This window comes from Mauremys reevesii, linkage group 4, assembly GCF_016161935.1.
Source record: "Mauremys reevesii isolate NIE-2019 linkage group 4, ASM1616193v1, whole genome shotgun sequence".
NCBI classification, from domain to species: domain Eukaryota; kingdom Metazoa; phylum Chordata; order Testudines; family Geoemydidae; genus Mauremys; species Mauremys reevesii.
This window is the reverse complement of record NC_052626.1, coordinates 141,596,734-141,699,246: the sequence shown is the minus strand read 5'-3', so window position 1 is coordinate 141,699,246 and position 102,513 is coordinate 141,596,734. Positions and strand designations below refer to the sequence as shown.

The 102,513-nt window shown below is 52.1% G+C and overlaps 3 protein-coding genes and 1 long non-coding RNA gene across 10 annotated transcripts; 1 reads left to right on the top strand and 3 right to left on the bottom strand.

Moving 5' to 3' along the window:
* Positions 1-5,186: 5,186 nt before the first annotated feature.
* Positions 5,187-46,713, bottom strand: ZDHHC5 (zinc finger DHHC-type palmitoyltransferase 5). Its single transcript, XM_039535418.1, has 13 exons — positions 46,426-46,713; positions 32,870-33,849; positions 32,427-32,556; positions 14,692-14,813; positions 13,934-14,091; positions 13,189-13,361; positions 12,837-12,939; positions 12,632-12,723; positions 12,003-12,135; positions 11,473-11,596; positions 9,736-9,848; positions 8,169-9,040; positions 5,187-7,070 (listed from the first exon to the last, which is right to left on the bottom strand). Exons 3-13 carry the CDS (start codon positions 32,528-32,530, stop codon positions 6,899-6,901), a joined length of 2,166 nt encoding a protein of 721 aa, XP_039391352.1. The 5' UTR covers positions 32,531-32,556; positions 32,870-33,849; positions 46,426-46,713; the 3' UTR covers positions 5,187-6,898.
* A 1,961-nt stretch (positions 46,714-48,674) lies between these two features.
* Positions 48,675-56,474, bottom strand: CLP1 (cleavage factor polyribonucleotide kinase subunit 1). Of its 6 annotated transcripts, none has more exons than XM_039535138.1 (3): positions 56,402-56,474; positions 52,854-53,483; positions 48,675-50,575 (listed from the first exon to the last, which is right to left on the bottom strand). In XM_039535138.1, the coding sequence occupies exons 2-3, from the start codon at positions 53,457-53,459 to the stop codon at positions 49,904-49,906; spliced, it is 1,278 nt and encodes a 425-aa protein (XP_039391072.1). In that variant the 5' UTR covers positions 53,460-53,483; positions 56,402-56,474; the 3' UTR covers positions 48,675-49,903. The 6 variants fall into 6 exon arrangements, with proteins under 6 accessions (XP_039391072.1, XP_039391070.1, XP_039391068.1 ...); XM_039535136.1 differs by lacking the exon at positions 56,402-56,474 and adding an exon at positions 54,428-54,575; XM_039535134.1 differs by lacking the exon at positions 56,402-56,474 and adding an exon at positions 54,083-54,252.
* YPEL4 (yippee like 4) lies at positions 56,168-64,875 on the top strand. 2 transcript variants are annotated; one of them, XM_039535142.1, is made up of 5 exons: positions 56,168-56,266; positions 57,724-58,048; positions 58,362-58,405; positions 62,943-63,051; positions 63,213-64,875. In XM_039535142.1, the coding sequence occupies exons 2-5, from the start codon at positions 57,908-57,910 to the stop codon at positions 63,300-63,302; spliced, it is 384 nt and encodes a 127-aa protein (XP_039391076.1). In that variant the 5' UTR covers positions 56,168-56,266; positions 57,724-57,907; the 3' UTR covers positions 63,303-64,875. The 2 variants fall into 2 exon arrangements, with proteins under 2 accessions (XP_039391076.1, XP_039391075.1); XM_039535141.1 differs by lacking the exon at positions 56,168-56,266 and adding an exon at positions 56,607-56,795.
* A 3,573-nt stretch (positions 64,876-68,448) lies between these two features.
* LOC120403677 lies at positions 68,449-84,016 on the bottom strand. Its single transcript, XR_005597657.1, has 3 exons — positions 83,915-84,016; positions 71,954-73,738; positions 68,449-69,205 (listed from the first exon to the last, which is right to left on the bottom strand). It is a non-coding gene; the product is annotated as an uncharacterized LOC120403677 (long non-coding RNA).
* Between the last annotated feature and the right edge of the window lie 18,497 nt (positions 84,017-102,513).

Here is a 102,513-nt window from a genome sequence, read left to right as displayed (position 1 = left end):
TTTGATGACTCTGCATATCCATACTTATGGGTATCAAGCTGCCTGGTGGCACTTTATGGTAGAACCTTCTCCAAGCAGTGCCTGCTAGAGTGCATGTGCACCCCCTCCTACTCCTCAATGTCTCTGAATGTTCCGAGGGCAAGGCTTTAAAAGGGGGTGCTGCACCCGCTGCCGCCTCAATTCCTTTCACTGCCAACCCAGGAGACTAGGATAGGACTCTGAGAAAGAGGGGAAGGTGCACGGATACTACAGGCAGCTCAGGAACTTGAGCTAACGCATAACATCACACAATTCATTGCTTACCCCATCTGGAAACAGACTGAGCAGACAAGCGAAGACCCATATGAATCTTAGCATAAGAAACAGTCTGGATGACATCCTAAAACTCTTAGTTCTATCTAAGTAGTAAACAAGAGCTGTCTTACAACCTAACAGATTGTCTTACAACGCAGGCTCCACTTTACTAGCATGAAGGTTGGGAAAGAAAACTGGCAAATTAGTTACCTGACTGATGTGAAACTCAAACACTACTTTTGGTAAAAAACGTAGGATCAGGTCTAAGAACCACTATCTCTGTGAAGACTAGTAAATGGCAGGTCAGCCCTCAGAGCATGTAGTTCATTCACTCTTCTGGCTGATGTAATAGTGATTAAAATAATGAACACTCTAATTTGGGTTCAAAGGGGTGAGCTTATATAGATAATACCAAATTAAGGACTCAAGATAGGACAAGATCCCTTGAAGCAGGATATATATTAGACATCCCCTTCATAAACCTTTTGACAGAATCACGTACAAACAATCTACCCTTAACCAAATCACCGTAAGCTGAAATAGCAGTCAGGTGAACGCTTAAAAGAAGGATTAGCCAATCCTTCAGACTTTATACACATTAAATACTCCAGAACACAAGGTATAGAAGCTGGAGAATCAGATTTTCTCTCTTTCTTTCTCAAATCTAGTCATTTACATTGGTAACATGGTCCTGTCGATAGAAATTAGCAAAACATTCTGTACCAAGGAAGAATATGACTACTCATAACTAGGCAAAGTCTGATGGCCCATGCAGTTAGATGAAGAGACTGTGGGTCTGGATGGAGAATCCTGCCTCGTTGCTGTGACAAAATATCCAGAGACAGTGGAAGACACATGTACCATATGTCTGACATATGACACAGCTCTTGTATACCACTGCTGTCTTGGCCAAGCTGGAGCAATCCAAATCATGCTTGCCCTGTCCTGCCAAATCTCCATCTCCTTTTTCTGAATGGCGGGGAGGAAGCATACAGCAGGCCCTTTCGCCAACGTAGAAGGAAGGCATCTGAAAGGAACTGACGGTTCCTCCCAGCTCTTGAACAGAAGATGGGGCATTTTTCATCATAAAACAGGTGTGCCTCGAGTTGACCCCAATAGGAAAAGATATCTTGACTTACTCAATCCTTCAGGGACCACTCATGAATTTGAGAACTGTCCCTGCTGAGACGACCTGCTGGCAGGGTTGCTTTCCCCTGCTAAATACAGGGCCATTGGATAGATCTCGTGCAGAATACACCAATCGGCATATAACTGGAACGAGCGAGCTCCCCATGGTTTGTTCAGATAATACATAGCAGTCATATTGTCTGTTGATACCTGCACCATGTTCCATTGTATACGAGGAATGATCTGAGCACCAGATGGATGGCTCTTAATTCTAAACACACTGATGTGTGTGGTCTTTTCTTGGAAAGCCCCTGACTGTAAATTGAGACACATGGGCTCCCCATTCCATGTTGGATGCGTCTCATATTATCATCACCAATGGAGAAGGGGGATGAATAGCACACCTGGGAGAACATTTGATCTGTTCGTCCACCACCTCAGTGAATCCAGAATGTCCTGAGGCATGCTGACAAACATGTGAAGACTCTCTCAACTGGATGTATAAACTCACAGCATCCAATAATATATTGACCACATTCTGATATGAGCAAAAAGGGTATACAAACTCAGGGACTTGAGGGTCACTCTGGATTCTTTGAGCCCATGGAGCTTAGCATCAGTCTGCTCTGAAAAGAGCGAAGCTCCCTCGCAGGGGAGACCTTGAAGGGTTTGCTGGACCTCATGCCTGAGACTACTACTGTGGTGGCTATGGACCTGGCCACTGAATCTCCCACATCCGCAATGAAGCCCTGGCTATTGACTTCCCTTCTTCCATCACTGACAACTCCTGCCTGGATTCTTGGGGAAGCGACTCCTTGAACTTCAACATGGAGTGCAGCCCCCCAGTAAACTTTTCTACTGAAAAGCTCCAGCTTCTTGGAGTCCTTTGCCTGAGGAGTCATCCCCTGCAGACCTTGCCTCTCCCTTTCGTGGCTGCAGACCCCACTAAGGATCTGGAAAGAGGGGGGATGAGTATAGAGGAACTCATAAACCTGGACAGGCATATAAGAACACAAGAACGGCCATATTGGGTCAGACCAAAGGTCCATCTAGCCCAGTATCCTGTCTGCCGACAGTGGCCAGTGCCAGGTACTCCAGAGGGAATGAACAGAACAGGTAATCATCAAGTGAGCCATCCCCAGCTTCTGGCACACAGAGTCTAGGGACACCATCCCTGTCCATCCCGGCTAATAGCCATTGATGGATCTATCCTCCATGAATTTATCTAGTTCTTTTTTGAACCCTGTTACAGTCTTGGCCTTCACAACATCCTCTGGCAAGGAGTTCCACAGGTTGACTGTGCATTGTGTGAAGAAATACTTCCTTTTGTTTGTTTTAAACCTGCTGCCTATTAATTTCATTTGGTGACCCCAGGTTCTTGTGTTATGAGGAGTAAATAATACTTCCTTATTTACTTTCTCCACATCAGTCATGATTTTATAGAACTCAATCATATCCCCCCTTAGTCATCCCTTTTCCAAACTGAAAAGTCCCAGTCTTATTAATCTCTCCTCATAAGGAAGCTGTTCCAGACCCCAACCAAGTACTTCCTCTCAGCTCTTCTTGAAGTGGAGGTTAAGGGAAGTTGAGATTTGCTACAGGGCTTTCACTGGGTCCATAATGGTCTCATTGAGGGGAAGGGCTACTTTTGGCAGCCATGCTGTGGCCAGAATGTCAACCAGGCTGTGGGAGGATTCTTTCACTACCTCTGCCTGCAAGCCCAAGTTTGAGGTCACCCTCTTCAGTAGCTCCTGGTGGGCCTTATAGTCGTCTTGGGGAGGTGACATGCCTTGCCCCTGACACAGCCTCATTCGGAGAGGAAGCTTGCAACAGCTGAGGGTATTCCTCCCCGTCTGCACAGACGAGATCCCACAGAACTGGCTTCTGAAGCTCGGCACTGGCCTCAGTACCAGAGGCTGGACTGGGTACTGCCTGATGGGATGGATGCACCGTTCTCTCAGAGAGACACTCGCCCCAGCAAGGGGAACAGTCCCAGCACCAGTCACAGACGGTAAGAAGGAACTGAGGGGACGCGGGCTCGGTTGTGCCCTTCATATTGGTGCTATGAGCGCATGGCACCACAGGGCATCAGAGCCATCCTGACAGATACCACCGAGGGCAAAACTTCCAGTGACTGTGCACATACACACATCCCTACATTGGAATGGACGTGTGCAATCACTAGAAGAATCCATTATATATTGATATTTCCCATAATCTCTCTTAAAAGAAAATGTTTTGATACCAAAATCAAGGTAAGGCATGTGCATTAACCAAACAGCAAGCCAGAACTCATTCGAGTTAAGGCTGTTACTGCTTTGGGATGAAATATCGATTTTTTTATATACACACTTGACCAACATTTTCATACGTGTCTAGAGATTTTTGGAGCCCAAATGGAGACATCTAAATGGGGCCTGATTTTTGGAGGGTGGGTGCTTATCACTTCCTGAAATTTAGGCCCTTTTAAAGGTGCCCCCAGTTGGTCTCTTTGAAAACCATGGCTGATAAGAACGTGTTTGTATATTTGCGTCACTTGCTGTAGCAACTTGGCACTGGCTTTTGAAACCAAGTGTGTGGACCTGAATGTATGGAGTGCTGACACCGGCCCACAATGACCACATCTTATACTGACAGTGCTGGTCCCCCACCAGGAATTGGAGATCCATCGCTCGGACCCATTTTACCACAAGGTCCACAACTAACAACCGTCCACTAACAGATCAGTACCAGGCACTGGTTTGAACTTGCCTAGCATTTGAGATCTCAGAGATCCAGGATGATCCAAGGCCCTGAAGCTTTACAGTTTCAGGACCTATTTGGATAAGTCCCTTATGATGGTAGCTCAGGTTCAATGGCTTTATTTGTTGAGAGTGTATTTCCAGCAGTTCTTCCTGATTCAGCTAAACCCAACAGCTCAATTGAGGGATGCCATCTGGGGACTCTGTGGTAATGATCAGGGACCCACAGGTTTGAAATTAGGGAGGGAGAAGGCCTTTAATCTTCATCAGATAGATACTATCTGGAAACCTCTGCCTAAGTACTCATAGCACCTGGCTATTCATGCAGGAACCTTTTGCTATCTTGAAGGGTTTTGCTGATTGGATAGAGCCTAGCATGCTCCTATGCCTGGTTACACAGTGGGCTTGCTGGGTGTGCTAGGCATGCTTGAAGCTCTAGTTGCTGCTTAGGCAGGTTTTCTGGATATGAAACTTTCCTTTACCATTCGATGGAATAGATCAAGTGGGGAGGGCTGGGTGGCGCCCTTATTTCCCATCTCTATCATTACCATCAGCCTCCACCTTCCCCGAAGTGCAGCACTGCCTCTTTCACAGCCAGGCCCTCGCCGTCGTGAGGTTATGCAGATGCCCTACTTGCAAGCTCTCAGACTCATCGATAGCTGCCCTTCACCCGAGCCTTACTCAGCCCTTCACTGATAGTTTCCAAAGTCAATTTGTCTTCCCACTCCTCACACACCAGCAGGTAACAAGGAACTGACCACTGCTAGCAGTTATGCCTCATTAGCAAGCAGGCCTTCCCCTTTGCTACCACAGCTCAGAACACAGCGTGAGGACCCACTCATGTACCTTCTGGAGACTTCTCTTGGCAACTCAGCTTAATTCTTTGACCTTCTGGCTCTTCAAGACTTAGGCAATTTTTCTGCAGATCCTTCTTTTAGATGGAATAATGGGAAAGGAAGATACCAAAGGAGACAACGCCTCCCCCTAGGAAAATGAAACAAAAACCACACAAGCCTGGAGGGGTGGCTTATTAGATTTTTTTTTATTCCTCGTTTTAAAATGGCTAATCATAATAAAAAATAAAAGTGCGGCTCTGTGGAGGCCACAAGAGAGATATTGCCATAGAGAAAGAGTCAAGTAGTGCCTGGAGATTAGGTTGGATTTCTGCTTGGTTTGCTTTGACTTTCATGGGGTTTTGGTGTGGATGTCTACAATTTTTTTGGCATATGACATGAAAATATTGCTTTTTGGGGTTTGGTTTGGTTTCCTCTTTTTTACTCTTCCCCAGTTTGGAAATAAAAACAACCGTGTGACAGTGAGAAACCATAACGGAACCATCAAAAATAAGAAATGTAAAAACATCAGAGAGAAGAACGGCTAAAACTGTCTGTGGGGGAGGGATTAGATACAGGTCAAATCTCTATACGGGGGAACACAGCCCTCAAGCCCCCCACTGCTCTTCTGAGCCCCAATGATATGTCTCTAGCGCTGTGCAAGTTCATCTGTTTGTTGTGGAAGGGGTAACATCGGGAAACAAGAAACCCACCCGTCCCTTCTCCCCACTTTGCTGGGAGTCATTTTCATGACACATCCCATCTGAATACTGGAGGCTGTAAAAATGGGAAACTGAGTCCTTAAGAAAACCCACCCATACAAGGGAGACATGGACTTGCCCACCCCACTCAGCTAAAGGGGAGGTCATGCCTAAACACTGCATGATGGGGGTGGGAGGGCTGCCTTCCAGCTCTCCCCCTTGCTTTGCTTCCTCAGGATAGGAAATCTGCCCAGGAACCAGAGAAGCCAGAAAGGGGGAGATGAGACACAAAAGGCAGGCCAGGCTCAGGACCGTAGCATGGCTGCTAGAGGAAGGACAGGCCGCAGAAGCACTGAGCAATGGTCAAGCCTGGGATCACATGAGCAAGGACCTGGAGTCTGTCTCTAAATATAAAATACTTTCCCATCCCTCCCACCCTGGCAATTCCACAGGTGCCTCCTTTCAAATTAACCAGGCACCTGTGGTAGAAAGCCCCCCATCCCCCACCCCTCTGGATGTATATACTCTATACACACACACATCCCCATGTTGTCTTTCCTGGGGCCGAGTGTCCTAACGGGGCACGTGGAGCCTGGGCCCTTGCGGGGCGATTCTTCCCTCTCTCTGGTAGATATATAATTTCTTTTATATTTATATTTATATATAGATATTTATATATACACACACCTGGTAACTCAGAAGAGGGGGAAAAAATAGAATCCGTAACAATCATAAAAAAAATTATCCTTGTTTTAAAAACGATCTGTTCCTACCGCACGAGGCGAGTGATTGCACGAGGTCCACGAGTATCTGGCCCATCGGTAGTTGGCGCAACTGCAGGCTGCGCCTCCCCCCACCAGCTGGGGGCGCCGCCATGATAGTCCTCCCCCCTTTCTTTCGGCAGTGTGTGCTACATTTGCAGTCTCTCAGCTGGTTGGGAGGAGGAGGGGGACCGGGGCTGCGTTGCAGCTGTGATGATTTAGGGGGTGCCCAGGGTCTCACCCCAAATCCCAGGGGGCATATTTTAAAAGGTCACTGTCCTCTCAGCTATTTCCCCCCGCAGTTGGAGGATTCTAAAAAATGTCCATGCATGTGAGAGAGCAGGTGTGCCTTGCTCCTGAGCATGCCCCCTGCCCACCGGGGCCCAGGCGTTTTGGTATCAGCCAGGGAGTAGGCGACAGTGGGGAGAGAGCTCCGCCCCTCATACAGAGATCTCATAAGTGGTCCCGCCCACTCCAGAGACCTTCTTGACTCCTCCTCGAGTTGGGCTGCTGAGAGGCGGCTGGCCGGGGGAGGGGGAGGCGGAGGCCGGGCCCAGACTCTTGGGCTGCCCATTGGACTTGCTGTAGGCGGTTCTCATCTGCACCTCGTCTCTGGGGAAGGAAGGACACAAGGGCGTCAGGAAGTGACCACACACCACAGGGCTGGGATCGGTGGGACTTTCAACCACACAGCACAGCACGCTCAATGGCAGGGGATGGAGAGGGGATCCACACACACACAGATGGGGAAGAGGAGGAGGATTCGAGGTGCATCCGACACCCCAGGACAGAGGGTGGGAAGGGGAGAGTGATTATGTACTAGGAAAGGGCAAGAGGCCAGGAGCACACCAAACCATGAAGGTGGACAGAGAGATTCTGGGAGATTCTGGGAGAGAGATTCCTCACTGCACTAAGGTGAAAGAAGGGTCTCGCACACTGGGAGGAAGCTCTGCATTCCCCCAGGAAAGAGGGCTAGAATCCACATTGCCCACCACCCTTCCACCGATCAAAGGATGGGAGACACCCACACAGCCTGTGCACTCCCCAGGGAGGGGTCAGACATGGAGGCATGCGCGTGCGCACATGCACACACACACACAGCCTGTGCACTCCCCAGGGAGGGGTCAGACACGCAGGCACGCGCGTGCACACACACACAGCCTGTGCACTCCCCAGGGAGGGGTCAGACACGCAGGCATGCACACACATACACATACGCACACACACAGAGTCCATGTTACTCCCCAGGGAGGGGTGGGACACACCCACCCACACCCTCGCTTTCTCTCTAGGCACAGGAGGGAGACACACCCCACACTCTTCAGAAGGGTGGAGGGAGGTCTCACCCCCCTACACTGCACTGGGGATGGGGGAGAGGTAACTCACAGACACAGGGCACTTCCCAGAGAGGGGGAAAGGCAGAACAGGGCGTGGCTCTCCCTGGGTGGAAGGGGAGAGGAGGGGCATGGCTGGGGGAGGGAGGGGAGGAGAGGGTTTGTCTCACACCACGCTTTCTGGCTCATGTGTTGGAGGGAGGAGGGGGAAGGGCCAGACGAGGGCAGGCAGGACTCCTTGTGGATCACCCCCAGCCTCTCCCTCCTGCGTGCTGTCGGCTCCCTCCGAGCTCCTCCGTCGGCATGGCCCAGGCAGCTTGTCCCCCGCCGAGTCACAGAACACACAAAGCGCGCGGTGGGCGGAGTTGGTACTTACTTTGGCGCCAGTAATGGCTGCAAGGCCACCTCCTCTGTCTCTGGGATGCTGGCCTGAGGCGACTGTTTTTGGCTGCTGTAAGACATGACTTTGCCCAGCTGGGGGGCAGTGGGCGGGTCAGGCGAGCGTACCCGGAGTGGCTCCGGTTTGCCGAAGCGGGGTGGCACCGGGCGGGTCAGCGGGTTCTTGCCCAGCGGTGAGCGCTTCGAATCGTCCGAGGAGGAGCTGGTGCGTGGGGCGTTGCTGGAGCCCGGTGTTGACTGGATGCCCGAGTCCACCAGCCCCGTGTCCTCCTCCCTGGCCAGGGGTGGCGGGATAGGTGACTGCTGCAGCAGCTTCTCCCGCTCCTGCATGGAGGCCACAATGTGGCGGGAGAGATTGTCATAGCGCATGGGTGAGGGCTCGCAGGGGGGTGGGTGCTTGGGCGAGCCGGCACCAGGGAAGCGGCTGTGCAGGTCGGCCTCACGCTGCTGGGTGATGCGGGCCGAGAGGAAGGGCGAGGTGTAGCCCATGGTGGGCTCCGGCTCCGGCCCAGCCTGCACTGACTCGAAGTCGGGGCTTTCAGAGGGGGTGAGCAGGCTGTCGTACGATAAGCTGCCATTGCGCGTCTGGTTCACCAGACTCTTGTAGGAGGTGGAGGTGGTGCCCTCTGAGCGGATCGACTGAAGCTGGCCCAGCTCGAAGCCTGTGCCTTGGGCCGACTTGAGGCTAGAGGAGCGCGAGCCGCTTGACAGTGGGTCAAAGTGGAAGCTCTTGCCGAAGGTGGGAGAGCGGAAGCTCTCGGGCTCCAGGCTCGGCTCCGAGCGGTAGCTGGGGTTCCGGCTGCTCTCGGCGATGGAGGTGGGCTCCTTCAGGCTGTCCCCTCGGCTCAGCTGCAGGGCACAGGAGATGCACGATATAGTCAGAGACCCCCTCACCTAATACCCACAGAACTAGAGACCCACTCCAACCTGTCGTGCCCCCCATACTGTCCTGGGGGCTGGAACAAGGCACCTCCAGAGATAGCCCAGCCCCTACCCCATTTCCCAGGGTTCCACCCTGCAGACTCCTCACCAGGCATCCCCAGAGACAGGGCAGAGGAGCTCAAAGCAAGGTCTCCCCTAAAAGGGTCCGGAGCCCCTCACAGCCCAGCCCCCACGTTCCCCCCAGCTTTGCCCTGTAGGGTTGGCATAGGGCATCCCTGGAGGCAGGGCAGGGGACACATCCCAAGAGATAAGGCAGGGGGAACTCAGCACCCCACCCCGCACTGCCCTGCAAGTTCAGCTTCAGGAGCTGGGGTTACATCCCCTTCAGAAGGGCCCCGGCCCTTCTCCCAGCACTGCCCTCTGAGGACAAGCCTGAGTCCTGTGGGAACCATGAACCTGTCCCCTTATAACATCACAGCCCAATGGCAAGGATTGGGTGGGTGGCCTGGGGCTGGACCCAACCAACACGTTCTGAGACACTTAGTCCTTGCATATCCCCCTTCCACTGCCTCCACTTGCCCACGGGCATCTCCTCAGAGTCACTCCCCACCCTCGCCCTGCAGTCTGGGCCAGCCCCCAGGGCCTTCCAAGGGCAGCCTTACCTTGGCGCTGGTGGAGTGCGGCATGGCAGCTGAGGCACTGCTGCTGCTGTAGCCAGGGCGGTACTTGTACATGGTCGGAGTTGGAGGGCTGTCCCTGCCTAGCAAGCTGCTGTCTGTGGAGGGGGGGAGAGAGAGAGAGAGAGAGACACTCACACACGGTATTCGCGGCTTCACCGCAGGGTCCTCTCCCTGCAGTTGGGGAACACCACAGTCATCGTGCTGATCCGTGAGAACCGTCTCTGAGCCTGGGATGGGGGTTGGGACGCCAAGGAGGGGGAGGAACTGGGTTAGATGGGCCAAAAGGCAGCACTGGGAATGGGATGAAATGGAGCAGGAGGGTCATTTCCCAACAGTGAGATCAGGCAGGCAGCTTCCAGCCCTGCGTGCAGCCTGGCCAGCGCTGGGTCATGGGTTCTCGGCTCCACTCTGCTGAGCAAGGGGTCCTGTGACTGGCGGAGAAACACCACACTGAGCTGCGCAATACTCAAGGGGCTCCACTAACCATGCTGGAGATATGCTGCAGCGGAACTGTCCTGCCCTGGTGCCCAGGGGACGGGCTTTGTGGATTGTCTTTAACACTGCTCCAACACAAGAGCCTTGCCTGTTCTGAGCGCAGGCAGAAGCCCGCAACTCTCCTCTTCCTGACAAGGGAGGGTGGGGAGGCGTGCTGGGCATTTTGGGAGCTCTGTCCAACTGGCGTTACAGACGTCACAGCTTGCCCTCACCTCAAGGCCAGGCATCTTACTGTCACCTTCGAGGCTCTACCCCTGCCCAGATCTTATCCGCCTCTTCCAAAGCCTCTTCTCCCGCTGCTCCAGCTCCTCCCACACTAACCCTGGAATTGCCTCCACCCTAGCCCCATTCTGTCCAAATGCCGCTTCTTCCACCACACCCTGTAGTTCTGCCTATGGAGCCTCGCTACATTCCAGCACAGACCCATCCTATGGGGAGTGTGAACTGCTGGGTCCAGTCAGCTGGGAAACAGCTTGGGACAAGGACAGTGTCTTCCTCTGCAATGACCCCAGTAGCTCATGCCTCCTCTCCCCACAGATAGAGCTCAACACCATCTCTCAGAGGCAGGCAAACACTTGGAGAAACCACAGCACAGAGAGGGGAAGCCATTCACCCAAGGTGTCACTAAGTGAGTCAGTCAGAGCCCAGAGCTCTGGACTCCCAGGAAAATAGTCTAGTCACCAGACCATGTCTCCTCTCCACACACATTCCCTTGGATTCCCTCTCCTAGCGGGGGACAGAACTGGCAGGCCAGGAGCCAGCGATAATGCCTACATGAGGGAAATTAGCACTAGCATCTGTGCTCCCACCTACACATCAGGACAGGCACCACCATCGTGAAATCAGGCTACAGACAAGATTCAGGCCCCCTCTGGATCCCAGCTTCCCACACACAAGGGTAGCAGCACAAACCATTCTAACTCGCTAGTCCAGAGAGTCACCGCAGCAACCTTCCCAGCCAGGGATCAGTGCAATCTAGGCAACGCAGTCACCAGCTCCGCTTTGCCCTTCACTAGGCTGTGTGCAACACAAACTAAGCCCTGTAAATGCTCCAAGAGACATTTCTAAAACTGCCCAGTCGCTTCTACGCACAGCTCTGCAGCCCCCGCTGCTATCCAGCCCTGGGCTCTGCCGATGCACCTCGATCCTGGGCTGTGCCCATGGGCTCCCCTCCCTGAGACGGGTGGGGCACAGCTGCTCGTCAGCCTGGCATGCCTTCCTTACCCTCATTGGTGGCCAGGGTTAAGTGCGTCCTCAGACCTGTGTAGCGGCTGAGGTCTGGCTTGGGTGGGGGTGGTGGCTCAGCATCGGCAGACTGGCTCTCCATCACGTCCAGACTTCCTTTGGACTGCAGAGACAAAGGGCAGAGGAGCAATCAGAAGGGTGGGGCAGGACGCCAGGTCCTCCACGCTGGGCTCAGCAGCGGTGAGGTGGTGTTAAAGGGGCCCTGCTGCCTCCTGGCTGACAAGGCATCCCAGGAGCAATGTCCACTTGCGGCTCAGATGCCAGGTGGGAAGGGAAGAGGTGCCTTGGAGCTACCCGGGAGGAGAGAGAGAGAGGGAGGGTGTGAGCCTCATGCAGCAGTGGCCGCCACGTGGAAGGAACACGGCTTCAGTTGCGGGGCAGGCTAGATGAACACAGTGAAACCACAGAGAGGGGAAGAAAGGGAGCACATGAAAGGCTCACTCGGTTCCTACTCACGGCTGCACACTGCACCCCCTGGGATCTCCCTGCCCAGGTGCCGTCCTCCTCACCTTTGTTCTCTTCAGTTCAGCCTGGATACCATTGTCCATTATCTTGACAGTGACCTGTCCATCCGACACCTCAGGCCGCAGGAAAGGCGGCTTCACCAACACTGTCTGCTCTGCCTTTGGTCGTCCGAGGTATCTAGTGAAGCACAGGGGAGAGGTAAGCACTGAACTCGACACGAGAGCGGCTGAGCTGGGACAGTGCCCTATGCACGCAGACTGCTCCTGCCTGGCTGGCATTCTACGGGAAGGAGCTGCACGCCCTGGAGGGACCCCCACGAGACGGAGGGGGAGAGAAGAGCCATGCGCTCTATGATGCTAAGCCCAGAATGAGGGTGCTTTTAGCCATGCAGTTCCCCAATCACCAAGCAATTCTACAGGGGACATCTAAGCCTCCCACAAAGCCAGGAGGCTCCCCTGAACGCGGCTCCCCCAGGCAAGTGCCTCAATGAGCATGATGCTGGTAGCTGCGCTGAGAACACCCAGGGGCAGGTCTGGATTTAAAACAGAGGAGCAGGGACTTGCCCTAGCGAAGCAGACACTCACATGAGGACATCCACCTCCCAGAACAGCTAAGCAGGCCTGGGACCAAGGGGCTGGCTCGGATCTCCCTGTAGCAGGTGGGGCAGACTTACCTGGGGGCTGGGGAGCTGCAGAGAACACGGCTGACGTTCTTACAGCAGCCGTTGGTGAAGGGGTTCACACCACCCCGGAATTTACCCGTAACCTGTGGGAGACAGAAAACCATTCAGGGGAGGCAGTACGGAGATGCAGGGAGGGGAGGCCGGCCACCGCTCTCCCTCTCACCCTCCAAACACCTGTGGCCTGTAGAGTACGTACCTGTTCATTGGTAGTGCGTCCCCTGGCTACCAGCACCACGTGGAACCCCGTAAGGCCAGCTACAGGGATGAAGAACAAGCCAGCCACGCACATCACAGCCATGCTGCCAGCAAAGTCAAGGAACCAACCACAGTGCTGTTCTCATATACACTCCCCGCTTCAAGCCCCACTGCTCCTCCTGCCCCGACTGGGAATGCTCTTCTCCTGGCACCCCCATGCACCCGGGAGACATCCCTTCCCCAACCTGCAATGCTCATCTCCTGGCATCCCCACACCCATGGGAGACACCCCCTCTCCTGGTCTGCTGTTTTAGGCAGGATTTCACTGCACCGTAGAGATGGGAGGAGGATACGTGACGGCCATGCGGACCCCAGAGAGCTCTTCGATCTGGTAGAGGACATAGAGTAGGCCAAAGCCGAAGACGCCCATGATGTGCACGGTGAGCGAGAGCAGGAAGAGGAAGAAGTAGCGGTAGTTGCGCCGCCCGATGCAGTTGTTCACCCAGGGGCAGTGATGGTCAAACTCCTGCCAGTTACAAGAGAAGGGCAGAAAACAGTCAGAGGCTTCTGTTCAACAGCAGAGGGCTACAGGCGCTAGCAAACCTGCACCATGCGGCAAGCAGAACACAGCCCCCCCCTGCTACCCCACCCTGAACGGAGAGCAGAGCACAGGATTGCCATGCCACCTCACCCAACCCCACAGCTCCTCCCCTCACAGGGAGAGTGGAGCACAAAATTGCCATGCCACCCCACCCCTTCCCATGGTTCCTCACCCTCCAGGGAGAGCACAGACCCCTACCTGGGATCAGAGTGCAGAACCCTCGCTGTCTGAACTTCATGGTGATCAGAGCAGAAGGCTCTCCCACCCCCCTGCCACAGGGAACCGGAGCACAATATGCCCTTGTCCTCTAGGGTCCTCACCCCATAAGCCATAGGGCAAATAGAGTGCAATACAGACAGAGCCACCCTCCATGTCCTGCAGCCAAGCACAGTACAGGACCACCACTGGCACGCGGAGCTGTGCAATACACAGGGTGCTGCAGGCACAGTAGCTCAGATCACTGCAGTCCAGCCTGCACCCTGCCGGCGGTTCCTCACCTCCACACAGTTGTCACAGACGCTGCAGTGGGAGCAGCGCGGGGGCCGGTAGAAGCGGCACGTCGCACACCATTTCATGCGCACCTGGATGCCCTTGATCTCCACTGTCTTGTAGAGTGGGGCTCTGAAGTCATCCTCCTTATCCTCATCTTCCTCTGCTGAGGGAGGGGAAATGCCCAGCAGAGCAATATGTCAGAGCACTGGGAAGTCACAGGCCAAACCCAGCTGCTATCTGCCCCCACAAGTTGGGAGAGCTTCTGAGAACCCTCCGACTTCGCTATCCCGACGCTGTTACATTGGACACCTCAGCTGCCCCCTAACAGGAAAATCCCCAAGTCTGCATTCTGAGCAGGCATGGGGGCCATCTAGAGGGCCCCAAATACTGAACCATCTATCGGGAGGTTCTCCTAGGCCTTGGCCTCTCAGATGTCTGCTGACCATGGGAGGCTCAGGGACTTGATCCAGGAATACAGGATTTATATCTGTTTTGGCCATCGGTCCATCTGATCCAGAATGCTGGCTCCAACAGCGGCCAATACCAGACATGACAGAAAAAGGAAAACCCTCACAATGCATGTCCCAGCACAATACCATATAACCAGGGCAAGAGGTTCTTTCCTCAGCCCTGTGGCCAGCCTTATGCCCTGAAGCTGGAGATCTGGGGTATCAGCCCTTGTCCCGTCATCAGCAGAGCATGGAAAGAGCTGGCTCCTGACAAGACACTTCCTGGGCTGCACTGAAGCGGGAACTGCTCTCACCTCGTGGGAATATACCCGGGTCCATGAAGGTGGCCATGCTGAAGTTGGCCAGCACGAAGAGGAAGACAACAGCATTGTAGATGGGGATGATCGGGGAGATGTATAGGCTGAGCCCTGGGCACCTGCACACAGACACAAGAGGTGAGACAATGCAAAATCACCTTGACTCATGACCTAATTGGACTCTAGATAGGATGCCCCCAGCCCTTCCCACCAACCCTTCCCCAATTTAGTCTAATAACTGCATTCTGCAACCCCAAGAGAAGCCCTTCAGAGTCATCTAGCCAAGGAGGGACTCCAGGCAATGCCGTTTGGAGCTGCGAACTGGAAAGGAGGGAGGATAGAGTCCTGCCCTCAACCCTGTGTCTGAAGGCAGCAAGAGTGGCCTTTAATACCCTTTCCCCACTGCTGCTCCTTGCTGCAGAGCTCAGTAGGGCAGCAGCTGGGCAGAGGACAGAGCAAGGGGATGGACGTGCTGGGCACTGGACAAGCTGTCCCTGCTGTGCTTTGCAGTGTCCCAAAGTGGAAGTCCAGATTCCACCCCCGACAGGTGGGTCATATTTCCCACTGGGCGAACACTGGAGGAGGGGATTCATACTCCACAGGGGAGCTTAGGAATCACATCACACAGGAGCCAAAGAATTCCCAACACACAGCCGTTAACCCTTCCCCTCCCGCAACAGGCCACTCCCCTTGGTTCTCTCCAGAAGAGCCAACCAGGACAACAGTGCACTTGGAAACTCGCCTGCAGCCTTCTCAGCGGGACGGGGTATGCCAAATAGCCAAGCAGCACTAGGAGACTAGGGTACACAGAACTGATTGCGTCCCTCCTCTGGGACAGAGGCGGCACTTGGGCCCTCCAGCAGAAACAATGCTCAACGGTACTGGCCTGTCTCCTGGGCCACAGGTCCCCTGGCTAGATCCTAACCTTATTCCACTGAGCACCAGCTCTTGCTTGAGCTGGCTGGTATAGAAACTCATTCCCATAACCTCTCCCTACCCTCTTGTAGCTGACTTTGAAATGCAGCACGTACCCGCCACACTCTGAACAGTAGCTGCTGGGCATGGGGAACCCAGAGAGTCCAGGAAGTGAAATGATTAGCAGTGGGCACATAAGGGAAGCATTCTGCTGGGCCCCTCCGACCAGCTTGGAAAATCCACTGGAAGGGGAGAGTGAGGAACAGTCCTCCCCTTTCACCCCATCACAAATGTCCCCTCCAAATTCAGCCATGTTGGAGGACAAGATGGTCAGTTAAATGATGGTTCTATCCTGCTGTGTGGGACCTAACCACGCCCCCAGTCTGTGCCCAAGGAAGGATGGCCCAGCGGTTAGGGCTCCAGTCCAAGACTTAGGAGAGCTGGGTTCAAGTCCCTGCTCTGCCACCACAGACTCCCTGTGTAACCTTGTGCAAGTTGCATGGCCCCTCTGTGCCTCAGTTCCCCATCTGTACAATGGGGATAATAGCACTGCGCTGCCTCACATGGGGTATGAGGTGCTGAGACACTACAGGAATAGGGCCTCCAAATTACCTAAAACAGAGGGAGCCCTGGACTAACCGAAAGCAGGACTGACCCAACTCGTTAAGGCAAACTAGACAGTGAGGGGGAGAAACAGGATAAGCCAGTCTGACCAGCAGCTCCACACACAGAGAGCTTGCAAGAGAAAAAAATGTCCCACACAATATGTGCAGGGAGAGTGGGGAAAGCGGCTATTGAGCAGAAAGAACCCAAGCAGAACATCCAAATGAAAAAGAGCTCCTAGGTCTGAATGCAGGGACAGTCAGTTAAGGCTCCTCAAACAGTCCTAACTCTGCCATGGGGGCAGGGGGTGGCAAAGAAGTTCATTGTCTGCTCCCCAGTGCCCTCTGGGGGACAAAGGGAAGTCACAAGCACCAAGGCTGCACAGGAGGATGGGATACTTTGGGAAAAAAGGTCTCTAGTTATAGCAAGGAGGATGGAATCAGAGTGGCAATCTGGGAAGGGCCCACCTTTTTCTTCTGTGATTATACAGCACCCACACAATGGTGCTCTGGTCCCTGGCTGGGGCTACTAGGTGCTACCACAATACTCCTAATAAATAACGTACAGTGCTTAGTTCAGTCATGCTCTGGTCCCTGGCCAGGGCCTTTATGTGCTACTGTAATACAAATAATAAAATCTAGTTCAGTCATGGGTGGTGGGTCTGAGATCCACAATGGCTAATACTCTCCTATTGCTAAGCCTGTTTGGGTGGAGGTCAAAATAGGGTAGATAGTGATAAGGGAGTTCCAACCTTATTTAGAGAATCCCCACCACGATACCCAGACCCGTTGGAATTAACCAGACCCCATACATCAAAGGGCTCCTATGAACCCTGAGGTGCATTTCAGTGCTGAAGGCCAGGATGCAGATGGATTGGCAGAGTTGATGAGGGTGGGGCGGGCAGGAGCCAGACTGAGGTGCATTGGCAAAGTAGAAGTCATGACTGGAAGAGCAGGAGTCACTACAGAGTAGGATTGTGTACTGCGGTGCAAGTGATGTTACTGGTGTGACATCCCTTAGAAATATGCCACCACCCACTCTCTGGAAAACTCATATGGTGTGGGAGGGCAAGATGTGCCACAGGGGAGACAGGGCTCAGGTGCCCCTCATTCTAGATCAGGGGTCGGCAACCTTTCAGAAGTGCTGTGCTGAGTCTTCATTTATTCACTCTAATTTAAGGTTTTGTGTACCAGTGATACATTTTAATGTTTTTAGAAGGTCTCTTTCTAGAAGTCTATAATATATAACTAAACTATTGTCGTAGGTAAAGTTAATAAGGTTTCAAAATGTTTAAGAAGCTTCAATTAAAATTAAATTAAAATGCAGAGCCCCCCGGAATGGTAGCCAGGACCCAGGCAGTGTGAGTGCCACTGAAAATCAGCTCGCGTGCCCGTGCCATAGGTTGTCTACCCCTGATCTAGATGGAGCCCCCCCATTCACCCACACATACTGCTGGGTGTTTGGCTGGCTGGCTAACAGCTCCTCCAGAATCCCAGGAGGGTTTGGAGGGATGCCGAGAGTGGTGTCAGAAACGGTGTACACTGGTAGGGGAATCACCGTCCCTCCTCCCCTGGAGGAGCTTGGGCTCAGGAGATAGTGGGCTTCCCCTTGAAGGCGCCGGTGTAATACCCTAATCTGCTTTGCTGCTGGGAGTTTAATCCCACAGATCTAGGGCAGCATCTGTCCCTCTCCCCCCTCCCACCCCCAACTCAGAGCAGTCTGCAATACACGCAGAGGGATTTAGGCAGCAGGAGCACAGAGACAGAGAGGAGAGCGCATGGGTGCTGAAAAGGATGACATATGGCATGACTGGGGTAATCCATGGTAGCCTCAGAGTCTGGGGCAGCAGTTGTGGGGCACACACTAAATTGGGCAGGGATGGCATACCCCACTGCTCCTTGTTTCTCTTCCAGCCCCTCCTCCGCTGCCAGACGGATCACTGAACAGTCCCTTTAAAGGGACAGCTAGGACAGAAAAGCCCACTTTAACCATCCTCTCACATGCAGGTCAGTGGGAACACAGGCAATCTCCAATGGAAGGCAGGGGTGGGCTATATGAACCCTGGCTCTGGGACTGCTAACCAAAACCAAAGTGTGAGATGTTCAAATGCCAACACCTACAGCCTAGGCCTAGCAAGAGGCAAGCAGTCCAGTGGTGCCGGGGGGAAAGGGCTAGGCGGCAGGCTGCGGGGAAGAGGGGAGGGCTGGGGGAACTGGACACAGTCTGTCTGCTCTAGGGCATCAGTTCCAATCCAGTGGTTCATAGTGAGTTACTCCTATCCCACTTTTGTTTCCCATCATGCTGCTGAAGTAGTGATGCAGTCAGAACCATCACGGCCATTTGTACTGCTTGTGCCAGGGGAACTGGGAAGGGCCTTGGTACATTTCTCAGTGCACAGATGTTCCCATCCCAAAGTCACCAGCACTTACTTAATCCTCCCCATTAGTAGTCTCAGCAGAGGGACTATGGCTGGACAGGCCACAGACTGAAGAGTCTCTCATCACCCCAGGGCTAGAGTTAGACACTGCTGGGGGAAGCAAGCACTGCCACTGCCTGTGCTGCCCCTGCACACATGCTCTGTTAGTGGTGCCTGTTCTAGGAGTGCCTGGCAAGGCGGGGAGCTGCCAGCAGGTGGAGTGAGGCCTGGATGGGACTGGTAGGAAGAGGAGTCATGTTCTGAGAGGCAAGGGAGAGGTAAATAATATGTGCCTGTCCTGGAAACCAAGGGAGGAGCCGCTGCACACACCTGTCCTGGCATGCAGCTTCAAGCAGTGGGAGAGAGAGATGAAAGAAGGGCAGGGAGGCGGAGGGAGATAAGGGCGTGGGGAGAAAGGAGAGATGGCCAGAGAGCAGGTAAATGAAAGGGAGGTGCTGGTGGCCACACCCAGCTGGAGGCGGTGTTGGGGCAGGCTTGCTCATTTCCCACCTGATAATTAACCCAATTAATTCCCATCACTCTCTCCTGGCAGGCCATGGGAAGAGAGCCTGCATCCAGGTCAGTGTCCCTCCCAAAATATCCACCACCAGGCAAGCTCTCACTTTCTCACACCATGTTTGGCCTGGGTGGAGGAAGTGGTGACTCTCTCACTGACTGAACAGCCCCAAAGGATGCTCTGCAACCCAGGAGGGAAAGGAGTCGCCTGGACCAGGACTAGCAGAAGTACTGGAATGCCATTCCGGCTCCTAAAAAAGGTGCCGAAACCGTGTACTGGAGCATTCTGGCATGGCTTGAGCCCTGCTCCTGGGTGTTGTCCCACACTCTGCCACAGACCTGCTAAGTGATTTTGGGCAAATCACTTCCCTTCTGGGTTTCCCCATCAGTCTCACACACAGGGAGGCGGGGGCAGGGAGAAGGCTAAATCCACTAATACTCACAAAGTCCTTGGATAGCAGAGGTGCTACAGATTGCAATTTCTGCTCCAACAAGCCCCTCTTGCAATGAGCCATAACCTAGGTTCCTTCCTACCTGAACAGCCACTAGCCACAGAAAGCTAAGTACTGCCCATCATGCACAATTCAGAGACTGAGAACAATGTACTATGCAGGCTGTGTGAAGTGAAACTGAGGCAGCCTGGGGTGTCACGACCCCACCCCTAGCACGTTCATTCTGTGCCTGACTAACAGCATCAAGCTTGGTTTGCATGTGACTGCTGCGAGCACCCAAGCAGCCTTACACCATCCCTGATTCTAGCCAGGTTTTAGTAATTTTAGATCAGTACCAGAAAGGAAACAAAAGTGTGTGGGGTAGAGGGGGTGGCTTTCAATCCTTTCCGTTCCTGGCAGGGGGATTCCCCCCACAGTGATTCAGAATGGCACATGAAGCTGCACTCCAGAAGCCAGCCAGGGGCACCCTGCATGGGAAAAGCCTTGCAAGGAGCAGGCAGACAAGGAGCAAAACCACCGTGCTTTTGAAGGACACCCTTCCTGGGGTGGCTAAAAATCCTCCTTTCTGCCACAACTCAGACCACATCAACCCCCAACTCCTCCCTGATTCCCCCCTCACTGCCTTCCCCTTCAAAGCTCTGCACTGCTCAGCCCCTGCCCAAGCCGCCTTCCTTCCTCACTGCATCCAAGCTGCCCCTTATACGTGGGGCTGTTTCCTGGGCACCTAATCACCACCACCACCCCTTTTGTTTGGACAAATTCCTCCTTAAATCTTGCATCTTTCAGTGTCAATCCACTCTCAAAAGTGATCGTCATCTCACTGGCACCCTGGGCATCTGGCCATTCCTCCCCCCTCTCCTGACGCAATACCTAGAACCGTCTCATCTGTTCAGGGTAGCCCAACAGCTTCTTGGGGCACAGACTGTGTTTTCCTTTATGGATTGTACAGCACCAAGTGCCCTGACTGGGCTGGCCAAGCAAATGGGGAGGGACTGACTCTACAATTCACCTCAGCAGAGGCCTGACTGCCTGACAGATGGTGTCAGATAAGGGGTGGTGCAGAGAAATCCAGCAGCCCATGACTCACTGAGGAAGGGGGAAGTCGCTCCACTTTAAAGGCTTTAAAGACCACTTCTGCCACTTTATGTTCTCTACAGTGGCTGCCTACAAAGATTCAGGCCAGGAACCAAACATGCACTGTCTGAGAAAGGAAGGAAGAAACACTGCTACGGGAGGGTTACACTTGGCAATTGAGTCTCATGGTTCCCTCGTTACACATGCTGCTGATGAGCAATCACAGCATAGGATAAATAAGAGTGCAGTTTGTACAGGTGGAAGCCCCTCTGAAATCACACCCAACACATGGGGCTTTCCTTAGGGAAAGGTGAGGGCAGAAGCGACACCAAGACACTGCACCTGGCTCGCTATCTCAGAATATGTCACATCAGTAAGGGTATGTATCTCTTCTCTGCACAGTTAACTCAGACTCTAGCCCAAGACCCCTTACAATCCACACAGAAAAACCCCAAACTGGGAGGTGGTTTAAGCCTAGTCTAACTTACCTGGGGTGGGGGGAGTTAGAATCCAGGCCCCACTTTAACTTGGGCTGGAACCTGCCCACTTTGCAATGAAGACACAGGCTAACTCACTTGAGTGCTGATAATCCTCCATAGTCTCCCCATAATTCCTCCCAAAGGACAGACAAGTTCTCTTTCAATTGACAACTGACTAGGAAAAAAATCCTAGAGCATCTCTGCACACAGAGCCATGGGATATGTTCCCACACACACAGGCAAGTGCCGAAACAGTGAGGACACAATAATGTGGATGGGGCTTTGCTGTGGAGAAACCCTCAGGCTATGCTAACCTCGGGTGCCCAGACCCAGGTGCCAAGCACCCATGTTAACTATGCAATGAAGCCATACCCTGGACTGAGAAGGAGGGAAAGACCCCTCATACTAACCACTCCATCCACTAGGCAAGGCTACAGTATTCCTAGGATTACAGGCGACTCCAATACCCCTCACTGGTAACATCTGCCAAGCATTCCTGCAGGGCAAGAGCTGAACTAGCATGGCTAGCAAGGAGAGCCAAGACACCTGTGAATCTACAGCATACCAATGAGCCCGTACTTTGGGTTTAGCAATATATCTGTGTATGGTTTGTATCCTCTCCCCACAAAGGCTGGCCTGGGAATTGCTCAGCGACTCAAGGTGCTCATTCCACCTTTCTTCTGGGGTCCAGTCCCTGCCAGCAAGGGAAGCTCAGGACCTGAACTCTGAGCCATGCTGCTATTAGACTGCGATTCCAAAGGTCATCATAATGGAAGACCCACATGCCATACCACAGGACCCACGACTGTGAAACTTAGCCTCTGTAATAACTGCCCATTTCCCACCACTCCAGCGCTCCTTGTAAGCTCAACTGCGTGACACTGGCCCAGGAGGGTGTGCGGAATGGTTAGAAAAGCCATTCAAGGGATTGGTAGAATGACGCTTTTCACTTTGCTAGTGTTTTTGCAAACGGATAAGACACTCACAGGGCCCCCAAAAGGGCAGAGCTTCTTCCTCTGCTCCTCGCTCCCAGAGAGAGAAGAAAGTACCTCTTGATCTGGGGCCACTGGCAGAGGTGAGGTGACTATTAATCAGCCAGGAAAGATACAATAGGGAGAGCACATGGGGCAGAAGTTGGAATGCAGGCCCTCATATAGCTATCTATACCCAAGGACATTGCAAAAGCAGCTGAACTTCACTCCTTCAAGACAGCTGGAGAGAGACTGCAAACAGCCAAGCTATAAGCACTGAAGGAGTCACTCACTGAGTTGCCATCAGTTGATTAGTTTCTGGACTGCCTGCAGCCACATGGAGCTGTGAAGCCCCTGGTGGTGCATAGCATGGTGCAGTAAGAGAGATAGGGAGTTGGGCAAGACTCCAATAGCAGCAATATACTCGCTCAGCTGTGAGGTCAGGGCTTCAAGGTCAGTGATTGTGGGAACCACTCGCACCTTCTCCACTCCGGAGGGCCAGAGCTCTGAACCCACTCAGCTCCTGGCAGTCTAGGGAGGGGGTTGAGACCTCAGCTCCCTAGCAGGTCCATGCAGGTGAATCCAGGGGAGGAGATGGGCTGGTCCCCTCTCTGCCCACAAGGCGGGGAGTAAGTTTGGTCCCCTCCCTATAAGGCAGCCCCCACATTCACGGCAATGTCCTCTCCTCCCTCCTACCACAGGGAGTTGCTGAGTAGTAGCTGGCCCTGCAGAGCTGAGTCACCCCCAATCCCTGACCTTGAACCCTTGATTTTACAGCTCAGAGTGACTATTAGCTATTGTTGGAATTTTGCCCAACTCCCTAGCTCTTCCCTCTGCTGAACAGGAAAGGAAGTGGAGGAGAGGTGCTTTGGGAGGACAGCAACTTGTGGGGAGGGAACTGAAGAGGAAGATGTGGTTGCTAACCAGTGGAGGAAAGGGAGAGCCTAGTAGAGGGAAAAGACTGATGTGTGTGGGGGGTCACACGTATAATTTTGGAATGGCTCCCCCCTCTCCAAGAGCAAGATTCCTTCCCTTCAAGAAAGTGAAAGTAAAGCCCCATTGAAGTTTTCAGGATGAGAGGGAAGGGGAACAGTCAGGGAGACCCATTCAGCCTTTGTCACTAGGTCCTAGTTACCTCACTTTGCATGATAAGTGCTCAAGTAGTGAATGAGCCAAAAAAAACCACAAAGAAGAATGTAGGAAGCTGGACCTTTGCAAGCTAATAGAGGCCATGCACAGCTGCAGGTGTGTGTCTGGAACAGAGGAACTTCACCTTCTAATAGGAAAGCTGCACCTTTCACACCATCTCCTCTCTCCCATCGCAATGCCAACAAAGCACGTAACCAGTCTTCCAGAAGGGAGATGTACTGTTCCTGAGGGGAATTAATGGCAGAACCCCCCACTGGACATTCCAGTACAGAGGGCAAATTCAAACCCAAGCAAGGAGGAAAGTGGACCCCCTCCCCTGGACATTTCAGGAAGAAGCAGTCAAGTTTCTAAGAGACAGTGATGGACACTCAAGAATGATCTGGGTGAGAAAACAAAAGCAGCCTGACTTCAGACCCAATAGTGATCCCAGTGAATCAGAATCATAACAGTGACAGAACAAGTCTCCAACTGCAAAGGGAGCAAAGGGATTAACTCCAACAGTTTATCCTCCTCCCCAACTCTGAATGAGGTCTGGAATGCTCACGACAAGTACTTTAGTGGGGAATCTTTTTATTCCATTCCAAGAGTGTTTTGGGTGTTCAGAACCTCCACAACACATTCTTCTCCATGTAGTTAACAGGAAACTAAAGTGATTGCATAGCACCAGCTCCCCAATCTCCCCTATCTGCCCTAGGGAAAGTCTACACCCACCCATATCAGGTCTAGTTATAGCACACCAGGCAGGCAAGCTGCCAAACCAAGACCATTTAGTACACAGTGAACTTTATAGCCAGAACGGCAGGCTGGGGATTCAAAGCCATTCCAGTCTGGGATTTCAGAGCAGGAGTTTAGGAACTGAGCCAAAGTTCAGAGATGCCCAGATTCCACAAGGGAAAAAAACATTCTCTTCCAGATCTGTAGGATCCACACCCCAGGGGTTTAGTGTTCCTGACACCAGCCACAGTAAGACCTGTACTTCCAGCTCCCAAGCACATCAGCAGCCACAGCACAGCACACTAACACAAGTCACACCTTCATGCCACTCACGGGCAGTGGAAGCCACGCTCAGGGAACTAATGGCAGCATTCACGTGCCCAGCCTTTATGTTGTGGAACCTGCACACCAGTGTGCTTGCATCAGGATTCACATTACCAGCCTCTAAGTCAGGGTTTGGCAACCTTTGGCACACGGCCTGCCAGGGTAAGCCCCCTAGTGGGTCCGGCCGGTTTGTTTACCTGCCGCATCCGCAGGTTCGGCTGATCACAGCTCCCACTGGCTGCAGTTCGCCATTCCAGGCCAATGGGGGCTGCGGGAAGCGGCGACCAGCATATCCCTCAGCCCGCACCGCTTCTGGCAGCCCCCATTGGCCTGGAATGGCCAACTGCAGCCAGTAGGAGCTGCAATCCGCCAAACCTGCGGATGCGGCAGGTAAACAAACGGGCCCGACCCACCAGGGGGCTTACCCTAGCAGACTGTGTGCCAAAGATTGCCGATCCCTGCTCTAAGTGCTCTGGGTGTGTGGAATCCACACTTCCAGGAAATGTGAAGCCTGACACTAGTGCACTTTGATGTGTAGGTCCTACTAGCTAATTGTTCCAGCCTTCACCCTCCAAGCAAACAAAGATTCGCATACCAGATACTAATGCCAGGATTCCCACACTCAGCTTCTCAGCACAGTGAGAATTCCTCAAGGGCAACAGTGCCTGGATCCACCCTCCAAGCACCAGAGATAAGAAAGTCCTAGGCAGGTACCATTTGCTCCTCGCAGAGCAGGGGCCCAGGTTGATGCTGGAAGGAAGCCTCATTATTTGAAGATAGACAGGGCAACGCATTCCTGTCTTTCATGCTCCTAGCTAGACTGGACTTCCCCACACTGAGTCACAACATGCCCAGGGAGAAGCAGCAAGGACAGTGAATGTTTCCATGCTCCTTTAGCCTGGAGGTGGGGTTCTCCACATAGCAGCCTCAGTGACCATCTGAATCCCAGGGAACTGAGGCTTGCTCTTACGTTTAGAGAGAAACTAACTGATTTCCAGAGGAGTTGTTGAGGCTTGTCTTTCCACTGTAGATAACAACAGAGCGCTTGGAAACTCAACAGTTCCAGCCTACCAGGCAAACTGAGTCATACTTTGGGAGCTGAGGCATAGATGGTTTCTCTGCTAGTCACACTTGGAGAAACCAGTTACTTCATAGACCAGAGGGGGGAAAACTATATCTCGCGGGCCACATCCAGCCTGCAGGACCCTTCCCTCTGGCCTCTGAGCTCCTGCCAGGGAGCGGGGTCAGGACAGGCTTGCGGAGAGCCAGCCCAATTCCCTGTGGGGCGGAGTCTAGCCCCTGGCCCTTCCCTTTCTGCTCCCCTCCCTTCCTGCCTCCCTCGCAGTCACAGTTCCCTCAGCACCTGGGCAGCGTGGCTGCAGCTCCGGCCGGGCGGCACGGCTATAGCGCTGCCAGACCTGGTGCTCCAGGGTGGCGCTATCAGGGGGCAGGGGGAGTTCCAGGGAGGACGGTCAAGGGTCCTGTTGCCAGGGGCAGAGCAAGCCAGGCCCCCCTCCACTCCCAGCGTGCTTGGCCCCTGTCCCCAGCAGCCAAGCCCAGACAGGGAGCGAGCCCTGCCCGACTACCAGGGAAAGCAGCCAAACTAGCAGGGGACACACACAGGGAAAGGACTGAGCCCCCCTTTCCCCCACCCCACAGGTAACATGGGGTGGGGAGAGCAGGGAGGATTGGATAGGGGACCCCAGGAGGGGTGGTCAAGGGGTGGGGAGCAGGGAAGATTGGATAGGGGCGGGGATCCCGGGGGCGGTCGGGGGGTGGGGACTGTGGGGGCTGGATGGGGGTGGGAGTTCCAGGGGGCTGGATAGGGGGCCAGGCCACACCTCGCCTCGCTGTTTGGGGAGGCGTAGCCTCCCCCAGCCTTCCCTACCCAGCCCTTCATACAATTTCTGTATCTGATGTGGCCCTAGGGCCAAAAAGTTTGCCCACCCCTGCCATAGACCGTGCTCTTTAATGCAGCCAGATCTTCCTCTCTCCCCAAAGATAGCTGTTATAGCACAGGCACAATCACACCCCCAAAACGCCCCCCTCTTCCTCTTCTAGTGGCTATTTCACTTCCCCCAGGGAGACAATTGCTTCACAGGAAACAACCCCCCACGTCTGACTCTGGTGCTGCACTCTGACCTTTCCCTCGGTATAGTTAAGAGTAGATGCTGCTGGCATTATCACATTCACTTGGCTGAACTGTGAAGGCGGCGGGGGGGATATTCTGGCCTTTCCAGTTTCTCTCTAAACCCTCATTGCAAATAACCCTCCAGCTCCCTGTGGTTGTATTTTGTCAAGACTGCAAGGGGTGCAATACAGCTAGGACCCTCTTCTCAGACTCCCTGTGACAGGCCCACTGGGAGGCCTGATACCACAGCCCACTCCAATTCCAGGCAAATCTGATCACACTTCCTGCTTTACTTTCACTATTGCCCACCCACCCTCATGGGGCAGGAGCAAGCTCCCATTTCCTCCTATGGAAAGGGAAGTTAGGTTTCCTTGGCCCATTCAGTCCTTGGTCTCAGCTGAGACTGACAAATGGAAAAATCAATGCCAGTGGCTTTTTTGTGATAGACTCATGTGACTGTCGGAGACTGAGCCTTATCAGTATTCAGGCAAGCTCAAGAGAGATCAGAGTGACCATAAATCTCAGCACCTTCAGAAAAGAAAAGATCCACTATAAAACAACCCAGCCTGCCAAAAATAATGCCACCAAAATGCCTCCAATAAACCAAGTGAAGAGATGTGCATATTCACTTTAACAAACATGTAAGGCACTCAAGTATCATAGGAATAGGCTCATTGTAAAGAAAGAGACAAGAAGAACACGGGCCGACAGCCATCCCTGCAACCCATACACTCTTCAACTCATTTCAAACAGGAACCGAATAGCTGTGAGCAGATGAATTTCCATTACTACTGATCTGGCACAGGTTTGGCTGGGGCCCCAGAGGCAGGACAGAGAATCCATACCCCATTCACCATCCCCCTGACTGAAATAGAGCTGCAGTTGTCAGTGCAAAAGACTATATCCCATTTCATATCTCCTGAGATAGTACTTTTCAGGGTACCTGGCTTTCCAATGCTTTCAAACTACAAGTACTATACAGCAAGCTGAAAATCCAAACCCATCCTTGCATCTGGATGGTGCTTTTCTGTCTGCAGAATGCCCATAAGGAAAAGGATTGGGGTGACTGAAGGAGGACAGGGAATGAGGGGTTAGCAGCCACTGGCTGCTTTTTTTGGTACAGACTAAAACATAAGAGATGGCAGCTTGTTTGGAGAAGTGGGCAATTGTGTTGCTTAATCAGGGAGCCGGAGAGAGGGCAGCTAGGAATTCTGGGAGGAATCTGAGCAAAGGGACAAATAGCAGCTGTACATTAAGAAACCTCTGTGAAAGGTGAGATTATATAGATGGCCAAATTGTCTTCAAAGGGGAAAGAGAGTGAAAACTAGGTTTACAGCAACTCAGGGGAGCAGGCCTGGAAGGGTGTGAAGGGAGGGGGGAGAGAAATGGATCCCAAAGGGCTTTCCCTGTCCTAAATGATTGGAAATGTTCAGGAGAAACCCCCAATACAAATTTACAGCTTCTTCCTCCTTCCAAGAAGAGAATGAGGGACATAGCTCACTTCCGTCTTTATTCTCACTCAAGTCAATGCTGTTTTCGCAGCTTCGTCTCAATAGTGGCCAATGACCCTAATTAGTTTAAACCATATTATGTGACTCGATGCCTCTCCTAACTAAGTCCATACATTAAAATGGACTTCTTGACTTAAGCACGTAAATCCTAGGTCAGGTCTCAGATGGACTAATGGGCAGCACAGATTACATGCTGGAAAGATGCAGTGAAGGATCCACATGGGCCACAAAATTACAAAGTCTCCAAAGATAGCCATCCAGGCAGTGTAAATAGAAACCCACACACCAGTCCGATTCTCACACCCCATTGCTGAGGATCATCATCACAGGCCAATGAGGGGCCTGCAAGTCGTTTGAGTATTGGCCTGCTAAACCCAGGGTTGTGAGTTCAGTCCTTGAGGGGGCCATTTAGGGATCTGGGGCAAAAATCTGTCTGGGGCTTGGTCCTGCTTTGAGCAGGGGGTTGGACTAGATGACCTCCTGAGGTCCCTTCCAATCCTGATCTTCTATGATCTTAAGTCTTTACATGGAACCTACTTTTTTTCTCCTCATCTCTCTTCTGTTTGTTTAACTCCATGTAACTATGTGTGTTTTGTTTTCCAAATCAAATGCTTTAGGACCAATGCCAGCAGCACAGCCCTTGTAAGCAAACCTGCAATAAACAAGACAGCCCTAGTAAGCAATCCTACTGGAGGCAGTTTGGGACTGGGCTGCTCCCATACCTGACCACAGGCTGTGGAGAGAGCAGATTGAAACATACCAGGCTTGCACCACTGTCACCTGATTGCTGCTATCACTATCCAGGGAAACCAAAAGGGGAGGGGACCTCTCTGTAGCCACAAACCAGGCAGCTCACAAGTGACAGAGGAGGGAAAATACAAGGACAATGATTCAATCTCAAGAATTGTTATCAAGTGAGAGTAAAATCAGATTTGCAGCCTTATGTTCCTTTCCACCCCCTCCCACTCAAGCAGCTGTGTTTTAAAAAAAAAAAAAAAAAGGATCAAGAGGGGACTAGGTCTCTAAGCTGAAGGAAACAATACAACATAGCCCTCAATAATCTGACTGGCAATGTACTGTTTTGGCCTCTCTGAGCTGTGCTCCTGTCTGGCGGTGCTTTGAGTTTTAATCTGACGCTGTAAAGTAGGTTAAACAACTTCAACTGACCTACAATTAAATGACTCTGCCCAGGTATTTCCATCCTGAACAAACCTGCTCAACAGTGCAGGTGTTTAAGTAATCGCTTTGCAGCTTGCAGCCCTGTGAGAAGAAGATCTAGTGGGAGAAGGGCGCTCACTCTTATACTCAGTGATTTTTCACACCTGTCCAGCTGCTGGCTCACAGACTGGTGGGGACTGCCCCCTTTTCTCCTACTTTTACACTCTTCTGCACCACAGTGAGATGCTACACATCACAATGATGGGAAAAACAGACTGTGCATCTTATTCCAGCATGGAAATGCCACAAATGTCAACTCACGGAGAGAGTACAAATCTGGAGGGCAACCCCCAATTCTTTCCCCGTTTTGCACACACTACTACACGACCTGGCTGGCACCATCAATCAATTTACTTGTCAGGGGATGATATTTTACAGCCCAAAATGGCAAGGGTGTTGTCTTCCTTTCACTCCTCAGCACCTGAGTCAAAGTGGATATACTAAAGCATGTCTGATTAAATAGATGCCTTGAGTCCCTATGCTGGGAATTCTGAGGGCTACTGGACAAAATGTCTGTCACCCCAAATCACACTGGGGAGCAATCAAGCCAGCACTACCCTCCCTATCTAGATACATCGTCCTTCAGTACTCTCCAACCGCGCTTCCAGCTCTACAGCTTTATGATGAAGTAGCAAGCGGGGAAAAAGCATGCCCTGCCCTTCTCTTTTCACGCCTCTATTGAACAATCTAAGGTGTTTGCCCATAGCACCATGGGCAGCGGGTATAATAGGCCAGGGGAGCCTGTCTCCCCTGGTGCAGCCGCTGCCATGGGACCCAGGTTGCGGGTTTGGCGGGAGAAATTTTTGCTCTTTATTATGCCCCATGCAGGTTCTGGGGTGGCTGAGGAGAGATTATGTGCTATTCAGCTTCCTGGGTTCATTAGTAATCTCCCTGGACTCCAGGATGCTGAGTAACACACTGCCTCCTCAGCCACCCAAAGTGAGGTTCCCCCCACCGCCCATGCCCAACACTAATCAAACCCTTTGCCAGCCAATATTAGTGGCTCCTCCAGTTCAAAGCTAGGGTTCAGGTAGTAACGCCCATCAGGGGAAATTCTTGCCCAAGGCTTAATAAAAGACTCTCAGCAACAGCAAGTCAACTCATGAACGGAGCTAAGTGCATTTCTCAGCTGCCCCTCCATTCCCAGAGGCAGCTCCTCACTCATGCCATCTGGTAGATGTGCTCCAAAAGACCAGACATCAGAGCAGCTAGTGTTTGAGAGGCACTGGGAAGAGGAGGGACCCCTGAAGATGCCCCAGCATCCACCCAGGCAGGGAGGGGAAGAAGCGCTTGATTGACAGTTGTCTCCACTGGAGTTGGGTAGGTTCTAAAGGGACACGTCTCTTCTGCATCAGTCTCGACTAGTCTATATTTGGTATGTTTGAGCCCTGTCTATCCTGAGTACCTGACTAATCTTTGCTCAGTGGCTGAAGCTTCACAACCACTTCCCCCACTCCACGGAGGCTGAAAGAGAGAAGGAGCCATTCTCAATTCTCAGCAAGATTAAAGCCAGAGGTGGGGCCAGATGGTCAACCAGAGGGAGCTGAACTAAAAAGTCCACCCTGAAAAAAGTGGGCATCTGAGCACCCAATGCGCTTTCCTCCTCCCCTCTACAATGGGACCAAGCCCTAACAATGGCAAGATTTCACTTCACATCAAAAATCCGGATATTTCTAATACAATACTGGGATAATTCTAACACTCCCAGAACCCCTCACATGTGGTTACCAGCAGGCACTGGAGAGAAAACCCAAGGGTGGCCTGAATAGTACAGAGGCTTCAGCAAAGAGGCAACATCTCATTGCTTTGACAATGAGCCTCTCCAGCACACAGATCATTCCCTCTTCCCCACTCCCTGCGCTAGCTTTAATCCCTCAGAAGTCACATGTGTACTGCTATTTTACTGAATGGAATTAGAGAGACTCTCTCATTCATGTGGTCTGGGGTTCCTGCATACCCTAGTATTTAGAAGAGCCACAGCCACACCCTACATGCAGTGTATAATATGCAGAGTCTTAAAGGTCAAGGGCACCTGAGCTATTCAGTTCTAACTCTCACAGCTTAGAATCAAGCCACTCTTCCAAGAATGGGGGATGAGATGGGAACAGCAACAACTCAAATAAGATGGGTCCTTCCCAGGCCTTCAGGTCTTATTCTGCCTGACACTGAAACCAGAACGTAGTGAGCTCTGCCCCAGATGAGGATGAAAAGAACCCAACCCCAGAAAAACTTACCCCACCAGAAAAAATAGGTTGATGCCCACCACAATCCAAGGCCCCTCACAGCTGAGAGGTGAACATGGGGCATGATTCTCCTGTAACATCACTGCATGGCACAGGCATCCCCTAGCCCTGTCACATCAACCAGCACTATTATATCTCAACGCTCTCCCATGCCTAACAGTATTCAGCATGATTATCTATCACCATCCTTACTCATCAACCCCTGACATGGTTATTTCCCAATCCCACAGGTAAATCAAGTCCCATTCCAGAGATACTGAACCCCTCAGACCACTCTCAGGTAAAATCTCAGATTAACTGCAGTGAGTGAACCAGATGGGGAGGGGCTGTGTGGGAGTCAATGGGCATTATTCCTTGGACTTTCCCTTGTATCTTCCAAGTCAATTCTGTTAACTCTCTAAATAATTATTATACACACACTATTACCATCCTTCCTGGATCCAAAAAACTGCCTGTGGCTTTGGTTATCCCCAATATATGAAAACTCTTCCAGATTCATCACAGATACAGAGGTCACATGGGGCCACTATTCACACACAGGATGATTTGTAATATGATCCTTGGGCTAAGGCTTGTGTGTTATTCCAAATGTACAAAGACAGCAAGAAGCTGAGAATTGTGGCTCAACAGCTACAAGGCACCTTGCTCTGGCAACTGGATAGGATTCAGTGTGTGCCATTTCCTCTGACTTCATCTTGACTGGAAAAGCCAAATAAAATGTATCTGAACCCAGCTGAGGTGGTGGGGCTGGTTGGGGGCCACTCTGACACTAAAAAGCACAATTGCAGAGCCCAGACTTTAGATTCAAAAAGGCATCATCCCCTCCCATCTCTTCAGCAGGCTCCTGACAAGAGATTAACTCCTGTATCAAATCACCTTACCTCTCCCCCTGCCCAGATCTGACCTCCACACTCAGTCATAGTAGAGTAAGGGGCCAATTTGATGTCTTAGGTAGCCCCAAGTCACTTTGTCAGCAGGCCCAGCTTCCCATACCTGGCAAACTATTTGTAACTCACGTGAAGGCAAAGAAGAGGGTGGTGGCTCCCACTAGGAAGATGGCAGCAGCTGAGACCGGGACGTATTTGCTGGGTTTGAATCTCTTTCCAGATGCTGCTGGCATGTTGGAGCTCTGGTGGGGGATCCGCCCTGCAGCATAGCCCAGGCCCAACTGGAGTCAGAATGGACACGAAAAGGGGGAGGGGACCTTCAGAAAGGAGGAGGAGGGGGGCAGAGGGGGAAGACGGGAGGGAGAAGCCGTGGGGGTAAGCAGTTACCCAACTTCCTGAAATACACTTAGAGAGTGATCCAAATGGAGCAGAAGGCAGGAGGAAATAATCCAGAGGAAGGATCCACACCGATTCCTGAAGGGAGAGGCCCAAGAACACAGCCAAGGGAGTCCACGCTGCTCCCTGAGAGTTTGGGGATGTACAGAAGGAGATTTAAAAAATAAAATAGGAACCTGAATTCCAGTTTAAACTACTGCTGGAACACGACAGCTGGGAGCAGCCAAACTACAGGTGCAGAAGCACCTCCCCAAGCAGCTTGTGGCAAAGGCTGGCTTCAAAAGTAGAGGCAAAGAGATTTTATAAGTTAGGGTGGGGAAAGTGGCAAATGGAAGTTGCAGAACTCTGCAGCACATGGAGGGAAGCCAAGCTGAGGAAGTCCTTTCCACCCCGGTGAGTACTCCGGGAAAGGTGACCAACTCAGGAATATGCCGCCATTAGATCTCTTTGAAAAAACCCACACCAAAATCCCAAGGTAGCCTCCTCTCCTTTTCCTTTTTAATCTGTTCCTGGTATCCAGCAGTCTCCTCCAGTCACCGCTCAGGTGGACGGGGTTATCCTGAAACAATGTGCTTGTCTTCCTCACACTGCTTGGCCCTCTCCTCCCCCTCACCCGAGGCAGTCGCAGAAACACACTCCCTGATTTCACCAGGATCTGAGGCTGGCTAGCGGTGGTTGTTTAATTTTATTTATTTCTCTCTTGACGGCTAAAGCTGGGTAACAGCTGGTGCGAGGTTGAGCTGTAAATCCTTTTCTTTGAAAGGGGGGGTTGGAGGGTGAAGTCAGTTGGCTTGTGCGTTTTCGTCCTCTTCCTATTTGTTCCCTTTTGTATGACACCCAAAACTCTAGTTTCCACTTGGTTTTTATGAACAAAGTTGAATTTCAAATCCTTTCTGTGGTGATGGTCTCCACAAAATCCTGAGCAGGTGAGGTGAGACTTGAAAGTTTTCAGACAATTCTGTTAAAACGCCAGAATGCAACTGATAATTAAAACAATGCTGACTGGGCCCTTCTCACCCATGGCCTGGGAATCTAAGTCTGTTCCAAGCTGCTCCATTTTCATCTCCCTCCCCCATATAAAACCATTCCTCAATCCATATTTGTTAAAAAAATCATAAAATAATTAAAACTTGACATCTGGAACTCCACGCTTTATCTAGGGGAGAAAAAAAAAACAATTAACAAGGGAAGTCAGGAAAAATAACCATTTAACATATTTAATATTAATAATGCACTCTGCATCTTCAAGGTACTATATAAGCATTAGTTTGAAGAGGAAAACATGGTCTAGGTTGGTGATCAAGAGATGTTGCGCTCTCACCCAACTCTGAAACAGACTCACTCTATAGGCTTGGGCATGTCAGTTAACATCTCTGAGACTCAGTTTCTACATCTGCATAATTGGAAAATGATACACAACTCTCACTGAGAGAGAAACTTATTTTTAGTCACTAACTGACTGCCTTAAGCATGTTAACTGGCTGATAGTTAGTTATCTACTGTAACAGGACAGCCAACATATCTGAAAGGACGTTCCACTGAATAAGGCTGCAAATTTTAAAGATGCATACAAATAAGTGTTCTATCAGACTTTGGGAATTGATTTTGTTTTTAAGGTCTTCAGCATAGGCCTATATCCCCCTTTCCCCAGCACAGAGTAATCACTGTTCTGCTTTGTCCAATCTCTCATCTCCAGCTGCTCCTACTTTCTCATCCAACCCAATCACTCAACACTGAATATTTCATCTTCCCTTCCAATCCTTCTCCACTGCCTCCCTCTTCTATCCTCACAGGCAACTCCACTGTCACAGTTTCCCCAGCTCACCACCACAGCAGCATCTTCAACTCTTCCCTCCACACCCCCATTCCCTCTATGTCCTGTTTCTTCCTCTCTGATATCACCAGGATCTGCCCTTTCTTTGCTAACCCCACCACCCGCACCTTTCACCACATCTCGTTCATCTCTCACCTCCACTTCCAGGACCACCTTCTCTTCCACCTCTCACCTTTCCCCCTTTAGGCCACCATAAATCCCTCCATTATTTCTCATTCTCTCCACCTCATCAAATTCAAGCTCTCTCTTCTCATCTGCAAGATGCCTACTCACTATTCTAATTTTGTCCTCTTCTCACACCCACTTATTCATTACAGCTCCTCCCAATGTTCTCTCATTACTCCTCCTTTCATCACCTCTTCCTTCTCTGCTTTGGGTCTTCCACTACACTTCCTCTTAGATGCCTGAACAGTTTCACTCTTCCTGTTTGCCAGGAGCCCTGTCTCTCCTTAAAATCCATTTCTCTGAGAAATCTTTCCCATTGTGTTTTCCTCCCCACAAGTCTCTCCACCCCTTGTCTGAACTGCTGCCCTGTATCTCATCACTCCAAGACTATCAGACCTACACGGCAAGGAACGCGACTTACTCTATTCTTTGTAAAGAAGAGTGCACATTCACCATGCTAGAGAAACAATTTGTAATGATTTCACAACATTTCACTACTTATTTCCATTGCCACTGCTAATCATTGCTGTTTCTGTTTAACTTCCTGTAATACAATGGTACAAGCATTACAAGTAGAATGCTTGTGGAGATCAGCTTACTGGGGAGGAGAGGGGAGTTCTGTCTCCATGACCAATTCCCTAGTCTGCGCTGTTTTGCAAAATACAGTGGTGGTTTGCATGATGTGGTTATCTATCGCAGTGCAAATTAAGGCAGAAATCTCAACTCAGTTTACATGGGATAGGCCACCAAATAACCCTAAGTTCTCTGGGATAGGGACCAACTTTTTGTTGTGTTTGTACAGCACTTAGAACAATGGGGTTCTGGTCCATGATAAGGGCTCCTGGGTACTACATTAACACAAACAGTAAATAATAGGGCAAGGGTGTTTTGTAACTACTATCCCAAGAACATATCCAAAACAGCAGCTTACAGAGGAAAGGCCCTGTACTCAATTCCTAACCCCCTCAGCCATCCAGTCTACCCTTGGTTAGTGTAAATCTACAACTCATTTGGAGAAGTTAAACCTCCAAACTGCACTCTTTTCACCATCCTCTGCCTTTGTACCCCATGACATGCCTGTTACATTTCTTCCATTTCTGAATAGAGATGCACTGGCCAGCCCAGGAGATCAGCCTCTCCCTTCCACTGGCATCTGAATTGATAATTTTATTAAAATAAAGAAGCTAGTCACATAATTGACCCTATTCCCTTTTTAAATTTGTCATCCAAACTTAAGAATTTCAACTGTCCCAATATTGACTGGGTACGACACCTCAGGATGGGATGCAGAGAGAAAGTTCCTTTACACCTTAAATGACTGCTTCTTGGAGTAGCTAGTCCTCCCACAAGAGGAGTGACAATTCTTGATTTAGTCCTAAATCAACAGGATCTGGTCCAAGAGGTGAATATAGCTGGTCTGCTTGGTAATAGTGACCATAATATAATTAAATTTTACACCCCTGTGGCAGGGAAAACATCACAGCAGCCCAACACTGTAGCATTTAATTTCAGAAAGGGGAACTATACAAAAATGAGGAGGTTAGTTAAACAGAAATTAAAAGGTACAGGGCTAAAAGTGAAATCCCTGCAAGCCACAGGGAAACTTTTTAAAGACACCATAATAGAGACTCAACTTAAATGCATACCCCAAATTAAAAAACATAATAAGAGAACCAAAAAGTGTCACCAGTGGCTAACCAAAGTAAAAAAAGTAATGAGAGGCAAAAAGGCATCCTTTAAAAAGTGGAAGTTAAATCCTAGTGAAGAAAATAGAAAGGAGCATAAACTCTGGCAAATGAAGTGTAAAAATATAATTAGGACAACAAAAAAGAATTTGAAGAACAGCTAGCCAAAGACTCAAAAAGTAATAGCAAAAAATGTTTAAGTACATTAGAAGCAGGAAACCTGCTAAACAACCAGTAGAGTCACTGGATGATCGAGATGCTAAAAGAGCACTCAAGGACAATAAGGCCATTGCAGAGAAACTAAAGGAATTCTTTGCATCCGTCTTGACGGCTGAGGATGTGAGGAAGATTCCCAAACCTGAGCCAATCTTTTTAAGTGACAAATGTGAGGAACTGTCCCAGATTGAGGTGTCATTAGAGGTGGTTTTGGAATAAAATGATAAACTAAACAGTAATAAGTAAGGCTACGGGTATTTTTAGTAAAAGTAAACAAAAATTCAAGGCCCGTGACCTGTCCATGACTTCTACTATATACCCCTGACTAAATCTGGGGGGAGAGCAGCCTGGGTGGGCCCGCAGATGCTGGGAGGGCAGCCCGGGGCACCATGGCGGCTGGGTGGGGACCGGGGGGCGGGCAGGGCGGGGGGGAGGCTGGCAGCCCAGGCAGGCCCGCCTGGGGGGTGGGGTGGTGCTGGGGGGGTGGGGGGTGGGGATTGGCGGCCAGCAGGTTGGAGCGCGGCCCCCCCCCCCGCCAGCTCCTCGCTCAGCTCCTGGCAGAGGCATGGCCTCCAGGCAGCTCTGCCTGCCCCAGAAGCCAGAGCTGCCCAGCCCCAGAGCGCCGGGAACTGTGGCTAATGGGAGCTGGGCAAGGAGGCTGCGGAGCTGCACAGGCAGCAGGCTGGCCACCACACACCCCACCTAGGAGAGCAAGAGGGATGCCAGCGCCAGGCTGCTGCGTGCAGAAGGTCACGGAGTCACGGACGGAATGTGTGACTTGACGTTAACTCACAGCCTTAGTATAAGTACCAGGACCAGATGGCATCCACCCAGAAGAGTTGAAGGAAAAGGATCAAAAATTGCAGAACTACTAACTGGAGTCTGTTACCTATCATTTAAATCAGCTTCTGTACCAGATGACTGGAGGATAGCTAATGTGACACCAATTTTTAAAAAGGGCTCCAGACGTGATTCCGGCAATTACAAGTCAGTAAGCCTGACTTCAGTACCGGGCAAACCAGTTGAAACTCTAGTAAAGAACAAAATTGTAAGTCACATGGATGAACATAATTTGTTGGGGAAGAGTCAACATGGCTTTGTAAAGGGAAATCATGGCTCACCAATCTACTAGAATTCTTTGAGGGGGGCAACAAGCGTGTGAACAAGGAGGATCCAGTGGATATAGTGTACTTAGATTTTCAGAAAGCCTTTCACCAGGCCCCTCACCAAAGGCTCTTAAGCAAAGTAAGCTGTCATGGGATAAGAGGGAAGGTCCTCTCATGGACTGATAAAACCGGTTAAAAGATAGGAAACAAAGGGTAGGAATAAATGGTCTGTTTTCAGAATGAAGAGAGGTAAATAATGGTGTCCCCCAGGGATCTGTACTGACAGACTGCGAAGAGCTACAAAAGGATCTCTCAAAACTGAGTGACTGGGCAACAAAATGGCAGATTAAATTCAATGTTGATAAATGCAAAATAATGCACATTGGAAAATATAATCTCAGCTATACATATAAAATGATGGGGTCTAAATTAGCTGTCACCTCACAAGAAAGAGATCTTGAAATCATGGACAGTTCTCTGAAAACATCCACTCAATGTGCAGCGGCAGTCAAAAAATGCTAACAGAATGTGAGGAACCATTAGGAAAGAGATAGATAATAAGACAAAAAATATCATAATGCCACTATATAAATTCATGGTACGCCCACACCTTGAATACTGCATGCAGTTCTGGTTGCCTATCTCAAATAAATTATATATATATATATATATAAAGAATTGTAAAAGATACAGAGAAGGGCAACAAAAACGGTTAGGGTATGGAGCAGCTTCCAAATGAAAGAGAGAAAAAAAAGACTGGGACACTGTTCAGCTTGGAAAAGAGAGGACTAAGGGGGGAATATATTAGAGATCTATAAAATCATGAATGGTGTGGAGAAAGTGAATAGGGAAGTGTTATCTACCCCTTCACATGACACAAGAACCAGAGGTCACCTGATGAAATTAATAGGCACCATGTTTAAAACAAACAAAAGAAATACACTGTCAACCTGTGGAACTCATTGCCAAGGGATGTCATAAAGGACAAAACTATAACTGGGTTCAAAAAACAATTAGATAAGTTAATATAGGATAGGTCCATCAATGGCTATTAACCAAGGTGGTTAAGCCTCTGATTGCCAGATGCTAGTACTGGATGCCAGGGAATGGCTCACTTGATAACTGCCCTGTTCGTTTTATTTCCTCTGAATAAATGGCCACAATCAGAGGACAGTATAGTGAGCTAGATGAATCATTGGTCTGACCCAGTTTGGCTGTTCTTAAATAAGAAAAAGGTTTTATTGGCATGAGTTTAGGATGAGTGTTACCCATGAGCGAAGCTCTTCATATTATCAGAATACACAAAATATTGGAAAGTCATCTGGGAGCTTATACATTATATATATATACATATACACACACACACACACACACACACACATATATATATATACACACACACACCTCTACCTCAATATAACGCTGTCCTTGGGAGCCAAAAACTCTTACCGCGTTATAGGTGAAACCGTGTTATACTGAACTTGCTTTGATCCGCCGGAATGTGCAGCCCCCCCCGCCCGGAGCACTGCTTTACCGCATTATATCCAAATTTGTGTTATATTGGGTAGCGTTATATCGAGGTAGCAGGGTATATATAAACTCCCAAATGGTTTTCCGATATTTTGTGTATTCTGATACCTGCTTTTAAGAAACACCCCAAAATAAAATTTTAATACATTAAACTTCACCCAACCCACCCTATCACTTGTGGATTCAGGGGGAAAGGCCTCTTCTGTATTTACAAGGTTTGCTTGCAGGTGATTATTTGTAGTAAATGGTTTCATCTAGAACTTCCTGTTTTCACTCACATGTGAATGTCCCTGAACAGTATCATTTGAGGCTGAAATTTTCCGTGTTTGATCTTGGCCTAAAATTATTTTTTCTAGAGTAAAAAATGTAACTAGGTCTAGACTAGAATTTAAAGGTGTGTGATGTTAGACTGAGTTAGGTGGCTGGATTTTAGAAGGTGTAACATCACACCTTTAAATCCTCAGCTGGACAAGGTCTGTTTTTTGGGAGTTCACACTTCTATGGAAGCATAGTCCATATGTGCATTGTTGCAGCCAGTGATTGGTGCTTCTGATAGGCAGTCTGATTGTGTGGATAGGACTGAGGCAGGAGATGTGGGTTTTATTCCTGACTCTGCAACTGGAGTCACTGTGACATCTTGGGCAAGACATTTCACCTATGTGCCTCATCTGTGAAACGGGGATAATACTTGCTCTCCTTTGTAAAGCACTTTGAGATCTGTAGCTGGAAAGCAGGGCTATATGGGTTTACTAGTACAGTAGTAGTAGCAGCAGCTAGGCCGGCACACTGTGCCTATTACCTCTGGAGTAAGACTTTTACCCCTCCTTTTCCTCCTCTTTAAAAAAAAAATATAGAAAATGAAATGCATAAAACAACCACCGGTGCAAATTTTAGGTCTTATAGTAGGCACTGCACATAAGGAAATGCAAAAATAAAGTTTTGCCAACCCCTGGCAATATTAACAGCTTGTGTGTAATATTTTCTATTCGGTGTTTTTTTTTTTGTTTTTTTTTTTAACATATTCTCTAAGAAAAACAGGAGAAGAAAATTGATTTAAAATGATAAGCTCTTTGATACAGGGGCTTTTTTTGTTTGTTATTTAATTACAGTGCCTAGTAGAATAGGGCCCTGATTCCTAATTGGGCTGTCTGGAGGCTAACTCAGTACAAAGAAGATATTTCATATGAACAGTGTGCCCAAGTTAATGTTGCTATGGGAATCTTAATATTTATATTTCCTGACTCTGATTCTGAGCTGTACAACCCTACAGTTGCATTAATACAGGACTAATTTTGCATTTAACTTTGTTAATTTTTATCTGTAGGTTACATCTGAATCTATCTATATAATATATTTGTCTTTAATGAAAAGATGCCTTTCACTTACCCAGGTTCTGTAATGTCAAGGCCCTTCATTTTCAGTTGTTATTTTGTTCAGAATTTCTCAGTGTTTATTACAAAAAAATTAATATGTATGAAAATCAGTGCAAAGAAATAACTTCACTTTTTTGGGTAATAGTGAGATGAATATTACCCCTAATATTCATCTCACTATTACCCAAAAAAGTGAAGTTATTTCTTTGCACTGATTTTCATACATATTAATTGGGAGGACAGAAAAAAGCAACAAAAAGAAAAAAGTAGAAGTATTGAAAGTAAAAGCAGTTTAATGCTATGGTGTATTTTAGGAACTGCCCATTAACAGCAAGTACATATACGCATGTGTAGGTTTTTGCGTATCCTCCATTACTTTGCTTTACATTTATACTTAGACTAATTTATTAACATAAATACACCTACATCTAATGCATTGGATTTCCTTAAAATAATCAGGAATTTCATGTACACTGTACTAAAGTGGTCCAAATTTCAGGTGAATATTGGTAAAAAAATAGCTTTGGTAAAATCTGGGAAATGTTAGGTAAAAACTGAAAACAAAGGGCTTTATGTTTCATAGATGACCTTCCCTGCAGAGGTGCTGTCTGGAACTCCTTTCAGATTCCATTAGCATCTCTCCCAGCTGGAAACCAAAGGCTTTTGTAACAGAAGTGATGTACTTCTTTTGGTGAAGTGAGAGAGCCTTGGTCTGGATTGGCTGTGTCTTTCTGGCCACTGGACTGGCCTATTTAAAAACACCATGTAAATCTCCCATCCCAGCATAAGAATAACCATGCTAGATCAGGCCAAAGATCCATCTAGCCCAGTATCATGTCTTCTGACAGTGGCCAATGCCAGGTGCCCCAAAGGGAATGACCAGAACAGGTAATCATCAAGTGATCCATTCCGTCACCCATTCCCAGCTTCTGGCACACAGAGCCTAGGGACACCATCCCTGTCCATCTCAGCTAATAGCCACTGATGGATATATCCTCCATGAACTTTTCTAGTTCTTTTTTGGGACGCTGTTATAGTCTTGGCCTTCACAACATCCTTTGGCAAAGACTTCCACAGGTTGACTGTGCGTTGTGTGTAAAAATATTTCCGTTTGTTTTAAACCTGCTGCTTATTAATTTCATTTGGTGACCCCTAGTTCTTGTGGTATGAGGAATAAATAACACTTCCTCATTTACTTTCTCCACACCAGTCATGATTTTATAGACTTCCATCATATCCCCCGTTAGTCGTCTCTTTTCCAAGCTGAAAAGTCCCAGTCTTATTAATCTCTCCTCATATGGCAGCTGTTCCATACCCCGATCATTTTTGTTGCCCTTTTCTGAACCTTTTCCAATTCTAATATATCCTTTTTGAGATGGAGCAACCACATCTGCACGCAGTATTCAAGATATGGGCATACCATGGATTTATATAAAGGCAATATGATATTTTCTGTCTTATTATCTATCCCTCTCTTAATAATTCCCAACATTCTGTTCTTTTTTTGACCACCGCTGCACACTGAGTGGATGTTTTCAGAGAACGATCTACGACTTCCAAGAGTTCATATAGGAAGGCAATTTGGATTTAGACAGAGCAGTAATATACAGGGCAGGGTATCATTTGGATTTACACAGAGAAGGGGTGACACAGAGCAGGGCATAATTTAGATTTACAGAGATAGGTGGCAATATTCAGAGCAAGGAATCATTTGGATTTTACACATAGTTCCCTTGGGGGGTAATTTTTCAGTTATTTTGTAAATGCCACCAACAACAGCACAAAACTAACGTGCTTGCCAGTTAGTTCATTGCCCCATTTGATGGCATCCATGGTGCATGCTGGAAAATGCTTGTGTGTGTGACTGATCCATGCTGCACTCTACCCAAAGTGCCGCATAAGACAGAAGCGGCCTGTAAACAAAGTTGGGATGCTAGATTTTCAATCATAGTGGGACATAACAGTCAGTGCATCTCAGCTCAGATATTAATCTTTGACAAAATATACACTTTATTATACAAAAATATCCTACCGGCAATAGCAAAAACTACCTCAGTCGAGGTCCAAGCTGTCCTTGGACAAGTAACTTTAAACCCCCCGCCCCCACACACACACTAACCCAGGTTTACCCAGGAAGGGGTCATTAGCCTGAGTTTATTAGAATGGGGTGAATTGTAGGTTCCTTTTGGGGCTGTAATTGTAATCTATATTGGGGTAAAGAAATTTGGAAGTGGATGCAACTGACATTTACTCAGGTGGATGAGTGGTAACTTTTCTGATCTATGGGTATATAATACAGGGCAACTATCTGAGAAGTCTATTTTAGGTACTTATCTGGTAGGGTGACCAGATGTCCCAATTTTATAGGGACAATCCTGATATTCGGGGCTTTTTCTTATATAGGCGCCTATTACCCCCACACACACAGTCCCAATTTTTCATACTTGCTGTCTGGGCACCCTGTTATCTGGCCCCCCCATCACCCTGTGAGGTAGGGAAGTGCTATTACCCCAATTTTACAGATGAGAATTGAAGCACAGAGAGGCTAAGTGACTCACCCATGGTCACCCAGGGAGTCTGTGATGGAGCTGAGAACTGAACTTGGGTCTCCAAATCCTAAAATAACACCTTTTCTTTTCATGCAAAGGGTAGGGGAACTCCAAGAGAGAGAAAACAGGTTTTATGCAGGGAAGGCACTATAATCCAGTTGGGGGAAGAATTGAATTCAGGGAAATGGGGATTCCAAGACCAGGAAACAGGACTTGCACAAGTGAACATTGTTTCAGAGTGGGAGCCATGTTAGTCTGTATCAGCAAAAACAACAAGGAGTCCTTGTGGCACCTTAGAGACTAACAAATAATCCAAGAGGGGAGAAGGGGTGGTGAAGAGTGGCGGTACACCAGGGAACATGGCATACAATCCAGGGATGGAGGCAACAGGAGTGGAAATATAGATGTGCTGGCTAGCGAATAGGGATGTAAAGCCAGGGAAATTAATTAATTAGGGATCACAAGTGGGGTTATAGTGGCAAAGTCAGACTCAAAAGATAGTAAGGGTCCACACCAGAATAAAGGGGGATAGGGGAAAGGAGGGTTGCACATGGGTGACGGAATTCAATACAAGGAAGGAGGGCTGCAGGGTGGAGAGAATCAGCAGGAGAATCATTCTGAATAGGGGTTCACACACAGGATACAATGAGCAGGGAGAGGTCATATATGGGGAAAAGAGTCTCTGTGGGGGAAGGGAGTCACGCATGAGGGGAGGGAACCAGGGGTCTCCAGATCACACACAAAGAAAGGGCTTCTATGGGAGACCAGATCTCGGGGGAGGCAGGGGTGTTGAGAGGAGTCTCTGTGGTGGAGGAATCTATGGAGGCGGGGATACTGAAAGGGGAGGGGACGTAGGGGCAAAGGTCTGTGTGGTCTCTTTAGGAAGAGGGGCAGTTTGGCAGAGGACTTTGTGGGTGTTATGGGGTGTCTCTTTAGGGGGTGGGCTCTATGGGAGTGGGGATGTCTCCCTGTTTGGGGAAGGGTGTGTAGGTGCTGAAGAGGTCCCTGTGTAGGGAGGGGCAGGGTGGAGGTACTAGGGAAGAGGCATCTGTGAATGCTGGGGTTGTCTGTAGGGGAGAAGCACTGTGGTGGATGGGGTGCTGAAGGGAGAGGAGACTTTGGGTGCTGTGGAGTGTCTCCATAGGGGGAGGATCAGTATACAGGAAGGGTCTGTGGGTGCTGAGGAATGTCTCTCTGTAGGTGGAGGGGCAGTGTGGGGCAAGGGTGGTGGGGAGAGGGGTCTCTGTGCGGGGGGTGCCAACAGGGGGAGAAGCAGTGTGGAGGCAGGGGTCTCTGGGGCAGGAGGACCAGTGTAAGGCGGGATATGTCTCTGTGGGAAGAGGAACAAGCTTGGGGCAGGGGTGCTGAGAAGGTGTCTGTATGGGGTGGGACTGTGTGGGGTTGAGGAGGGGCAGTGGGGACACGGGCTCTGTGCAGGTGGGGCGCTGGAGAAAGGGGGCAGTGAGGGGGTTGAGGGGTCTGAGGGGAGGGGCAGTGTGGGGGTTGAGGGGGCAGCGGGCACTGACGGAGGAAGGGGTGCTGAGAAGGTGTGTGTATGGGGAGGAGCAGTGGGGGGGCTGAGGGGTCTGAGGGGGAGAGCAGTGAGGGGTCTGAGGGGAGAGCAATGGGAGGGGCAGTGTGGGGTTGAGGGGAGGGGCAGTGGGGACATGGCACTGACGGAGGAAGGGGTGCTGAGAGGGTGTGTGTAGGAGGGGGCAGTGTGGGGGTTGAGGGGAGGGGCAGCGTGACGGAGGAAGGGGTGCTGAGAGGGTGTCTGTATGGGGAGGGGCAGCGGGGTTGAGGGTCTGAGAGGAAGGGGCAGTGTGGGGGTTGAGGAGAGGGTCAGGGGGGGACACGGGCTCTGTGCAGGTGGGGGCACTGGAGGAAGGGGGCAGTGCGGGGGTTGAGGGATCTGGGCGGGGAGTGGCAGTGTGGGGGTTGAGGGGAGGGGCAGCGTGACGGAGGAAGGAGTGCTGAGAGGGTGTGTATATGGGGAGGAGCAGTGCGGGGGTTGAGGGGTCTGAGGAGGGCAGTGGGGACACGGGCTCTGTGCAGGTGGGGTGCTGGAGAAAGGGGGCAGTGAGGGGTTGAGGGGTCTGGGGAGGGGCAGCGCGGGGTTGAGGATCTGAGGAAGGGCAGTGGGGACACGGGCTCTGTGCAGGTGGGGCGCTGGAGAAAGGGGGCAGTGAGGGGTTGAGGGGTCTGGGGAGGGGCAGCACGGGGGTTGAGGGGTCTGAGGGGAGGGGCAGTGGGGGACACGGGCTCTGTGCAGGTGGGGTGCTGGAGAAAGGGGGCAGTGAGGGGGTTGAGGGGTCTGGGGAGGGGCATGGGGGTTGAGGATCTGAGGGGTGGGGCAGTGGGGACACGGGCTCTGTGCAGGTGGGGCGCTGGAGAAAGGGGGCAGTGAGGGGGGTTGAGGGGTCTGGGGGGAGGGGCAGCGCGGGGGTTGAGGGCTCTGAGGGGTGCGGCAGTGGGGGACACGGGCTCTGTGCAGGTGGGGGTGCTGGAGAAAGGGGGCAGTGAGGGGTTGAGGGGTCTGGGGAGGGGCAGCGGGGGTTGAGGGGTCTGAGGGAGGGGCAGTGGGGACACGGGCTCTGTGCAGGTGGGGCGCTGGAGAAGGGGGCAGTGAGGGGGTTGAGGGGTCTGGGGAGGGGCAGCGGGGGTTGAGGGGTCTGAGGAGGGGCAGTGGGGACACGGGCTCTGTGCAGGTGGGGGGTTGAGGGTCTGAGGGGAGGGGCAGTGGGGGACACGGGCTCTGTGCAGGTGGGGGTGCTGGAGGAAGGGGGCAGTGGGGGGTTGAGGGGTCTGAGGGGAGGGGCAGTGGGGGACACGGGCTCTGTGCAGGTGGGGGCGCTGGAGGAAGGGGGCAGTGAGGGGTTGAGGGGTCTGGGGAGGGGCAGCGCGGGGTTGAGGGGTCTGAGGAGGGGCAGTGGGGGACACGGGCTCTGTGCAGGTGGGGGTGCTGGAGAAGGGGGCAGTGGGGGTTGAGGGGTCTGAGGGGAGAACAGTGGGGGTTGAGGGGTCGGGGCAGTGGGGGTGCTGGATACTGCGCGCTACGGGGGAGGGCCGGTGAGAGGGGAGAGATCGGTGGGGGGGGGATGAGGCTGTCCAGGAGCGCAGAGGGGGGAGGGGTCGGTCTCTCTCTCTCTCTCTCCGGGCCAGTGTCCGATGCCGGGGGCGGCTAGGCCCGGAGCGAGGCCCGGCCTCCCCGAGGCGCTTTTCCCCGGCTCCCCGCGCTGCCCATGGAGATGGGCCCGGCCCAGCCCGCACTCACCCGCACCGCACAGTCGCTCCCTCCGCCTGCGCCCGGCCCGGCCCGGCCCGGCTCCCTGTGTGAGAGGCGCGTCCAGGCAGCAGGGAGGAAGCGCGCGCTCCCGAGCCCATTCGGGCGCGCGCTCCGCTCGCCGGTTGGTCCCAAGGCGCGCGCTCCGCCCACTCCTCCCCCCCACCGAGCGGCCGTCGCCGGGTCGCGCGCCCGTCCGAATACTGCCAGTAGCTGATTGGCGGAAGGGAGAGCGAGAGAAGGAAGAGCTGTTGCACATGCCCAGAGAAGTGGACAACCACGTCATCGCTCTGCGCGTGCGCCAGAGCCTCGCAATCAGGGAGGAGGGGTAGGGGGGCAGAGGAGCGGACCACTGAGCGATGGGATGTTCAGCGCGTGCTCGGGACCCACTCGGTTCCAGAGGCCAGATTCGTACCCGCCATGCTGATTGACAAATTCCCTGTCCAATCAGTGCTCATCCCCGCCTAGCGTGATAAAACGTGCACTGCCAGTGGCTGATCCGGGAGATCGCCTTAAAGAACTCGCCCCTCTGGTTAGATTGATTATTGGGGGAGGGGCTCTATTTAAAGCAATTAAAAAACCAGCAGAGGGGATTGATCCCCCCGCCAACCCAGTGAAACCATGGGCTAGCCCATCCCAGTGTCTAGGGGGGTGACCCCCAACCCAGTGACTCCATGGTACAGTTCACCCCCAGCCTGTGCAACACACCCCATCCCAATGAGTCCATGGTCCAGCCCCACCACCGTCCCATTGTCAGTGGGTGTGACCCCCCACCCCCGTCCCAGTGACACCATGATAGAGCCACACAGAGTCCGGTGGCACCTTATAGACTAACAGACGTATTGGAGCATGAGCTTCCGTGGGTGAATACGCACTTCGTCGGATGCATGATAGAGCCCAGCATCTAGGTTATCTCCTTGCTCCCACCTTATACTCCAAGCAGGATGCCAAACAGCTCAGGTGAGCTGTAAAGAAAAATGAGGAGGAAGGAATAGCTCACTATTCTCTGCAAACACCTGCATGTTGTTAAGAGACAACGGCATGACAAGACAAAACCAGAACACCCCAGAGATCAAAAGGACTACAGCAATTTAAAAAGGAACTCTCTCTCAAGAGGGGAAGTTGCTCCAGGCAATCAGGCTCTGTTTGCCAGAAGCTGCGAATGGGCCACAGGGGATGGATCACTTGATGATTACCTGTTCTGTTCATTCCCTTGGGGCACCTGGCATTGGCCACTGTTGGAAGACAGGCTGTTGGGCTAGATGGACCTTTATTCTGCCCCAACATGGCATTCTTATGAAGACTAATATGCAGGGCCCCTGCTGGGGCATATGAAGTTAGATGAGGTAATGATCAGGGGATAGGAGACATGCATATAGCAGAGACAGTCTCTGCACTAAAGCAGTCACAGTTTAAATGGACAAGAGACAAAGGGAGGATCATTATTCTCTTTTTACAGAGGGTAACTGAGGCCCAGAGATGCTAAATGACTTGCCTGAGGTCATACAGGTGACCTGCAGCAGAGCCAGGAATTGAACCAGATGTCCTGAGTCATAGCACAGGTAAGGCCAGCCTCCCTCACTAATGCTGGTGTTCTACCACCTGAGCTGGGTGAGCTCCAACTATCATGCAAGGGGCTGGAACAAGGAAAACACCTGATTGACTGACATTCCACCCCACAGGCTTATGGGACACAAAATGCTCCTCTAGCCTTGGTTTGTCTTCACAGCATCATGCATATCCCAGCCATGAGGTCCTCTTGTAACAGTTGCATGGCATGTCCTGTTTTATTCCCCACCCCCCACTGGCTCCCAGGCCCAAAGCACTTCCAGAAAGTTAAAGGGACTGGTGATCACAGGAGGGGAGATGCAGAATTTGCACCTCTGAGGCAGTAGTTCTGATGCAATCCCAGGACACATGAGGTTTTCACACCTCTGGCAACTGGGATGTGCATCTGCTTAAGCAACTGGTCCTGACCTGTGAAGAAAGTTTTGATCCTTAGAACAAGTGAAAGCTTGAGTGTGTGTGCATGCCATTAACTCAGATCACAGTGCACGACTTAAACTCGGAAATTTAGGTATGTCCCTTCCCCATTAATTCACTCTTTGGTAACTAAATCATATAGTCAGTGGAGCATTACTGCTTTGACACAGGAAGTCACTATATGGGTTTAATCAACAATGCCACCTCCTGGCTAGAGAGGTCAGGACAACCCAAATTCCCCAACCAAAAATTCACAAACTTTTCCTCCTGTGTGCTTAAAATCCCACAATCCTTTCCTCTCTCTCTCCTGCTATGCAGTCTCCAGCATTACATTCTTCCTCCCTGCCTTCTGTATTTGCAAACTTGTTTCTCCCCTCTCTTACCCTGAAGTTCCACCAACTAGCAGCAGTTCCTTGGCATGGTCTTCCCTTCCAGTGGCAAATTCCTTGCTTCATACCCAGTAAAAACAACTGTCTACTTTTATTGCAGTAGCAGCCAGTCATAGATGAGGGGCTAGGTGCTGTATAAACACAGAACAAGTCTACCACTCTAACTATCAGCTGAGTACAACTGACAGGAAGGGTGGGGAAACAAGGAAATGATCACAAAGAGCAGTCACGGGATGCCAGCTACGGGTGCTGTATGCATTACAGCAGAGGCGAGCTTTAAGGAGGGAGTTGAAGGAGAAATGCTCAAGATGTTTATAGGGAGCTCATTCGATGGTTAAGGGGAAGTGTGAAGTTATTGGTTGGAATATTGGAGAAATTGGTGATCCAAGCTGGCAACAATGTGGAGCAGACATCTCCATAGCACAGGAGAGGTGAAGGGCCTAGAAAATGAAATTGTTGGTTCTTAGCCTGGCTCCTGTGATGATCCACTGTGCTGAAGTGCCCCAGCATACTTCATATGGCCCTGTTCCAATCTGTCCAGTTTCTCTGTGGGCATCACATTGAAATTCCCCTTTCCAAGCCCCAGCAGTGCCTCCTGTGTGCGTGCCCTGCAGATCCCTCTCTCACACTGCAGTAGGTTACTCAAAATTCATCCACTGTCACCAGAGACCAGCAAAATACCAAGAAGTTTATTAAAATTACAAAAATATAAAACAATATTGATCCTCTCCTACAAAAGGAGACCCATAAAGCACTGGCTGTGTAAAAGGGACAATGGGTCCAGATTTCAGTCACTGAAATCTAAGGAGGAGAAGGGAACCTAGAGAAGGATGTAGACAGTGAACCATTTACAGTTACATTTAATCCCACATTCCCTCCCTGCTTCTGTCTACAAATTAATCCGCAAACCTCACCTGACCCACTTTGGTTTCTCCCAATGGTTTGATCTGGACAGCAGCCTCTACCCCTTCCCACACTGGTTTCAAATGATTCAGTCTGTGTGGCAGTCTCCACCCCCTTCAATTGGTAAAAGGGCTGTCCACAACAGAGACACAATAGTCCTGGTGGACTCCACCTCTTCTGTTCCAGTGCAGTCCCTACTTAAGGTCCATGAAGCGGATGTCCATGATCAGCAGGAAGTTCTTGGGCAGTGGGCGAGGTGCTGGTGACAGCACTGTGAAGACCTGGCGATCTACGTCCACCCCAGTGACGACGATGAAGCCAGCCACGCTAGTCTCGGAGATGTTCTCCTCACTGCCATCAGCAGTGCTGACGCTCAGCAGATGGTGCACCATGTCACGGCCCGGCGTCACTGGCACAAGCTTGAGCTGGTTGTCCTCCTGCGACATGCCCAGGGGCAGGCATGAGTCAGGGATGGTGGGAGCCCCCACCTTGTAGATCTTGACATCGGAGAATTTGACATCGAAGGCGTGGGGGTAGAAGCAGCCACGGAAGCCGTAAAAGTACTCACGGATGCGGTCATCCCGGCACTCCCGCCGGAAGTCCTTGGAGCGCTCTACCACCCCACCCGATTTGGGGAGCAGCACTGTGCGCACAAAATGGGGCAGGTCCCGCTTCAGCTCATTGTATAGGCGCTCCTGGTCCAGCACTACCACCACATCCACCTCAAAGGCTGAGGCGGCATGCACCAGGGCGTGGTACCCTGAGCCCTTCACCCAGCCGCACGTGTTGATAACGCAGCCACTGACTGAAGCCCGGCGGTTCACTTCGCAGCGCTGGTTAAAGACGTCAGCCAAGCGAGATGTGATCTGCAGAGAGGAAGCAGCATGGCTAATTGGAACTCAAGGAAAACACACGATAACTGTACTATCTGAAATGGCTCCACCTATGGTCTTTCCCTTTCTCAAGGTGCGGCTTATATCCTTTGCAGGCTGCCACTAGGTGGTGGCCTGATCACATAAATTGCCCTTGAGCAGCCCTGATACTGACATTTTACTCAGTGGAGGAGAAATGGAAATGCAAATCTTCCTGTCCAAGCATCTCACTTTAGATACCCTGGCATGACAAATTAAGCATGGCAGAGCACAGCTTCATAAGAGAGATACACTCCATCAGGAAACTGTGTCTTGTCCTTTACCCATGAGGCAGGGGATACAAATAACTATATTTTGTATGGTTACTTGGACAATTATTAAGCACCAGTGTATTTATTTGCTTCTAGAAGGCTAATCAGATTGGATATTTAACACCCTACCTATTGAATGGTTATTAAAGTAAATGGTTATTTCTTCTGGACCTCTACATTTGAGGTCTCAGAGGAGAGATTTGCTTATTGTTGTGCTGGAGATACTATACAGAGATTCAGAAAAACAATGTAGGTTTGTATCTACAATGAAATATAGCAAGTGACAGTTATTGCTGCTTTAGAGAGACAATATCAGCATCATCCCTAATGAACAGGACTGTGTGAAATGCTAAACTCTGCTCTTTTAACATAGAAGTTGCCAAATAATCAAATAAACAGAATATCCTTTTTATTCCTGTTTTTTCCCCATCTTAAGTCTTTTCAAGCTATATTTTTAATAAAGGTTTATCTCAATCAAGATAATAAGCTACCTGCAAGGATGTGTAATTAAGAATATTCTGTCTTTGGACAGTATTTACATCTTGGGTTAATAAATGTCAGTGTTCATCTCAAACCATGCAAATGTTTTAATAAAATATATGGAGCTATATCTATCTCATCAAGCTGGAAGGGACCCTGAAAGGTCATTTAGTCCAGCCCCCTGCCTTCACTAGGAGGACCAAGTACTGATTTTGCCCCAGATCTCTAAGTGGCCCCCTCAATGACTGAACTTACAACCCTGGGTTTAGCAGGCCAATGCTCAAACCACTGAGCTATCTCTCCCCCGACCCTGTCCCTATTCTGCAGATAAGGAAGTGACTTAAGAACAGCCATACTGGGTCAGACCAATGGTCCATCTAGCCCAGTATCCTGTCTTCTAATAGTGGTCAGTGCCAGATGCTTCAGAAGGAATGAAAAGAACAGGGCAATTATCAAGCAATCCATCTCGTTGTCCAGTCCCAGATTCTGGCAATCAGAGGCTTAGGGACACCCTGAACATAGGATTGCAGCCCTGAACATCTTGGCTAATAGCCATTGATGGACCTAACCTCCATGAACGTATCTAATTATTTTTTGAACCCAGGTATATTTTTGGCTTTCACAATGTCCTCTGTCAAAGAGTTCCACAGGTTAACTGTGCACTGTGTGAAGAAATACTTCCTTATTTTGTTTTAAACCTGCTGTTTATCAATTTCATTTGGTGACCCTGGGTTCTTGTGTTATCTGAAAGTGTATTAACTTGCCAAGGTCACACAGGAAGTCAGCGGCAGAGTTGGCCTGAGAGCCGTGACTTCCAGTCCATGATGCAAGCTTGTTTCCTTCCAAGGTAGCGCAAAACAGATTAAAGAGTACTGATAATAAGAGAAGATAAAGAGGAAGCAACAAGTCAAACGCCCTTCTTCTCATTTCATCCAGACTAGATGATGAAAATACAGCTGAGCAGGGCCAGAGATGATCGTGGGGTGGGGCGACAAGGGAATATTACCCCTTTACTGCCAGTAATTCCTTTTTCTTTGGCCCAGTCCCTCACCTATCTATTCATGTGAGTTCAGGGCTAAGAAAAGGTCTCAGCATGGGGCAGTCTCTGCCTTTCCCCACCAACAAGTGTGCATATGTGAATTCACATTGCTGGATTGGTCTAGCCCAGGGAGGATGGAGATGCCTGAACCATCCCCTGGTGTGAGGGCGGTGTGCACATTGGCATTCTCCTTCCAAAATACTCTGGACTGTGGAGAAGGTGCCCACCTACCCTTTTCTCCAGTAGGACCACGGTACATGTACATATCAGCATCTCATCTCCAAAGGGCACTGTTCCATGTACAGCCTGCTTTACTCCTCCCTCCCTCAGAACCAGATGTTTTGGTCATTAAAGGTTGCTATGTCTCCAGAAACATTTGTGTGTGTGTGGGAAAGAGCCCTGGCTGCCTTGAATTTCACCCCCCAGATCTGCCACTGCTCACCTTGTTATAGAGTTTGATGTTGGTGCCTGGAGTGGTGGAGCCAAAGTGATAGACAAGGGGGGCCTGGACAGAGAAGCCCTCCTCTACATCAGCAGGCCGCTCGATATACAGTGCCCCCATGGTGCCAGGGATGGAGACCGAGCCTTGGCCCACGTCCAGCTCCACGAAGGTGGGTCGGCGCCCTAGCCGCACAGCGTAGTTCAGCAGCAGCCGGCACACTGTCGACTTACCCACATCCGTGGGCCCCACCACCATGACCCGGGGCCCCCGCTCATCCTCGCGCTCTGCTTGCCGCCGCATCTGCTCCAGGGCTGTGTGGGTGTTGAGGTAGAGCAGCATGGGTGTGTCCTTCGATATGTAAGCCACTTCAGTGCGGCCACTCAGCTGCACTGTGCAGCCATGCCACGTGAACACGGCCACCTTGGCACCAGCATCGAAAGTGAACTTCTTGTTACGGGTCAGCTCGGTGCCGAAGATCTCTGCCATGCCTGCCAGCAGCTCCAGCTGGACAGTCTGCGAGGCCTCCACCTCAAAGCGAAGCTCCGTCTCCCGCTCCAGCTCAAACTTTGCCACCTGCTTCTTCTCATCCCCAGCCTCCTCTGCCATCTCTATCCCGTGTCTGTTTCAGGCCTATACAAGGAATGAGGTCACATCACAGGGAGTATAATGCTCTTCCATCACACCCGCCCGAATTCCACTCTACTCAATCCCACTCTCTGGTCCCCTATCTGGAGCTGGTAGAGGGCTCCGTTCCCTGCGATGCTCTACAGTGTCACACAGACCCAGGCGTTATTATATACGGATGTGAGGAGGGTTCCCACTCCCCACACTGCGATGCAATTGGTTATTCTGGAACTCCACTGATTAAACGATATTCCTCACCACGCGCAGAGAGCACCACACACCAACGAGCACCAAGGCTATCGGGCACTGGGCCACGGAGACGATGGCCATGGAAACGGTTGGACCAGAGAAGGGATGTCGCTGCTTCACCCCCTAGACGCTGCCCCAGGCAAGACAGCTTTAGTCACTGCAGCTTCATATGGGAAAACAAACCACTGGGTGGGTGCATGGGAGTCACTACAGCGTCACTCATACAAATGGCAGCGGCAGCACCCCCCTATGGCAGCACTGCCCCCCCCCCGCTGTGGCCAGGCTCCTCACCCGCAAGGAAAGATGGCGATACCCCCCCTCACACCCCGACAATGGCGGCAACCCCCCCCCGGTACCTAGGGCTCCCACCGGGAATGGCGGCGCCACCCCTCCCCTTCAAGCGGCGGGGCGCAACACGCGGCCCCTCAGGGTAACCCACTGGCGGGCCGCGGCTCTCAGTAGCCGGAGTTCGCCCTTCCCGGCCCATGGAGGCGGCGGCCAGCACGTCCCTGCAACCCGCGCTGCTCCCCGCGGGCCGGGACCGGCGAACCGCGGCCACTGGGCGCTGCGGGCGGCGCGTTGCCCCCCACGGCCGTAAAGGCAGCAAAGGGCGTTACTGGGTGTCGCCATGGCAACAGCCGGTGCTAGGGAACGGGCCGCAGAGGGGCCAAACCCAGCCGGGCCCCACAAGAGTCACTCACCTGCTGCCGCCGCCACCACCAGGCGATAAACCAACCAACCAGGAGACCTGAGGCTACGCGCACATCCGGCCCCGGGGCCGGAAGTGCGTAAAGGCATAGTGCCTGACGGGAGAATTGGCCGGCCCCGGAAGTGCAGGGAGAGAGGCGCGTTGCCTGCTGGGGGATGTAGTTCTCCTGTATAGGCCGAACCCGGAAGTAGAGAGTTGGAATGGCGGATGAGCGCAGGGCCTGACGGGAGTTGTAGTTCCCAAATATCAGGCCAAACTATGCTGCAGAGAACGGCCCTGATCTGGAACTGGGGTCCGGCTGCAGCCCAGTGGGCAGGTCCGCGGCAGGGCCACACGGCTGCCCAGCTATGCGGTGCACAGCACCAAGAGTGACATTGTATGCAAATCGTTTAAGGGTTGAATTGCATATATGCAAATAACGCGCACATGGATGTAAACTTCAGCCCATGGTGACACCCCCTTGTCTGAACAATAATGGGGCCGGGACATGGAGCCACACAAAACTTAGCAGCAGCGAGGCTGGGGCGGTGTTGCATGAGGGTGTCTATGGGGAGCGGGTGGCTGGATTGCTCAGTGGGTTCTGGATGCATCTAAGTCAGTGGGTGCCAGGTGGATGAGGTATTTGGGTGCAGCCTAAGTTGGGTAGGTGCTGAAAGATCTAGGAGTGCTGAGGTAGCTGGGCAGATGGCGACGGGGGCAGGGGACCTCTCTCAGGGTCCAGGCTCTGGCTTGGGCCTTCCTGGCCGGGGTCTAGTTGGGGTGTCTCTTTTGGAGGCTAGGCTTTGGGGAGGAGAGAGGGTCTCTGTGGGGCAGGGTTCTGGCTTGGGCAGCCTGGGGGTAGTGCTGAGTCTCCCCCCACCCATCTCTCCCTGCTACCTGGGCCAGCTGCCTGAAGACTTTTGCCAGTGGAGCCTCTCAGAAGGTGCATGACATTCAGGGTGGGCTGGCACAGGGGGCTGCCTGACGCTGGAGTGTCACGCAAGATGCCGGATACCTGGTGATCATGAGTCAATGTTGCTATTTGGTAGCAATTGGGAAGGCCACTACTTGAAGTGTCATAGATCAGGGCTCCCTTGACTTGTGATTGGTCACAGATCCAGTCAGTGTTTGTGGGGAGCAAAAACAGAGTCAGTGTTTGGGGATATTGCAAATTCAGCTATCAGTGTTGGAGCTGTCACACAACAGTGTGACAGTGTTTGGGGGAGTGGCATGCCATGTGAGTGCCAGTGTTTGGGGCAGTGAGATAAGGGGGTACCAATGTTTGGGGAGTAGTATGCAATGTGGGTGCAAATGTTTGGGTCACTGAGATTAGGGGGAGCCAGTGTTTGGGGGAGTGGCATGTCATGTGGGTGCCAGTGTTTGAGGGAGTGAGATCAGGAGGTGCCAGTGTTTGTGGGAGCAGCATGCCATGTTGGTGCCAATGTTTGGGGGAGGGAGATTGGGGGTGCTCATGTTTGGGGGAGCAGCATGCTGTGTGGTGCCAATGTTTGGGGCAGTCAGATCAGGGGGTGCCAGTGTTTAGGGGAGTGGCATGCTGTGTGGGTGCCAGTGTTTTGGACAGTGAAATCAGGGGTGCCAGAGTTTGGGGCTGTGAGATCAGGGGATGCCAGTGTTTAGGGGAGTGGCATGCTGTGTAGGTGCCAGTGTTTTGGGCAGTGAGGTCGGGAGTGCCAGAGTTTGGGGGAGTGAGATCGGGCGTGCCAGCGTTTAGGGGAGTGGCATGCCGTGTGGGTGCCAGGATTTGGGACAGTGAGATCAGGGGGACAGGGCCTGGGGCTGTCTCATATTTGACAGGTTTGGGGCTCTTAGTGCGCTGGGTATCTCCAGCCAGGTAGATCGCAGTTGCTCTGCAGCGGGGAGCCCTGGCCTGGGGTCTGGGGGGCGCAGGCAGATTTGCAGCCCGTGATCCCGAGCTGTCTCTCGCTCCCCTCTCCCTGCGTCAGAGGCGCAATACATGATTTATTACCTGTGCGCGCCCCGCGCGTCCCGGGGTACTGCTGGCCCTGCGCCTCCCCCCGCCGCTCCACCCCTGCCCCATGTCCACCCCCTCCAATCACTGCGCCCCCCACCCCCGCAGCCCAGCCCCAGTGGCCCCGGCCCCCTCCCTCCCCGCGCCTCCCAGCCCCTTTCTGACGTAGCGGGAGGTGGGGGGGGGATGACTCAATGTTATGATGCGGTGCCACAACACACAGCCACATTCGGCTCCAGCCCGAGCCCCAGGGCCCCATTCGCCCCCCAGCCGCGGCCCCCCGGCCCCCTGAGCCGGCCCTCTGCGCCCCGCACAGCCCCAGGGCGATCCCCCTCCGCCGGAGGAGCGGCCGCGGGACGGACGGACGGGGCTCTCGGGACGAGATTTCAAGGTGAGGGGCGGCGGGGGAGGGGGGGGGCTGAGAGCCAAGGGCTGCGCGGAGAAACTTTGTCCTCCCGCCGCAGCTGGCCCCGCAAACGGAGCCTGGGTCTCTCCCCTCCCCTGCATCATCCATCAATCCAGCCCGTGAGGAGAGAGCCCAGCCCCGCACCATCCCCTCCCATCCCACTTGCAACTTTCCCACGCCAGATCCTCCTCCATTTCCCTTCTCTGCGGGGAGCTCAACCTTGGGAACCCCCCCCCGCCCCGCCCCCAGATGTCACTTTCTGCCTCACGCCCCCCTCTGGTCCCTTAGGTTATTCCCTGGATGAGAAAGAGGGGACCGACCTTGTGGGGTTCTGGCACTGGGCTGCCCCGGTTTGTGAGCCCATTGTCCACTAGCGAGGGGGGAGCGTGACACGCGTGCAGCGAGTTGGGGGCTGTCTCAGTCAGCTGGGTCAGGCTGGTGCCAAACTCAGGCGTGGATTTTTTAGAAGGCAGTTCCAGGCTGTGACCAGCATGGGGCACTGTCTCTGGGCTGGGGGTTGGGAGCTGGGGAGACTGGGGGCTCAGTGGTGGGAAAGGGTCTGTCCCAGCAGGGGGCGCTCTCATCAGGGCAGTGACAGAAGCATGGGGAGAAGAGACCCCATGACGAGGACCATCCCTTTGTCCCAGCAGGGGGTGCTGTCCCCAGCGCAGGGGCGTAGGTTGGCCAGCCAGAGAATTAGCTCACCAGGACTGTGCATTTCCTTTCTAGCTCTAGCGGGGGATGCTTCCTGGGTTGGGGGGCAGCGCACGGGGGAGAAGAGAGCTGGGGACCCTTTCCCCTTCCCTACCAGAGGGCGCTCTTCCCAGTGTCCCAGGCGGAGGGAGCCAGAGTGGGCGTGGGCCATAGGGGCGGCCCCCCGATTCATTGCCCTCCTCTCTCTCGTTCTCTGCAGGTGACTCCCCTTTCGGCCTGGTTCTCATCTGGGGGGGCCCCGGCTGTGCAGCCCCCCCAAACTCTTCCCACCCTGAAACACGGCTCTAGCCAACCTGCTTCGCTGCTTCACCTGCGACCGACTGTGTGGGGGGTGCACAGCGCCCGCCCCCCCGCCCCGCCAGGGTATCGCCCTCCAGCCTGTCATGCCCAGCTGTGAGCCAGGGCCGCCCGCCGCCTGCCTGCCCACCAAGACCTTCCGCAGCTACCTTCCGCACTGCCACCGCACCTACAGCTGTGTGCACTGCCAGGCCCACCTGGCCAAGCACGATGAGCTCATCTCCAAGGTACAGCCGCTCCAGCCTGCCAGGGGCCTGCACTAGCCACCAGGCTGCCCACTGGCCCTGCGCCCTGCCACTGGGAGCTTCTGCAGGGCCGTGCCCTGCCGGTGCCCAGCTGAGGACCCCACCACTGTGAGCTTCCTCACCGCCATGCCTTGCCACTGCCCATCTTGCCCATGGCAATGCCCTGTCGGTGCCCAGCCAGGCCCTGGGTGCTGTGAGCTTCCCCACAGCAGTGATTGAAGGTGGATGGTGGGGACCAGGGTTGTTTCAGGGTGGGAGGGGGGTAGGGTATAATTCCTGTCCTTTGTCTCTGCAGTCTTTCCAGGGGAGCCATGGCCGAGCCTACCTGTTCAATTCTGTGTGAGTGCCCCTCCGTGATCCATCACTCCATCAGTTACAAGCGGGGGAGAGTACGGGTGGGGGTGGAGAGCTTGCAGCCAGTCAGAAGGGAGCAGGCAGCAGCTAGAGCCATATTACCAGTTGTTATCGTTGATAGGTGTATTACGGTAGTGCCTTGGTCACCCAGCTGTGGAGCAGGACCCTGTTGTGCTAGGTGCTGTACAGACCCAGAACAGAGATGGTCCCTGCTCCAAAGAGCTAATAATTTAGGCCATCTCTGTTCTGCATGACCCAAAAGAGGGTGACTGTTGGCATCTGGACTCAGAGGTGGAGTCTCTGGAATGGGGTCTCGAGGTGGTGAGTCCTGGGATAGAATCACAGCCATTGTCATGGTGATGTATAACCTTGCCCCAATGTGCCTCACTCTCTGGGCTCCATTAGAGCACACCGCAGCCCATGTCTCAGCACCATTCCCCAGCAGACAATTGCCTGCTCGAGCTGGCAGTAACTTGTCAGGCCCCATCTCCAAAACATCTTGCGCTGGGGTCTTCCTCCCCAAAGATGTCTCATATGGGTTGGCTCGTCTCCAAGCCCAGGGTTCTCCCTGTCAGTCTGCTCCAGGGTGATCCCAGCGAGGAGCTGGGATTGCAATGGGGAGGGGATGAAAATCCACCCCAGCCACATCACTGTCAACTCTGGCAGGGGGTCACAACCTCTACCACTCAGCCAATGGGCCATCCCATTGCCAACAGCAATGGCTATTGACATAGAAGTATCTAGGAACGTTCTCCCTTGTCTGGTCCATGGCTTATGGGTGGCCATGGCCAATGCCCAGACATGACCGAGCAATCGTGAGTAGGAGCAGAGATGCTTTTGTACCCCTGTATGTGGCTCTGGTGCAACTGCTGCTGGAATCCTGTGTCTACTACTGGTGCTCACCCTTCAAGAAGGATGTTGATACATTGGAGAGGGGTCTGGGAAGAGCCATGAGAATGATGAAGGGATTGGAAAACCTGCTTTATAGTGATAGACTCCAGGAGCTTAATCTATTTAGCTTAGTAAAGAGCAGGTTAAGGGGTGACTTGATCACAGTCTAGAAGTACCTACCTGGGGTCCAGAAATGTGAGAGTAGAGGGCTCTTTGGGCTAGCAGACAAAGGTATAACAGTGTCCAATGGCTACAAGTTGAAGCTAGACACATTCAGGCTGGAAATAAGGTGCACATATTTAACAGTGCGGGTAATTAACCAGTGGAGCAATTTACCAAGGGTCCTGGTGGATTCTCCATCCCTGGCCATTTTAAAATCAGGATTGGCTGTTTTTCTAAGAAATCTGCTCTGCGTCGAACAGGAATTAGTTCAGGGAAGTTCTCTGGTGTAGGTTATACAGGAGGTCAGAGCAGATGCTCACAACAGTGCCTTCTGGCCTTGGAATCTGTGAACGACATGGCAGAGAGAAGGCAGAGCTGGACAGACTGTGCCCTAAGGATTTAGGGTTCCCGGGGCCGTGGTTTGGGCGCTGTCTGAGGCTGTGGGTGGCGTGGCATGGTGGCTCCTTGCTGCCTTGGCTCAGTAGCGTAGCTGCATGGTTCTCACTGCTATGAGTTTGTCTGCTTTGCATTAGAGACTGGTCAGGCTGGGACTAGTTTTCTCTGTTCTGTGGGAACAACAGAAATGCCCTCTTTGCTGGCTGGTTCTCATGCAGCTTTGCTTAATGACGGGCAAGGAGCCTCTGGGGAATACAGCCACATCCTTGCTGGCTAGCAAAAGGCACAGTGGCCCATTTTTGAAAGGCGTTCTTAGTGCCACCCTTTGGGAGAGTGTTACAGGGTCAGCAACCTCCCAGGTGCCCACTTGCTGGCCAGGTGCGCACTTGTGGCCAGTAAATGCTCTGGAAGCACCATGCCTCACTTTCCTCTCTTCAGGGCTCCTCAATAAACACCACACTCAGGCTGCTCTCTGTTCAGCCACCCCTCCTTAGGGGCTGGATTTCTTAGCATCAGCATGCAAAACAAAACTCACAAAGTCCCAAAATATAGTAATCTCTGTTCCCTGCTCTTAGCAGGCCACTCCCAGGTCTTTCTCATTCTACTCCTGGGGGAATTCTGCACACTGGGCACATACAGAATTTTTTTTCCCCACAGAAAATACATTCTGCCCCAGAAATGCTGCAGTTCTGCCTTTTGCCCACCAGAGGCTGCTGTGGAGCCAGAACAGCTGGCTGCGTTCATGCTGCTGATTGTTCTGGCACCACAGTGGCCTCTTGTGGGCTAAAGGCAGAACTGCAGCACCCTTGGGCAGAAAAGTATTTTCTGCAGAAAAAAAAAAGTCTGCGGGATACATGAATTCTACACGTCTGCAGTGGTGCAGAATTCCCCCAGGAGTAGAGACTCCTAGTGATGCCATTAGATCTAGGACAGGGGTGGACAAACTGTGGCCCGCGGGCCGCATCCAGCCTGTTGGACCTTTTAATCCGTCCCTCACGCTCCCGCCGGGGAGCGGGGTTGGGAGCTTTCCCCGCTCTGGTGCTCCAGCCAGGGAGCATGATCAGGGGCTTGCCTTGCTCCGCTCCGCATGTGGCTCCCGGCAGCAGGGGCAACTGGAGGCTCTGCACGGTGCCCCTGCCCCAAGCGACGGCTCTGCAGCTCCCGGGAACCGTGGCCAATGGGAGCTGCAGAGGCAGTGCCTGCGGACAGGGCAGCATGCAGAGTGGTGTGGCCCCACCTCTGCATGAGAGCCAGAGGGGGGATGGGCTGCTGTTTCCAGGAGCTGCTTCAGGTAAGTGCCGCCCAGATCCTGCACCCCTGAGCCACCCCACCCCTGTGCCCCAACCCCTTGTCCCAGCCCTGATTGCCATCCAAAGCCTTTGATCCTAGCCTGGAGCACCCTCCTGCACCCCAAACCCCTCATCCCCAGCCCCACCTCAGAGTCTGCACCCCCAGCTGAAGCCTGACCCCCCCATGTGCCCCAATCCCCTGGCCCAGCTGAGAGCCCCCTCCCTCTTTCTGAACCCCTCCATCCCAGCCCGGAGCACCATCTTGCACCCCAAACCCCTCATCCCCAGCTCCACCCCAGAGTCTGCACCCCCCCGCCAGAGCCCTCATCCCCCCCACGTGCCCCAATCCCCTGCCCCATCCAGCCCCCCATACAATTTCCATACTGAGATGTGGCCCTCAGGCCAAAAAGTTTGCCTACTCCTGATCTAGGAGCAGCTCTTACCATTGACCACATGCTGGTACTGTCTCACATGCTGGTGTGGGCTGATGGCTGGAGGGACCCTTAGGTGAGTTCGCTTCATCCCAGGCAGAGTTCCATGGGGCCCTGCTAGGTGCCTGCTCCTCCCCAGGGCTTGCCCCACCAAGGCCCAGCTAGTCCCCCCTTCCCACTCAGCCTCTTCATGAAGCCACTGGGAATCTGCAGCGTCTCCAGTGCATCAATGAGACTCAGCTCTGCCCCACATCCCTGAGCCAGACTGGGCTTCTGGGCTTTGATCGCAGCAGGGCCTGGGGGTTAAGCCTGACCAGTCTGGTCTTGTATGGGCTGTATGTTTGCTAGGGCACCACGACACTCCCCCACAGCTTCTAGGGGCCCTGGCATCTGAATTCAACCCCCACTACCACAGCAATGTTCCCTCTAATTTTTTCCATCCGTGAGTGAAATGAACTTTGTTATGTGCACCAATACCGAGGTAATGTGCATGTGCATTGCCACCAGTAGAAAGAAAACACACATACACACATTACCATAGGGCTAATTACTCCAGCCAAGACAGGTTAGGCATTTTAGGACTCACTACTCAAAAATTAAATTTAAGCATAAGAGAGAAATAAAACTTATGAAATGCATAAACCAGTCCAGAAACTAAAATAACACCACTTTGAAAGAATAAATTTACAGAGAATATATGTGCATTGCAGGAAGTATCAAGAACAACAACAACAATACAAGTATGTGTTGGGAGGTGAGTGTGAGAGACACACAGTGTGGTGTGTGAGAGAGACATAGAGTGGTGCATAGGTGTGTGGGAGTGTGGTTTGTGTTTGTGACTGTGTGTGTGAGACAGAGACAGTGTGTGTGTGTGTGTGTGTGTGTGAGTGAGAGAGAGAGAGAGAGAGAGAGAGAGAGAGAGAGATGTGTTGCCCCTTTAAGTATGCTGCCCTTTTAAATACATCAGCAGTCACCTGCCTGCTTGTTCAGACACAGCAACAGCTGCCAGGAAGCTCAGCCCCATGTCCCACTCCTGAGCCCTGTCGTGTCCCCTCCCCCTATTCTGTGGAGATGGGGTACATAGACGGGGGAGGGGGCTGTGATGTCCCCCCCCTTCTCCTCTCTGCACAGCAAGCAGGAGGCTCCCGGGAGCAGCTGGCCAGGGGGTGCAGCCCAAGGCAGAGGGCAGGAGCAGCACGGCAGTGGGGTGAGCGGCACCTGAAGTGTGCGGCACTTGATAGACTGCTGGGTGGCTGCGCAGCTGAGAGGGAACTTAGCCCTGCAGGGGCTGGGATGTGGGGGTGGAAGTCAGACTGTGACCCTGTCCCACCCTGCTCCTCTTTCTGGTGCCAGGGTTAACGTTGGCTGCGGGCCGGCTGAACAGCGCCTCCTGCTCACTGGGCTTCACTCTGTGGCCGACATTTTCTGTGAGAGCTGCAAGACCACCCTGGGGTGGAAATATGTGAGTACTGCCCCAGCCCTGCAGGAATCCCCCAATGTCGCAGCACCCCCTGCTGGGGAAGCGGGACTGGGCAGGACAGACTGTGCCCCCAGCTGGGGAGAACAGCATGCCCTAGAGGAGGGGGCTGGCTCAGATGCTCTGCTCTCTCTCCCCTCCCCCAGGAACAGGCCTTCGAGACCAGCCAGAAGTACAAGGAGGGGAAGTTCATCATTGAGATGTCGCACATGGTGAAGGACAACGGCTGGGACTGAGGGGGGCGGGGTTGCAGCCACGGCCCCAGCAGCATGGCCTCCTCCTCCCTGATCACGCTGCCACATTGCCCATCCCAGCACGAGAACTCCCCTGCACAATGATCGCCTTTCGGGAGCAGGGGGTCCGGGGACCTCGCCCCACCCCCAGCACCAGGCAGGGACTGGGAGGCCAGCCCCGGGGTGGGCATCCTGCTGGGCTCAGAGCCTGCAGGCACCGACCCCCTGCTAGCACTGTGGGGCACAGACCCCTGGGAGCCTGACTCCTGCTGCTAGTGTCTCCCCCAATCGGAGAGTGGGAGTGTCTCTCCCCATTAGCTAGAGCCTGCCCTGTGAGATGGGGAGCAAGGAGACAGTTCCTTTGGTATGGCACTGAGGGGAACTGGTGGGGTGAGGGAGCTGAGTGCAACCCCCCCCACCCCCCAGTGTGGGGCTGTGGGGGGAGAGGCCAGGAGGATCAAAGCTGGCCCCCTGGTGTGGGGTGGAGGGCATTAGCATCAGAGAGCTCCCCTCCCACGCTTGGTGATGAGGATCAGAGCCAGCCCCCCTTGGCATGGGGCTCTGGGGTGGAGGGGGGAAGATCAGAGTTGCCTCCCCCCCCAGCATGGGCATGAGAACAGACTCAAAGCTGGCCCCCTCCCCACGTGGGGCTCTGAGTGAGAGGGCAATGGGATCAGGGAAGCCACCCCAGCCTGGGGCTCAGGGTGGCATTGGGGGAGAGAAGGTAGGAGCTGGCCCCCCTGGCCTGGGGCTAGAGGGTCACCACAGGCCCCACTGGACTGGGGCTCAGTGTGGGGTGGGGGGCAGAGGGGGCAGAGCCAGGCCCCCTGGCCCCAGAGTGTGTGTGGGGAGGAGGATCAGAATCCGGCTCCTGGCCTGGGACTTTGAATGAGGAGTTGGGAGTGGGAAGGGTCAGAACTGGACCCCTGGCCTAGGGTTGGGGGGTGGGTGGGTCAGAGCTGGACCCCTGACCTAGGACTATGAGTGGGAGGTGGGAAGGTCGGAGCAGTCTGGGGCTTGGCGTGTGAGGTTGGGAACTGGCCCCTCCTGGCCCTAGGCTTGGAGTGAGGGGATGCGATGGTCCAAACCAGCCTCCCCAGTCTAGGGCTTGGACTTGGGGGGAGAGGGTGGGAGGCGGGCCCCTGGCCTGGGGTGGGAAGGTTGGAGCTGGCCCCCCTGGGCCTGGGGCTCAGAGTGGGGGATGAGAAGGTGGGAGCTTCCCCCTTCAGGCCTGGGGTGAGAGGGTCCAGAGCTGGGCCTGGGACTCTGCTGTTCATTTCCCTGCTCCCGCGTCCCTCCCTTGGGCCTTCTTCCGCACTCCTTCATGTCTGCTCTGGGCCATTTGGTTCTGTGGGTCGCCGTGCCTTGGTGACCCCTGGGCACTGCCCATCCTTGCCCCCTCATCGCTGCCACGGGGCCTGGCCCGGGGGCCCCAACACTGTGGCACCAGCACCAGCGCACGCGGGGTTTTGTATTATAAATAAAGATGTTTTTATAGAAGATGGAGAGAGTCTGTTACTGGGGGAGGGAGCTAGTCAAGGCATGTCCACCTAGCAGGGGCATCCTTTAGCGGAGGAGGCTCATGCCGGGCCTGTCAGCCCTGGCCCTTCTGGGGGAGGGGCTGGCATGGGTGGAGGGTGCTGTGGTGTCTGAGCAGCATGGACCCCCACTCACCCCCAAGGGCACTGGGTCTGAGAGAATCACAGGGGGGATGGATTAAAGATCTCCCACTGGCATCGCCGCCCCCACCCAGAGCACAGCACCTCCCACTGAATCAGAGACCCCCAACCAACCTCATCACACAGCACCCCTTCTGGCATCACAGCCCTCATCCCTACCCGAGCACAGTAACCCCCCACCGGTGTCAAAGCAGACCTTGCCAGCATCAATAGCATCCTGACCTCCCCTCCCCTCCACTGGCATCAGAGGTCCCCCCAACCTGAGCAGAGAACCCCCTCATGGCATCAGAAAACCCTCCACCCCGAGCACAGTAGCACCCCACTGGTGTCAGAGCAGCCCCTGCCAGCATCAATGGCCCCTCAACCTCACCTCCCCCCACTGGCTTCAGAGCCCCCCACAATCCCAGCACAGCACACCCTGCTGGCATCAGAGCCCCCGGTCACACACTGGGGTCTAGGCAGTGCAACCTAGTGGGCAGAGCAGAATCAGAGGGCAGAAGTGGTGATCATGAGACAAACTAGTGGTCAAAGCAAATCAAAGATGGCACAGTGCAGTAGGGAATAAAATGAGGCAGCTTGGTCAGGAAGTCCACTATGGTCAGGATAAGTGAGTGCCCTTGGAAGCGCAGTAACTCAACAATAAAGTCCATTGAGGGGGTAGAGCGAGGACAAGGAGGTGTGGAGAAGGGCTGAAGGACGCCCATGGGCTTGACTCGGCTCATGGATTCTTCCTATGGGCACACAGGTTGCATGACCCAGCGTTGTTTTTAACATCCGTTCATAAGATCAGCCATCAGAAGTACCTAGTGATCAGGGGCCAGATTTTAAATGGGCTGAAATGTCCAGCCATGGGCGAGTCATGGCACAACTCTAGCACCTGAAGCCAGGAGCTGTCCTCAGGCATGTAGAGATGATCCCCACAATAAAACGGGTCGTGTTGTAGATGAAACTTTGGGGATTCTGGCAGATTGAGGCCACAAACTGGTCACTTGGAAGCAAGGGATGGCAAGTGGTCATCACGTGAGCGTGAGGCTCCCACACACAAAAGTGGGACGGTTTAATGACAGTGGTGGAAGCTTCCTGCTCCATTTCATACTCCTCATCCTTGTGTGGCAAGGCATTGCCATCCCGTTCTTAGTCCCTGGACAGTACGTAACAAGTCAGATTGGGAGAGAAAAAGAGCCCAGCAATTCTGATGGTTGAGTTGTTGCATTTCTCCAACTTCTTTTGCTCGGCTCAGACGTGGACAGAGCTGTATGCCTCCTTGAGGAGGTGCCTCCATTCCTCAAAGGCAGCTCAGCCAGCCAGCAGTTCTTTGTCTCACATCATAGTTTCTCTCAGTGGGCATCAGTTTCAGAGAGAAAAAGGTGCAGGGATTTGCATTTCTCAGGTTTCGCATCAAGTTGACTTTGGCAAAGCCACCTGAAAACAGTGCGCACTGGGTGGTCATGGAATTCCTGAGTCTCTGAAAAAGCGAGACTATCATCTAAGTAGATGATCATGAGTTGGTTGAGGATGTCTCTGAAAACATCATTCATGAAATGCTGGAAGGAAGTGGGACCAAATGGCATGACCAAATAGTCAAAATGGCCATATCTGGTTCAAAATGCCATTCATTCTGTCATCCAGCAGTGGCTGAGGAGCATGAGTACCAGCCTACAGGCAGACTGTTAAGAGGCAGGGCACAAACCACAACCCGTCTGGGAGTTCGAGACTTAGATTTTACCATCAAGTGTGAATGTCTCAGGCACTATAACAGCCTTAACATGGGTATTCTGCTCTATCTTGCCACCTAGGTAAGCTTGCCTGACAGATGGGCCTTTACGCACAAAATCACAACAGTCTTCAGGTGACTCCCAGCCCAAAGGACCAGTCACGTACCCCAGCTCAACAGCACTTTAGATCTCACACCAAAGACAACGCTTGTAGCCAATCCTTGGGACCCTTCATTTTCAGTTTTTATTCTAATTTTTCCTGAGGATTTATCAGTGTTTGTTACCACCACAACAAAAACAGGTGAAAATCAGTGCAAAAAAACTATTAATTTTTCTGGGTAAATATCAGGGTTTATTTTGGTGGACAGAAAGACAGGGGGGAAAGTAGTCTGTAGATTAATGCTTTGAATTCCATTCAGCAGTGTGGTTTGCTGCAGAACTAAAATAGCATTCAAAACACAATGCCACCTCTGAGTTTAAGAAAACAATATCTCTCTAATCCCCAAATAAAACTTTTCATGTGAATAAACAGTTTACTGCTGTAGACTTAGAACTATTAGTCTTTAAATATTAACGTTTAATAATTGGGCCACACAATTGGCAGCACATACACGCAACTTCATCCTTTTCTCGGTTCTTTTTTTTTTTTAACTTTCGACTAGTTCCTTGTGTTCTGAAACATATTCTGATACAGATTTTTGTTTTCTTCACATTTTAGTGGGTCAGATCTTTAAACCGTTATCTAAGAGCTTGACACGTGTACGAGGTGTGCGTGAGATTCATCAGTACGTCAGGATGCAAACACACTTCAGAGCTTGCGTGTGTGCCTCTTTGTTTATTTTATCTTCTAGACCAACACAGAGCCTTACTTCAGCAGGCAGCCTTGCATATACACACGGACTAATGTATTAGCGTAATACTATAGCTCATGCCATATATTGTATTTTCCTAATCAAACTAGTTATTTTGTATATATTTGAATGATACAAAAGTAGAGTGAAAATCAGAAAAAAACTGAATAATTCTATTTTTGAAACCTGAGAATTTTTCAATAAAAATCAGTTTAAACTGAAAACGAAGGGTCTTACCAATCCTAAAATAAAGTATCTGAAGATTTATTAACTAGGCAAAGGAAATAGTTATTTAGAAGGTTAAAGCAGGTAACTGTACACACAAATGTGTTCCTGTCTTAAGTTTCAAAAGGTAATAGAAGCTCTGCTATAATAAGCAAGCTCTGTGCCCTTAGGGCTAATCCAGGCCAACCACTGGGGATCTTTTGCTTATGCTTAGTAAGTCCCGCTCCTCAGACTCCAAGCAGAGGATACAGTTCCTCCTTGTTAGGGCTTTTTATTCCTTTCCCCTTCTGCTGAGTTGCAAATTCAGCTGCCTGTCTCTTCTTTGGGGGGGGGGGGCAGTAAGGGGGCCAATCAACAAAGTCTTTTGTTCTCTGATATTCCACAACAGTTCATCTGGTGTTGATGGGACTTCTTTTGTTGGGCGAGAGAGAACACCTCCTGTGGCAAGCTAGTATTTCACACTTGGTAATGCTTCTCGTCTGTCTGGTGAGTTAAAGTTACAGAGCAAACATTTGTTACCTTACATGGTGTCAAGGATCCGGGTAGCCGTGTTAGTCTGTTTCCACAAAAACAAGGAGTCCGGTGGCACCTTAAGGACTAACAGATTTATTTGTGCATAAGCTTTTGTGCGTAAAAAACCTCACTTCTTGGTTTTTTACCCATGAAAGTTTATGCCCAAATAAATCTGTTAGTCTTTAAGGTGCCACAGGACTCCTTGTTGTATTTGTTACCTTGTAACATAGGATACAGATATTAGATTAGATTAGCGCATGCAGCAACACATTTTTATAACTCTAATACCTACTTTAACAATATTAGCACATGGGTGAGCCAGACTGGTTCCAGCTACATATTTGCCAGCGTTCAGTTGAGATCTAAGGGCCTTGGCATGAGCTGGCCAATGGTCTGTCAGCATCACACATTCCCTTGCTGGATTCTGACAGGTTGTATGCCCCACACCAGTCTAGCTTTGTGAAGACCTGACTGAGAATCTTTCCAGTTTATTTATGAAAAGGGGCATCAGTCGCAGACTGTGATCTCGTTAAAGGTTCAATATAAGGGAGGGAGCCATCCTTCTTAGCCACAAAGAAGACGTGCTGCCACTCGGGAAGTCAAGGGACAATGAACCTCTTCCCCAGATTTTCCTCAAGGTACTCCTGGAGGGCCTGCAGCTGGGGTGCAGATAAGGTGTAAATGCACCCAAAAGGAACTCCTGTTCCTGGTTGAAGGTCAATTGTGCAATCATCAAGTGTGCTGAGGAAGTAGAGCGTCTGCCTTCTGTTTGTCAAATACCGCGGCATATTCTATGTACTCGGCAGGAATCCCGGGCACTGCCAATGAAACTTTGGTTGGCAGTTCTGGATCCTTCGAGGGCTGGAGCATGCCACAGAATGTGACTAGCCATTCACTAGAGTTGGAAAGCATGCTCATCGGCACTGCAGGGAATAGAAAAGTAAAGATCGCAAGTGCCAGCTAACTTGGGGTTTATGGGCAACGAGCCAGAGGACACCAAGGACGACCGGTGAATGCAAAGCGCAGATGACCCTGAACTGGAAGATCTCAGTGACTGCCAATGCTGATGCCCTCCAGGTGGGTTGTTTGATGCATGATGGGACCTTAAGATAGGAATGACCCATCTATAACCTCAACAAGCTCGGGGAAGACCTTGCAGAGGTCGGGAATTCGAGGCTCCATAAAGTCCTGGTCCATAAAATTGCCAGAAGTGTCCAAGCTGACCAAGGCCCCTCGGTGGATGTCTGGCATGGCACATGCTGAAGAGGCAGATGCAGCGGGGTGGCATGCTGCTTAGGGGATGCCAAGATAGGCAGCAGCACGATTCAGCATGGGGAATAGCGGAGCACTGACTCAACCCTAGCTTCCCTACTGGGGCTGGGTTCTAGCATTTCCTGGACCTTGGCTAGGCACTCTGACGAAATGTGCCCAGGCACCCCCTGTGATGTGTCATTCCATATTCTTTATGAACATATGCATATATGAATATGGCATAACTGAGACATACTTTATGCAAGATGGCTCACGTGAGATATCTTTGGGAAGGTTATGATTTACTGAATGCACTTATCCAATTTGTATGCCTGTATCATTTCTGTATCTGAAGTTTGGAATATTGACTAGATACTTGTATGTCAACTATGGGTGACGCCCACTGCTAACACTTCAGGTACAACAATGGAAAAGTCAGACAGGGCAGATGGCCCATCAACAGGGACAATAGAGTGTGAAAAGCTTGGTCGTCCTGTGGATGCTCCACACTGTCACTGACTCACGGATGCTGTGATCCTACAGAGTCAGGTGGTCTTGTCACCTGATACTAAAACATTATCTGGGACTTCTGGGAACTTTCCACTATAAGGGAAGGGGGGGTTCACGTTTGGGAAACAAAGGATTCCCACCTTATGTAAATCCTATTTAAGGGTGAGGAGGAAGGCAAACAGGACTCCTCCTCTCCATGGCCTGGCTGCCCAAGAAGAAAGACTGCAAAAGGGAAGGTAAGAGAGGAGTCCAGACTGAGATGGGGTCCAGTCTGAAAAGGAACAGAACTGGAACTCTGAGCCACAGAAACTTTGCAACCTGCCTGCAACAATATCTAGGGTCAGAAATACTATTTGTAACCAATTCCTTTAGCGAAACTAGCTTAGTTTATCTGTTTGGTTTCATTTGCTTAGTAACCTGCTTTGTTCTGTTTGTTGCCCTTTTTACCACTTAAAATCTGCCTTTTATAGTTAATACAATTTGGTTTATTATTAAACCCAGTTTCTGTAAGTTCTAGCGGGCGGGCGGGCGGGGGGGGGGAACTGTGCACACCTCTCTCCACATTGAGGGAGGGGGCAAATTTCATACTATATCTTTGGGTCTGCGCTCCAAGGGAGGTGGACATCTGAGTGCTGGAGCAAGTCCCTGAAGCTGAGTCTTCCCAGAGCTGAGCAGCAGCTGGGTGTGGCCCTGCCTGCGTGTGTGTTAGAGGTTTTAAGAGCCTGGCTCAGCAAGACAAGTTAAAGAGGGGAGGGAGGGCTCAGTGGTTTGAGCATTGGCCTGCTAAACCCAGGCTTGTGAGCTCAAATCCTTGAGGGGGCCCTTTAGGAAACTGGGGTAAAAGTCTGTCTGAGATGTGGTCCTACCTTGAGCAGGGGGTTGGACTAGACGCCCTCCTGAGGTCCCTTCCAACCCTAATATTCCATGATTGAAAGGGGGCTCACGCTAGCAGAACAGGTAGACTTAGTGCAGGGGTAGGCAAACTTGTTGGCCCTGGGGCCACATCAGATACAGAAATTGTATGGAGGGCCGGGTAGGGAGGGCTGGGGGTGGCTATGCCTCCCCAAACAGCGAGGCGTGGCCTGGCCCCAATCCAACCCCCACTGCTCCCCACCCCTGACTGCCCCCCTTGACTCCCAAATCCTACCCAAATACCCCTGCTCTCTGCCCCCTCACCATCCTCCCAGGACACTCACCCCCTATCCAATCCCCCCTGCTCCCCACCCCTGACTGCCCCTGGAACCCCACCCCACCCACTCCTGCTCTCCCCACCCCACATTATGTGTGAGGTGGGAGAAAGGGGAGGGCTCAGTCCCTTCCTTGTGTGTTTCCCCTGCTTGTCTGGCTGCTCTCCCTGGCAGTCGGGCAGGGCTCGCTCCCTGTCTGGGCTTGGCTGCTGGGGACAGGGGCCAAGCACGCTGGGGGTGGAGGGGGACCTGGCTTGCTCTGCCCCTGTCCCCGGCAGCAGGGCCCAGGCCCCTTGACCGCCCCCTGCAACCTCTCCCCCAGAACTCCCCCTGCTCCCTGCCCCGACAGCGCCACCCTGGAGCACCAGGTCTGGCGGCGCTATAGCCGGGCCGCCCGGCCGGAGCTGCAGCCACGCTGCCCAGGCGCTGGGGGACTGTGACTGCGAGGGAGGTGGGAGGGAGGGGAGCAGAAGGGGAGGGGCCAGTGGCTAGACTCCGCCCTGCTCACCGGGCTGCCGGGGAGTTGGGTTGGCTCCTCCACAAGCCTGTCCTGACCCCGCTCCCTGGCAGGAGCTCGGGGGCCAGAGGGAAGGGTCCTGCGGACCGGATGTGGCCCGCGAGCCATCGTTTGCCCCCCTCTGACTTGGTGATATCTCAGAACATCAGGTGGCTTCCTAAGGGGTCCAACCCCCTCCCCCCCCCATACAAGCACAACCCCAATACCTGACGACAGTTCTTTTCAGCAGTGGAAAGGTGGGTCAGGATTTGGTCAACTTGCATTGGTTCAGGATCTGGTAGGACAACTGGGACTGCAGGAGATGGGAGCGTTCTGGGCAGCGGGGGTCAGGTGGCCTGTTGCTTTTCTTGAGCTTGCTCCATTGGTCGACCATCAATCTGGATGCAAAGCCCAATTAAAGCTGCTAGACTAGGCGGAGGTTCCACCTGTGCTAATTCATCTTTGGCAGAATTGTGGAGTGCCTGCCTAAAGTGGTGTCACGGCACAGCCTCATTCCAGTGAGTGTCTGTGGCCAGACACTGGCATTCTGCTGCGACGGACCCGACCCTCTGCCAGAGGGCGTGGAGAGCAGCTTCTGCTGTCCATTCTCCATTAGGGTCCATGGAGACGCCCACCCCAGCCCGTACAAAGCTCCCGCAGTGTTCAAGGAGAGGACTGCTCCCTTCCAGGAAAGGGGACACCCATGTCAGGGCCTCTCCTCGAAGCAGACTGAGAACTAATCCCACTTGGAATTGAGCTGTGAGGTCCAACTGGCCACAACATGAACTGGAGACGACATTGGTTAAGGAACCCATGACATTTGGCACAATCCCCCTCCAACTTACTGGGTAGGGGCAACTCGGGCTCACGGAAAATGGATGCAAGAGTTGTGGGGACAGAAGACACTGCCTGGGCTTGAACCTGGGCCCGGAGGGCCCATTCTGGTCATGCAGCAAGGCAACTTGAGCCTGCAGTTCCTGCAGGACTCCAACAACGTCTGCAAAGGTGGGGTGAACTCCTGCTGGGGCCATTCTGGACAGAAGCTCCGTGCTGTGTGGCAAAGCCCCTGCTACCTTCTAGCAAACTGTCACATGCCCAGGTGTAGGTGGTGAGACCAAGGGGTCGGAGAAGGAGTCTGGCCTAGTGGTTGGAGCAGAATCAGAGGGCAGAAGCGGAGTCGTGGCCAGGGGACAAGCCATTAGTCAGAGCCAGGGGGCAGGAGTCCAAAGGGAAGAGCTGTTGTGGAGCTTGCAACGAGTGGGGCAAGGGCCAGCAGGAAGCGGGTCTGGCACAGCTGGGAACATGGAATGCATTGAGCAGCCGCTGTGCTGCTGGAGCTACAGGGGTTCATTGGTGACCTGATGGCCCTTCAGTTCAATCAGGGAGCACAGTCAGTCACTTAGGGTTATTGAACCAAACAAGCTCATTAGGTTGCTAGGCAACTGAGTTCCTGAAACCCCTGCCCCAAGCCCAGCACCCCTCCTCAGCATCAAAGCCCCCTGCCATGAGCACAGTACCCCCCTCATCCCCTCCTCTGCCCCACTCTGGGAAGGGTAGTCTGTGTCCCCCTGCAGATCCTCACTCTGCCCTCCTTCTCCCAGACCCCCAGAGGCAGAGTGGTGGAGGCACTGGGTCAGGCGCTGCTGGCACCGCCTGCCCGACGCCCTTTTGACATTGCACTGCTTGGCAGGGGCTCAGACAGTAGCACAATGTGAAAAGAGCCCAGGACGGCGGCGTGGTGGTGGTGGGGATCTGCCGTACCTCTCGTCCCCTCTCACCTCCTCCTCAGCAGCTAGGAAATCACCCCTTCCCACCCACCCCCGCAGGGCTGGGGGCCATGGGCTGAGGGGGTCTGGGCTAGATAGGGCCCCTCACAGGGGCAGGACATGGTATTGAGGCGTCCTGGGCCATGGAGGGATCACAGGTGCAGGAAGGAGCAAGTCTCCATTTTCATGGCTCTTCGTACGTTCTTCTACTGGGGCTTTTCGGGAGCGAGGCCTCAGGAACCAGAGCTGGAAAAGAGAAGGAAGCCTGGGTCATTGGCCCTAGCACCAGAACCCCACAGCCTGGCCAACCCCTCTGTGTGCCCCAGAGCTGGAACCCCCAAACACCCCCCCATGTACCCCAGAGCCGGAACCCCCAAATACCCCCAAATACCCCCCATGTACCCCAGAGCCGGAACCCCCAAACACCCCCCATGTACCCCAGAGCCGGAACCCCAAACACCCCCCATGTACCCCAGAGCCGGAACCCTCTACTCCCACCGGCATCTCTGTGTGCCCAAGTGCCAGAACCCCCTCTCCCTGTCAGCACCTTTGTCTGCCCCAGAGCTGGAACCTCCTATCCCCCCGCTGGCCCTTCTGTGTGCTCAAGAGCCAACCCCCACATGTGCCCCAAAGCCAGAAACCCTCCCCTACTCCTGTGTGCTCCACAGCTGGAAATCCCCCATCCCCACCCCTCTGTGTGCCCCAGAGCCAGAAACCCTCCCCCAACACACACCCACACCCCTCTGCATGCTCCAGCCTGTGGGGAAGAGGTGCTCAGTCCCAGGGTCTGTTCAGTCCTAGACCACTCTGTTAAGATACAAGTCCCACTCCCTATTCCCCAGAGCCAGCCAGTCCCCTCACCCTGAGGCTGGATCAGAGCCAGCGTCCCCTAGAGGGGAAAGGATCCATATCCCATTCCCGACCCTTGAGCCAGCCATTCCCCTGCCTGAGGCTGGATCGGAAGCACTGCCACTGGAGGGGAAAGGCCCCGTGTCCCATTCCTCCTCCCCAAATAATCTAATCCTCAAAATTGATGCTATTCAGTGGTGATCACTAATAGAAACATTCATTACCAATCTAAATACACTGGGCAGCATCTCCTCTTCAAGGAGCTTCATCCCAGCCCTCAACAAGACTGAAAAATCCATCCCAGCCCTCACCAAGACGGGAAACCAAGAATATCTGCACATCAGCATCATTATTACAGCAAATCTATGGAGCAGCAGCCCCGAATTACCAGCACTTGTGTATTTCTTGTCTCCTACTCCCTCTAGTGCCCCTTCCCTGACACTGCATGCTGAACATTACAATGGAGCAAGGAGTCCGGTGGCACCTTAAAGACTAACAGATTTATTTGGGCATAAGCTTTTGTAGGTAAAAAAACCTCACTTCTTCAGATGCATGGAGTGAACATTACAGATGCAGGCATTATATAATGACACATGACGAGAAGGGAGTTACCTCACAAGTGGAGAACCAGTGTTGACGGTGCCAATTCGATCAGGGTGGATGTGGTCCACTCCCAGTAATAGATGAGGAGGTGTCACTTCCAGGAGAGGCAAAGATGCTTTTGTAATGAGCCAGCCACTCCCAGTCCCTATTCAAGCCCAAATTAATGGTGTTAAATTTGCAAATGAATTTTAGTTCTGTTGTTTCTCTTTGAAGTCTGTTTCTGAAGGTTTTTTTGTTCAAGTATAGCTACTTTTAAATCTGTTATAGACTATCCAGGAAGACTGAAGTGTTCTCCTACTGGCTTTTGTATGATAACAAAAGTAGGCTTCCAGATCACCGCAGAACTGTATCGTGTTCGTGGGGGTGGTGGGGCAGAGAGTTCCCGAGATAGGACAGACTCTTCCTCCAAGCTAAATGTGTGGTTGGATAGATTAACAATATTGTTGGATGAACTGAGGGTACCACTGCTGTAGCCCCCTGTGCCATGTAGGAGTTTAGATAGTTTACTATCAGAGAGGTAGCCGTGTTAGTCTGGTTCTGTAAAAGCAGCAAAGAATCCTGTGGCACCTTATAGACTAACAGACGTTTTGCAGCATGAGCTTTCATGGGTGAATGTCCACTTCGTCGGATGCAAGAGATAGTTTACTGTCCTTTTTCCTCTGTAGAGAAGTGAAGTGTGCGTTGTAAATGGCTTGTCTCGTGTTTGTAAAGTCCAGCCACGTGGAATTACAATGGATATATTACAAGGGAGCAAGGCTTTGTGGCAATGATCAAATCTTGTTTCGATTCAAAATGCTAAAAATCTGTCTACATATTTAAATTCGCAAGCTACAAAACGCCTCCTAATCGCATAGCAGTTGGCTGTGTTCAACTCTGAGTATTTTGGTTTATCTGTTTGATGTGGGGGAGGGGGTAAAGCTTCAAATTCCCTAATCTTTGACCCACTTCAGTTTCCCTGAAAACAGTTTCAAAACAAGGGATTTCCCCTCATTCTCTTTTCCTGACCTTCTACGATCATTTTCACTGCCAGGTTCTGAAGAACCTTCTGAGCAATTTGTTTGGATCCGTTTTTATATCGTTCTTTTCATTCGCTGCTCAACAAACCCCAGGATTTTTGGAGAGAAGGAATTTCTCTCAGATAAACAAGAGTGTTCAAAAATCACAAAGGGATCTGAAAAAAAGAAGAGCAAAGAACAACCCCTCCCCTCCATACACATGCGCGCGCGCACACACACACACTTTAAACCACATTCGTTTCAGCCAGCCCCTTTCCCTTCTAAGCACGGGCAATGTCAATGTTCCCCCTGGAGACAGAACCTAATTATCCATTTTCTAACTGTAATTAACATCCAGATCCATTCCTAGCGGCAAACAGTCCTGCCTCACCTAGAGGGATAAACAAGGGGACTTATTGGTCTACTTATGGCTTTTCTACATGGGGAAATTTACCAGTGTTGCTATAAGAACACAAGAACGGCCATACTGGGTTAGTCCAGTGGTCCATCTAACCCAGCATCCGGTCTTCTGACAGTGGCCCATGCCAGATGCTTCAGAGGGAACTAACAGAACAGGGCAATTTTGAGTGACCTGTCGTCCAGTCCCAGAGTCTGGCAGTCAGAGGTTTAGGGACATCTGTATAATTATCCCATTATAGCCCCCCATGGTGACACACTCATTTGGACTAATAGTGTGGGGGTAGGCACAGCTCAGTGGTTTGAGCATTGGGTTTAGTAGGCCAAGGTTGCGAGTTCAACCCTTGAGGGGCCCATTTAGGGATCTGGGGTAAAAATCTGCCTGGGGATTGCTCCTGCTTTGAGCAGAGGGTTGGACTAGATGACCTCCTGAGGTCCCTTCCAACCCTGATGTTCTATGGCCTTTTTCCAGTTTAGCTCATATCCCTTTGGAAGGGACCTAAGAGCATCCCCATAGGGAGTTATACCAGTATAATTAACCATTGAACCAATCTACCAAGGCTCATGGTGGATTCTCCATTACTGACAATTTTTTTAACTGAGACAGGATGTTTTCCTAGAAGACCAGCTCTCATTCAAATGGGAATTATTGCAGAGAAGTCCTATGGCCTGTGCTGTACAAGGGGACAGAGTAGATGGTCCTAGAGATTCCTCCTGCCTGACTCTATGATCTATAGCAGTGTAATTATACCAGTACAGTAATGCCAGTTCCTCTCCCCATGTAGACAGGCCCTTTCAGCCCTGATTCCTCCCATCCACCCTCACCCTCAAAAGTCTCACCCATTGTTGAGGGACCCCTTGCCAGCAACTGAAAAAAAAGTTGATGTCACCAATTTGCTCCTTCCCAAAGGTGAGATTTGTTGACAAATCTGCTGTTTCAAGGAAAGGGAGCCGTGGGGTCCCACCTACACACCGTGTGTCACTGAATTCCCCTTCTGGTGTCAATCAGCACAGCTCTGTTGTAGTAAATAGTGCCTTGCTGATTGACACCAGCTGGGGAGCTGACTCACTCTCTGGGCCCTGTTTGTTGGCTAGTGCGGTACAGGCACCTGCCTCGCTCAGGTAATAAAGAAAATGATATTTTATATCAATTGACCGAGCGCCTCTTCCATGAGATGCCAGTGGTTGCAACTCCCACCCCGTGGGGTTAAGCCTTTGGAGGCAGCACTGCCACTAATAGCACCTTCCAGCCAAGGAACTTAACATGCTTGAGTGAATTTAGACTCACAATCCTGTATGGAGGGGGCATCGTTTTAAAGGTGGGGAAACCGAGGCACAGAAAGGCCTTGCCTGAGGTCACACTGGGAGTTGGAGCAAGACAAGAACCCATGCCTCAGCCTGTACTTTAACCATCCTTTCCTCCCGCGAGACCCTCTCCTGGGTATTTTCTAACAGCCACCTCCCTCTGGCCATTTCCATTCAGATCTGCTGGATTTGGGAGGGGAAAACAGGAGAAAGTCACTGCAAAACCTTAACAAGCACCTTTACGGGTAAGCTGAGAGCCATCTCACCATCCCTTGCTCCAGGGGCCCAATGGATTGGGATTTCACATCCTGGAATAGGTTGAGTAGGCAACAGGAAATGGTGTGTCCCACAATGAAATTGACCAGCATCCCCTGGAACTGACGAAAGGGCAAGACTAAGGGGATTGGTGGGACGCAGTATCCAGTGCTATCTTTGGTCTCCTGGGGGTCAGATTTCCCAAGTTATTTAGGCACTGTAGCAAGACGGCCTGGCCTCCCTCGAAGATTGATGGCGAGGGACGGCCGCTGCCTGCCCTCTGGTGAAGGGTGAGGCAGGAAAAAGCAGCATAGAAGGTGGGCCCCACAGCTCAGCTGGGTGGGAGTCACCAAGGGAGACGGACGCACCCTGCCTGCTGCTGCAGCCCGCAGAGCGCCCCTGCCGTACTGGGGACCGGACAGAGCTCCCCGAGCCGCCGGCCAGCTGAGCCACCAACGAGTTGCTGGGGCTGGGGGGGTCTGAAGAGGTTAGGTCTGCCCAGACCACGCTCAGGGGATGGGAAGCTACATGAGATAGGAGCCTAAAGCAAGCTCTGTGTCCTTTTCTCTAACCGCTTTGCTCCTACTGTTAAAGTAAACAACCCTTTGGTGGGAAGCCTCCTCCCAGTCCTTAGACACCACTGGGCACAGCCTTGCGAGGGGAAGAAGCTGGGTGCTGAACCCAGTCGGACCTGCTGGGGAAGCACGGTTGATCCACAGGCAGTTGTAGCCCAGAGGCGGGTCTAAGACTGGGAGACTCATTGGATTCCACCCCAGAGAGGTAACGACATGAGGCTTGGGACCAGAGAGGGGGCACTCAGAGAAACCAGCTGGGGGCCAACCCTCTCCGCCTCTCCTGGTCCATGATCAGACCTCAGAGCCTGGCTGTGAGTCTCCTCGGCAGACCCTCAAGCCCGCTGCTGCATTTCTTTAAAATCTTCAGCAAACACAGGCCCACATGCACCATTGCAAACCTGTGGGGGGGTGGGGTTGGCTGCCAATCACCTCCAGGGAATGAGGCTTCCTGGAAGCTGGCTCCCAGGCTCCGCAGTGATTGGGATGCCCTCCTGCTCCTGAGGTCAGTGACCTGCTGGTGGGGCTGGACTGTGTGCTCAGATATGGAGTAAGTGGCATTTGGGAAACAGAACCAAACACCACGGCATGCGGGGGAGGGGGAAAGGACAACCGTGTTTGTTTAACAATCAGATTTATCCCAGGTCACAGAAACAGGCAAGGGCGGCTCTAGACATTTCGCCGCCCCAAGCACGGCGGCATGCCGCGGGGGGCGCTCTGCCGGTCGCCGGTCCCGCGGCTCCGGTGGACCTCCCGCAGGCGTGCCTGCAAAGAGTCTGCTGGTCCCGCAGCTCCACTGAAGCTGCAGAACCAGCGGACCCTCCGCAGGCATGCCTGCGGGAGGTCCACTGGAGCCGCGGGACCAGCAGACCCTCCGCAGGCATGCCGCCAAAGGCGGCCTGCCTGCCGCCCTCCCAGCAACCGGCAGAGCGCCCCCCGCGGCATGCCGCCCCAAGCACGCGCTTGGCGTGCTGGGGCCTGGAGCCGCCCCTGGAAACAGGCCAGGGATGAAAAGGATCTATTAGGTCATGAGCTCCTAGGTCCACTCCCCTCCCTGTCCTGCCACAACAGACACACTCCAAAGTCCCCATAGCAGTGCCTGCAACTCATGCTCCTGGGAGAACATCATGGCGGTTTTCTTTCAATCCCTCAATTTCTGGGCTGCAGGGAATCACTGTCGCTCTGTTGGCTTCAGTGCATTCCTGCTCAGGATCTGGTGTCTTGGCTTGTGGGAATAATAATCATCATTAATAACCCCCCCCACACACACACACACACACACACACAGGCAGAGTGTCGCTCTGTGTCGCTGGGGTAGTGGCTGGAGTAAGTACAGAGCTTTATGAGTTCTCAGAAAAGGGCAGACCAAGCCAAGAAGTCCTCACAGAAATTCACAGGCATGTTCCTATAACCCTCCACATTCAGCCTGTTTGTCACAGATAAGATCTCCACTTGGAATGCTGTCTGAGGCCAGCAGAGAACGGCACTAGGGGAAAATCTTAACAAATAAACCAGAAAATAGCAGTTGTTCCAGATGGGAACATTTGGAGGTTAACACAGAGCCTCTGATCTCACAAGTGACCCTGGTTTCAGAGCTGGCCTGCGGCTTAGATGATCACTCAGTGGCACGTGCGTTCAAAGTGCTCACTAGCACACACCGGCGCTAGGCTCAGATTGAGGAGAGAATGCTAGCTGCTGAGTTAGGGTGGGAGCCTTTTCATAAATATAAGGCAGACGTCAAACCCTGAACCATTGGAAGCTGTACTGCAGGGTCAAGTTCATCCAGGGTCCCGGGCAGCTTCCAACACCCATTGGTCCTAGTTTTCTAAACAATAATGGATCAAGCCGCAGCTACCGCCATGACTGAATTTAGATCAACGAACCACTGGCGCAGCAGCACTCCTCTGGGGCATGGCAGATCACACAACCTGGGCCACAATGCTTAAGAACCAGGCCCAAAACATTCTCTGGTGGTAGCAAGAATTTCCAAAGACCAGGTGAATCCAGAGTCTCTGTCTTTTAGGAAACGCTGCAAACTTTCCTCTTCAACAATGCCTTGCAGCCAAGATCCAATGGCCGGAAGTTTAAGCCAAACAAATTCCGACTGGAAATAATGCACACATTTTTAGTAGAGGGGAAATTAATCATTGGAACAACTTACCAAGGGTCATGGGGGATTCTCCACCCCTGGCAATTTTTCAATCAAGACGGGATGTTTTCCTAAAAGATCACCTCTAGTTCAAACAGGAATTAATTCAGGGAAGTTCACTGGCCTGTGTTATACTAGATCAGACTAGGTAATCTCAATGGTCCCTTCTGGCTCTGCAACCTATGAACTGTAAGAATGACATTCACAGCACAGATACCCCCTTCTATCCCTACCAACCACAGTGAAAATTAATAAAAAAAACTTTTAAAAAACCCAAACTCCAACCATCAAAAACAACCCCCTGCCCCAAACAAAGTTTTGACACTGTGAAGTACCAGAAATTCCATGAAAATCATCAGGGGCTGTGATACTGTTATTGATTTTACGTGGAAGGCGCCCAGATACATCAGCGATGGACAGCAGGATAAAACTGACAGAGACCGGCAGGCTGTGCAAGGCAGCACCGCAGCTTCAGAAAGGGATTGGAAAATTGTGACAAGTACCTGTCAGGCGCGGTAAGGGAAGCTTCCTTTAGCAGAGATGTTCGCAATGCTGAAGGAAGAGGCAAATCAAGTCAACGTGCCCCAGGTGCCACCCGTTTCCCAAATCAATCAAGTTCAAACGGAGAAAATGATCCAATTTTACAGCAGGTGGCAAGAGCACTTCTAGGTGAGCGGACAAGCAAAACCGCCCAGCCACTTCCATGCATCAAAACGCAGTGGGACCACAGAGATGAAAGAGCTGCATAGGATGGAGCTCCCTATAGAGAGCGCTGTGTTATATCACATCACACATGAGGCCAATTGTGCACTGGGGAGAAAATTCCCTCCTGACCCCTACAGGCGATCAGCTGAAGGCCTGAAGCATGAGATTAGATTACAGTTGTTCTCTTAGTGCACAACTACAGTGAAACTGGGAGATCCCAAAAAGAAAGGGACCATCAGGTCACAAAGCATGATCCCTTGGTGACGCCTACACCAGGAGCAGATCCATCTAGGTGGAAACGAGGAGGATGCTGGCTCAGCGGACACTCAGAACACTACTGACACTGGGGATGAGAAATAGCAGGAGCAATGAGCAGAGGCTCTAGGTGCCGGCTCCAGCTCGGCAGCGAAGGAAGAAGCAGTAGCCGTGTGACCAGGACGCAATGGAGATTCGTTAGGAGCTGCACAGAGGAAGCCCCTGGTAGCACAGGGCAATTCATATTGGTCCCACAGAAGCCAGGAACTATGCTACATGTGTTTGAGTGCCACCTACTGGCAATGTACCTATTTACTATGTACAGATATACAGCCACAGAGCTCTCTTGTAACAAGGCTCAGAGGCGTTTGCTACTGACAGACATCCTGTACCGTGACCTCCACCCTAGGTGGCTCTCTAGGGAAGGGAAGAGAGTAATGGACAACACCCCCTGCCTCACACCATGGGGGATTTAATCATGGTCAAGGCTGCTAGGAGAGTGCCAGCCCCGTTTCAGGGACTACAGGCAGCGATGAGCTACTCAGGCTGGGGAGCACACGGCAGCTGGGTCAAAGGATTCCCTCCCGCAGTGAGCTCCCAGCCCTGGTCCTGCGCAGTCTGGAATCCCTGCTCAGGCAGTTTACAAAGCCCCAGAGGGAGCTGCTGGGACGAGGGAGGCAGAGGCAGGGGGTTCGCAGGCTAGGAGAGGTATCTCTTCACTCCTGTGGAGTTTACAAGCCCTGAATGAGTCCTGAGCTGTCTGTCTAGAAGCTCCAGGAAGCACTCACAGAGCCAGCCAGCCAGTCACTTTAGGGACAGGGGCAGGTTGAGGTGGGGCAGAAGCCAGCCTGTCCCGGATGTCAGCTAGAGCAATCCCCTATGCCAAGGGCTGGGAGAAGGGCCCTTGGGCCAGCTCCACACTCCCCAGGGACACCTCCCAGGCAGGGGGGATTCTCAGGGGCAGTTTCTACCCACCATAAGACCCTTTATGCTGCCGGAACAGGGCAACATCTGCCAGTGGGGCTTAGGTCCGAGTCCTCACAAGCCTAAGACTCCTGCAGCAGTGAACCCCAGCTCTGATTTCCCCTGCTGTCTCACCCCATAGCCCCCTTTTCCCATGCACCCCTTTGGCAGCCAGCTGACTGGGCGGTGGGGAAGTTAGGGTGGGCTTAGGTGAGGGGGGGGGAGGGGGTTATGCTTGGCACAGCCAGTACAGTGTTACTGATCGTGGGTGACCGGGGAGGAGAGACAGGTGTGGAGGTGAGGGGATGGGACTGGCAGATGTAGCGATGGGGGAGCAGGGTGCGGTGTGGGGTGACAGGCACAGAGGTGGGGGTTGGGGAAGGGCAACTGTAGAGGTAGGGTGCTGAGTGACAGGGGTAGGTGGGGAAGGGGGACTTTGTGGGGTACAAGAGACAGCAGAGGGATCCCAACGCCCCTCCTGCCCAGTGCTCTCACACCCCCACTCAAAGGGATGGGATGACGAGCCCCATGACTCTCCTCCTCTCCCCACAACACATAAAGAGCCCCTGGCCCATTTTAAAACACACCCACCCTGTCCCCATGCAAACCAGAACCCTCAACCTCTGCATGATCCCCCCACCCCCAAACGAAAAGAAGGAGGGATGAGGTCAGGAAGGCAAAGAGGGGGAGTAGGGGAGGAGGGAGAAAGAAGGGGCAGGGATACGGGGGTAGGGAAGGGAGGGAGAGGTAGGATTGCAGGAAGCTGGGGCCAGGGAAGCAGGCGGGCAGGGATATGGGGGTAGGGAAGAGAGGGCAGCAAGGTTACAGGGATGGGGCTGAGGGGGGACAGGGCTGCAGGCAGGGGCGGGGCATAGGCAGGGGTGGCAGCGGGGGCCCGGGATGCAGGGGATGGCAGCAGGGGGCAGGGCTGCAGGCAGGCTGCAAGCAGGGCAAGGCTGCAGGGGCAAAGGCAGGGGGTGGCAGCGGGGGCCAGGGCTGCAGGGGCTGGCAGCGGGGGCCAGGGATGCAGGGGATGGCAGCGGGGGGCAGGGCTGCAGGCAGGGGCAGGACTCAGGGGCAAAGGCAGGGTGATGGGGCAGAGCGGGTGGCAGCGGGGGGCAGGGCTCAGGGGCAAAGGCAGGGTGATGGGGCAGAGCGGGTGGCAGCGGGGGGCAGGGCTGCAGACCGGGGCAGGGATGCAGGGGGTGGCAGCGGGGGGCAGGGCTGCAGGCAGGGGCAGGGCTCAGAGGCAAAGGCAGGGTGATGGGGCAGAGCGGGGGGCAGGGCTCAGGGGCAAAGGCAGGGGGTCCCCCCGCCCAACGATGCCGGCTCCCCGCCCCGCGCCGGCCCGTACCTCGCTCTCTCCATCCCGGGCTCCGCGCTCCTTGCTCACCCCAGCGAGCAGCCGAGGTGAAACTTTCGCCCCGAGCCCCCCGGGAAGGCAGCGCCCCTCCCCCTCCTTCCGCTGCCGTCCATCTTGAATACTTGGGATTCCTGACTGGAGGCTGCGGGATTCCGCTCCTATTGGCCGCCCCGGGCCCTCCGGGAACAGCAGCCACCTCCCCATTGGCCACCCTCCTGCCCCATAGCTGGGCCCCCAACCCCTGCGCTGAGCCCATCCCCCCTGCCAAAGAGATTCCCACCAGCGCCCACTGTGGGAATCGGGGCCACCCACAGCTCAGCCCCCCTCCACCCCCTGTGGGGTTCGGTTCAGAGACGTCCCGGCTCCCTGACCCATGTCCCGGGTCCGATTCTCCCTGGCTTGCACCTGGGATGAATCTTGCCCCTGGCAAAAGGCCCTTTGCCCATGGTGGGTTGGTGACCTGCCCCACTCTGGTCTGGGGAGCCCAGGAGTCCAGGCCAAGGCAGGACCCGGGTGGGTTTTGGGGTTCACTGTCAGTTTAGAAAGATTGTGAGGGAAATTTCGTATCAGCTCCAAGCGGATCCGGACATTTTGGCCAATAAAAAGGGGGAAAAGTTTTGGGCCAAACGAGACCTTTTGTTTCCACAAAATCGAAAAGTTTCATTTCAATTTCAGCAGCTTTAAAACATTTTTGATTTTTAAAAGAAGTAGAATCACAGAACTAAATTCAAGTGAGAGGATGCCTTGGAACCGAACCTGATACAAGACCCCTGAAACCAAAGAGTGTGTTTCTTCCACAGGGTTAACAGAGAGGTGATGTAGCCTAGTGGGTAGGGCTGTGGATTGTGATTCAGAAGATTGGATTGGGTTCTATTCCTGGCAGCCAGGTGATCTGTAGCAGCTCATTTCTCCACTCTATGACTGTGTTTCCTTTGTCGATTTAACTTATAAACACATCAGGGCCATGGCTGCACTGGTGGGCTGAGAGCATCACACAGCATTGCGGGATGGACAGACGAGACACCCCAAACGAAGCCCTCAAATGGCTCCAGCTAGCAAGGTGACGAGAAACACCCACAGAAACCCCAGTGTCAGACACCTATCAGTGCAGCACTGGGAGGGATGCACCTACCTGGATCTGGGAGGTGTGCATACCAATGCAGTGTGGGTTTGCAACTGAGCTTGGAAAGCACCTGTGATGGGGTTCCTGGGACAGGAGTATGGGACTGCTGAGCCCTCTGTCCCACCAACCTGGGGATTCCATCTCACACTGTGATGTGGATGTCAAGCTACAAACCTTCGATAGGCACTGCACTTACACAGACATCCATAGGCAGGGACACACCCAGCTGAGTTACATGAATGATCTCCCAGCCGCTCATGAACCATCAATAGAGAGGTTCCAGCCAATTCTCCCCAGCCTTGCCCCCGAGAGCTGTACCGTCTTCTTGCCCTGGTTCATTACCCAGTCCGCCCCATATTCGATGTGAGTGGACACACACTAACCTTTGTAACCTGAGCTGAGATCTTCCAAGCACTTCAACCAGAGCACACTGTTTTAGGTAAAATATAAAACAGATTTATTAACTACAGAAAGATCGATTTTAAGTAAATATAAGTAGCAGGCACAGAGATCAAAGTTGGTTATTTAAGAAACAAAAATAAATTCACAGTCTGAGTTCTACAAACTAAACAGGATTTGAATCAAGCAGTGTCTCACCCTGACTGATGATTAGGGCCCTTTTTTTCGGTTTTTATTTTATTTAATTTCCCCCAGGAATTTATCAATGTTTATTACTACAACAAAAACAGGTCAAAATCAGTGAAAAAATATTAATATTTTTTCTGGGTAAATATCGGAGCTTATTTTGGTGGACAGAAGGACAGGGGGGAAAAGTATTCAGTAGATGAATGGAATTCACTGTGGTTTACGGCAGAACTAAAACAGAACTCAAAACACGATGCCACCTCTGAGTTTAAGAAAACAATGTACCTCTAATCCGCAGATAAAACTTCTCATTTGAATAAACAGTTTACTGCTATAGACTTAGAATTAGTAGCCTATAAATAATATTTACATTTAATAACTGGCCCACACGCTTGGCAGCGCATACACTCAGCTTCATCCTTTTCTCCTGTTTTTGTTTTTTAAAAGCTTTCGAATACTTCCTTGTGTTACGAAATCTATTCTGATAAAGATTTTCATTTTCTTCCCATTTTAGTGCATCAGATCTTTAAAAAGTAATCTGCTAACAGCTTGAAACATGTACGTGGTGGGCGTGAGATTCATCAGTACATGCAGACGCGCACACACTTCAGAGCTTGCGTGCGTGCTCATTTATTGTGTGTATCTTCTAGACTAATACGTAGCTTTACTTCAACAGGCAGCTTTGCATATACACACAGACTAATAGATTATCATAATACATATTTGAATGATTCAAAAGTAGGGTGAAATGCAGAAAAAAACAAATAATACTTTTTGTAAAATCTTGGAATTTTTTTTGGTAAAAATTGGTTTAAACTGAAAACGAAGGGGCTTATGAATGGTACAAGCAGGTTACAGATCCTTAATCTTTCCTGGCCTGGGATCACCCTCCCCCAGTTCAGAGTCTTTGTCCTCCAGATGTTTATTCCAGGTATGAGTTGAGGGGACACAGAGGTGAAGTGAAGATGTCACTCTCCCTCTTTTTTAGTTTTGTCCAGAGTGCTGGAAAGTCCTTTGCTGTGACCTGGGGGGTCTCCCCCGACTGGTCAAGCCATCTTCATTGTCTACATGTTGTCTCTGAGAAGTGTCCACTGTATACAGTTCCTGAGATAGTGGATTCTTTTGATGGGTGTTGATGGGCCATTAACCGCTGACTGGCTACTCCATTGTTGTACATGAAAGGCTGGTTGTGGGTGTTTTCAACTTCACAACATAGTTCAGTAACATATACAGCAATACTTCATAACCTCACCTACAGTGATAGCATATACAGTCCAACAGGATATTAATGTTCAACAGATCAAGACCTCACAAGGCATGTTTTGAACAAAGAATATATAATAATTATACCAGCATGGTGAATATGGGGGTTCCAGGGTGCTGCTTTGAGGTGCAGTGTCACAGCATGGGCACCATGACCTGGGTACGCTACACAGTGCAGACTCGCCCTAAGTTACGCTGGAGGCAGAGCAGAGGATCAGGAATGGAACAAGGTGGCTTTTAGCCTCCATCCACCCGTGTGCTGAGCACATCAGGATGGGACCCACAGATGAGAGGGCACAGCTAGGGCGCAGTGAAGTATCAGAGATAATGGAAATACAGGAGAGTGGCCCTGAACTACAGCCTCCTCCACAGCAGGAACTGCTCGGGCACGGTCGGATGACACTTGTCACCCATGAGTCTCCTTGGAAGCAGTTCAGGGGGTCGTGTAGACAGGGTGAGTTCCAGCTCACTGGTCAGTGCCAGCTTCTCCTGATGAGGGGTAAAGAGGGAATGTTGGATCTTGTTGTTCAAGAGCATTTCCTAAGCATATGTAAGGCTGATGTAAAGCAGTGTCTATGGGACAAAGATGTAAAGTCTGTGGATGAGATGGCTTTTTTAGCCGATGCCTTCTGTTAGAAGAAGAAAAGGAGCAGGTTGACCCAGAGGTGGATTTGAGTACGGGCTTCTTTATTGCAATACTTGTTCCTCTCGACCCAGTTGTCAAGTAAGCACTGGATTAGTCACAGCACACCCTTTTTATCTACGCTGTATATACTCGTTCATAAGCCGAATATTTTTGGTAAAAAAGGGACGCATCAAAGAGCGGGGGTCGGCTTATAAACGGGTCTACACCAAAATTTGATGATTTTAAACTCTATGGAATCATTGAATTGAATATCTAATACATGGTTGTTTTGTTTTCCTGGAGCTTCTGCAGGCATGGAGCCCCTCAGTTCTCTGTGGCTGTGGTTTGCCGTTCCCAGCCAATGGGAGCTGCAGGAAGTGGTGCCATTTCCTGCAGCTCCCATTGGCTGGGAACGGCAAACTGCGGCCACTGGGGAGCTGAGGGGCTCCGTTCCTGTGAACACTCCAGGTAAACAAAACGTCCAGGCCCTCTAGCGGCTTACCCCAACGGGCCAGGAGCCAAAGTTTGCCAACCCCTGAAATATAGGGTCGGCTTATGAAAGGGTCACACAGTTTTTGCTATTTTTACCTATCCATCTTGGGGGGTCGGCTTATAAACGAACGGGCTAATGAACGAGTAATGAATGAGTAATGAAGTTAGTATGTAAACGCCTACATCCGGTACAACACCCCAAAACACCTTATTAAGTAATAGAAACATCCATACAATTAGCACACCCGCCCATCTATTGTTCACAGTATTACGCGTGTTATACAGGCATTTCTACCTTGAAAATCCATTTCTGTGCAATAATCTATTGCTAAATTTTTTCCCTAACCAGCAGTTCTCAGGGGAGGGAGGAAGGGACCATTAGCCAGGACTTGTTTATGTAGCTGGGAAAGGAAGGGAGGGGGAGATAACATTTCTTTTACCTTCTTTCACACGAAGGGTATTTATTAGACAACTGCATTTCTCATGCAGCTGCAGGCCTTATCAATTCTTACAAGGAACAGGAAAGGGAAAACTATGGAAACTTATTGACCAAATAAAGAAATACTGCCTGCTTATGCCTTTATCGTCTAATGACACATCAGCACATCAGCAACTTCCCAGGTCTTTACTTAACCCTAACATATCCCAACACCTTCAAACAAACTCAAGCGTCTTTTGAGGGCAGGCCACACAAAAGGATTTAAAACTGGTGGGATGGGAGGATCCCATTTTGCCCCAGGAAGAGAGAAGGGGGTTGGGAGCCCAATCATTCTTTTACCCCAAAACATCCCTCTACTGCTAACCCTAATCCCAAATCACCTGTAGAAGCAGAAGAGCCCCAAAGGTGCTATCAGGGTAATGTCACTGATCACCTGAGGAATAAATGCCCTGTGCTAGAAGGAAGCAGGCAACCAATGGCTCATGTTAGTTCTGCTGTCCTCACCACTGAAAGCCTCAAGCAATGGAAACCTATCATGTTGGTCTTGTGAGCTTAGCCTCCGCAGAACCAGACATGGAGCATGTTAAGGTTGTCGAAATTAATGGCAGGGAATATTTGAGGCAGAAGGATACAGGGGCCCAGATCTCTCTGGTTAAGCAGAGTGTGGTCCCAAAGGCCAGTATACTACCTGGCCAAATGGCAGAGATTGTGGGGGTGGGCGAAAGCAGATTCCTCATATCACTAGCTAAAATCCATGTGGTTTGGGAAGGTCTGGAAAGTGTTTTGACTGTGGGGGTAATGGAACACCTCCTATTCGATGTGCTCCTTGGTAATGATTTTTTCCGTGTAGCTCAGGTTAAAGTATTTGCCTGCAGCAGGAGGGAGTTTTATGTTGGGACCCCCAAGGGAAAGGGGAAGGTCTCAGGAACTGCTGAGAGAATGGGAGAGAGTCTCCTTGATTCTTCTGCAGCAAGGAGAAGCCACATGCTTCCAGGTGGGAGGGTGGTTGAGGCCAGCTCCTGCACTGCAGCTGGAGGCAACACCACATCCAGAAGGGATGGAGGTGTAATGCCTGCCAGGGAGAGACCTGTCCAGGTTGCTAGCTGCCAGCAGGTCGCAGCTGAACCAGAGGCCAACCTGGCTCTAGGGAGCAGAGAGAAATGTGTCCCACAGGAGAGCCCAGAGAAGGGTGATGGGATCTCAGAAACCACTGAGGTGGGTGAGGATTCCTGTGACCCTGTAACCCAGGGAAGCAGGGTGCTTCCAAGTATGGGAGGGGCTGAGACTAGCTCCTTTCCAGCAGAAGGCAACATGCCCTCAGGCGCAGGGGCAGGAGAGGTGTTGTCAGTGATTAAGGAAACTGTCCCACTTGTTAGCTGGCAGAGTTCTGCAGATGAACCAGGGATAGAACCCTTCCTAGGGAGCACAGAGAAGGAGGAAACTGGGGAAGGAATAGTGGGGGTACAGGGATGTCTCCTCACTAGTCACTCGGAGCAGGCTGCCCAGGACACTTGGAGGATGGCTGGGTCAGCATCTGTGCACCCAGGCACTCAGCCTGTGACCCAGGTTTTGAGAAGGAACCGTGTAACTGACCTCCTGGAGGGGAGCAGTCACACAGCTGACTTCGCAGGGACAGAGAAAGGGGTGGCGGAGGGTACCCCACTCCAGGTCCCAGGTTTTCAGGATGCTATTTCTGATAAGTTTTTGGAATGTAACTGTGTCTCTTTAAATCAAGATGCAGCTCCAATGCCTGTGCTAACAGAGGAGTTGGGACCAGGGAATTGCAAGGTGCTGGTTTGCCAGAATACAAATATCCCAACTGACAGAGAAGAGGATGGTTCCCCCCAGGCTGGTGAGACACAGAGAGCAGTTATGGGAAAGCTGCTGGGAAAAGGTGAATTTGATTGAAGAGTAAACACACCTAGCCCAGAGAGCACAGCTCATAGTCCTCTAGGAAAAGGGGGCAGGGAAGGACTCAGTGCTGGGAGGGGGAAACACAGGGTAACCCCAAAAGGGGAGCTGGATTTTCAGCATATGTACAGTCCTGGGGTTGGGAGACTGCTCCCCACAGGGCCAACCGATGTGCAGGATTCTCCTGAACACCTGTCTTGCCAGACCCTGAGGCACCAAAATTCCGGTAACATGATTAAATGAAGAGCCCACACAGAGGGGAACACTGGAGGGAAAGAAAAGCCAATAACTGATGACATGGGAGAGAGTCAAAAGACACCATGGGAAATGACTCCACTATCTGAACAGGGGGCCTGGTATCATAAGGATACTTGTAAACACCCATCTGTGATACAAACGGTATTAATGTCAAGTTTTGGGATAAGAATTTTGTTAGTGATGTTAAACCTTAGGATAATGCTACTTTTCAGTTAATACCTGTAAGCAGGTTTAAAGCATATCACAGCAGAGAAACCATAAAAAAACCTGGTTTGCTGTGCGTGAATGGGGAAATTGAGGCACACCGCCTCGTGGCCTTAATGGCTGGATGCCAAAAGAACTATAACACAAACTGCCTTCAAGATAGTCAGTGACTAACCCTCTTGCAGTAAACTAAGGGGGGAGGTATGACGTTCTCTCAGGGGAACATCCAGCACCCCCATGTTCATCCTTATAATATGATTGCGTGGTATCCAATGCAAAGTTTGTCATGTTGAGTGTCTTCAGAAGGCTCATGATGTACTAAGCATTGTTGTTATGGTAATGTTATAGTAATTGTTGTTATGGTAATGTTAGAGTAACGTTATAGGTTGTAATTTCATGTATATAGTTATGAGGCTGAAAATGTGTCCTCGTGGCTTAAAGCAAGCCCAGGCAAAAACTCTCCGGAAGCAGAGGGGCAGTTCACACCTCATCAGGGCAGGTCTGGGACAAATCCAGCCTGGCCTCACAGGAACAAAGGACACTGGCCTAGGCAACAACAAAGGATCTGTTGGACTCTCGAGTGAGTCACCCCCCTTCCTTTGGTCAATTTGGAACTGGGATGAGGTAATGCTCACCTGACTCTGAAGGGGGGGACAAAGCCAAGAGGGAAGAAAGATCAGGATAAAAGGGAGAGACGTTTGCCAGGCTCTTCCTCTCTCTTCCACCTCCATCTACAGGCATCACCACCAAGCGACTGACGCGTTGATCAAAGGGGAGAGCCTGGCTGAAGAGCAACCAGCCAGCGTGTGGTGAGGAGCATCTACGTTTGTAAAGGCACTGGAAGTGTTAAGATCAGCTTAGAATGCGTTTTGATTTTGTTTCATTTTAACAAATCTGACTTATGCTTTTGATTTATAATCACTTAAAATCTATCTTTGTAGTTAATACATCTGTCTGTTTATTCTACCTGAAGCAGTGCGTTTGGTTTAAAGCATGTCAGAGACTCGTCTTGGGATAACAATCCTTGTACATATCAATTTGTTTCTTAAATTGATGAACTCATATAAGCTTGCAGCGTCCAGCGGGCATTACTGGACACTGTAAGATGGAGGTTCCTAGGGTTATGTCTGGGACCGGAGATATTGGCTTGCATCATTTGGTTGCACAATCCAAGGAGCACTTTACATGCCAGAGGCTGTGTGTGAACAGCCCAGGAGTGGGGGTTCTCACAGCAGAGCAGGGTAAGACTGGCTCCCAAAGTCAAAGATTGGAGTGACCTAACAGATTACTGGTCTGGATAACAACAGAGGGGAATGTCACAGGTACCAATGAGAGATTTCTAAAGATAGTTACAGCACTCAACCCAAGGTTTAAGAATCTGAAGTGCCTTCCAAAATCTGAGTGGGATGAGGTAGGGAGCATGCTTTCAGAAGTCTTGAAAAAGCAACACACGAATGTGGAGACTACAGAACTCGAATCACCAAAAAAGAAAATCAACTTTGTGCTGGTGGCATCTGACTCAGATAATGAAAATGAACATGTGTTGGTCCGCACCGCTTTGGATTCTTATTGAGCAGAACCCATCATTAGCATGGACACATGTCCCTGGGAATGGTGGTTGAAGCATGAAGGGACATATGAATCTTTAGTGCATCTGGCATATAAATATCTTATGATTCCAGCTACAGCAGTGCCAATTAAGCTGTCATGGGATAAAAGGAAAGGTCCTTTCATGGATTGAGAACTGGTTAAAGGACAGGGAACAAAGGGTAGGAATTAATGGTAAATTCTCAGAATGGAGAGGGGTAACTAGTGGTGTTCCCCAAGGGTCAGTCCTAGGACCAATCCTATTCAATTTATTCATAAATGATCTGGAGAAAGGGGTAAACAGTGAGGTGGCAAAGTTTGCAGATGATACTAAACTACTCAAGATAGTTAAGACCAAAGCAGATTGTGAAGAACTTCAAAAAGATCTCACAAAACTAAGTGATTGGGTGACAAAATGGCAAATGAAATTTAATGTGGATAAATGTAAAGTAATGCACATTGGAAAAAATAACCCCAACTATACATACAACATGATGGGGGCTAATTTAGCTACAACGAGTCAGGAAAAAGATCTTGGAGTTATCGTGGATAGTTCTCTGAAGATGTCCACGCAGTGTGCAGAGGCGGTCAAAAAAGCAAACAGGATGTTAGGAATCATTAAAAAGGGGATAGAGAATAAGACTGAGAATATATTATTGCCCTTATATAAATCCATGGTACGCCCACATCTCGAATACTGTGTACAGATGTGGTCTCCACACCTCAAAAAAGATATTCTAGCACTAGAAAAGGTTCAGAAAAGGGCAACTAAAATGATTAGGGGTTTAGAGAGGGTCCCATATGAGGAAAGATTAAAGAGGCTAGGACTCTTCAGTTTGGAAAAGAGAAGACTAAGGGGGGACATGATAGAGGTATATAAAATCATGAGTGATGTTGAGAAAGTGGATAAGGAAAAGTTATTTACTTATTCCCATAATACAAGAACTAGGGGTCACCAAATGAAATTAATAGGCAGCAGGTTTAAAACAAATAAAAGGAAGTTCTTCTTCACACAGCGCACAGTCAACTTGTGGAACTCCTTACCTGAGGAGGTTGTGAAGGCTAGGACTATAACAATGTTTAAAAGGGGACTGGATAAATTCATGGTGGCTAAGTCCATAAATGGCTATTAGCCAGGATGGGTAAGAATGGTGTCCCTAGCCTCTGTTCGTCAGAGGATGGAGATGGATGGCAGGAGAGAGATCACTTGATCATTGCCTGTTAGGTTCACTCCCTCAGGGGCACCTGGCATTGGCCACTGTCGGTAGACAGATAGTGGGCTAGATGGACCTTTGGTCTGACCCAGTACGGCCTTTCTTATGTTCTTAAGAGAACGCCTGTTCCCACTGTCAAGTTAAATGGTAAACAACAACTGGGCAGTATTATCTCCTGCAAATGTAAACAATTTTTTTTGTTTGAACAAGAAGAAGCACTGAGTGGACTTGCAGGTTCTAAAATTTTACTTTTTTTTATTTTTGCATGCAGTTTTTTTGTACAAAATTCTACTTTTGTAAGTTCAACTTTCACGATAAAGAGATTGCACTACAGTACTTGCATTAAGTGAATTGAAAAATACTATTTCTGTTTTTTTACAGTGCAAATACTTGTAATAAAAATAAATATAAAGTGAGCATTGTACATGTTGTATACTGTGTTGTAATTGAAATCAATATATTTGAAAATGTAGAAAACATCCAAAAATATTTAAATAAGTGGTATTTTATTATTGTTTAACAGTGCCATTAATCATGATTCATTTTTTTAATTGCTTGACAGCACTAGTTAAAACACAATCACAAACTCCTGTGTAGGCAAATGCTCATTGGCCACATCTACGCTCAGAGAAAAGATGTGTTGGCGACATGTTAGCAAGCCTATTATTATCCTTGGCTGTTTGTATTGTGGTTGTGCTTAGGAGCCCCAGTCATGGGCCATGACCCCATGGTGCTGGAAGCTGTACATTATTTAATAGGTATATTTTGATAACACCTAGAAGCCCCAGTCATGGCCCAGGACACTGTGCTAGGTGCTGTACATTATTTGATGTATTATAGTAGTGTTTAAAAGCCCCAGTGATGGTGCAGGTCCCCCTTGTGTTGGGCACTGTACATTATTTAATAGGTATATTTCGATAGCACCCCTAGGAGCCCCAGTAATGGCCAAGGACACTGTGCTAGGTACTGTACATTATGTATTAGGTGTATTACAGTAGTTTCTAGGAGTCCCAGTCATGGCATAGGAGTGAGACCCCATTGTGCTAGGTGCTGTACATTATTATTATTATTAGATGTATTATGGTAGTGTTTAGCAGCCCCAGTGATGGCCAGGACCCCATTGTGCTAGGTGCTGTACATTATTATTAGGTGTATTATGGTAGCACCTAGGCACCCCAGTCATGGCCCAGGACACTGTGCTAGGTGTTGTACATTATTTATTAGGTGTATTATGGTAGTGTTTAGGAACCCTAGTCATGGCCCAGATCTCCATTGTGCTTGGCGCTGTACATTATTTATTAGGTGTGTTATGGTGGCACCTAAGTGCCCCAGTCATGGCCCAGGACACTGTGCTAGGTACTGTACATTATTTATTAGGTGTATTATGGTAGCGCCTAGGCACCCCAGTTATGGCCCAGGACACTGTGCTATGCATTGTACATTATTTATTTGGTGTATTATGGTAGCGCCTAGACACCCCAGTCATGGCCCAGGACACTGTGCTAGGTGCTGTACATTATTTATTAGGTGTATTATGGTAGTGTTTAGGAGCCCCAGTGATGGCCCAGGACCCCATTGTGCTGGATGCTGTACAGCCAAAGAGCAAAAAGAGGGTTCCTACCCCAGAGAGCTGACAATCTAAATCCAACCTATGTTCAAACCATAGCGTGGACATGATCAGCAGGAGTTTTAACCGGTGGTCGCTGGTCGAGGTAGACACTGGCTCCCCAGGAGGGTTTACACTAACACCTGTTCAAACGGCAATCACATGGCCAGACTGGGGCTTCAACATGCAGTAGCTAACCCGTGTCCCAAACCCACTTTCCCCCTCGTGAGGCACGGCACGGGGTATGGTGGCCAGTTTTGGCTGGCCGTATTTCTGGAGGTTTTATCATGTGGCATAATCTTTAATTCCTGGAGACTCCAGAACAAGCCTGGGAGCTTGGCAACCCTAGTCAGAGGAGCGCCTCAGAGGGTCTCAGCTCCATCCCGGAAACGGGACGGCCAAAGGAGGCTTTGAGAAGCAGAGGGAGCTCCAAGAACGAGGGGAATGAGGACTCTAAGGCGCAGCTAACCCCCAAAGCCACACTGCACTAGACCACCCCAGCTGGCCCTGACAGCTGACTCAGGCTGAGGCTGCAGTGTAGCTGTTTGGGCAGGAGCCTGGGTTCTGTGACCTTCCCTCTTTGCAGGGTCCCAGAGCTTGGGCTCCAGCCCAAGGGTGAATATGTCCACTGCAATTTCATAGCCCAGCAGCTCTAGCCTAGGTCAGCTGATCCAGGGGGTCTATAGAGATATGCGGAGTGGCCTTCTGGCCCCAGAGCAGCCCTGGCTTGTGCCCCCGGTGCCATCGCCCTGCCGGGCACTGCAGCAGCAGACAGGGGACGGGGGGTGTCCTCAGGCCCGGCCTACCCCAGCCCAGCCTGGTATGTCCCCTGCTTTGGGATCATTCACCAGGTGGGGGGCTGATGCCAGCACCAAGGGGACACAGGCAGCCACCAGCTAGAGCCACAACGTGCACCTGCTGTGCCCCACACTAGCTTCCCAGAGGCAGGCTCCGCTGGCCAGGGATCCAGGCCGGCCAGGAGGAAGAGGGGTGCAGCAGACAGAGCTGCCTAGGCCTGCCCCATAAAAACAAGCCAAGCCCCAAACCATCAGTCCCCTGATATCCCAGACCTGGGCTCCCCCACACCCAGATCTGCTGGTGCCCCTCACTCCTAACCCCCAGGACTGCTGCTATCCCAGTTCACTGAGGCCTCACTCTCAAACACTCCCACAATCCTTCAAGGGAGGGCAAGCGTGTGAGCCATGGGGAGGCTGGGGTGCGAGGAGCAGGTGGAGACAGACTGAGGGGAGAGGGAAGGGAGACTGCAGGGGGAAGGGCCCTTTCTCCCTTCCCCCACCCCATGGGGACCTGGGCCAGGGTGGCAGGTGCCAGTTTCCTGATTACATCAGTTGGGAAAAGGAGGCGGCAGAACAGCCCATCCTCCCCAGGCGGAACGGCAGCTCCAGATCCTGCCCCACACTTACCGTCAGTGAGAGCATGTATGAGCAACCCCCCCAGCCCCGGGGTACGACTCTGCTTCCACTTCACTTAGCAAGAAAGAGAGACGTCACCAGAGCGTTTCAGAGCCCTGGCTCGGGCTCAGCAAAGGGCCTAATTCTGAACTAGGAGAGCAGGTGGCAGGGGGGCAGGATTGAGGGGCACTGGCAGAGCTGGGTCAAGGGGAGGAGCTCAGGGCTGCATAGCAGGAGGCAGGGGGGCAGGATTGAGGGGCACTGGCAGAGTTGGGGTGGAAGAGCCCAGAGCTGGCTTAGCAGGGAGCATAGGCAGAGACTGAGGTGGGGGGCATGTAGGGGTGTTGTCCCCACAAACTGTATACCAGAGGTTTCAAACTGTGGGGTGCGCCCCCTTAGTGGGGCACAGAGGAACATTCGCTGGGGCGAGCGGTGATGCCAGGTGGCTCGGGCCAGCTCGCCAGCCCCATGCGGCGGGGCTCGGAGGGGAGCGCCATCTCCAAGCCCCGACTACTCATGGAGTATGCTGTAATTTAGTACCACTAACCCCTGGAAAACCTGGAATTTAGACCTCTACTTATTACGAATAGTATTAAGCCCCTTGCCTCCCACCCCCAAATAAAGAAGTCAAACAACACTTATGATATGAAGCTGTGGGTCAGGACTGAGGGGCACCAGCAGAACTGCAGGGGGAGCCCAGGGCTGGACTAGCAGGGGGCTGTGTGTTGGGATTGAGGAGCACGGGCAGAGCTGGGGGGGCGGGGGTAGATCCTTGCAGTTCAGCTTCCCCTTCCCTCCTGGAACCGCAGATCCCTCCAGGCCTCCTGAGCCCCCTGTTGCTATGACGCAGGTGACAGGCTCCGGCAGCTCCCGGATGGGCGGGGCTGGTGCTGAGCTCCCAGCATTGACTCTTGTTTACCCGGGAACCCGGGGTAGGAGGGAGGAGTGTTGCTCAATGAGGAGCAGGGAGAATCGTGCCCTAGGGCTGCATCTTCCTGGAGATCCCACTTGACCGCAAGCCCTGCACACGTGGCCCTGGGGCACCCGCCACTGCTCCAGCCACCCCTTGGCCTCTTTGCTCAGACTGACACCCCAGGGCCAGTGAGGACCAAGTCCCCTACCCTGCCCCCTAAGTCAGCCAGTGCCCTGCCTTGGCACCGGATCAGAGCCAGTGCCCACTAGAGGGGAAAGGCCCCATGTTCCATTCTCCGCCCCGTGAGCCAAGCAGTCCCCCACCCTGAGCCTGGATTGGAGCTGGCACCCCCTATAGCGGAAAAGCCCCGTGTCCCATTCTTCACCCCCATGAACCAGCCAGTGCTCCACTCTGGGGCCAGATCAGCGTTGGCGCCCCCAAGAGGGGAAAGGCCCCATGTCCCATTCCGTGCCCCCCTGAGCCAGCCAGTGCCCCATCCTGGGCCCAGATCAGAGCCAGTGCCCCCTAGAAGGGAAAGGCCTCATGTCCCATTCCCTGCCCCCCTGAGCCAGCCAGTGCCCCATCCTGGGCCCAGATCAGAGCCAGTGCCCCCTAGAAGGGAAAGGCCTCATGTCCCATTCCCTGCCCCCCTGAGCCAGCCAGTGCCCCATCCTGGGTCCAGATCAGAGCCAGTGCCCCCTAGAAGGGAAAGGCCTCATGTCCCATTCTTCACCCCCATGAACCAGCCAGTGCCCTACTCTGGGGCTGGATTGGAGCTGATGCCCCTTAGAGGTTAAAAGCTCCTGCCAAGGCCCACCAGCCATGTTCCCTGGTGTCTCTAAACTGAACGCTATCCACCCGTTCCTATTGCCTGCCAGCAGAGAGCCAACCACGGAGGACTGGTTGGGAGCCTCACCCTGTCTGGGTCCTTTCCCGACCACATAACCAGCGGGCACTTTGGCAGTGCCAATGGAAACTGTCTGGGTACAACTGTACTGGCTCCCCCAGCTCCGTACAGGCTGCAGAATCCCCTTTATTCTTCTTATCTGTTCCCTCGCTAGCTCCTATCTTCTTCCCCCACATGCCTGGGACAACCCTGTCTGCTCCCCTCCTGTCCTCAGGATGCCCCCAACTACTCCCCTCCCAGTCCTTGGGATGCCCTGTCTGCCCTCCCCCCCGCAGTCCTCAGGATACCTGTGTCTGGTCCTCCAGGTTCTCAGGATGCCCTGTCTGCTCCCCTTAGCACTTGGGATGCCCCCCTCTGCTCCCCTGCTCATCCTTGGGATACTCCCATCTGCTCCCCCCAGTGCCTGAGATGCCCTGTCTGTGCTCCACGGGTGCGCAGGAGACCTGTCTGCTCCCCCCTGGGATGCCCCCATATGCATCCCCAAGAGCTCAGGATGCCCCCGTCTGCTCCTGCCAGCACCCAGGATGACTGCCCCTCTGCTCCCTGCCCCAGTGCCCAGGATGCCCGTCTGCATGCCCCACTCTGCACCCCTTGGCTCCCAAGGTACCCCTGTCTGCTCCCCCACTTTGTAGCTCTGCCAATGGCTTGTTCTGTTGGGTTCTGTCTGCACCGGGGTTCACACACAGTAGCAGCATGTCTGTGGGTGGGTGCAGCTCTGAACTGATGCCCAAGCTCATCCCATCCACTGCTCCCTGGCTCATCCCGGCCATGCCCCCCATCCCTCCATGGCGATAACCCAACGGCTTCTGCAGCCAGATCCTCCGCCTCCACTCCAGCTTCCCCAGGATTTCCTAGGGCGTTGGTGAGTCACAAGGCCTGGAGGTGTGATCTGAGCCAACAGGTGGGATATAAAGGCCCTAGCCAAGCTGCAGGTAGAGGATTGCAGTGCCTCCTAGAATTTCCCTGAAGGACACAGGATGAGGCTGCGTGAGTAGGGGCTGCTACAGGGGAAGGAGGGTTGCGTTCCACTGTGCCAGTGGCCGTGCTGCTCCCCAGCATCAGTCGCACAGGCTGCTGGTGTGAGGAGTTTGACTGTGCTCAGCTGGAGGGGAAGGGTTCACCCCAGCATTACATAGAGGCCGGTGGAGCAGGGGTTAAAGGAAGGAGCTGTCACTCAAGGGCTTTCACTTGGGGCTGGGTGGTCAAAGGAGCTCAGCTCCCCTAGAGGCACCTGACTCAGTGCTGCCTTCAGGATGCAGGTTTCTCCTCCTAGACTTTAGTGCATTTGACCCATTGTTAAAATGGGGCATAGGGCTGCAGAACTGTGAAGGGGGAATCCCAGGGCTGGGTTAGCAGGGGGCTGTGGATTGGGACTGAGGGGCAGGAGGGCATCATGATCCTGCTCTGGGATCGTGCCTGGGCTGTGTTCCTTCCTTCCCGGTGCAACGGGCAGGGATTGTCCTGTGCAGGGGAGCCAGGATTGGCACTTCTGTAGGCATCTATAGGCAAAGCAGCTGCCCTGCTCCGGGTGGGTGCTGTGATCTCATTTTGGCTGGGGCAAGAGGCTGGGATCATGCAGGATCCCATTGGGCTGGGATCCGCTCTCCCTTCTGTGGTGAGCCCATGCCATCCCTCAGTGGGGAGGGGGCTCAGCCCAGGACAATGGATGAGTCATGGAATAACCAAGAGGTACCTTCCTGCACCCACCAACTTATAGATGAAGGGCTGATCCTGTGTGAGCAGCTCAGGATCGGACCCATAAGGGCCAGATTCTTTTCTCAGCTCCTCCTTCGCCCCCAAAAGTCAATGGATTTGCCTGGGCCCATGAATGAAATGCCATGTTGTGGGGCTCTCCCAGAAATACTCCCTCCTCATTTGGCCCATGCTCTGGCTCCCTGCGGGACGGGGAGATGTGCACTGTGAGAGTGGGGGCAAGGCTGGCAGGTGAATTCCTATGGCCCATTCACACCAGCTGGGAATCTGGCCGCATTGACTCCAATGGAGCTATAGGCCTCTGAAGACCTGGGTTCTGATCCCAGCTTTGACCTTGGGTAAGGTCTGAATCTTCCTTGTGCCTCAGTTTCCCCTCAAGCTGTAGAGCAGAGAGAATCTGTTGCTGTCTCACGAGTGACTAAATCTATTTCTGATTGTGACGTGCTCTGATGCTACAGCTAGGCAGGTTGTAAAAGTATCTAGAGGGATGTTCACATAAAAATTACTCATGCCAGGGAATTAAGATGCAGAGAGATTCCTTACTTCTCTCTCTGAAACTGCTGCTGCATGGGTCTGTCTCGGGGTGGGAGGCAGCTGGAGGGATCTTTTGGGGCCAGGACCAGGGTGACTGGGGACAAGCTGCCCCAGATCAGCTTGGATGACTGGAGGGTTGGATGGTGGGAACAGAAGGGAGCGCTTTTATAGCCCTGCCCTCTTTCCCAGCATTCATTACTGCCTAGCCTACAGCATCCCATCAGTCCTGGGAACTACACCTCCCAGAATTCCCTGGGAACAGGCAAGCCTCCCTTAAAGGGCCAGTTAATGACTCGTCCCACCATTTCCCTCCCTGCCTGGTTTAATATGTGTGTGCTCAGTGGGGCGAGGTCCCCAGGGCCACCTTGGGAGTGATGTCATCAGGTCCAGTCAGCCAATCAGAATGTGACTTTGGACGATGTGTGTTCCCCTCTGGTGGGACAGGGAGGTGACTCCGGTGTGTTGCCCCCCCATGCAGGACGGAGCGATGTCTTGTCCCTGACCTCAGTGCTAGCTGTGCTCTGGTCCCTGGCCCAGGGGCGCCCTGGCCCCGCGTGCAATGCCGAGTGGCCGAATGCTCAGGACATCGCAGGACACCTGAAGAACTGCCTGGAACACCTGCATAAGCTGTTCTTGGTATGAGAGGGGCTTGCCATCCCCCCCATGGGACCCACCCTTGCTTGGGCCCTTCCCATGGGACCCCTCCACCCTGGCCATCTTCCCCAATGGGCCACCTACACTGCTCAGATCCCCTCCATGAGATTCCTGCCTTGACCATCTCCATCCCAGGGACTACCCTGCTCAGGCCCTCTGCCCCGCGTGCCCCCCAGACCTGCCCCCATGGGACCCCCCAATCCTGGCCATCTCTCCCACTGGTCAGGCCCTCCCCATCTTCATGGGAACCCCATCCTGGCCATTTCCCCTCATGGGACCCCCACCCTGCTCAGCCCCCTTTGGGATGCTCACCCTGACCATCTTTATTCCCATGGGGCCACCCTGCTCAGGTCCTCCCTCATAGCCCCCCCCCCACTCAGACCCTCACAGGGCCCCAATCCGCCCATCCCTTCATCATGCATCTCCACGCTTGCAGGAAGAGGGTTACAAAGACGGAGAAAAGAGGAGCCGTGTCTGCCTCCCGACGAGCAGAGAGGCCAGTGACGGGGCCACACAGCTGGTAAGGAGACCCATGGACCTTCCCAGCGCGGGCAGGAGATGCCTGGTGACTTGGAGGGGCAAGGCTGGCCCCCAGCAGGATCGAGATCTTCCAGCTTAAATGCCAGGTCATTGGCCTCTCAGGGGTCGCACTTGGTACCTGCAAACCCACACTTCTCCTGCCTGAGCTAAGGGGCCCTGCTGCATTGTCTGAGACTGCAGCCAATCTGTACAGGCAACCCAGCCCTTACGAGAAGGGACAGAGCCCTGCACGGCGTGAGGGTGGGTTACACTTCCCTTCCCCTGGGTCTGGTAGGCTGCCGGACACCTGCCCTCTTAGCCCATGTCTCCCTCCAAAGGGAGTGGGGGCAAAACACCCTGGGGCTTGGTTCTCCCACTGGTACCGCCTCATATCAGCTCCTGCCATGGGGGAATCGGTCAGAGCCCTGACCCTCGCCATCCTCCTGTTTTGAAAGGTGGATTGCCTCAGCGCCTGTTTCGCTGGGAGGTCAGGGAGGCCTGAGGTGGGGACTAAGGAGGTGCTGGAGGGCTCATTACAGCTAACAAAGCCTCATTGTGGGATCATCACCCCCTGTTAGCAGAGGGGGAAACTGAGGCATGGACAGGGATAGGGACTTTCCTGAGGTCATGT

What these genes read in the sequence shown, in the direction of transcription:
- ZDHHC5 (XM_039535418.1), bottom strand. Translation starts at nt 32,530, where the DNA reads ATGCCAGCAGCATCTGGAAAGAGATTCAAACCCAGCAAATACGTCCCG. An exon ending in CCCGGGTATATTCCCACGAG is followed by an intron (nt 14,092 to 14,691) that starts GTGAGAGCAGTT and finishes CCCCTCCCTCAG; the next exon opens with CAGAGGAAGATGAGGATAAG. An exon ending in GGGGTCCGCATGGCCGTCAC is followed by an intron (nt 12,940 to 13,188) that starts GTATCCTCCTCC and finishes CTTTGCTGGCAG; the next exon opens with CATGGCTGTGATGTGCGTGG.
- YPEL4 (XM_039535142.1), top strand. Translation starts at nt 57,908, where the DNA reads ATGCCCAGCTGTGAGCCAGGGCCGCCCGCCGCCTGCCTGCCCACCAAG. An exon ending in ACGATGAGCTCATCTCCAAG is followed by an intron (nt 58,049 to 58,361) that starts GTACAGCCGCTC and finishes TTGTCTCTGCAG; the next exon opens with TCTTTCCAGGGGAGCCATGG. An exon ending in GCCTACCTGTTCAATTCTGT is followed by an intron (nt 58,406 to 62,942) that starts GTGAGTGCCCCT and finishes TTCTGGTGCCAG; the next exon opens with GGTTAACGTTGGCTGCGGGC.
- CLP1 (XM_039535138.1), bottom strand. Translation starts at nt 53,459, where the DNA reads ATGGCAGAGGAGGCTGGGGATGAGAAGAAGCAGGTGGCAAAGTTTGAG. An exon ending in ACATCAAACTCTATAACAAG is followed by an intron (nt 50,576 to 52,853) that starts GTGAGCAGTGGC and finishes TCCTCTCTGCAG; the next exon opens with ATCACATCTCGCTTGGCTGA.